Source organism: Microchirus variegatus, assembly GCF_963457635.1.
Source record: "Microchirus variegatus genome assembly, chromosome: 1".
Lineage (NCBI taxonomy): Eukaryota > Metazoa > Chordata > Actinopteri > Pleuronectiformes > Soleidae > Microchirus > Microchirus variegatus.
The window spans coordinates 7,429,108-7,538,990 of record NC_139802.1 but is presented as its reverse complement, the minus strand read 5'-3'; the positions used below and the strand labels follow the sequence as shown (position 1 = coordinate 7,538,990).

Genomic DNA, 109,883 nt, shown 5'->3' with positions numbered 1-109,883 from the left:
TGGGTTCCTAAATTGGCCCTCAGGTATCAAAACTTTGAGAACCCAGGGCTGTGTTACACCAACTGTCCTCATGTCCTCTTTCACAATGTCCCTTCTCTGTGGTCTTCCGTGGTGTCTCCTGTCCGGCAGCTCCATCCCCAACATTCTTTGTCCAATATATAATCACTGTAACCTCCTCTGCACGTCACCAAATCATCTCAACCTTGACTCTCTTCCATTATTTCCAAACTGTTCAACCTGAGCTGTCCTTTTGAATATGCTTATTTCATATTCAGCCCTGCCACCTTTAGCTCCACCTCTTGTCGTTTAGACTGCCACAATATCACATCTGTATCTAAGCATCATCTGTGTTTTGAAGAAGTATTCAGAGCTTTTACTTAATCAAAAACCCTTACTTATTATAACTATGGTTTTACTGAAAATGACCCGCATTGAGGACTTGAACAAGTAACAAAAGAGTCCTTTAATGGAACTTTAAACCCAAAACAGGTGGTGAGGGCAGGGAAAATAAATAAATAAACCTTTTTTTTGATCATTTTTGCTGTGTTCATGCATGTGGCATGAATTATATTTGATCTTGTTATTTCCAGCTCCGCTCCTGCAGTGAAAATTAAAATAAATAATAAGTGTTACACTCATACCGGCAAGCCATTAAAACCCATTAAATTTTTCAAATCTAACTTACATTAAAGCATAATACATGCATTTTATTTTATGTATATGGGTGTCAATCTGGGCTTTTGCCTTGGAATTGATCATTTTTACTACTTTCCACCAGATGGCACTGTTCTAAATGTTGCTGCTAATCATCGACGTATCCCTGAAATAATAATTAATCGACTGTAATTATTCAACAGCAAGAAAAATTACTTTGCACGTAGTCTATTATAAATAATGAATATTTTCTGATTTCATCTAAAAACATGGCAACGTCGATGATGAAAACCTGGGATTTAAAGGGTTAAAAATCTCTTTTTAAAAAATAAATTAGTATTTGATATCACTGATTTAGTCAGATGAAGGTGAAAACAAAATCAGCTCAATGAAAGTATAACATAATGATGCATAATATGTTTCATAATAATTCTGTAAAAATGTATAGTATTTCGAAAATAATTCGTAGTTTTGTTTTCATCTGAAAACATGGTGGCATCGTGACTAAAACCTGGCATTCAAAGGGTTAAACTCTTTAAAGGTTAACTAGTATTTGATATAAATAATTAGGTCAGATGTAGGTGAAAAATAATTCAGCTCTATGAAAGTAGAATAATGTATAATATTTTGGTAACACTTTAGATTAGGGAACACATTCACAATTAACTTACTAACATGCATATAAGTAGCATACTAGCCCTTTATTAGTAATTATTAACCACATATTAACACCTTATGTAGGAAAAATCTTAATTCATGTCGTAACAGAGATAGAATAAGGTCTTATAAGGTGCTAGTGCTACTTATCTTTATCTATATAGATATGGATATAGATATATCTATATAGATATATAGATATATGTATATGTTAGTAAGCACCTAGTTAATGGTGAATATGTAAAGTGTTGTGTATTTTTTTAGAGCTTGCTAAAAAAATAATTTTTAAAAAAAGCCCCCAAAAATGTGGGTAACTAACTTTAGTGAAAACAGTCTCTATTCTGTGGGATTGCACTCAGGTAACCTTGCAGATTCATTGAAAGGAAACACCGGTTTTCAGACAGGAAACTTATTTGGAAAGAAGGCTCCCTTCATCCTGTTCTATAATCTTTATAGTCTATGTGACTGTGAATGAGCCAGAGCAAAAAAAAAAGCCACAAACTTTCAGCTAAGAAGACCAAGGGAGACTCTCAGAGAAACATAATGATTCACCTTCATGGAGGTATAGTTACATGGAAGGATTGGTGCATAATTAAAACACACTGTTTCTCTTAAAATAAAAACTAAGTTCTGGAGAAAGCTGTGTTGAAACAGATTAGCAACAGAGACATTTGACAGAGCATAAAATTTGTGACTTTCATATCATGAGAGAGTAAAAGAAACAAGTGCAATATTGTTTCTTAATCAAAGAGATAAACGGGCCTCATGCACTCCTCCACTTTTCCCCCCAATCCCTGCAGCTTCAATCTTGAAGTGGTTACATTTTGTCACTGACATGGGACAAACCTAAGATTCATCTAAAAGCTGTTTGTGCTGCAAGTCTCACACAACAGGATGACTGATAACTATTACAAACCAGTGACCTTGTGGTAACTGCACAGTCCAGGATATGATTTGAGGATGTGTTCCCTCTAATAATGCCGTATATGTTTTTTTTTTTTTTTAACTATAAACTTTTTTGCTTTAAAACACTGACTAATCCACCCGAGTTTTTCCCCACAGTCATGGTGATCCATGTGTTTTCAGTTCTCCATCGTATTGAGACATTCCATGACTCAGTGACCTCATAGTGAGAACCTGAGTTACACAAGTTTTTTAATGTTTTAAATGCTATTTTTTCTTATTGCAATCTTATCCAAGGCATTTGCTTTTTAATATTTAATATTAAATTCTGGCTTCCTAATATGGGGATTAGGTAAATTGATCACACTAAACTGGTACCATAGCTTTGTCTGTGAGAGTGAATGGTTGTTTGTCTCTTGCTTTATCACTAAGCGACAAGCTGGTGTAGTATGTTGAAAACATCTGCTTTTTTTTTTTTTTTAATTTGTACGTGAGAGATGGCTAACTTCACTAACACTGCTACTTAAACGCCTTCTGCAATCTAACTATCCAGGGTAGACCCCGCCCATCGCCCTAAGCACAGCAAGCAGTAGAAAATGGATGGATGAATAAAATCTGTTTTATTATTATTTGAAATAGGAAAAGTAAACTCTGCTGGTAAAGGCTCATCTGTATCTCAGCATATTCACACAGCTTAATTAATCTAATTGTGGTTGTATGTCAAAAACAAAATCAGTGTGTGTATGATAAGAGATGGGGGCCAAGTAAAGCTATTCATTCATTTATTCACGTATAAGGAATTAACATCATATGAAGACATGTCACAGCAGGAAAAGCAGTGGTAAGAGTAGTAAAATGAATGGTGGTTACAATATATTTACTTGCTTTTGTTTCAGCCTTGTGTTGCTGATTTAAATAAAGATACTTCTCATGTGCGTAACTCTTTTACAGAAGGTCACACACACACACACACACACACACACACACACACACACACACACACACACACACACACACACACACACACACACACGCACACGATTCTCTCCAGTGTGATGAATCAGTTTAAAGGAGCAGTCAAGAGGAGAAGCTCTGTATCTCTTCACTTGCTGTGTGGCAAAATAATGTGTACTCTCAAGGTCACCACAGACGCAGACGGGAAACTGGATAAACAGTCATTTCATTGAGGGCTCCCTATTTTAGCCAACATTCACCAGGAGAAGATTTATTTACTTTCAAACTTCTATTAATAATAAGCAGCAGGTTCATACTATATATGCAGCTGTATCTTCATAACCTTGTAACTTGTAAAGAGACGTGATAATTGACAGTGGCACATGTTTTTACTGTGGCACATTTAAAGTCAGTGAGTGACAATGCAGAATAAAATTAAATAAAACCCTGTGTTACAGCCAAATATGCCCCTGAACAGCTACTGTAACTTATTTTAAAGGTGCCATATGTAAGAATGTGGCCAAAAACGGTTACTACATTCAAACTCAAAATACCAAGGTTTTCAGACGTAACTGGCAACCCGTGGTTGCTCGGCAGCTGAGACTCTACTGACTGCAATGATTGGTAGACGGCGGTAGGTGGCGCCACATGCTAAAACATAATTTCAAAACATAAACATGATTTGCAGTCTGCAAAATATTTTTTTTATTGCAAATATTTTGTCTGTACTGTTGTTGTTGGTGAGTTCAGTTTATTATATGAACATTATTCCTGAGTCTCTGTGACATATTAGGAGGATTTTATGGCCAGTTGCTTTAGATTTATTACATAATGCACCTTTAACATCAATAATCCATGAAATGGTCAAGTGTGCCATGACATCGGTTTACAAATAACCATAAAAATAAAACAATATGCAAGTAATAGCCCTTGGTGTTGATCTAAGATGCAGTGAGGCACAGAGACAGGATACATAGACTTGACTTTGATGAGGAGCAGGAGGAACAAAGTGAGCCACTGACTGGACAAGGAGTGGAGTGGAGTAGTACGGCTCCGAGTTGACACCCAGAACTATTTTTTGTCATCACACAGAGACTGATATACAAACACTGCACAGCAGGTGCAGGAGCTACATTACTACACTAACACAAAGTATTGCCAAGGCTGCACTAATGCTGGTTAAAACGTCTACTTATTTCTAAAATAACAAAGGGCTCGAACAAATCCTCTATTTTAAAGGATGAACTAAAGATTTTGACTAGGGATTTTTATCCTCAATGTGTTCCAACAAGTAGTAAGAGAAACTTTCAGTGGCAGTATATGTGACGTCTCAGCTCCTGCCTTGTCCTGGAGGGCCCTCAGGAGGGCGCTATAAGCCATGGCCAGATTTTGAAAAAAAAACTTTACACAACTGGTCCAATAATTATGACAGTAAGAGGGGAAGGTGCCTGCGTCATTCCATGAGGAGGAGCTGTTGATGTGACATTTCATGTATAATGCACGTGTGTGTGTTGTCACTGGACACATGAAGCCTCAGTTTGTTGCTCCCATGCATTATTGTGACCTCAATTAGAGTGGTATTAAAGGACCTTCTTTTTTGTTTTGTTTTTTTTTTAACATATGGAGTTTATGTAGAAAAACACCGGCTTGACTCTTCTGATTTGAATTGGTTACACACGAGAGCCACAAACTAACTAAAGCTACATGTGTGAGTTGGCTGTGTGGGTGGTTAAGGTGTGGCTCAGATGTGGGAGGTGTACAGATAGGTGCTGCTGATGCTCCAGTCTGGGGGGAAGTCCTGCACCGCGTGGCTCTTGACGTGTCTCTGCATGGCGACCAGGCTGCTGCAGAACTCCAGGCACACCGTGCACTGGTAGGGCGCGGCGCCACCGTGAGTTCGCAGGTGCTTGATCATGGCCGAGTAGTCTCGTGAGCGCTGACCACAGATGCGACACTCGAACGGTTTTTCCCCTTGAAGTAGAGAGAAGAGAGAGAGAGGGAACAGGGGGCCACAGGATGGAGGGAGCAAAGAGAGCTGTGAGAGAGGATTTCAAGTGTCTTTTTTTTTTAATCAAAAGTTTATTATTTTAGTTGTAAGCAATGTGTCAAGTTAATATGTTGAGTCTAAAATCAACAATCATCAGTTATCATTCTGAACAAAAATACATTCCTAAAGGAAAACAGAACGACATTATAATTGTGTGTTTATTTGATGCTTTAATAGTTAGGATTATCTGTTATTTTCCTTTTTTTTTTACTTTATTGTTTAAAATAATGTTACATTAAGCGTAAATTATATACTTAACTGAAACAACAGCATAAGACTCTTTCAGCATTTAAGACAGCGAGAGGAACCATATTGAATGTTTGCATCTCACAACTGATTCTTTATAGTCTAAAGACCTACGTGTTCCTTTGGTTTAGGACATTGGTTCTCAAAGTGCGGCCCGTGGGCCAATGGCGGCCCGCAGAAACATTCCTGGCGGCCCGCAATGAATTACAGTTGATAGTTTTAATCCAGGAGCTACTAAGCTTGTTAAATGTTTATTGGACATTACTGGATACAGACCAATAAGTGTAAATTGTATGTGGTCATTACAATTATTACTATTTATTACGGAATTTCTTTCTGTTTTTTTCTCCTTTGGCGGCCCTCAGTCCAATGCTGGGTTCCTAAATTGGCCCTCAGGTATCAAAACTTTGAGAACCCCTGGTTTAGGACATTTAAACTAATATTGTCCATCACATGCATGTCTTGACACAGTTGAATAGCCGTTGCACTGAAAAACACATGGATTATTCTTTTTCTCCGTCAAGTTTTAAATGGTGCAAGAACTAACATGTCTCCCCGTCTTTACATTTATGTCCCACTGTTAGAGTTAACATTGTAACTGGAGCGGGTTTAGAATCCACACAAAGTTCGCTGAAATGCTCATGGCTAGTTTCATTTCACTCTAACTGGATTCTGGACAGAGATTTTGAACCAAGATTATTTAGCGTTGAGGTCTCAAAGCAGATGGAACCTTAACAATGAGTGAATGTGTGCTTACCAGTGTGAACTCGGTGGTGTGTGTCCAGCTGATGTTTCAGGCTGAACTTTTTAGGGCAATGTTGGCACTGGTACGGTTTATCTCCATTGTGATCTTGTTGTTTGGACTGCGGTTCACGCTGCAGCACATCTCCTCTTCTCGGGAAGCGACACCCTGCACAGACTGTAAACGACGGGTGTGAACACTGCGGTGGACAGAGTAGGCTGTTCTGTTCACTACTGTCGATGACCAGTTTCTTAACAGCATAGCGAACAAAGCTGCAGATGTGATTAAGTCTATTAAAGTATAACATTAATTGAGAAAAAAAAGATATGATAATTAACAAATAGTCTAGATTCCTGAAGCTTCTGCGTGTAACGTTTAAGTAAAACAAGACATTTACATCACACTGGGCTCACACTCACATGGCCAAATAACCATGAATGTATGTTATAAAACCATAATGTATTTGCTGAGGCACACATTTTCAAATCTGCTGAAGCCGTCCATTGACCTTATGGATTCATCTCTGTAAAACTACTGTTGTGGTCTTTAAAGTAGCATATTTGTGCAATGCACCTCTGAGAGGCGCAGGCCCGTTATTCGGCTGCATCCTGTTGCGATACAATAAATTTAGTTTGTGACTTTCCTGTCGCGCTGCACACACGTCGGCTGCAGCCTCGTATCGTGGAGAAACATGAAAGGTGTGATTTTTGAGGTTGAAGTGTGCAACTCCGCAGCCTTTGTGTGCCTTAAATGCCATCTTTTTAGGCCAAGGATTTGTTTGTAAAAAGCGTTGACCTCATACTATAGACAGGATGCTGAAATTAGAAGGGGGTGGGGGGTTGTATTGTAGTAGGCAAAATGAAAACGACAAACCACAACAATTGAACACTCACCATTCTAACAAACCTACTTTTTTTCTGTTCTTCAGCTTTTACATGTCGTTATTTTTGGACTAATAAGTAAAATAAAAAATAACCTTATAATAAAATAACCGAGGTTAGTGCAGGTGCATTTGATTATTTCTCATTTGATGTACTTGTGTTTTAGAGGCTGATTCACCACAGCGCCTAGAGCTGTGCAGTGAGACTCGTGTACACCGCCTCAGTTCTAGTGTAATCTCTCGCCTTATGAACATAATGTTCCACTGAACAGAGATAAATAAAACATGTTGATCGGCCTGATTGGACGAAGGCGGCGCACGACTTGACGCACATTCACACAACCACAGATGTTTGGTTTTGGCGGATTCTTTTGCGCTATTGTCGCTGACTTGCATTCATATTCTTAGAATGTATTACATTTAATCCATATATACGTCGTCTATATGTTGTTGTTTTTTTGTCTTTTTGTCAGCATAGGACAAACCACTTTTGCAGTACATACTGTACTGCATGTATCGAGCTGTATCTAGTAACCACACTACTGCTCCTGCTGCACCATGCTCGCAAAACCACAACTCTCTTTATCACTTTCCATTGCGTAGCTTAGTATCTCCTATCTGCAGAGGTTAGGGGTCATGATATATGAAAACGGTCTTACTTGTGTATCTGATCATTCCTACGCAGAATATCCATTGCGACAGTTTTAATCTTGCTGTATAACGTGCTGTGTTTGTCTTTTTTTTAAAAAATCATATCGTTACCTGATGGTGTGGAGTCCCATGGCTCTGGGTCACCAGTGACACTTGGATTGCAGTGTTGGCAGTCTTTACCTCTCTCTGGGCTGGTTTTGGGCGCTTGTTGGCAACTGTGGAAAAGAAAATTGCACAGAAACTGATTACAACCATAGATAAACTCTTGTTTGTGTTGCCAAAAAGGTAAAGCAAATGGAAAATAGGTCATATCATATATATTTTACATGGATTACATCCTTAAACACCTCCTTTTTATAAAAGTGTGTGCATTTGCCTGCATACGGTTAATGAACTGGAGTGGGATAATGAAGTGACACTGAAGAATAACATTTTTTTCTTTTTTTTTCCACAAATGTTTTGAATAGTGTTTTTTGTGGTGTGGCTGTGACATGTCTAAACACTGAAACTGTGGGTGGAAAATCTTGAAATCTGCAAAGGAGGGGAGAAATTTAGGGGGCTCCCCTCAACACGGTTTAGTTAGACTGTGTGGAACACTGCATAATATGCATGTGCATGAAAGATAGAAAGAATAAAAAAAAGTTTGATTCAATGTATAACATGTGTATTAGTCTTTTTCTTATTTAGTTTGCACACTTTTTTAAACTTTTTTAATTATTATTTTTATTATTACTTAGAAAAGTGTCTGACTATACGGACAGGGATGAGTTAACAGGTGAAACTGCTTATTGGAAAGTGCAGGAGGCTGAATAACACACATCTGCCCAGACAGCAGTGAGTCAGGTCCTGGCTGTCGCAAAGGAACAACTGAACACATTCGGGGACTCTAAATGAGTCTGTGAGTGGAAAAATAGGGAGACGACGTATGAATAAAATGTCCAAAAACCTTTTCCAAGTGCCGACTCACCTCTGCTCAACACTCTGAACAACCCCGCTGAATGTTTTCTGGCTGGGTTTTTTTCTTCTTAGCAGGCCTTGCTTTATTATGCTGCCCATTCCTGTCGCTCCAGTGTAACGGCTCTGTGTATAGTGTGGGTAAGAGCCTGAGTAGCCCATTACAGAATTATGGAATTGGCTTTGATAATGGTTGCTTAGTAAAGGTAACATATGGGATGTGGAGAGGGAGAAGGGATATGCTACGGAGGACTGGTGTGGTGATGCTAGAGGGTGTACTCCGAAGAAGTTTGAATAGTTTTCTGCTATTTGTCGCAGGGTGCTCACAGAGTTCCACATGTTTGTAGAGAACGTCCAGGGAGGAGGGACAGAAGAAGTGTTGGCGGCAGGCCGGGTGATAACTCTGTCATTGGTGTGTGTTGATGACGACAAACGGGACTGTCTGGACTTTTTTGGGGGGGACGGCGAACTGTTGCGGTTCTTCGCAGAATCGGGGGACGAAGGATCTTCTGCGACAATGCTGTTGCTGACATCATCATCTTCATCTAGAGCTCCTTCCTTCTTTTGAGACATCTCCTTTGCACTTTCCTTTTCCTCCTTGACTTCTTCTCTTTTGTTCTCCATCCTGGCTCGGAGGTTGAGGGTGTCCAGTTGTTTTTGGCACTGGTCCTCCAGTGGCTGCATCTCCAGCAGCTGAGCAGCTCTCAGCAGCAGGTATAAGTCTTCCACCGACACCTCCAGTGCCTGGGTGTAGATGAAGTCCAGGACTTGCTGGAAGGTGCGTGGGGAGAAGTACTCCAGAGTACACTGGGACGGACTGTCTACGTCACCTTGGGATAGCTGCTGTGCCAGTCTTCTACTAGCACAGGCCAGTACTAGGCGATGGGCCTTGAACGTGTGACTCTTCACTGAGATGATGGCATCACAGAATGACCCGGAGCGACGGAAAACGTCTGCCTGCTTCAGGAAGTGGAAATATTGGGTGTTGTTGATACGGATCATTTCTGAAGTTTGTCGAAATACTGAAAAAAAGAGGGAAAAAAAAAAAACCCAAACCAAGATAACATTAGGAGTCAAAATTTGTTCCACACACATAGTATTAGCCTGTTTGTTATAAGATATGTGCTACAGTGCAGGGAGGAAATCGCTTTAAATCAGTCAAAGGAATTTTCTTGTGATGAACCGATGATGAAGTCTCACCCACAGCGTTGCCTGTTTGTGTAAAAGTGAATATTATTTGCACTGCTTTGCAAGAAACCTCAGAAAAACCGAAAATAATCGGCCTGATGAACTCAATGTTCTGAAAGCTTTGATATGTGGCACTCACATACACACTCTGAAGCCACAAAGCCCGAACTGTATATGAAACCATGACTAATGACTGTACACACGGCTAAACTTTTGTACATTAAATACAGTTAAGACTATATTTGGACATAGTCATGCCAGAAAACTAGCGTGTGCAGAGGTGGCATATGTAAATATGTCAGCATGTCACGGAAAACAGTAGAATTTGACAATGTACAAATGAAAGCACTACTGTAGTTGCGTGTTGAAAGTACCGGATGCCTGAGAGGTTGTCGTCTACTCTTCGCACGGTCGAAAAAAACAAACATTTATGATTAAACCGTGTTGACTTTATCTGTGAGCTATTACATATTAAAGTGAATTCTCTGAGTGTGACTGTAAATAGATGTGAAATGGAATGATATTTAGTTCCAGTTCCAGTCATTTTTTAAATGCACACGCATGTGTCAAAATCTCTCCTTCTTTCTGTACCTTGTCATTTTTAAGACGATAAGAATTTTGCATATTTAAAAAAGAAGTTTCATGTAACTCCATCTTGACGTAACATATTTATTGCACTTGTTTTTTAAATTGTTCTATGATTTATTTAAAATTGTATTGGTGCTGTACATTATACTGACAGTGAAAGTAGGGCAGCTTCAGTGTAGCACGCCACTTTAGTTTAGGTACATTTATTCATTTTGAACAAATAAAAATAATGTCCAATATAAAAATACGGTACGGTAAAATGTATGACCTACGTTTATGAACATACGGCTGATAAATTTGTATTACGTCCCAAATGTATTAATCCATATTAATTAATTGTATGTCCAATTAAAGTAATACAGACATGTAATTGTGCAAGAATTAAAAAAATAATAATTCCATGTCACGTTGGCTTGTTGCTGTATTTCAGATGAAGAAATTCAATTTTAATTCCAGCAGTTTATTAGATTTCAAATATTGCAACTTTTTTTTAATTCATAGCGACATGAGTCACCTAACACATACATAATAATGTCTAATTTTAATTTATGAAAATTTATGCGTTACACTAACGCACAAAACGTGACTCAACTGCTCTTTCTGTTGCGTTGCACTGTATTTTTTTTTTTATCTTCAGAGAAAATACGTTTTTTATTTACCTTGCACTTATCTGGCTGTGCTGCAGAAATCTACAATGCAGTCATGTAGAGTCGTGACATAGATTGCAGGTCTCTGAGCAGAGGTGGAAAGTAACGAAATACATTTACTCAAGTTACTGTATTGAATACTTTTTTTGTGTATTTTTTAAGTACAATTTAAAATCAGGATTGAGTATTTTACTTGAGTACGTATTGACTCAAGTATTGTACTTAATCCTATCCGTTACTGAGGAAAAATACAAATTCAGCACAATGAAGACCTACAGGGGGAAAATATACACCAGAACCAGATTAAGGATGATGTGATTAGCACCAGCACTGGCGCGTGAACATAGAGGGTGCACGCCAAAAGTGACATAATATCCTGTGTCGCGCTGGGTGCGTGAGCTCCAAAATAGTTTTGGATTTCTGACCCCTTGTCATATTTCTACTAACCTCACACCCGACGCAAAGTAACTAAGTAACTTTTACGTAAAGTACATTTCAAATGAACTACTTTTTACTTCTACTTGAGTACATTTTTCAGATGACTACTTTTACTTCTACTTGAGTAATATTTCATCAAAGTATTGGTTCTTTTACTTGAGTACAATATTTTAGTACTTTTTCCACCTCTGTCAGAAAACCATGCATGCATCTTTCCACAGGACACGGACATTTGCCTCGGCTCACATGTGTAGAACTGGAGTCCCATAATAGAGAAGCCACATCAAAAACCGGTCGCCATGGGCAACAGAACATCAGCAGCGGCACATGAGGCTGTGTTTTGTAGTAGATCACAGAAGACGGAGCGAAAGAGCACAAAGATGAGCAGTGTCAGAGTGCATGTGCCTGTGGTTTTTGATCTTGAGACGAAAAAAAACTCAAATAAATGAAGCTTTGTGATTTAAGACACTTACCCAGAATTCAGCGACTATTCTCCCTGGGGAATGACGAACTACCGTGCATCATGTGTGAAGTGACTTCTACAGTGACATGTCTGTGTGCGTAAAGGTTTTGCAGTGTGTCAGCGTGGTTTCCTCTCTTTGCCTCACAGTCCCTCCTCTTGAACTTTCCTTTGTTAGCTCATTGATTACAGTGCTAAATGGCATTGCCTTGTCCTCCTTTTAAGCGACAAATCCTTCGTTTTATTCTGTTTTACTTTTGCTAAAAAAAACAAAAAAAGAAATCTCTACCTCTACCTTGTTTTGTGTCATGTATAATAGGAAGTACATGAAAAAACAAAACTGTATTCTCTGAAATTGTTAATCTCACATACGAGTTGAGACTACACCAAAGTGTGTGTGCGGCTGGTTACGTTTAGGGCCAAGATTTGAGTTGTGGCATTAACTGGTTATAGTTAAAGAGAGGGATAATATTAAAGCTGTATAAATGAATGGAATTCAATAGCTGTGCAAGCATGCGTGTGTTTGTGTGTGATATTGTCATGCCCTGTTGTAAATGCTTCCATCATCACTTGCTGGTCAGTACATTAGTAAACAGGTTCTTTGCGCAGACAAAAAAAAAACCACTTCAAAGACACTGATCTGTGACAGGAAGCAAACAGACAAAAGGCCAGTGGTACCAGTAAGCAGGATGAAGCTGCACTGAAACCTTGCGTTCTTGAAATAGAAAGATCTGCTCTGGTGTTTTACTGTGTCAGCGTACATATATATATATATTTATATATATATACGCACTGTAGGTGTGAAGACCTGTAAAAAAACTGATAAATGAGCTCGGTTTTTGTTGACAGTTTAACCATTAATGACCAAATAACACCTGTGACATGTTCAGTTATAGAACTGCGACAGCGTGGTTTTATCTGTGTGCTTTGAAAAAAAAAAAGACCTTTTTCAACAACAATGTAGCTGTATCTTTTGAATTTAAGTCATATTATTGTGAAACTGTGTAAGGAACGTGTAAAGAAAACCATCAACAACAACATGCTTTCAGTCACTGTAAAGAAAGTGTGTATTGAATGTGTATACAGGTAAAAGGCCAAATATGTCTTAAACCAGGGCTCTCAAACTGGCGGCCCGGGGGCCACATTCGGCCCCCCAATCGATTACATGCGGCCCCCCACTTAATATCATGTTATAATGAAAACATGGCCCTCGCCGTCTTTTAAACACAGTGTGTTGCTGGGGTGATAGAATATAATATATGTTTGTTTTTTATAACAGTAATAATAAGACATTTGATCATAATTATCCCATTATTAAATGTATCATATACAACATTCAATTACATATATAAATACACTTGTTGGGGCCTAAGCCACAAATGGCAGTGGCCGAAACGGCTCCTGGCACAAATTTTATTAATTTTAATTACAGTTGTTCACACTATTATTTATGTCATTTAAAATAAATGTCTGTTTTTGATATTAATACATTAATTTTGCATCATAAATAGTATTATTAAGTATACGTGTGATATCGTGATGCAGTATTGTGAACAGTTTTTGTTTGCTCTTGACCAATAATAGATGCGCATTGGCCCCCAGGTCATTTGAGTTTGAGACCCCTGTCCTAAACACTAATAACAGTCATTTTAATGTATTCATATAGTCTAACAGTTTCATACCCACCCAGCACCAAACAGTGGAGAGTGTTGAGCACCTAGCAGCAAAAATACAATTGTACAGTGAGTAAAAGACACGTTTTAAAAAAAACAAAAACAAATTGATTCATCAGTTTCACTCAGTAGCAGTTTGAGTTTTTTCACCTTCGTACTGCGTCAATCACTACAATCACTGTTTGCTTTAATCAGAACATTAATCACAAGTGAGTTAGTGGAAAGTGATCCAATATTGGATAAGAACGTCCTTCTCAGAAGTTATCAGACATTTCGTCTCGGTTTACGGCATTTTGTGTCGTCCTCATTACAGTTCGGTTTATGTCATTTAATTTGTGATTACTTTTTGCACACTCCAGAGATTTGCTCCTTCCTTTGCAAGGTTCGTAAATCTCTTATTGAACTCTGAGTAACACATTCTGTATTATTTTATTATCGCCAACAAGTTATTTATTTTTTTGGTCAGACCCACAAAATCACACTTATAATACAAAACTGTCCACTGTCGCCTGCACGTAAACGTTTTTTCTGAGTCCTGGAGATCAGCGTCGTAGAAAACCTCCAATTAATCAATGAACATTTTTGCAATAAAGGAACAAGAAAACCCCTCCAGAAATGCTTCATTGAGTCATAACAATAATAACAAAAAACAAAAGAATTTAGTTTAGGGAACACATTCACCATTAACTAGGTGCTTACTGACATGCATAAAAGTAGCATACTAGCCCTTTATCAGTAAGCACGCATTAACGCCTTATGTTGGAAAAATCTTAATTCATGTCGTAATAGAGGTAGAATAAGGTTATGTAGGATAAGGTGCAACACTCTATAATAAGTGCACACTATTAGCATTAGTTAAGCATTAATAAATATTGAATTTGTCATTTATAAACGCACGAATACGCATTAGTATGTAGTTTATAAACACAGTTATAAATGTTTTACTCATCCCATCAGTGTCCAAAGAGCTGCTGTACTCAAGCAGCCAATCAGCATCCACCTCCAACAAAAGACCTCTTTGATCGACTTACAAGTGACTGCTGTTGCACCTCGCTCATTTATACATTTATAACAGTGTTTATAAACGACATACTAACTAATGCTAAATTAGTTAGTTAGTTACCGCACGTGTACGTTACCGAATAACGTGTTAAAACATGCTTAATGATTACTAATTAAGAGCTAGTATGCTACATATAATATATGTAGCATACTAGCTCTTAATTGGTAATTAGTTATATTAGTAAGCACCTACTTAATAGTGATTATGTGTTCACTAATCTAAAGTGTTTTGTTTTGTTTTAAATTGTTGTTATGACTCAATTAACCATTTCTGGACGGGTTTTCTTGCTCCATTATTGCAAAAATGTTCATTGACTCATTGGTGTTTTTCTACGACGCTGATCTCCAGGACACAGAAACAGAAAAGTGTTTGGGTGCAGGCGATTTTGCACTGTTTTGTATTATAAAGTATAAAAGTTGTGATTTTGTGGGTCTGACCAAAAGAGTTCAATAAGAGATTTACGAACCTTGCAAAGGAAGGAGCAAACCTTGCGGAGTGTGCAGAAAGTAGTCACAAACTAATAACATAAACCAAACTGTAATGAGGATGACACAAAATGCCGTAAACAAAGACGAAATGTCTGATAACTTCTGGGAAGGATGTTCTTATCCAATATTGGATCACTTTCCACGAACTCACTCGTGATTAATGTTCTGATTAAAGCAAACAGTGGATTGACGCAGTACGAAGGTGAAAAAACTCAAACTGCTACTGAGTGAAACTGATGAATCAATTTGTTTTTGTTTTTTTTAAAACGTGTCTTTTACTCACTGTACAATTGTATTTTTGCAGCTAGGTGCTCAACCCTGTGTTCTCTAATCTAAAGAATTGTATGTCATTCAACTTAGTACGTAACACTTACTCAAAGTCAATTTAACAAAATAAACACGTATCTGAACATTAAAGAAAACATGCAAAACAAACTGCATGGACATGTATAAATACAGTAATGCAGCGCGCTCCACTTCTTGGACAGGCAGGTCAGTAAAGTAAGTGTTTAGCATTTAAACTTAAATGTCTTTCTCACCTTAATTGTGTCATGTTTGGTGTTAACCACGAGGTGCTTTCCTAATCGTTTGTTTTCCCTGTGATCACTCGTTTGACATGTTGATGCATTAGGAGGAGAGGTGCAACAGAGGTGTCTTGCATGTTTGTGTGCAAGGTGTGTGTGTGTGTGTGTGCGTGTGTGTGTGTGTAATTTAAGACCACAGTGAACACCTCTCTGTGAGGCATCGACTAAACCACCGGACAGTCTGACTCCTCTCAGACAAATTAGCATTAAACCAGCAGTTAAATGTCATCTAGTACAGTAAGGTCAGGAGACCTGATGCACAGGGCTTCACCTACCAGTAATATCAGTACTAGCAGCCCCCCAAAACACACACACACACACACACATGAGGAGCTATTATATACGCAGCATCAGTGCTGACTCACAGGTGTCTAACTGTTTTTTTTTTTTTTGTAGAAGCTCCCAAACACTTAGTGTAGTGACATAGATGTAAATTTTCTTTTTAATGCATCAAGCGCACAGCTTGCGCAAAAACCTCCTTGATACACCCACTTAAGCTTTTATATCTCTGCATAGTAAGGGGTTTCATATTGTTGTTTTGTTGAATGAATCAAAGTGTTGCAGAAGTGAACAACACGCACACACTCAGACTGTGATGTGATAAAAGTCTGGGGCCTTTATATACGCGTCGTCTTACATCACCTCAGCGGTGGATATGTGAGCAGCCCGACTTCAGAGGAACCGCTCTCAGGATGACTGATGTGTGCTGGATGCATCGATGTCAAACTGTCACTGTACGGCTGCAGAGTCTTTTTCACGGTAATCTGGGTAAGCAGGACTACCAGTCAGTGTTGTGGTTTGGAAGAAGTGAAGCTGAGCGGGGTGAAGGGGCTGGGGCTTGACACTTCTTTGTAATTTGTGGGTGAAAGAAGCGTGGGGGGAGGGCCTATTCACGCAAGTGACTGTCAGCAAACTGAATGTGAATGAACCTGATGTGACTGTCAGGCTAAACGGTACTTGGAAACTGTGTCAACTTTTTGGTTTTCAGAGGGTCTGAAGTTTACCGGTGCTCATCACACAGCCGATATACAGCTACAGGATATTATAAGTCATTTCACCGGAGGTGGAAAGAGTACTGAAATACTCTACTCAAGTAAAAGTACCACTATTTTTCATCAAATTTGACTTAAGAACAAGTAAAAGTACTTGTTTAAAAATGTACTCGAGTAAAAGTAAAAAAAAAAAAGTAGCTTAAAAAATGTAAAAGTAACTTTTTTTACAAGGTTCTTTCTTCGTCGTGCAGAAAGGACAGGGGGACACGCGTTTCACATTAATTGTTTTTAATTAAATAAAATAAAATATGTGCTCAGTGACGGATGTGATTTAAAACGTAGTGAAGTACAGTACTTCCCAAAAAACATACTTAAGTAAGAGTAAAATTATTAAGTACACAAAAAAACCTGCTCATTTGCAGAAACGCAGTAAATGTAATCATTACTTTCCACCTCTGCATTTCACATGCATCAACTTTAGAGGAAAATACTTGTCAGTTACTTATGCTGCTATAATAAACTGGAAATCAAATTGTGTATGCGCTAGTGTTGCTTTCATAAACAGTTTTAAACTAATGTGAGTAGAAAAGTTGTCAACTTGCACCCAATATAATAAGACAACTTTGACAAATTATGGCTTTAAAACTGGACAAGCATATATTTTGTTTGCTAAGCTTGACTGGGGTTTATGAGGTCATAATGTGTATTAGCTTATTCCTAACATATGAAATGTAATTTCATATTTGCCTTCACAGAAACAACACTGTGGCTTAGGAAGTAACTGAAACTACGCCGCGTGAACTGAAGAAGAACCTTATCTTATATTACGAGACTTTGATAAAAAAACAGATGATATCCAATCACAATCTCTGCACCGACATAAATGTATTCACTCGTGGAACAAATTGCAATCTATATTAGAATGTTTGAAGTGAACTTAAGGTTTCTTTTTCCAAAGAACTCAGAGTGAGGAGTTACGGGAGGAGGAGAACTTAGCAAAAACACATTCTCCAGTGAGTAACTGTGATAGTTTCAACCTCATGACTGTGGTTTGTACATCACAGGGTTTTATGATACAGGTAGCAGCATCATTGCCAATAGACAATCAAAAAAAAAAAAAAAAGAAATAAAGCACAGACTCAGTACTTTATGGGTCACTCGTTTTTTTTTTTTATTACACTTTTAATTAGCTTCAACCAGTTTTAATTTCTCAGATTGCTGACAAGTACAGTTACACAACAGAGGACATTTTGCCAAATCAGAATCTGTCTGCTTATTTGTGGAGCACGTCTTTGGTTAAAAGGTCTGAATGAAAATGAAGAACAGCTCTCTCAACGATTGCGATCGACGTCCCTAGAATCAATGCACGATAATTGAAATCAGACGGACGGAATCGATATCTAACACTTAGCAACCTGTGCACAAATGGAGTCATTTTGTTCTACTTGTGCTTGGTGCCACTCCTTGTCAATTAGGCAGAGGCTATAAGTCTGTCTATATTTCACATTTCTGAATATTAAAAACGTGTGTTTTTTCCTCCGCACAGACTTCTAAAATTTACACGTGTGAGTGAAAAGCAATGACCCTTAATCCAACCGAGTATTACATATAAATAAAAAATACAGGATAATTACATCCAAAACACAGCATTGTAAAAGGCAATAATGCAGCAATTAAAATCTCAATAACATTGTTTATATTTTGTTGGGAAGTAAGGGGACAGACCAACAAATGAGTTTAGAACTCGACAGAGGATGTACGTACAAATGTGATTTGAGTAACTACAGTATACACCATTCTAAGTCTGCTAAATGCTGGTAGGAAACCTTCAGTGGTTTGGGAAACACAGGCAAGCTTATTCTCATCTATGGTTTCAGTAGTATCATTACAAGATCGACTGACTTAAACTGTGAACATACAACGTTTTTCATTCACTAAGGTAAGCTGTACAAATTATACAAGAGCTATGACTCCTCTTTACCCGTCATAACGCAACTGCGACCTGCGATCCAGCCGTCCTGCCTCGCGAGAGAAAACCCGAAGATTAACGATAAATCAATCCAAAAAACTCTTACCGTCAAAGACACTTTTCCTTATATCTCAAAGCAAACTTTACAAAAGAAAAGCACAAGTTACAAGTGAACAATGTTTCCTCTGAATAGACAAACAAACGGGTTCTTTTAAAGGAATCTTACCACCAGTGTGGGGACAGGATGATCTCCATGATCTGGAACATATATCAAATAAAGCCCTGATGGAACCAAAAACAACACTCCTAAATGTGACTTTTCGGAACCATCAGATGGTTTTAAAATGGGAAAAGAAATGAAAATGACACCAATCAGACACAAAATAGGGGGAAACCCCCTTTTTACTCACCTATACAGGCTACTATGTTGACCATAAATAAACTACAGTGAGTCATTTGGTGAAGTTCTATTAATGAAGATGATTTGAACTTAAATATAGTTTTTCTTAATGGAGTGCTAATATTGAATGTTAAGCCCCAAATATGTCAAATTGGTAGATTAACAGTGTGTTTTTGCTGCTATTAAGCCTGAGTGTTTGAGAACACGCGTCGCGACGCGTCACTACTTTAGCTGTGGCCTCTTTAAACTACGCTGCCTAACTTTGAAGTCCCTCTTGTTTTCTGTCCAGTGTGAAAATGAACCGGCTGCTACATTCAGTGATGAGAAAGGGCCTCAGGATCATGAAGTCTGACCCGTGGTTGTGTTTGAACGACACTACTCCTATTAAGGTGTCCTACAGTGAACGATGCATTACTGGAAAGAAAAAAAAAAGAAATGGAATCTCGACGTCTACCTTAAATACATTCAGAAAGAAGTTACTGTGTCGTTGTCTTGTGCTGGTTTTTACAACAGTCCGTTTTCAATCAGCCATGTTAGGAAAAAATTTTCTCCCTCTCGTAACAGCACAATGTACTTTTGTTATGTATTATTCCGTTACATCAATGCAAATTAATCATAGAAATGTCTACATCTTTCGTAACGTTATTTACAGTGTCCACTCTGACATTTCCAAAAGCAATGACGGGAACAACACAAATAAATACAGCAGCATCATACACCAAGTTGTCATGCTTTTACTTAAAATAACGGACTTCGGATTATTCTGTTTTTACTGTGTGTTTTTTTGTTTTTTGCTTTTTTTTTTTAGGTAGCAGTACAAATAAAAGGAACTTATTCATTGTCTAAATTAGCTAAATGGAATATTTGGTATATTTTGCCCAAATAATCAATGATAACGAGGAAAGATCCTTTTTTTTTTTTGTACCACCAGCACAGATTATCAACTGGTGTGGTCTTTTTTTTCTTTTTTTTTTTCTAAATTAAAGTATCGCACACATTCAAAGCAAACGCCTCCTCATCCTCGCTTAATGTCCTAATATCAGAGGTATTGTCGAATGTTACAGTCACACGCGGAGGTAAGGGTAGTCTAGACAACGAGCTTGATAATTGCCCTTTTTTATCTCGCTGAGTGGGTTTCAAATGTTCAAATTACACCTTAATTTAACGAGGCCGCCTCTCACACTCGTCTACACGGATACATTAGATCAAACCCGTGGTTCAATTTGAAACAAATAGACCACTACTGAAATATAAACACTACAAAGCATTACGCACCGTTCAACTTCAGTGTCTAGTGAGGAGCAATAGGTCAAGTCATGCCAATGGGATGTTTGTTTGTTTGTTTTATTTTCTGCCTGTGATGTGAACGTCTTCACGAGTATGAAAAGTTGTGCAGCACGAAAGTAAAGAACAATCCTTTTGATTCTAACGCAGAGGATTATAAAAGTTTGCATCATATCTTATTATTCACATTCTGGTAATGATGATAATAGGTTTGCTGTTGGTCATCTACAATGGGTTCGGGATGCACCCCAAACTTATTTTTTTTAATCTTTTAACAAATCATAAATCCGTCAAAGGGAGGAGTGTACCACTGTTACAGCAGGGGGGAGGGAGGGGGGGTGGTAGAAGTGGTCAGGCATGACTTGTTGGTGGCCCCAGGATCATCAGTTCATCTGTTCAAAGAATTTGTAGGTCGGGTTTTCGTAGCCGTGGTTTTGCATTTTGGTGAGCTGCCGTTCCTCTGGCGTCAGCATGGGGTCGACCTGCTGAGAGACACACAGTGGCTCAAATTATCACACAGTAAATGACTAAATCACTGGGTTGACGACAACACACATGACCTCAGCTTTGAGAGGGCTGTAAACACACTCCCAGCAGAGGAGAGCGATATACAGTAAAAGGAGCACAATCACACACCACTTGCCCTTATGCACTAACTCTTCTGTTCGTGCAGTCATAGCCATGATGATAGCAGGAAGTGCGACAGGAGAACGAGGAGGAAACAGTGAGAGTTCCAACTTCCTACTTGTACAGTTGTATGCATTAAAGGTGCATTATGTAATAAATCTATAGCAATTGGCCATAGAATCCTCCTAATATGTCACAGAGACTCAGGAATAATGTTCATATAACAAACTGAATTCACCAACAACAACAGTACAGCCAAAATATTTGCATTAAAAAAAATATTTTTGCAGACTGCAAATCATGTTTATGTTTTGAAATCGTGTTTTGGCATGTGGTGCCACCTACCGCCGTCTACCAATCATTGCAGTCAGTAGAGTCTCAGCTGCCGAGCAACCACGGGTTGCCAGTTACGTCAAAAAACGAAACCTCAGTATTTTGAATTTGAACGTAGTAACCGTTTTTGGCCACATTCTTACATATGGCACCTTTAAACTTTTGTTTTCCCTCAAGCTGTCAATACAGCACACAAATTGGTCAAATGTATGCTGTGTGCCTGAATAAACACATTTAAAGGAGTCATATTATACCCTATTTCTCCAAATTAAACTAGTTCCCTGGTGTCCTAATGAACATGTCTGTGACGTGCTTTGGTCAAAATACCATAAGGATGAAGTAAAAGTAAAACGAAACTTAAAGGACAGGAAATGACATCAGCCACAGAGTCTACTGGGAGCTAACAGCAGTTAGCATTTGGAAAAGTGATCATTTGCAGGCTCTAGCAGGGCCATTGCCGTCATATAACATGTATCCACTGGACAGATGAATCCTCTGAGGCTGGAAGTTTGTGTAGAACTCTGTGCTGCACTGTGGAGCCAAGAATAGAACTTTTTGCGGACTTCAGACTTCAGGTACCGTTGCCCTCGCCAGCACTCTCGTGTGTTTTACGGACAAAGCGGAGCTCCGCGAAATAACAATCCCGGGAATTTAGCGCATTGTGACGTCCCAGTGAGCGCATTTTATCTCCTGTACTTAGACTGAGGAGGACCACAAAAACATGAGTGACTCATCTTTTTTCACACTTTGTCGACCGATACGGCCCCCAGAGTCCCAAATATAAGGATTTAAATGATTAAAAAGTTGATTTTGCATAATATGGGACCTTTAAAATACTAAGAAAAACAGCTTATGAATCTGAAAAAAGAAGAATGTCGTAGAAAATGTCGTCTGTTTGTAAACTGTTAATACTGCACAGTAAATCATAAAAGTCGTCCTTTTTTTTTATTCAATTCTTTCTGTTTTGCTTCCATATTATTCTGTGGTTGCCTCTTCTGCATGTATGTAAACTGTCATCTACTAGAAACAGCCATTCTTTTATCCTCTTATCTAGGGTTGAGCATAAAATATATCAGTCATGCAGGACTGGAAGATGTTTGTAGATGTGAACTTCAGCAACAAATATTCTCCACAACAAACAAACAAACAAAAAAAACACATCATAAATAACTCTCATGGGAACTTAGTGATGAATTTAAGTTACCACAATACCACAGTAGAACAGAAAAGAGGCTGTTGCACACATGCACATTCAGTGTGCAAGCAGTGAACTGACTAATAAGGTGACGCATCAGCATTGTGAAAATATGCACTGCAAAGGTCAGCCTGAAACACTGACAGACTCGATTAGTAATGACGGTAGTCTACCGATATTGTGAATTCACATTATGAGCTGTTTCTTACGCGAGCCTGAACAAGATGACGTTTGTGTCAGGCAGGCTGTTTTGCTTACCCTGTCAGGACATATGCAGTATAAGACCTTATCGCCACTTCATTCTGTAACTTATTTAACTTACAGCAGTTTTAGTTTGTAATTAAAAGTTTAAAAAATTGAGAAGCATTTACGATTTTGGAGTGTATTTCATGCGATTATTTTGCACCAGGAGGAGCGCATTCACTGTCGCAAGATGCTAGTAGTACACATTATTGTCCCTTAGTAGCCATTTTGGCTGTTATTAGTAGTACTAGTAGACATGTTGCCCTCTACTAGTAGTACTCGTAAGATCATAAATGTCTCACTAGTGCTACTAGTATACATTGTGGGTCACACTAGTAGTACTAGTAAGGTCACAAATGCGGAACTAGTGGACATTTTGGCTTTACAGTTTGACTCAAGTTTTTACGATTTTGCCGCTGATCTTGCAGGGCGAGCACGCCTGCGCATCTTTGTTTTTAACAAACACGGGGAGGAGATTAAATACATTCATGCATACTTTTTTAATTTTCCCAAAATTGATTTATCAACTTGTAATACTATTTAAGACCCCATGGACACCCTGCCTGTCTTTAAATGTGTCCACTGTGGTTTTAACACAGAGCTCCTGACAGAGAGCAGCACCTGAACACACAGGTTTTAATCCTGCATTCAGACAGAGCCACAGAGTCTTTAATGAGCTACTGGCTCTAACATCAGTGGCATAAGAACACAGGTGCGATCATGTGAAACTACTTTTGGATTTCTTAAAAAAGGCCTACAGGGGGGCTCGTACCTCAACGATGCCATGACTGATAGTTCCGTATGGCTTTCTGCGCACGAGCAGCAGACTGACTACCATCACCATAGCGATTGCCACAGCCACAACCAGCAAGCCCACCATGGCACCACGGTTAAATGTCTCCAAGGCATCAGGTTGCTATGGAGAAAGGGACATTTGCAGTGTCAGATAAGACCAACCAATGGCATAAATGGACAAATGATGACAACTCATTTTTATTTGAGTTCATGTTTGCGTTCAAAACCTTACCAGTTCATCTCTTGCGATCTCAGAAGGCTTGTTGACGACCTGCTTGAGCTCTGCAGAGGTGTTGATCTGTGCATGGCAAAAAAAACGGAAGAGTTTTATTCGGACTGTTTACTGAACAGGCGTCCGTGTCAAATTTCACCAGATAAATTCAACACCATCTTACCTTTTCCTCATATTCATAAGTAGGGCCTTTCTCAGATGTGTTATAATCAAATTCACACCCTGGAGACACGATTGATGGAGTTAAACAAGGAAACACTGCGAGCAAAATTAAAATAGCGCACAATTGTAAGGAATAAAATCATGCTTCACGAGCTTACCTTCCTTATTAGCCTGCGGTTCTGGAGAGAGTGAGAGAAAACAGGGAAATGTGTCATTTAAGAGGGAAAGACTTAAGGATGTTTGTAGGTGTGTGTATGAGCAAAGTGAGGGAGTGTACCGATGCGGGGAGGATACGGCCTGTTCTGGAAAGCTCGTTCCTCCTCCTCTTCATCATCCTTCTCCTCCTCGCTCTCCGCTGGCAGGCGCACCTCTGTCGTGTGAGTCTCAGAGAAGGAGGTGGTCATGAGCTCGCTGATGTCTCCTCGCTCTGCCTTGACCAACTCTTCTGCAGGCGGGACACGAAGAAAAAACAAAAACAAAACGGTCAATATCGATAACACGAAGCTGTCAAAATGACGTGTGACCGTTGACTTACGGATATCGTTGTGCAGTTCCTCGGCCAGAGTTGGATCCTTGTACAGCAGAGCAAGGCTCTGGTTCATCCTCTCCTCGATCACATGGAGATGTGTGTACACCTGAAAAATGTTCAAATACATGAAGCAGCGAAGAGACGGAGAGAAGCACTGACTTTTCATCGAGTCATGCATGTAAAAAAATAAGTTTTTTATAAAATAAGTCAACAAAGCCTGGCTTTAATGTGTTTTAATGAAAATAGATTTAGTGGCTGTGATCTGAGATCAGTTCTTATAAAAGTCTGCAGCATCTTCATGTCCTGTGTGCTTTACGATCAGCAGAGAGGAGCCTCACATCATGGCAAAAGCACAGATGTGTGTGTGTGTGTGAGAGTCACAAACCTGGAACTTCATCTGCTCGGCCTTCTTGGGGTCAACAGCTGCAATATGCTGGTAGTGCCTGAGTGTGTGTCTGCGGTCCTTCTGCTCTGCAGCCATGTATCGCTTCAGCGCTTGCAGAACACGCTCCGCCTGGGAAACAAGGTGAAGAAAAGCCATGCACTGAGATACAGATACTGGCTATTAGAGATAATTTGTGTTTTTGTTGTTACTCGCTTTCATTCACGTCATGTCCTTACCTGTGGGGAATCCGACTCTACTGCGGTCAAGTAGTTCTCCAGCGCAAGGCGGCGGTTGTTGTTGAGAATTACCTCAACTCTGGCAAGATGGGTCTCCACCAGCCTCTGCCTTTCTCCAGCCACCTGCTCCTCCAGTGTCTGCAGCACAGACTGGAAGTGCTGAGAGAGCAAAGAGGAAGGAGCAGATACAGGGATGATGTTGCATTTTTCAACTGGAGAATTTCAATTTTAAAAAAAATAATACAAAAAAAATAAAGTCGATGAAGCAGGATGACAAACTTACCTCATTCAGCGCCTGTCGATCTGACTTTGGCAGATTCTTTGACTGGTTGTCTGCCTCTGCCCATTCCTTCATGATCTGACAATGAGACACATAATCATCACATACATTATAAAGCTAGGGATTGGCTGCTATATGTGTATATATACATATATGTATATATATGTGTATATATGTATATTTGTGTATGTATGTATATGTATATATATGTATGTATATATATATATATGTATGTGTATATATATATATATTTATGTGTATATGTATATGTATTTTAAAGAAAAGTCTCATTGCAACTAAAATAGAGAGAGAGACCTGGCCAAGACGGTCGCATCGGTGCACTTAAAAGTTACATCGTAAAAACAGACGATAGATAAAAAACAAGCACCACAACACAAGCAAACAGGTCATTAATCAGATCTCAATTAGAGCAGCTTCATCCACCAAGAGAACACTTTCCTCTGACCTATAAAATGTATTTAAATTCACCCAGAGTGATCAGTTCCGACATATTCAAGTCCTTTTCAAAGTCGCTCCAGGGTGACAGGCTGGTGTATTTAAACATTTTTTTTTTTTTTTTTTTTTTCCCAAGCTCTGTTCTCACTCTTGGGATCGACATTTGAAGAGTACTTTGAGAACAAAGAGCATAGCCAGTTTGTTTACGAACCAAGAGTTCACAGAGATACGAGGGGAGCAGTCCAAGAATGCATTTATGTATGAAAGTTACCCAGTGTGAGTGGTGTTTAGTGTGATTGAAAGGACACGTGTGATATCTCATCAAATTCTCTAGGAGAAAATAAATGAATAATAAATATACGTAACTCCCAAAATTCTGAAACATCTTAACAAAATGGAGGACTTTAACATGAGCCATGTCTTGTCAGGAAATTGCAATGTTTTGTATCAACTTCTTTTTTTTTCTTCTTTTTTTTTTCGAGCAACAAGACTTCGCAACAACATCATTTATTTTTGTGTGCAGCATCACGGCCAAAATCAAAAAGAAAATCTACAAGCCGTACAGAAACTGTCCTGAGATACTGAGCAAAGAAAGACGTATGCATGCAAACAGTCTGATGTGCTGCATGATAAACTCTATATTTAGACAACTTCAGTGTCAGGCAAACAGTATTTTGCACGTAACTATTGAAGGTAAAAATTTAATTATACTTGAGAATAAAAAAAAGTATATGCTGTCCATGTTATTTTGGGGTGGCATGTGGAATAACATGTGCAGAGCATTGGCCCTGTCATTCTGACAATTAGTTTAGTTCTGACGGCAAAGTAACAGCGAGTGCAATAATTTATGATCCGATCTGTCAACCTGTGAAATTCACCTCATTGGTGCGCTTCATTCTGCGATCCTCTAAGTCAGTTTTGGCACGCAGGAAGTTGGCGTGTTCGGTGTCGTCCACGGGCTTCTCGAAATAAACATCAACGCCATCTGTGGGACGGGGCGTAGGCACTGGACGGGAAAGAGAGAAAAGAGAGGATGCTGCTGTCATGAAAAAGAGCCAGAGAGAACATATGTAGTGATTAAAGGTGCCATATGTAAGAATGTGGCCAAAAACGTTAAAAAATGTTACTACATTCAAATTCAAAATACCGAGGTCTTTTAGGTTTCGTTTTCTGACGTAACTGGCAACCTGTGGTTGCTCGGCAGCTGATACTCTACTGACTGCAATGATTGGTAGACGGCGGTAGGTGGCGCCACATGCCAAAACATGATTTCAAAACATAAACAGGATTTGCAGTCTGCAAAAGATTTTTTTTTAATGCAAATATTTTGGCTGTACTGTTGTTGTTGGTGAGTTCAGTTTGTTATATGAACATTATTCCTGAGTCTCTGTGACATATTAGGAGGATTTTATGGCCAGTTGCTTTAGATTTATTACATAATGAACCTTTAAATTCAAGGTCAAAAATAGCAAAAGAGAGGGAAATAACATGTACACTGTAATTGTTGGAACATGCAACAATGGAACATTTTTTGGACATTTTTTGGCCAGCTCAAAGAATTTAATCATTTTTAATTTCATGGATGGTAGGAAGACTCGCACCTGCACTCGATATAGCAGCTAAACTGGAAACTAACTAAGCTGAAATGGGGAATATTACCACCTAACATAGTGGAGGCAGACACACTTCATTTAATAAATTGATTCTCCTCTCGTTTTTGTCTAGGACAAGGACAACAGTCCAATTACAGACGCACTCAATGAAAGGTTGAGCAGAAAAAAAAAAACACACTCACAGCTGTCGTCCTTCACCGCTGATGATGAGCTGGTTGCTTTGTGGCTTTTCTCGTAGTTGAAAGAGTCGAGATAGTCTGATGTCGGGTCGGGACCTGAGTCAGTAGGGTATTCATACTCCTCTGGATCTTTCACAGCTATTGCCTCCTCTTCCTCCTCCTCATCCACGTCCTCCTCGTCGACAACCCTCTCCTGCTCCTCTTCCTCCTCCTCCTCCTCTTCTTCCATCACTTCATCATCCTCCTCTTCCATATCTGCCTCATCTACATCTGTGTCAGGAGAGGGGCTCGCGGTGGGAGCCATTACTTTGGTCCTGTGTGGTAAAAGTGGAACAATGGTTACTCTGGCGACCACTCCAGCATCTCCATGAAGGTCAAGTTGAGTAATATTAGCGTCTTACACAGAATTTAGCTTTCCACTGGTCTGTGACGTGAATGTCTGAATACCAGCAGGGACGTCTCTCTCCTCTGCGTCTCCTTTACCACCGGGGTTCCCTCGACCTGGGCAGCACACGTACTCCACGCCTCGGAAATGATTTCCACATGGCAGCAGCATCCCGTAGCTGTGAAGCTCGAGGTTGTCTGCAGTGCATTCCTGAGAGGAAAACAACAACATATACCGTGTTACAAATACACACTGACATTTAGAAGCTAGAACATAGGTGTCAAACGTATTTTCACTGAGGGCCACATCAGCATAATGGTTACCCTCAAAGGGCCAGATGTAACCGTCATACAGAATAAATATAACTAAATTTAACCAAATATAATGTAAAATAAAGGCAACTACTCCGTAACATATTGCTAAATAACTTATGTATTTATTACTTATTCAATTTCACTCTTCGCATGATGCATATACCATGATACACTGTGATCTAGTGGCAGTGCCGTCACTTTGCGGGTAATGCAATCGCTGTGCATTGTGGGAAATGTAGTTTATGGTCAACACACACCTTAAAGCAGCATAGACCTATTTTAACACTGATTTTTAAGACCCATTAATCACTCGCGGGCCGCATAAAATGACGTGACGGGCCAAATCTGGACCCCGGGCCTTGAGTTTGACACATGTGATCTAGAACATGTCTGCCATTGTTTTGTTACATGACACATGTGAGTACAGTATATGAAACCAGAGGTTTTGAAGTCCAAAATTTGGCGCCTTGACACTTTCTTGACTAATGTTGGTTAAACACTCGACTTAGACTTGAGGAAAAATAACTCAAACTCACTTGACTTATATAATATTTACATTTTCTCAAATACTGAGAATTTACTGTTTGGTTTGGAAACACAGAAAACATCGGGTGTCTGCTCTTGTGGCCTTGTGCACAAACCAGGCAACAGAGTGAAACCAACACGACTACGCAAAATTTAATTAAACACTTTGAGTCCTACAAAGGAAGATGAGACAGGAAGTCAGTTGGTTGCTATTTTAAGCCTGATATTTGAAATGTATTTCCATGGTTTAATGTAGGCCTAATGTCAGTGTGCTTTACATTTTCATTTGATTGATGTTAGTCATATACTTTTTTAATATAAACAATTCAGTTATATGGGACCATGAAGCATAGTATGAGTAATACAGTGTTTCTGTGACAGATAAATCTCTGGTAGTTCTGAGAATTTTTTTTTTTTTTTTAACATCCTTAAATGTGGAATATCTCGGGAATAATCTTCATCTTCTGTATTCATACGACTTGACTTGCTTGAGACTTGAAGGTTAAGACTTGCACTTGTGTGACTTGCAGTACTCTGTAAGAAACTGGGCTGATGTCCGTACTTTCATATTGTTTTTTGCACGGTTTATATATATATATATATATGTATATGTGTATGTGTTTATATATATATATGTATATGCACATATATACATATATGTATGTGTACTATATGTATACATGTATGTGTAAATGGATATATATTTATATGTATATGCATATATATGTGGATATATATATGTATAAATGAATATGTATATATATGTATACTGTACATATATAATATCTTTTTATGTGTACGTTTTCATTGGAATTTGGCAAAATAACTTCTCATATAACAAGATATAACAGTTTAAGTTCTATTATTTTTTTTAAACCTTTTGGAATATAAACAGTTGATGGCAAAAAGGAATGTTACATTTTGAACTTGGCTCATGTAGGCGTTACTGACATAACAATCATCACACCATGTGACGTGTCTATGATGTCTTTACATTTGCACTGGACAGTTCACTGTGAACATGGAAAGTCCACTGTGCATCAGCGGCCCTTCTGTGTACAAATGATGAACGAAGTTGCCCGTTTCCGTCACGTCTCACCTCTTTTGCGATGTTGTGCCAGTACACGTAACTCTCACAAGCGTCCATCTGCTCCTGGTGGAGGAATCGGCATCGGTCGGGAACCAACAGAGCCTCGCTCACATACTCGCCCTCTGCAAGCACGACAGAGACGAGAAGGTGAAGTCAGTGTGAGGCAGATTTTCAAATCATTTTGCAGCATATTTTGTGATAATATAACACAATAATTCAGACAGAAGCCTGCCAGTGAACCAGAATAGTTAAATGGTGACAAGATGCACAAATTAGGTCGGACAGAAAAGCATCAATGCGTTAAGTGCAAGCATTTGGAACAGACAAACTACAGTAGTAAAGTCAGAGACAAAAAGTAAAATGTGCTTTGATTATAATGAGTGTAAAATATTTATTATGAAGATAATAACTGCAGACGACTCGTTTATTTAATACAACAAGCCACAGACGACTGAAGTTCTGCTGTATATAGTTTCTTTCTGGTTAATTGGGTTTACTTGCTCTTCTTTTACATGAGGGAATGCTTTCATTCCTATAACAGGCAGTGCAGTGGAAATCAAACAAGATGGAGCCAGTTCTCTCCAACACTACGATAAAAGTGCCTCATGACTCCAGAGTGACTCACTGTTCATTACTAATACGCTGCCCCCCTCATCTTTTGTTGGGTAATATTATCCCCTAGTGGCTTGTTGCAGGCAAGACTCTTCTGCAACACTGTGGAGCTGCAGTACGCCGGTGCTTTTGTATTGAACTGAACACTCAGAGGCAGTGGGAGAGAAAACATCTACAATCATGCTTATAGTATGATGTATTTGGAGCACACTTTGAGGCAGAATCACTGTTTGTCTTTGTGTCGTATGTCATAGTTTTTATATTTGAAATGTGTTAAATTGTAATACATAGTCATAGTAAATGTGGTGATCTGTTGTTTGTTGCTCCCTGTGGTTTCATATTTAACAGACAGACAAGACTGGTACAAATATCCTCATCCAAACCAGATAAAGATGGTTTTTAAACGAGGACATTAGCGTATTTCTATTATACTGAGATTTCTCAGAAGCGTGTGTGTACTGATACGAGAAGAATGAATACAAAGTCCCTGCTCTTTATTTGAGTCTGGCTCTCTCACCATGTTTCTGCTCTGCTTCCTTTCTCAACTCATTTCACCAAACAGATGGCATGACCTTGAGCACACATAGATTTATATAGAAAAACGAGCTTCTTTTGTGTTTGGCTCAGTCACACAAGAGCATGCAGGAAATGCAATCTTGTACATGTTGTTGTAAATCTCTAATGGCAGTGTGACGTGTGCTGTTCTTACCTAGACAGCGGTACGGCAGGACAATGAACGGATGTGTCTGGCAGTGCCCCCAACCTTTCTTACACCAGGTGCGGATGGTGACAGATCTTTTTGACTCCTCTATATGGGAGATCGAAAGCGCTGGGTACATCTGGATGTACAAGCACATGCAAGAGACAACAGAGACAACAGAGACAGATAGATGGATGGACAGGACAAGAGGGGTAGAAGACGAGAGGAGCAGCATTCAGGAAAACAGTTTTATCCGAGATGGAGGTCTGGGCATTAGTTCAGGTGGCACAATGTGGCAGGATCAGGGTAAAACAGGAAGGGACCAGAGTCAGCAGGGGAGAAGACTAACAAGGGAACCAGTCAAGCAACATATCCTCAAACTGCTCATGTGTTAAAGGACTCGTATTATACCCTATTTCTATAAGTTAACCTAGTTCCCTGGTGTCCTAATGAACATGTCTGTGACATGCTTTGGTCAAAATACCATAAGGATGAATCGCCACAGCAGTTCAATCACCCTGACAGATAAATCCTCTGGGGCTGGACGTTTGCGTAGGACTCTGTGCTGCACTGTGGAGCCAAGAATAGAAGTCAACATCGTGCATTTTATCTCCTGTACTTAGACTGAGGAGGACCACAAAAACATGAGTGAGTCATCTTTTTTTTTTTCACACTTTGCCGACTGATGAGATGAGGATTTAAATGACTAAACGTTGATTTTGCATAATATGGGACCTTTAAACACTCACTTATATATAATAATATTTCTGAATTCCCATCTTATTTAATTTACTGTAGAGTTCAGGTAATGTGAAGCACAAAAAGTAGTATTTGAATCGATCCATTAACCTGCCTAGGGACTAAAGATGTAAATTACAGTAGCTATAATCTGGCATATTAACACGTTGATGTTTATTAGGTTGCAATGTCCCTACAATCGATTGAAAGATAGTTACACATGGTGGAAGATTGTCTTTCCAATTATAACTTAATATTTCTGAAGGACAAGTGTGTTGAAAGTACACATACTGTATATGTATATATTACAGGAAACCATCGCTCTCTGCTATATATAGCTAACTATATAGATTAAACGAGGCAAACCAAATAAGTGAGAAATAATTACATTTGTCTCGTTTTCCCGTTGTCTTGTTGATTTCATATTTTCCACTTAACCAGTAAGATTCTGATTTTGATAATGCTGCTGTTAGACATTATTGATCCACACTGGTGCTGTTTAGAAGAGACCTTACCTCCTGACAGTAGGACAGGATTTGACTGGGGTCTTTGAAGCAGCCCTGTCGGCCCTGAGGATCCGGCTCCCACTGTCCAGTCTGTTGGTTCATGTGCAGGAGCTGACGGCCACAGTACATGGCAATCTGCGGCTCTGCCTCCTGGGGGCCTGGCCCAGTCACCTTGGCCATGGCGAGAGCCTAGAGAGCAGAGAGGAAGAGCAGAGAGCGAGAGAGACATGAGAGGTGAGGGGGGGATCGATGCAAACACAGTGCAAAGATAATGTTGTGTTTGAAGCTGATCCAGGGCAGGTAGACCACAGATAATTCCTAAATGCACTTCGGCACTATCCAACATTAAACTGAGAGTGCAGGCCAGCGTGCAAAGACCGAGAGTGAGAGAAAGATCGAAGCCGATGAGCAACGATGCAGGAAAGGAACAGGATGCAAATGCACAGGAGGAGTTGATGCACGCTGCAAGATTTAAGAGAATATTAGTGAACCAAAGAAGTTAAATAACAATAGAAAGACTCTCTTTTTAAATAAAACGAACAAATAACCTGAGATACTGACTCATGGTTTATCCTTCATGTTTGCCAACAGTAGTGGAAAAAGAGACAGGAGGAATAAAAGGAAGTTGAACCAAAATATGCACGTGCATAGAGCTGCAACTCACAATTACTTTCGTCCATAAAATCCGTCAGAAAATGTTTAAAAAAGTGTTTGTCAAACCTGGGATAGCACACTGGGACGATGTTCTTGAATGTCTTGTTTTGTCCACAAACCGAAATGATTCAGTTTTTAATGATATCTTTGTTATGTGGAGCAAAGAAACTAAAAAATTGTAATCAGAAATCTTGTTTTAAAGGTACCATATGTAAGAATGTGGCCAAAACTACATTCAAATTCAAAATATCAAGGTCTTTTAGGTTTCGTTTTCTTACGTAACTGGCAACCCGTGGTTGCTCGGCAGCTGAGACTCTACTGACTGCAATGATTGGTAGACGGCGGTAGGTGGCGCCACATGCCAAAACATGTTTTCAAAACATAAACAGGATTTGCAGTCTGAAAAATATATATTTTTAATGCAAATATTTTGGCTGTACTGTTGTTGTTGGTGAGTTCAGTTTGTTATATGAACATTATTCCTGAGTCTCTGTGACATATTAGGAGGATTTTAACGCCAGTTGCTTTAGATTTACTACATAAGGCACCTTTAATAATGAAAAAAGCTTCAAACCGATGAATCGATGATCAAAATCGTCGATTAATTGTTTCAGCTCTATACGTGTATGTAAATGACTGCTCTCTCCTCCTTCCCCTCCTCCAGTATTCTTCTAGGATGTTGTTATTGATCATCGGATATGTTGGCCCAGAGAGAGCTCAGGACCCCCCTGGCCCCCGTATGGAGGAACAAACAAGTCAGGTGTTAATACAAGCTCATTGACCAACAGGCCACTCCATGACATTAACACACAGCAACACAGAGCCCAAGGAGGAATAAAAGAGGAAGGGGGTTCGTTAGGGAGGGCAAAAAGAAGGACTTCAACTACCTGATCATGACAGCAGTGAACACATAACTATCACAAGAAGGAGCACAAGTCTGATTCAATTCTAATCTCAAACACACGCGACTACACAGACTCCTGCGGATCACTCAGCTCAAGCAAAGGACGTTGTGACGTTTTTTTCAGAGCATCATTTCACAGGAATATTCATGGTGAGAACATATCATCGTGTTTACTGTCCAACCCAGAAAAACATTTTTTTCAAACAGGCGTCCCGCACCCCGGAGCCTGTGCATATCTCATATCCTTTCATCTGTGCTGACAGACAGAGAGACAGACCTCACTGATGACAGATGAGATGAGCGACACACCGCTGAGCCAAAATAAAGAAATTTGCCCAAGGGGAAGAAACTGCAAGGGGTAAAAAAAAATATATATATATAAAAAATAAAGGCGAACGACGCCAGAATCAAAGAGAAGCACTTCTTTGGATGACCAGAGCTCAAGTGTTTGAAGTCTTATTAAAATTCATACAGAATAAAATAAATATGTGAAACCCTTTGAGTAAATGTTCAATAAATATAATAAAGCCGCAGCAGACACCGTTATAATTACACTAAAAGGAGTCGGTGTGTTTCTGCATGTCGTTGCAGATTTCTTACAAATTACAGCTCTGCTTTTCATTACTGCTGACCACTTCCCAAAGCACAACAGAATGTAGATTTATGAATAGATTTTTCTCCTGCCTAATAGGCCATTTTTAAAACAAAATATCAATTAGCAGAGACTTTGCTTAAGACGAGTAATCTGTTACAGAGATAATCACATTGTTGTGTCTATAATCTGCGTTAAAATAATCTTTTATATGCTCCAAATCTAACTTTCTTTAATATTTTTTTTATATTCATGGAAATCAAAGCGTAAATCGATACTAGTTTGCGGCCAATCCCGACGCTTCACCTGTCATCGCTTTGACATCTTAGCTGTGATTGATTAACCCGATTGAGCAAGTTTCAAGTCCCTGCGAGTTAATGACAACCACACAATTAAACCAGTAGAAACATTTGGTTCTGCAAAGATTTTTTAGAAACGTTACTGACAGTTACAACAGAACGGTGCAATCACGTGTTTATGTTTTTGGATTGGATGGATGTTTCGAAACAAAATCGGTATGAAATGTTTAATTCGGGGCCAGAAAACAAACCACCAGTGTCCGCTGTTGGCAGCGCTCAATGGAGCGTTTCATTGGCTGAAGGTATTGTCGGATAAGCACAGGAGAAAAACACTGCTGAAGCTGCTGAACATGCTGCTGAGCTAATGTCTAAACAGATATATCTCTTTGACTCAGGGAAGGTCAGTGCCACAAAGAAGAAGAAGGAAAAAAAACAAAAAACACTTCCGGATATTTGAGAAGATAACCTGGCAGCTCCCCCAGGTCCAGCTCTCTTATTCTGCCTGCTCTCCACTACTGCACTCGCAGAAAATCAATGCTGAGCGACTGCAACTGTATCACCGCGCTCTCTCACCAATCAATAGCAGTCCATCAGGAGCCTTAGGCCCTGACCTTAAGCATAGCAAGGCTGCACACCAAATCACCGTCCTGATCTGGGACCAGATTAGATCTCCCTCTGGTGATAACTCCCCATAAAAAAAATACCATTTGAAGATGCACCGTCTGTTGCTCCATGGCAACAGAAAAAAACCCCAAAAAACCTCCTGCCTGTTTTTGACCCAGTTGGTAGAATAATCACACATCACCACACACTGGCTGCCACTTCAGACAATCCCAGCGACTGCATCGCATAAAATATTACACTTGATCTGACGTGACAGTGCAGTACGTATGTGCTTCATTATATTGTGCTGTGGTGTTTCCACTGCAATTATAGGAAGTGCTCGTCAGCGAGTCCTTTCTGTCACTGCCATAAAAGGAAATATTTGGTGGATATAGGAAGATATCCTACTCATTGCTACTGTTCTGGAGTATTTGTCATTTCATTTTTTTAATGAACACGTACTAAGGAAAATCTGTTCATGCAACTCCAACTATTTCGGGAAACATTGGGCAAGACTGTGCTTGTACCAGGGAGGAGTCTGATTTCATTCCCATGAATGTTTGTCGTTTGCTTATTTCCTGGTTTTATTTGATCATGGTTAGTCACAAAGCTTTTACATTCAAGCCAGACAATTAGAGCTATCTGTATTTTTCTAAATAGAGTTTTTCCAACGGATTGAGTTATATCTATTTCTCTGAAACTCTAGATCCAACTGGCCAGCACAGAACTGTGCAGCAGAAACAGGAGAGACGAATAGAAATGTTTATAGTTGGTCCGTGAAACCAAGTGCAAAGACAACAATTTTTTGTTTAGTTTTTGTAAGCTCAAATGCTAATATTACAAGTTACATTTACAGTTATTTGATGCTTTAAAACAAACTTTATTGACACCTTGATGAAGAAGTTTGACTGCACAATCACAAGTATTCAGACTCAGGCACCAAATAATGTCACCAGTTCATGACGGCAGCATCTATATCGAGGATGTTTTCATTGCTGTACAGTAACAAGGCAATGAAGACGTTTTATTTGTCTTTATATTTAGTCTATGCTCTGCACACTTTGCACAATTAGGCAATTTTAGCCAATAATAGGTAACAATAACTGATACTTTCTTAGTCATGCAAGAACCTATAGATGACAAATTCATGGTTCTCAAACACTGTGTTCCATTACTGCTTCTCCTCCTCATCATCATCAGGTCCAATACTTTTTATTTTCTTTTAACAAATCTAATGTCCCATCAGCCACAGCTGCACTTTTCTGTGCCACTTACTGAACGATAGCTCATTATGAGTGAGCTCAAACTCTGCCATGCCAGCATATAAATTACATATTTAATCAGGTAGAGCTGCAAATAACGATTATTTTCGTCATTGATTAATCTGTTGATTATTTAATCGTTTAATCGTTTGGTCCAAAAAATGTCAGAAAACGTTAAAAAATGTTGATCAGTGTTTGTCAAACCTGGAAATGACCATGTTCTCGTATGTCTTGTTTTTGTCCACAAACCAAAATGATTCAGTTTGAATGATTTCTTTGTTATGCAAAGAAATTAAGAAAATATTCACATTTAAGAAGCTAAAACAATCAGATATCTTGTTTTAATAATGAAAAAACGATTACTCGATTAATCGTTGAAGATCTAGTATCAGTGAAATCTATTGAAAAAATAAAACTTTTAAACAAAAGTTAATTGATAAAACAGATTATAATAATTCAAATGCTTTGGTCCAAAGTAGAAACATTCACCAAGTGCAGATAAAACCGACAACAGTATCCAGATGTCTTCATGCACATCTAAAAGCAGCTTTTTTTAAGCTACAGTGATGTAATCATATGCCTATTCCGCTGCTCTGGTCAGGTTTTTACTTACAAATTATATTATATCCACTTTAATTTGGACTGACAACCATGCAGTCAAAGAGTTTGCGTGCAATTTCCATTTTGATGCCTATTAGTCTTTGGGGAGTGAAGGCCGATGATGTGGTGAGCACGGCAGCGTAACACACTCTGAAAACTGAGGCACACTCACTCTGGACAGACACAGTCTGTAAACAGTCACGCCTCCTCTTTTTGCGGTAAGAGAGGCAGACTGGCCGAGGTGTCCTCCAAATCTGAGTGAGAAAACACTGTAATGTGCTGAAACTTCTCCACACAGTGTTGGCTGCTATTCCCACATATCATGCCCTAGTGCTGATGAGGCTGAACAGGCCTGACAGCTCCCCACTGCAGAGAAATGCTGCATCATTAATAACAACCTGGTGATATAAAACCAGAGACTCGGACAGACTTTCTCCCTTTTCACAAGGTCCTTTATCTCTGCTAACTCTCTTGATATTCTATTTTTCTCAGCCCAGTTTTCTCACTGCATGCTGACTGTGCTGCCCAACTTCATAATAATCACATGTACCTCCACGGTCTCCATGGCAATAAGCGTCACGAGGAAACAAAGTGATCTCTCAGAGAGAAGAACCCTCTGTGCACTGGAGCAGAAGTTGGCGAACAGCTGCTGCAAATATAACGATAGTTCCACGGATAAATCGTCAAGGGAATTGTGACGTAGTGTGGAGAACCCAAAATAATTATGCTTATGCGATTGATACGATCCTGCAACATAAATACGGAACATGCATATGTTCCTCCAGCATCTTCATCTCTCGCCTAATTAAATTTTCAGCACCTGTTCCACCCTTATGTTGCAGGATGACTTCATCCTCTGTAATGATGCAATGTCCTGGACCTGGCAGGCAAGCCAGAGCTGCAGGGGCGGAAGGGAGGAGCCCACCCATCATTTGTCACCATTTTTTTTTTTTTTTTACAAGCTGCTGCCAGACTGTACATTGGAGCAGATTGTCGTAAATGCACCAGAGGCTTTTAGTGCTGCTGTACTGCATGTACTCTCACAATCATATGGATTGGAACATATTCTATTATGGCCGTGTTGACTAAACTTAACAAGAATTAGGTTCACTTTGTGCAAAACACACTCAAAAAATACACAAGTTATTATATCATCTGGCCAGAGATGTATGGCAGCAGGGATCCTGCTTTACATCCAACATTCATTGCGGGACATCATACTCCCCCAAAGGAGCTAATCTCAATTTAGCAACAGGGATCTGTGGTATCCCAAAATACATCATGTACAATGTAACAAAAACAGCAACAACTTAAAATCCCCCACATCCGCTTGTTTGTCTGGGTTTAATTAATTTAACACAACAAAAACACATCTCGGAGAATAAGACTGAGCCACTAATCGACATTAACTGGAGAGTAATGAAATCATAGCAGGGACATTTGCACATGGCTCAAGGCAAGGCCACAAATGTTGATGAACAGAAATATCACTATTAGATTTTGTTGGTATTTCAATTCAAATAAGAGTCCACAAATATGCATTTACTGAGTTATGCTGTGAAAAAGATCGCATCTGCTTAGTAACACTATCGACAGACATATTGCCATCACTCATGTAGACGGCACACCCATGAACGAATAGGCCTCATAAATCCATAACCCATGCACGTATGCACACACAGACTCACACACACAGAGCCAGGTCTTCCTGGTTATGTCTTTGTGCTCCTTTGCAGCACAGATGGCTGAATAGTGGGTGTCTTCCTGTTCTTTGGGCCCCTCCCTCACTCTTTACCCCCCCCCTTCACTCCACCTCCTCTCAAGGCTGAGCACCTCAGCCACCCGATCCCTAATAGGCCTCCTTTCGTCTTCCATAACGTCTTTCACACAGTGCCCAACACTCCTCCCTATACCGAGCCAGTGCTAAATGGGCAGATAGATTTAGGAGCATTCATCACTGTAATCATGCTGCTTAATTATTCATGGGCTCCATCAAGCCTCTTCCTGGTGTGGCATGTAGTTATTAGAGAGAAGCAACATTAGTCTTCCAAACTCGCACGGTGCAAGGCGGACAAAGGAGGATAAAACAGGTTGGCTCTGTACACCGACACTCATTATTATACAGCTCCGACTAATGGCTAATTGAAGCCGTTCATATTCCATTCAGAACACATGGATGGACAGTGTTGTATAGTTTGTTCAACAGCAGACCTTCAGGCGTACCGGTCTGAATACTGTGTCTCATTTCAGTTCTTGGTGATCAAACCTTTGGGTTGCAGAGCTGGGTAAACATCACCACCAGCCTCCACTAAGTCAGGCTTCATTTCCACCCCCAGTTGGGCACACTGGGATCAGATGGCCCCATAATCACCACAGTTCATCTAGGTCTGAAACCAGCAGCCAAAAAAACAGCTCCAAATATTTGAGTTTGCGTCAAAGAATAGCTTAAAATAGAGAACGCGTCAGATGGCACAAGGACTCCATAGATCTAGAGCCAGCAGCACTGCCAACTATTTCACAATCGTGGTCATTTAGTACGTTTGTTTACTTGGAGTTGTGCTCACGAGGATCTGCATCCACAACCCCGGGGTTGGCATCTCTTTTTCAAGACTTTTATCTTTCTGACTGGCACATTACAGGCTGCTCCAGGGTGAATGGGACCATCATGACTTCTCTTTAAAGGTCATTGTCTCCTCATGGACTCAGATGCCTTTAGTTAGATAAAGACTTCTCTGATGTATGACAGCACTAAAGCCTCATACCCACAAGACTATCCCAGCTGCTACTCATACAGTATGACTCATAAATATCATGTTCCCACATTATTTTCTTTCGCCAGTTCTCTCTTTTTTTTTTTTTTATAACACACTCTCTGTTGCACACAATTGAATTTTACCTCCATTGTGCAGGCGATACATGTTTCCTGTGTGAGCTATTTTTAAAAACACATCCTCTCTTTCAGCAGCATCTGTGGTGGTAAAAAAAAACAAAAAAAAAAACATCCAATGCAATCAGAAGAACAAAACAGGAAAAATGATTTCACATGTAGTTTTCCCAGTTCCATGGAAATGAGGTATTGAGCAATATTCAGAATGAGATAAGTGATTATGATTGAACTAATACATGTCTGCCTCTCTGTTCCACCCACACTTCAACAAATGCTTCCTGAGCCAGGAACTAAAATGACGCCACACTGCACATGGTTTCAATCCAGAAAAAAACCCGAAAACCACAGTTGGTCACAATTGTCTGCCTCCACAAGCAACTGCCTCCTGCTGATATGTGGGAGACGGACAACCGTGTCATAATGTGTCATGAATCCAATCAGACAAAAAAAAAAAAAGAATTTGGAAATGTTAAAGGACCAGTCACTCGCTTCAGCGGAGCCAAATGACGTGAATGCACCTTCTGGAAGTTCTGCTGTTATGCAACATTTGCTGTACCTCCTTCACTGTTAAGCAACACAACATGGGGATGCCAACATTTTAATGCCAGTCACTGTGAGGCTGCAGATGTGATTTCAGCCCGAGGAGCTGCATTACCTCGGGGATTGAAGGAATCAACGGCTTACCAGAGATTTGAGCACTGCACTGTATGAAGCACCCTGACGTCAACACAATTGCCACTGAATTAGAGGATTTTCAGAAAACACACTGAGATTGACATAATGCAAACACGCTCTGTAAATCTGCATTTATATGGTAAATACATTAGGAGGCTTGAATCACAGCTGGGATTTGGAAGTTCAAATTTCTATTACCAAGTACATTTTATACGCCGACAACTTATGGAGGAAACACAAGGGCTACTTTTTTCTTATATCATCATTATTATTATTAATGATCACAACAGGGGAAGTATTGCCATTAAAACACACACCAACTCACCCACAGTTTTAATGAACTGAAACAATGAGGGCATGCTGTATAGATTACATACATACATTTAGCAGTTGACTGAGACATAAGGCCAGTGTGTATTTTATGGAGGGAGACAAAATAGGAGCAAAAACAGAACACCCTTAAGCATGTTTGAGGTTGTTTAGGGGAATCTCAAAGCTTAAATGAGGGCATGTTTAGGTTCAAAGACCATAATAATTGATCCACGCGGAGACGGACGGCCTTGAGGACACTCTGACACACACACACACAGCAGGTAGCCACCATCTTCTTGCCTCATTATCTCAATCTCTGGACCTTTTGCTGCCTCTCCCAGCTCTCACTGTGTCTTTGATGCTTTTATTTGAGTGGATCTGCATCTGTCCACTTCTACTTTTCCTTTTCAATCTTTTCACTCAATGCACTTTTCTGCCAGGGTCATGCTCTTGCTATAATAATAATAACACACAAAATATTTGATACTTTAACCCGTAAAAGGTCCCTCCCCCCAAGGCCCCTGAGATATTTGTTATTTTATATGTCATGCAATTGTACTGTATGGTCATTATAGCACTGTTAAAACAACAAATTTAATGGTGGCCTAAGACTTAAAGCACAAAGCATTATATGAACGCGTTCCCTCTTCACTGGATCTCTTTCTCTTTGTCTCTTATTTATGCACATATCAAATTCTGATCCCACCATGCCCCTGGGAGCCTGTCTAGCAGATGTATCTTATGGAAATGAGGCTATATTGGAGGAACAGTAGTGTGTGTGTGTATATATATATAGTATCTGTTGAACAGAACGCTGAAAGGAATTACTAGTCCTTTTTTTAGTGACACCAGATAAAGACCACATATTACATGTAACTATACCATATGATATACAGTGGTGACGTGCACAACATGTCGGTTTATAGCTTTTATTCGGAGGTGAGTGGAGTCACCACAGTGGAAACAAATTGATCTGATCTACTCTGACCCATCTACGTGCAGCAGGTTGAGGTTTCACCTTTTCTCACAGGTCTCTGGGTGAAGCATATTTGGCTGACTGTTTTTGAGGAAGTGCTCTGTTAATGAAGAGTGGGGAAAATGGCAATTTTCCCACTTATTCAAAGCAAAGGGGGAAAAAAACAACAACAACAACAACAACAAGGGTCTGCGGGAGACGAAACTTGATGGAACAGTGAGCAGCACGGCTCTCCCACACTTTGCGTACATCGTCTTCCTCTCACTCGTCATCTGTCGCTCTTGTTCCCATCAAACCCGTAAACACACGTTTGTTTTTAGCCCTCTCCTCTACGTTCATCACTCTCAGCATCACTCGGTCACTAATGGTGGTTGCTATGGTAACACCACCCACAGGAGGCAGCTACCTCGCTGTTGCCATAGAAACTGGTTCCCTACAGAATTTTAAGCAAGTCACTCTCTCTCTCTCAAGCTCGTTATCAGTCTCTCTCACTCTCTCTTTTTTCTTTCTGACATGAAAGAGTCCCCATATGTTTGGTTTGACTTTCGATCCTTGGCAGGTCGCTGAGCGCTCACTTAATGGTCGGTTAGCTTTTCTCATCACCGCCTGTTGGTTGTTTACAGGCCACATAAATTACTGCACAATATTAGGCCATGCGGAGTCAAGAATATCTTTCTAGTATATAGAACACTCAATTTGAGACAAATACACATTTGAATGTATATCACATAAAACAACAATAATACTAATACATTTATAACAATAATATTTCAAATAGTGTGTTGTATGTACTTTTTATTCAACACAAGAAGAACTTGATATTTAGCACCTGAAAGCACATTTTTGATGCCTCTGCTGCCAAAAAAAACAAAAAAAACTATTAATGATACCTGAGATCATGTCAGGCTGACATGTCCTGTCTTGCTGTAACCCTCTCAGTGATATTTTAGAATGGGCCACTCTGGTGAGATAATGTGTGCTCTGCAGAATCACTCAGTAGATTAAATATCAGCGTTATCTAATTTCCTACAGGCCATCAAGTTTCCACAGAGTGTCCCACTGAAGGAAAAATGATTTTAATCATCGAGACAATCTGGAAACTCTGTGGGCTGTGAACCTACATTTAAGTGCTGTAGTTTTCTTCTTCAAAGCCTCAGCCACACTCATGTGGAGTAGCTCATTTGTCAGACGAGCACAATGACCTTAGCTGAGAAAAGGAATGAAATTCTATTTGCTATTTGTCTTTCTCTATGTTGGCTGACTGAATGTTATTGCTCACGACTAACGGTACCAACCGGACCAACTCTTTGTGTTCGTGACAGCTGCTGTGTACGGTCATGACGTCTGCAGACGTGTGTAATAATTTGTTTTTAAATGGTTTAATGTTCGATGAATGAAGGACATTTTTATCTAAACTAGTATAATAATAATAATAATAATAACAATAACGATAAGCAGAAAACAAGCCAGTGAATAAACCACAACACTGCCACGAACTAACTGATGGTACGTTTGCCATTACTGTGAACTATATACAATATATTCAGAGTCAGCTGCATGCGTCTTTTGAATAATCTATGCTGGGGTTGCGGAATACTGAGCATCGAGTCAAATGCTGTGGGTACATTTTGCCTCAAGGGAGCGTGCGTGTGAGACTCCTTTGCTGCGAATGCTCCCTCTTCTGCTACAAATTCCACCCTGAGACGCATTAACATGAGCAAACAAACATCTACTGGTAATGATTTTGGTTGCAATGCTGTTCTTTTATAATCATTTAATCCTAAACGCTGAAATTAAACGTAATACCGATTTTCAAGGGGTGACGTGCAGCACTGTGGTAATTACAGAGGTGGGAGAGAGCTGCTGAAGCTCCGTGAAGGGAGGAAGTGAAGCCCGGCAAACAGCAGTATGGGTTCATGCCAACAAAGAGTACCATGGATGCAATTTTTTGTTTTGTTTTGAGAGTGCTGATAGAGAAGTATAGAGAAGGTCAGCAGGAAGTACACTGTGTCTTTTTGGACCTAGGGAAAGCTTATAATCTGGTGCCAAGTGAGGGACTGTGGTGTTGTATGAGGTACTTGGGGAGTGGCAGAGAAGTATGTGAGGGTGGTGCGGCACATGTATGAGGACAGTGGTGAGTTCAAGGGTGAGGGTGGGATTACAGCAGGGATCAGGCTCTGAGCCCCTTCTTGTTTGCAATGGTGATTGACAGGTTGACAGATGAGGTCAGGCAGGAGTCCGGACTATGTTGTTAGGCGATGATATAGTAATCTGTCGCGAGAGTAGGGGGACAAGTAGAAGAGCGCCTGGAGAGGTGGAGGTATGCACTGAGAGAAAGAGGAAGGAAGAATACAGTGACGATTCAAGGACTATGGTAGCTAAAGTGGATGAGTTTAAATACCTGGGGTCAACCATCCAAAGCAATGGGCAGTGCACAAGGGAGGTGAAGGAGAGCGTACAGGTAGGGCGGAGAGACAAGATGATAGCAGCAAAAGTGAAAGGGAAGGCCTACACGACGGTACTGACACCTGCTGTGATGCATGGCACTGTCTAAAAGACAGGAGGCAGCGATGAAGATTTTCATTGGAAGTGACCAGGATAAAAATGAGCGCAATTAACGGACAGCTCAGGTTGAACTTTTTCAAAATAAAGTAAGCGAGGCAAGGTTGCGATTGTTTAGTCGTGTACGGAGGAAGGGTAGTGATTATACCGGACATAGGATGTTGATCATGGAGCTGCCAGGCAGGAGGAAAAGAGGACGGAGCAGAGAAACGGTTCATGGATGTTGTGAAGGAGGACATGAGGGCAGTTGTGTGGTGTGCCACGAGGACTCAAGAAATGTGATAAGAGGACTCAAGAAATGGGGCCTTAAGGGAGAATCCAAAAGAATTAGAAGCCAACGATTCACTGCAAACACTTCCACCTCACAAACCAATTCGAACTTGTGGCGGTGGAGTTCAAAATTATCAACATATTTGAGTTCAGAATATACAGTCTACAAGTACACAGACTGTCTGAAGTAATTACCACGTCATCCAGCAGAGGGTGGTGTGAGCACAGCTTTGCCTTTAAGCTAATCTGAATGCTGTCTTGGTCCAAAACCTCAGTGAACTTAATGTGTTTTTGTTTTGCTATGAATTAGAGCTGTATTATTAACCTCTTCTTCCCTGACCCTCTTTTTTGAGTCCCTGCTTGAAAAATGACATGCCCAAACTAAATAGAGTAAACCTCTGCAGTTACAAGCTTCATGTGAATTATCTTGGTATTAAAATAAAGATAACACTTGTTAGATTCCACCAGAGGCTTGTTTTGATAAACAGCAAAGGTAAGACCACATTTCTGCTTGTATTTCTTGAAAGTCAGTTGCTTATTTTGGGGCTGGATCCGTGAATCTTGGTCGTAATGTGATTCTAATAATGGTACTGTTAGAATCTGTGGATTCTCACATGTTTTTTTTGTTTACATTTGTAAACAAAACAAGACATTCGAGAACATCTTCATTACCAGGTTTGAAAAACTCAGAGAGTCCTCCGAAAATGAAGGTTAAGGTATGGGGCCAGGAAGAGCATTAAGTATATGAGTGTCCTCACTAAGAATGTGTTTGGTTGTGTGTGTGCGTGCACGCATCACATAATATTAATTCTAATATATTCATGTTGGTTTTTGTTTAGAATGGTCAAATCTGGATATTTTCAAATCTGGACAATGGTGTTTTATTTGAGAAGCAGCAGAAAAAAAATAAAACGAAAGGAGGGTTGAGACTATAAATTATTCGGACACAATCAAATTCCAAACAAGAAAAGTGAAAAGATGTCACTGGTCACTGACGGCTCACTGAGACAGATGGTGGAGCAGTGTCAGAGAGTGGGTATCTGAGGAGGGAGGGAGGGAGTGTCTATGGGCTAAAAAGCAGGATGAGACGAGTAGGGGCTGGAGCAGAGACAAAGAGGTGGGGGGGGGGGGTTTCCTTTGAGCTCTCTAGAGGCTTGGGAGTGGACCTGGATGGCGGAGAAGGGGTGGATGTGGGCACATGGAAACCAGGTAGCATGAAGACAGAGGGCAGGCGTAGTGAGTGTTGAGAGGCTTCGTGACAAGTGCCAAAGCCCTGTCAATACGCAGAAGCCCAGACCTTTCTACTTCATTCAATAATTGATGCAGCTTCTGCAGCGTGCCATCTTTAACAGACAGCAAGTGTGTGTGTGTGGATGTATTTGCTCTTCACAGTTATCTGTGAATGTAAGTACGTGACCTAACTGTGTTTATCTGAGTGCTTTCTATCCATCAATGTCGCGGTGCCTTTCTCACATTTTGATTAATGCCACCGACGTTTTATTTTTCCAAGTCCTTAGTGAAGCAAGAACACAACCTGTCACAAAGCACATCCACGTAACGGCTTCTCAGCTGCCGCCGTTCTTCAATAGAACGTGAATACCGATCAGTCTCCGTGCACCCGACAACCTCAAAGGCCCACAAACAAAGCAGACGGGGCCGTTAAGGAAATTGGATTTTGCAGCGCTGCTTTATAACTCAGTGCTTCACTCTGGCCACGGGGTTTTCCTTGCCTCTGCCCTTCCCCATCTCATTTCAAGGCCACCTTTGAATACATGGACATGACAGAGACTAAGCAGCATTTGGGACTGCACCTCTCCATTATCTAAACCTACATAAAGCTCAACATGCATACATCACTGACACTCACTCTCTCTCTCTCTCTCTCTAATGGTTTCAAATCATCCACTGTACCAGGTAATCCCTCTCTTCCTCCTCCTCTCACCAGTCCTCAATCTCCCTTCACTACACTCTCTCTATTTCCTCCTGGTCATGGAACAATAGTGTTCTAATCACACTGCAGATGTGTGTGAGGGAAACTCCTCCTCAGATGTGTCCCACTGGCTGCAGCAGGATCAAACATGTGGGGACAATAATGCATCACTGATATCACACCAGCAAACACACCAGCATGGTTCCTGTTCAGGCTCTAGTTCCATTTGGAAGCGTGGTGCACTCAGTGTCGCCACTGTCGTGTTTGACATGGATTGCATTGAGCTGCTTTAAAATTGACTTGATTGAACATTCAGTTTATCCATCAATCGAGCATTCACGATGTCCTGATGAGGACATAATATTCTTTGTTTCTTTTGCCATTTTTTTCCTTCCTCCCCTCCTCAGATGACATTGACACACTCACCGGTGACATAACAGTTTCCAGGTTCCAAACCAATTAAAAACACACGCAAAATTGTGTTCAGGAACTGGAACTGTGCCGGATCCTTGCTGGTGTGAAAGCCCTTCATGTGCCTGCACTGGTCAGTGGTTCTCAAACTATGGAGCCAGTGCATAGGAGTGTGCATCGATGACTAGGAAGCATATAGAAAGAAACTCAGCCAAATTAATACGACGAGCCGATCAAAATCTCTCCTCACTGAAGCTCTCGTCAGACCAAAATCTTACCCCCAGAACACAGACTGTGTTGTGATTGGCCTCATTATTGGATTACTCATTATCAAAACATTGTTTTAACAACGTTTAAAAATGGCTTCGTCACGACTCCCCGCCGCAGTCCCTTTTAAGACTTTGACCCGGAGTCGGACACAGAGTCAGAAGACACTGTCGCTCGTGAAACACCTCCACAACGGACGTTATTCTTCTTCTTCTGCGGTTCAATGTACACAACCGGATGTGCCCGGAGCAGGAGGATCTGCTGTTTAGGAGAACACGTCACGATTCCAGGCTTTTTCAGAGCGCTTGCAGAGCCCGAGAATACAATAAAACCCAACGTTCCCAACTGTTTGTTTTGAAACTTTAGGGCTTCATAAACGGGGTAATGGCGCAGATACACACCAAAAAAAAAAACAGCGTTAATTGGAACTTCCGGTCTATGGGAGCTTTAATAAACAAACAAGGGTTTATAAATGCATGTTGACCACAGTTCCCTTATTATTAAACTTGTGGGACAATACTTGCACACAACTCTATTGTATGAGCAATTATATGAATATATTTGCACATTTACTCAGGACCTGGAAATGCCCATAATATGTATATATGTATATGTGTATATATATGTATATATATATGCTCAATCTGACATTCAAATGGATTTTTAAAATTTACCATCACCTTTACTTTACCATCACCTTTAATCCATTTCCTTTTTGAAATGTTATCCCTTAATTATGTGCTGTGCACTCTTGAGAAGCAAAATAAATGACCTCACGCCTCATGGCAGACGATAGAGATGGCATAAAGTGATGAGAACGTCATTAAACTCTGAATTGGGAATAACTACCTTTCTAACTCAGACAAAGACTTTGAAATACATACGAGGATGTTGACAGAATGTGGCAAAAGGCTTCCTGGATCTATACCAGGAGGGCATAGAGTCCAATTGATATTTATAATATCATTTGATATACGTATAAATGATATAGCTATGAACTCTGTGACTCGGGAAACACAGGTACTCTACCTTCCCACCCTGAATCTGTAAAAAAAAACGAGCTTATTTCCTTACGTACAATGTTCTATAGCTCTCGTTTCACAATGACTTTGCAGGATTTCATCCAGGTGTGTGTGTGTGTGTGTGTGTGTGTGTGTGTAAAGAGAAAGCCAGACACAGAAAACAGGAACATGTGATACAATAAAATGGTATGTTTTATGCCCACTGGCACACAGATATAGTTTAGAAGAGTGAGCACACGAGAATCCATTAGTGGAACCTGATTATCTCTTGGCTCTAAAATTCATTAAGTGAGTGAAAGGACCCCGTGTGTGTGTGTGTGTGTGTAGGGGTGTTTTTTTTTTTTTAAACTAATCCTGTTGTGTTACTGCTCTGAAAGGTATATGCTGTGGGAGTTGTATGAATGTGTATGGCCGTGTCCACTAACATGGTCTGAAACTGCTGTGTTTAACTTGATGTATTTTTATTTTATCATCAGCAACAGCAAAATCGGCTTCCAATCATTCTGCTCTTTCCTCCCTGATTCTCTTCCTCTTCCCTCCCCTTACGCTCTGCGTTTCCTCCGGTGTTTACTGAGAATTGTAAATACAGTTGATGCAGTACATATTTCTGGATCTGGCGCTGTTGGTGCTCTGCAGCCTCTCTGAAGCTGGAGTGTTCTGCATCTTGATTAATGTGCAACTGGCTGAGTTGACCTTTAGAACCTAGTCTCCGTTCTATTTTCTTTAATATCACGTATGGCTATTCACAGGTGCAATACTGATGATGTATGATTGCTTTCAGACGTCTCATTTTCACATCTTCCAAACACAGCTGATTGCAGTAAAGGCTGCATTAAAGTTTTTGCTGAGATGTGCATTCACAATGTCACGCTGTTTCCCTAATGTTTGGGACCTGAAAGTTACCACTTCAAGTTACCAATACAATTTAGCATCATTGTGATACATAATTTGTGGATTCATTTTCTAAATAAGACAATAACTAGACACTGCTACCTGCTATTGTATCATTTTCTCCACTGATTTCTCTTTTTTATTATTATTTTATTTCAGGTAACATGGAAAACAATGCTATAGAATGATGTGCATTTCATTACTATAGCTTATCACACTATATATTTTGTCACACAAATGAATTGGGGAAAAAAAAGCTGAGAAAATAACGGGGATGTGTGACATTCAACAATCACATCCAAATCTGATCAATGAAAAAAAATCCAATACAATATCACATAACAACCTCACAGCATGTTGTTTTGCCATCTATAACCACCTTTAAGTGACTGCATCTATCAAAATCAAGCTTTATTTTCAGTGTTAAAATGAAATTACAGTGCTCAAGCAAAGACACAGCACAGTTCCCTGATGTATAATAAGTGATCCAATACATTAAAAGTATGAAAGTAGTGTATACAAATTACATATTAAATCAAAAAGATAAAACAAACGAAAAGATTGTTATTTCTGCATGTCCGCATCCCAGTTGGAACTAATGGAGCGGATGTAATCCACATCAAGGCTGCTGACACACCAAACAACACATTCAATTAAAGTTTGTTTTTCTAGTACTGGCCATTAGTGCCAGGTCACAGCGAACATCTTTACAGGTCATCCATGAAGGTGTTTATTTGTGTCAGCGTGCAACGGTTGACCTTTTGTGCCAGGATGGGAACTGTGCGTTGTGTCGAGTGCCGTTCTGAATCTGAGATTTGTGGGAAGCAGATGGACTTGTCATAAGAGACAGTAATGTGTCCATCACAGCAAAAACAGAGGCTGGATTTGTATTCCAGTTCACTTGAATTCACTTGAATTCTTCTCTAACCCCAAAGCAGAGACTGATAATTTAATTTACAAATGCGATTATACCGTAACTATACGATGAAATTATTCCAACGTGCTTACAAAATTAAAATTGCGCTATAAAAGAGAGGGGTCAAAACACATTGGCCCCACGGTTGCATATTTCAACGTGTGGATGCTGAGTCAATTGAGGGAAGCTGACAGTTTCATTAGGACTAATGCCACAGTGTAATCCAGCCAGCCGACCCCCTCACAATGTAATCTTCAGTGTCAACCTTCATGGGCAGGTCGCCTTGTATGAAGCTAAAGCCTGATTCTCAGCACAGCTGTAATCCCACTAAGACCCTCCGAGAAGTGAAATTATTACAGAATTAAAGGAGAGGCTTTACGACTGTAGCAGCCCGACGGTGAAAGACGGCTAATAAATAAACATCTTACAAATCCTCTCTGAGTCTGTGCTAACATCAGTCATACTCGCTCCTACGTCAGATATCAGGAGCAGGTTTGTTCCTCCTTCGTTTACAGGTGGAAGACCGTGCGATCATGACTCAGCCTCCCCTCTTCCTCCTCCTCCTCTTCCTCACCGACTCCCCACATTCACACACACATACTTCTAACACCACCCTCCTCCTGCTCCAACCTGAATTCATGCCACTGTTGTATTACAGCGGGGAGACGATGAGTGACCGGAGAGTTATTGAGAAAATGAAGGTTGAGTCTATCAAATGATGAGCAGCTGACTCAAACAGGAGACTTCCATTATCTACTCTCTAGATACTGATGGACACAGATGCGTGTGGAACATTGAAGAAATCCCCTATTTCATGATCACACACTCTATATGTCCACTGGTATGTCAAAGTCACATGTATTTTAAAGGCAAACGCATCCAGTCAACGTATGAATATAAGAAGATCCCACAGCCTTCACTGTTTTTCTTCAAGGTTTTTTTGTTTTTTTTCTCTCTAACCCTTTCAATGTTCCTTCACTGCAAAAACCTAATTAAAATGTGCCTGACTCCACCCTGCCCTGAAGGCACGGGTGGGAGCTGGGGTTTTTCATCTCTCAGGGCCAGATGGGGACGAAGAGAGATTGGATTTGATCTCCATCCCTTCCTGCACAGAGCAAAGGGCCTGTGCTTCAATGCATCATCATATGGCAGACACAGGCCTGGACTTGACGCAGCCCTTTATCCTTAACTATGGGCGTGCATATAAATATATATACATATATAGATATATATGTATATATATATCTATATATATATATATATTTCTTTCCCCAATACTTGATCATTGCAGAGGACGTTGGGTGCCAAATTAAAAATGCCCAGGATGTGTGTGTCAGCAAATGCATTATATGCACGCACACACACACAAACACACACTACATGTATATCTATTTTTATATTTCGTATTTGTATATCTATATATAGATATAGATATACATATACATATCTATATATCTATATATACACGCACACTTGTATAGAGAGAGACGCAGAGATGAAAATGGAAAAACGCCATCGCTCCATAATGTTTCAGCTTGTTTCGCTCTTACCTCGACGTTTTCCCACACGCAGCAGGACAATACAGCCATCAGCATAGGTAACGCTGCGGTATGTCCCATTTTCTCTCGCCTCCCTTTTGTCTCTCCCGGTGACGAAGTTTAAATAACAGACTCCAGCAGACGCTGGCTGGTTTACATGAGATGAGGAGGTGATGGACAGTGCAGGTCTCGCGGCCCCCTTTTCTTTCTCTTTTTCTTTTTTTTTTTTCCAGCGGTCTCTCCTGCGTCTGCGTCCTGATCCCTCTCTCGCCAGCTGGAATTTACTGTGGATGAAGCCTGACAGAACCAAGCCCTGTCTCTGCGGGTATTTATCCGAGTTTTCTCACGGCCCCTGGATGTGACTTAGTGTGGGGAGACATCTTGTGGTGAAGGCGTGGTGATGCAGGCTCAATTTCTGCGCCACTTGAAAAGGAAATTATTATTATTATTATTATTATTAGGGTTCGAGCACGACTGTGCAAGAACCCTATTGAAACTGAAAGAGTTATTATTATTATTATTTAAATGAAAACAAAATGAAGTGATTTAACCATGAAATAAAGTCCCATTTACATAATGGTAAACATTTATACACATAAATTGTATTTCAGTCAGAATCAGCAGCTTTCAGTACAACAGTGTATTGTGTTCTCAATTTTCTAAAGATAAGGGACAGAAAAAAATTGACTCACTTGTGCCCCCTTGTGGCGCTGATGATCCATAGCATAATCCACATGTAGCAGTTGTTGATGCAACAGTCAGTACCCAGTGTGTCACCCACAACCAGAGTGGACGAATCATATTAATCAATGGCATTCTGCCAGACACCTCCCTGGATCCTGAGCAGATGAATTGCCATCCAGGGAATATTTTAAATTAAAAGAACCTGAGAAGATTATTTGTGCTGTTTTTTTTTTTCTTCCCCACCCCCCTGCTGCTTGTGGTTTTGCTGCTACACAAGATAATTAAAATAGTACAAGTAAATTCTTGTCACTCTGGACTAGGGTAGCCTTTTGATTTTGCACTCACCTGCACACCGTCCTGTGCAAAACGTGCGTGCGGGAAATAATACTCTACTCACAAATGCATGTACACCTGCACAAACTAAGGGATTTTGTAGGATTATAGTCAGGTGGATGATTAACCAAGTATACCTAACAAGTCATAATTTGCATAATGTAGGTTGAAACACAGTCATTAAACAAACAGCTGTGGAGGAAGCTTTAAACTGGGTGAGGAACAGCCAGACTCTGCTACCAAGGTGTGGTTATGGAGGACGGTTTCATGTCACAGGTCCGTGGCTGAACTGAGTACAGCAACAAGACACAAGGCAAGTTATACCACAACAGGCAAGGACTGCTGTTTCAAAATGTGTTTCAAAAAAGAGGTGAACAACTGTAGAAGGGGAAGTGATAGGTTTAAAAATGGTTTTATAATAATATCTTATCGTTAACTTAGAGCAAATATATGGTATTTGCTGGTGACTGGGCAAATTATTGCCATTCTTTATGAAATAAGGGATCTGATGCGCAAGAAATGTCTGCATTTATACAAAAAAAAATAAGCCATGGGCCTCAGCCTGTTTTGGTTTTGGTTAATAATTGAGTTGGAATATGGTGTGTTAAATGATTTTGTGTCAACAGGTATGATTAACTTCCTATTCATACAGTTCCATGTTCACACAACACAAAATTAATGAATACATCATGTCATATTTGTGTAACAAGTATAATTTAAAGAAGTAATAAAAAAAACCAGTGTTGTAGTGTAGTACAAGTGAAGTACAAATACTTTATTACTGTACTTTACTTTATTTGTATTTCCAGCAACTTTTACTCTTACTCCACTACATTTCCTCTATCTATCTTTGTTACTTGTTACTACCAAATAAAATCAGAAGAAGAAGAAGAGTTGGTAATGGTCTTTATTTATATAGTGCTTTTCTCGTCTTGATGAGTTGCTCAAGGACACATAATAAGCAGAAGCCAGGAATTGAACCCACAACCTTCCAGTTGAAAGTCACCTTGCCCTACCACGGAGTTGCCATGTTTTATATATATATATATATATTTTTTTTTCTTTACTTCTAAAATATTTTATGTAATAAAATGACTTTTGATACTTAAGTACAGTAAATGTCATGTATTTAAGACTTTTAGTTAAGTAATATTATAAAAAGTGACTTAAACTTCTACCATTTATCTGATAAGATACTTATACTTTAATCATGTATCCCCTTTGGATACTTTATACAAGACTGTTAAAAACAAAACAACAACTACAGTTGTTGTGGCCGTAGAAGAAGAAGAACAGTGTTGACATAGGTTGAACCTCCACTGAAGCGACAGCAGGTATTTGGGGGCGTGGCTTGTAGCATAGGTGTGTGAGGAAGAGCTCGGTTTCAGGTGCTTCAACTCTCTGCTTTCGACGACCCAGGAAGTGACACTGTCACACTGTTTTGTTTCAGAGAATTCATTGCTATATCACACAGTGGGAAACACTTCAGGTTCATATATCTGAACGCCACTCTCGGATAGAGGAAACAAAGTTGTCGCATTAAATCCGGTTGGACTCCACCGGAAGATTTTCAGGAAGATGCACGGCGCCAGATACAACGTAAGTTTTTATTTTACTCATTTCCGGTGGCCCTTTTTGGGGTGTAAACAGTCACCACGTTCACTGTTTTTGTCCACAGTCACACACATGTTTGTATTCTATCATTGTATTCAGGGCTTTTTGTAGGGACTGTGTGCGCGCGCTCAATTTTGTAGTAAATACCGACCTTGTCACGAGACCAAATCCTGCTCGTAATGAGGCAGAACATCATTTCTGAGGCTCTGGTTCTAGTTGGTATTTGCAAATTCAAGTTAGAGTTAAACATTAACTTGTTATGTTTTAGGTCAGAGGCAACTGTTAGTGTTCTGGAAATACATTTACATCCCAAAATGTGATCTGTGAGTGTGTGTTTGTTTGTGACAGTTCAAACACTTGCTCCTCATACCTTTAGCCTTTAATAACCACTACTCTGTTTGTGGTCCTCCAGGTTAAAGACTGATTTCCTCCACTGAGTGTTTGAATGAATGATTAAACCAGCACCACTTGACTAGTGCTTGAAATATGTGGTGTTTTTTTTCTTCCTTTTTCCTCAGTGTTACTGTTCCACAAGGAAGGACAGACTAAATGTTTTGAATGTGATTGGTAGTTTATTGACACATTATTTGGCTTCAGAAATGAAATAAAAATAGATACTTGTTATAATAAAGTCAGACAAAATGGTAGAAAGCTTCATTTGTAGCCCTTCTATCTGGATGTGGTGAGATATTAAGAAGAGTTCATCATAGATGTCAGATGCATAAAAGCATACACATACACTACATGTCAGTATTTATAATTGGTATTTACACTGCTTGATTTAGTTTTTTGATTTGTTTTGTCCCAGTGGACATAATTGTAGTTGTAACTGCGATAGAAGCTGATGTGTCATGACTGTTTGATTTCAGAACAGTTAAGGGTCTGTTATGTAATGTGTAAGCACACTTGTATATTGTGTAACCTGCCACAATCAACAAGCTCACTACAAACCTTATTTTACAGTGAATTTAACCCCCCTTTTTTTGGCAAAAGAAACATGTTATAGTAGTTATTAGTAGTTTGGTTATAGTAGCCTAAAATACCAGTGAAGGACTCCACACAGAGATGACAGGATTCTTACTCTTTTTAAACAAAATGTATAACATTTTTGTGGAGCCAAAACCATATCTGAATTAATGAAGACATTTATTTTTTTTGTATTTTTTTTTGCATTTAGGTACAGTGTGTAATATTTAAGAGGACATACTCGTTGAAAACTACCCATAACTATGTTTGCAAAAGTGTATAATAGTATAGAAATAAAGTAATTTTTACATTTTTTTTGCAGCCATAGAACAAGCCTTCAATATATGCTTTAAGCAAGGGTCTTGCTTTATACTGTAGAGGCAACCTCACGTTTCCACTAAGGCTGACTGAATAAATATCTAAGTGCAATTATTTCTGAAATTGCAATATAATTCGAGATCTCACAGCGAATGGTTATTTTTACATAATCACAGTGATTACTGTGTGGTATTTGTGCAGATCTGTGAAAAACAAAGACGTTTTGTGATGTGAGTGTGATGTTTGTAGGTGAGGAAAATGTTTAATCTAAAATGGTATTTTAACATACATTTTGGCTTTAACAAATATTGTACTTCCTGCGATTTGAAAATTGCATTAAGCTGTATTTGATAACATAGCTCACATCGCTAACACAGATGACCAGCTCTGCTTAATGCAAATGCAAGGCAATGAAGAAGGTGGAAACGGCAGAGAGAGTGGGAGGGTGGATGGGGTTGTGCAAGTGTGTTTACATCATTTCTGGTATGCAAAAAGATGTAAACACACTTTGAATATATACCGTACCCATGTCAGTAAAGTCTTATATACTGGACCTAAAAATAGAACTAAACCACCATGAAATCCTTGAATGATTTATTAATCAAAACAGTTACAATGCCACACCTTTTTTCTCTGTGATTTTCTCTGTGATACTAGATACTTGAAATCATTTTTGGTAGCATTTCTGTCACTGTTAATGTTTGATTACACACAGACAATGGGGCCGGTGTACTATATCAAGTGGCTACACCATGATTAATGTTGTTAGTCTGCTGGGAAAATCACGCTTCTTCAGGCAAGGCCGTGCTGCTTTTTTATTTCAGCCCACATCTCAAGGATAGTCATGTTTAAAGTGAACAACAAATGTGAATGTTGATGATATGAGACATTGAATGATAATGTCTCATATCTAATTCTTGACTAAGTCAAGCATTCAGAAATGTAAACAAAACTGCAAAGTTTCTTTGCGTTTTAGCTTTTGCTGCAGCCATGTTGCATAACAGCCAGTGTTCTCCACCTCCACTTCTTCTTTCAGTTTTTTTTCGTGTGGAAGATGCAGAGAAGGATGATTTGTTGACTTATTTATTTTCTCCCACATTTCCATCCATAGCTCTTCTCTGAGCTCTTCAGTAGAAGTGTGTCTAATGTCTTGAGGCTGTCGCACCAGTCTTCTTCATAACACATCTACCTGCCTGACACTGCCGTGGCCTATAAAAAGCTAATCAATGTCTGCTTTTTGCTTCTGCCAGGTAAGAGAAGTGTGTAGGTGTTTGCTTATGAAACCACTGAAGCCTAAATTGAGTTGAGAGGCTGACGCATTCAATCAGACCTTTTTGGTCTCCAGGCTGGATTGTTTGGATGGGACAGATCAGTGTTGGTCAGGCTGTAGAAGTTTTTTTTTTTTTCTTGCGTTGTACTGGCACATTTGTGAAAAAGATGTATAAAGTATTTTGTAGCTTGGATGAAATTGATAGTGACATCTCAAATTGCCACCCACTCACATTTGCCTTAAGTGGGTTTCAAGAAAGTTAAAGCTGTCGTGCCTAAAATAAATAAATAAATGAATGTTTGTTACGTTAAAGTCTACACAGTGTTGATGAAGCCTATCAGCTCTGTATATTTCTCAATATCGCACTATAGTAAAAGCACTAGACATTAAGCAGTTTTAACAGATAAATGCTTTTAGCAATTGGGTAGCAGGTGATGGTGATGTGACATCGACAAGCCTTAAATATATTCTCCTTTAAAGATATTACAGAAGTCCCCTGAACTTGTACAAATGGTAGGGCTGGAATTGTAACTGCATTAAAGTTTGCCTTAAATTAATGCTAATGACAAGCATGGCGCAAAATGGGTGTAGTCAGCAGCACATCAGGGAGAGAATATTGAAAAAGTGAATCTCCCTGTATCCCAGTAATACGGCGAGCAGACAGAGGCAGCTGAATGAAAATTTACCATTAATCATTAATTTTACTGTTTCCACTTTTACACATTAAAGTGTCTTCCGTTGCCATGTCTACGTAAACTTTGGCTTTGTGCGGCTATTTTAGTCACATTTATGAGGAGGATAAACATTGGGCACATTGGAGAAAAAGGGAGTGGTTGCTTAGGAGAAATTAGAGAGCATGTTAAAACATGGAATTACAAGTTGTCTGGTCGGTAAAAAGTCACCTGTTAAACGTCTGTAAGAGGTACTTGCGGCCTCCTCACAACACCAGAGGCAGAGATAGTTTGCATAGATATGGGTCAAAGAAATACCAAAGTAGTTAACTGCGTTTGACTGATTCTTTAATGATCAGTCGAATGTATTTTTGCCCTGCACTCAGTTCATCTTTGTTATCTTTTACGCTCTCTGTTTATTCATGCGAATTAACTGAGGACATTTCCATACGACTAATGTTGTTTGGGCTCCAGGCTTTTACTGTTTCTTTTATCCCTGTGCTCTGAAGCATTATATATTGATGTTTAATTTATTGAGTGTGAAAAGTTAAGGTCAGCATGGCCAAACTGAAAGTATGGCAGAAAGAATACATCAATGTGTTGACTGAATTAATGTTTTTTATTTTATATGCTATCTTTGTATTTCATTTTTTTATTTAAACGTCCAGCCATATTGTAAATAATATGTTATAGTTTAAAAAAAAAAGTAAAACTGAAAAATATTCCCGTTATTATTGCCTTACATTTGTATGTGCATAAAACGTGTTAGACCCTCACAGTAATCCTTAAATACTGTATTATACAAATCACTTTATCTCTGCTATATTCACCAGATAGTCGTGGATTAGGATTAGACATCACTCGTGCTGAAATCACATAGTACAGACCTGGCTGTGGGTCAGTTGTGAGCTGTTTACTTTTTTCTTTGCTGTGGGACCACGCCTCAGAGCCGTGGCAACTTGTTTTCCAGACTGGTTATTCTACTTTGAGAATTAGGTTTACCACCACTTCTGACTGGCCTGTGGCACAGCTCTGATTGTGAGAGCTGTCAACATTTTAAACACATATATAACATCATAATTCGCTGTATAGAGAGACAGACATGCATTACTTCCCGTTTAAATGTCTTAAGACACTGATCTGGTTACGCAGAGTTCAGAAATGGGAGAGTATTTCTTTTTAGGAGTGAAGAATAGCACATGATGAAGAGCATGTAATGGTTTTATTAAGCTGTGATCAGGCTGACTGATCGAGAGACACCCCGGAGCCCTTGCTGACCCCATCTCTAATGATTCCTCTCATTCTGGCCTATGATTGCTGTTAGAGATTCCAATTAGAAAGCATGTGTGGAAGCCCGGGTTGGGTAAGAATAGGTCTTAATTGCCATGAGTTATCATCTAGACTCATGTAATTGAGCCCCCATCTTAAGGGGCAGCACATCTGACAAATTGATTTAATACCAAAGTGATTCTTCATCCCTAATGGCACTCGTGCTTCCTCACTCATGGGCTACATGCACTGAATTCATTGTGCGTTGATTGCTGAGAGGCCTGGATCCTTTCTCTCTGTCCGCCCATTCTGGAGAGCTCAACAGACACACATACAGTATCGACCGAACACAAACTCACACAAACTCACACACTGCCCTAAGCACCATGTCCACCAGTTATCCCTTAGTTTATTTTGCAGTGTCTGAATACATGTATGGACATATGAGCTCAGTCACATATACTTAACAGGTTTGGTCAGTTTTCTGAGCTGCCTGTTTGAACTTGTCACACTTATCCAATATACTGCAAGGCGTCTCACATTTTTTTGTGTCATTGTTCACCTGTTTATCCCTGACTTATATGTAAATCTGCTGTTTATGCTGCTGTTTCAAAAATGCTGTGACCTTGTTTGACACCAGTTTACATACAATATGTTGTAGAAACAATGCATTTATAATTTCACATGTGGGTTAAGTGAGTTTCTTGTGTTGTATATTTAATTTTAATTATAGAAAATACCACCATTACTATATCAACATGTCATTTAAATGCTATGTTGGAACTGCAAAGAGGAGACTTTCATGTGTGGCTGTCGTCTGAAACGAAGAATCACATCATGCATATCACACATATTATACATCATACGTAAAGCATTGGTGCAAACAATGTACAGCCTAAGAAATATTGTGGATTTTTCAAAAACCCTTATTAATGTTCCCAACCTCTTTGGATGATTTGTAGCCATATCTTATGTTTTTTGTCAAATAAAAAAAAAAAATAGATTAGTGTTTTCCGCTACATTTATTCACATTATGAATGTAGGAATTAGGAAATTAATCTCACTCTTGACTAGGTCTCACTTGTAAAAGAGATTTTAATCTCAGTGTGACGTCCTAGTAAAATACAATGCTGTGCACAAGTCCATTAGATTTGTTGTTTTAGCAATGCTATAATCATCATACAGTATTATTATTTCCCAATCACTTTATTGGAACACATCAAGAAAATACGGGAAACATGTATGCAGCGTTTAAAATACCACGTTTCAGAAATAAAGCTTCTAAAGGGTTAAAGTGTCCATTATTTATTGTGACCTACTCAATTTCATGTTGAGAAATATTTGCTCAGGAAAAGGTCTATAACACCAGGTTTATTTAACATAAAATCAACAAATCTGGTGGTGCCCTGAAACCTTTGCACAGTGCCTTAAGTATAACTCGTATGGTGTAGTTTAAATTGAATTTAAAGTTAAGTGTATCCAGAACTAAGGACGTTTGCTTTGTGTTTTGCTCTCTTTTCTTGCATTAGGATCACAATGGTCATAATGAGCGGACTGACTTCTTAACAAACAAAGAGAAGAGGTCATCAACGCGGAAGACCTGCATCATCGTTGGTGTTGTTGTGGCATTATTGATCCTTGCAGCTGTCGCAGCATTTCTCATTTGGCTGTTTGTCTGTGAGTTTAATAAGAAGCTTCCCCTTGTTATATCACCCACAACAGACTCTTTTCTATGCTTTTTCAATATTATTTTCAATATTTTAACAGATATAAAATTAAGAAACTCATAGAAACTCTAAGATGTTGGGCATAGATATGATTGAGTCTGAATCAAGATAATTATTGATAGAATTGAATGACAATTTCAGAGTGTTGCCATTACTAGCACCAGACCAGGGTGTATTTTACTAGCACTTAAATATTCAAGTTTATGAATGGCTTGTTTGTATTTTTCCATTAGTGTCATTTTTTTTTGACAACTCTGACATTCTACTTTAATAATACAAAATAGGCAAATGTCAGAGAGTCTGTGTCACAGCCACGCTGTCATTTACACATCTGGAGTCTGATTAAAAGGCCTCTGAAGTCTCGATAAACAGCCTCTTGATTTAGCTCCCTGTTTTAATTGCTCTGAGAGCCAACCTGTCGTCTCAATATGAGATCACACTGTACAACTGTAAAATAGTGCTTCTTTCATCAGAGCCAGCCATTTTATAGCATTCTGTTGATCAAACTCTCATCTGCTTCTTTCCTCCAAGTTAAAGACACCGATTCAGGAGGAACCTTTAATAAGCCAAACGGCCCACAATCACTGGTCTTCAGTGGGCACATGAAGCTGGATGGTGTGCCATATGCCCAGAAACTCGAGGACACCGACAGCAAGGAATTCAAGGATATGGCAGGCAAACTGGAAGCAATTGTAAGTTTGACACTTGATGAGGCAGACTTCACTGTATTTCATCCCTTTTTCCCCCATCATTTAAATTGTTTATTATTTGAAGTAGAGCATTACACTCAGTTAAGGATTAACTGTGGATTTTGTTGTGGAAATGCTTTTAAATGTGCCCCTCACAGTGCACAGAAACTGCTGAAAGCACATTTGTGTGGGTGGAATAAAAGGCTGTACATTCCCTTACTAATTCCCTCAACAGCATCTCCTATTATTGGAGACAGTGAAGATGTTTGTAGCACCACTTAGGAGGATGTTGATAACAGAAAAAACCCTCGCTCAAAACCCATCAAGCCCACACTTCCTCCGTGAAAAGCTACGGAATTAGAGTGGAAGTGGTGGACTTGTATTTTAGATGACTAGATGATTTGCGTGAAAGCTGTATTATGTACTAGGTTTACTCTAAAATCCATCATGAGGGACAGGATTTCAGAACGTTTCTGATCTAGGATGTTGCTGATAAGGCCAGTACAACTTGTGGGGTATGTGTACAAGTAAGCAATGCTGGGCCTGTTTAACCAGTTATCTAATGAATCTACACTACCTCTCTAGCAATACCTGTCTGTCAGGTCCCCTGTATTACCATAAAATGGGTTTAATGAAATGATACTGATGATTTTAAGCTGGATATGCTATTTTAGTTTCTGGTAATCCATCACTTTTTCCTATGATGAATTATTCTCCTTTTATGTCACTTTCTGTTTTAACCACACAGACAAATCCTGTTCAGCCTCTGCAGCTGGTTCTCTGTTATTTTCGATCAAATCTCTTTGACTTTCTCTTAACATTCAGAGTAGTTGCAGGTTTCCTTCCACTAATGGTACTTGCTCTGCCGACAGTGAACATTGTGCTGTACATGCACACAGTTTAAGACCACACATCTATATCATTGTCTGATAGGCTCTACAGCTCAGTGCAGCTGAAGGCAAGACACGTAATTGAGAATCCCACTGTTGTGTGCTTTGCATGGTTGGCAGTATTTTTTATGTTAACATTCTAATTTGTACTTTGTCTTTAGGCAGACAAGCAGACATCTTGTTCTAGTTCAGTAAAAATAAAATGTTCTCTTCACAGCTCAAAGAAAACTACAAGAAAGATTCATTCCTTGCAGAATACTACAGTACTTCGGTGGTCACTGCATTCAGGTATTGTCGAGATCTTGAGCTCCTCAGTTATTTTACACAAAGAGTCCACTGTTGTGCTTCTGGAGACTTGAAAAAAAAAGTTTACTCTAAATCTTTCATGAAAGAAAAGCTTTGTGACCTGTAAGGGTTGAGGGTTTCCTGTCTATTGCATTTTTCAGCATTTGGTCTGTTGACTGGTGATTCATGCGTTTATTGAAGTATAAATATAAATACTGCACCAAAAGTGGCAGGAAATAATGACAGTTGTTCTATGGCGTTGATAAAAGATGCAGGTACTTGGCCAAGGTAGAGGCCAAGCTAGATTTGGCCTTTACTGTAACCCATATTACCAATGTTTCACTAAGTGCTGCTTTTCCTTGAATGTTGAAACTTGTTACTGAATGTTGTCTCTTATGTTCCTCCCTCTCGCCCACCCTCGTCCTTTTCCTCACCTGCACCAGTGAGGGCGTGTTAGCCTACTACTGGTCCCAGTTTGACATCCCAGTAGACGACTTGGAGATTGTGCCGGAGTTCTCAGAAGAGCGTGTGTTGGAGTCACTGGAGAAAGTAGTTAATCAGCCGCGAACTACAAGAACTGGGAATGTTAAAATAACTGAAGTCACTACTTCAAGTAGGTGCCACAAACACTCAGATATCATCGGGAGGCAGAGAGTTGCTCCAGAATGTAACATTTAACAATCAGAATCAGAATACTTTATTAATTCCCGGGGGGATTATTTTTGTTCCAGATGCTCTGTGCAAAGTAGGGTAGAAATGCAGCACGAGTGGAAAACAAGAGCTAAAGATACAGATATAAATAAAACGATAAAATAGGTATTAAAATTAAATGAAATAAAATATACAATTGGTAGACACTCTGGAAATACCTACAATAGTGAACGTTGGTGTTTTACAAATGACGTGAGAATGAGTAAGAGATAGATAGAGATGAGATGGAGCACTGTGAATTAGTGATGGTCATTCCAAGCAAAAATGCTATTTGAATATTTGACAGGATTAACCCCCCAAACACACGGACATATCTCACTCCGGTGTCCCACAAAGGCCAAGAACAGACGAAATTGACGTCCACATTTACTAGAAATAAGCCATTCCAAGCCAGATTATAGGGAAATCCAACACAGTCCTTGACTTTGAAGTGTCAAGTTGGCTCTTCCACACACACTGAAAAAAAGTTATATTTCCGTTTTGTATATTTTTGATACAGTTTCATATAGTTGCATTAACTGCTCGACTATATATAATCAAATGAATGATAAATATTCATGCCCCGTCCTTACTGGGAATACAGATTTTAATAAGGTCTTTGTCATCTCCCATCAGCAGTGAGACTTTCTGTGCTTTCTGTTTGTATTATGGGGACTCGCTCTGATTTGTGCAGCTAAAATGATAGCAGATAAGTTAGATTTCTTAGCTTGTGCTGCATCTGAGATCGCACATTTGATGCCGTTTGGATCCTTTAATGATATTAGCTGGGCCTTGGCCTGACGTGAGACAGCCATTTTTCTTCCTTCTGTCTTCTCAGCTTTCACATTGTATTTGTCTACATCCTGGCCACCAGCCAAACACCGGCCCTGTGACTCAGTGGTTTTGGTCCTCTTTAAAATGATTTCTGTTGGTATGATTTGATGTTGCTGTCCCAGATAGTTAGACAGAGATGTATTGGTTGCTGCTGTAGGGCAAGGTGAGATGGAGCAAAAAGAGCTGCACAACATCACTGGTTCCCTTAACTGAAGGGAAATGGAAGAGAAAATGTGCAACCCAAATATTAAAGGCTCATGCATCAAATTCTATCAGCCTCCCAACTTTAGTGACCCATTCTTACCTTTTCTCCTCTTTCTCTGTCACACTCTCCCTTTGTCTCCAGCCACAGATCCGCGCATGGCCAGGAGCCCTAGAGCCAGTGAGTATAGTGTGTCCCATTTCAATCACATGCAGTTGTAATTTTCCAGCTGGCTAGATGCTCACCCTCCTGCCAAGCTGTAACGGATGGTTCGTCTGGCCTGTACTGTACATGTGCTGCTGTCGTCAAGAGATTGAAAACCTTGTATTAGGCCAGGGCAAGTCACTTACTATGCCCAACACTTTTCTCTGTTACTCTCTGCTGATTTGTAACCTTGAGACAATTAGAATTTATTACATTATATTATCATAGTATGTGTAGTTTCCTTGACATGACATACAGCACATATGTACCACAAATTACATGGTGTTCAAATGTATTTATTTAACGTCAAAGGGGGCAGAAAAAGAAGACGTATAGCATGATAATGATCACATTTTAATTCACTGCCTAATGCAATTTACTCTGTATTCAGTGTATAATGTTTTTTTTGTGGTTCACAGCTGACTGTTTCCACCGTCTGGAAGCGGAAGAAAATGTGAGGAAATTTTCATCTCCAGGTTACCCCAATAACTACCCCCCCAAGTCTCGATGTCAGTGGCAAATCCGAGCCTCAGAGAACAAAGCCATATCGGTCCATTTTTCTTCTTTTCACATCGAGGACGACTGCACTGATGACTTTGTCGCCATATATGACTCTTTGAGTCCAGATGATTCTCAGGCCATCACAGAGTAAGTCGTAGACCTGTTGATACATGTAGAAAGATGCTTTCATATAGATTAATGCTCTTACAAAGGTTAAATATTTAATGGACAGATCAGGGTTTACCATCATACTGTTTATTAGCAATATGCAGTTAAATAAGCCTCGCATTCACGCTGGAGGGATTTTTATTGAAAAGAAGCCTAGTAAATGTAGCCATTTTTGCTTCTCCAGAAACATTCTGACATAAATCACATTCTCAATTTGCCTTAAACCTTGGTAGCAGGGTTTGTTTGATAGGGCTCAACCAACATTTGTCTCATTTATTAAGCCCAGAAGATCAGAGAGGGAGAATATAGTGCTACATGATTCTCAGAGGACAAGTGCTAAGAATCACTTTGTCTGAATTTGACTGAAATGTTGTAGAAGGATTTTTGGAGTAAAGGCTGTTTTGATGTGGGTTGAAAACATGTTCCACTTCATTCCTTTCACTGCATTTGTTGTTTTTTTCTCCCCTTGGCTCTGAAGCCTTCAGTGCTACACGTCCCATTTTATTATTAACTTCTGAGACCTCAGTGAGATCGAGTTGGCTCAAAAAGACCTCTCCTTTTAAATCTGTGCAGGGTGAAAACCTGAACACTGAACACCTCGCACACAGCTGTGTGCAGTTCAGCTTTGTGTATGGGAGAGTGATAACATTCTAAAACTACAGGCTCCTAAATGCAACATCAGTTGTAGCTGCGGGCATTTTCAAACTCAAATCATTGCCAAACAAATATACGTTACCAAGTGATGCATAAGATTTTTCGAATGCTATTGAGCGATCAGCTTTATCCAAGGTGACATGGGGTTTATGAGAGCCATAATATAATACTCTATAATGACATTATTGTAGTGGAGCTAGATGTATTGCTGTTCTTGCAGTGTCATTCACACCTCCATGGCTCTGCCTCTAGCAGTGCTGAAACTTTTTACTAATGCTTCTAATGTTTGACTTTGAAACTCCGCCTAAGCAATTTCTATCTAGTGCTGACACATCTAGTCTTATTTATCTTTTTCTCTACCTATCTCTGCTTGTCTATTGATTTTTTTCCCTCCAATAATATCTCTAGTATTTTAAGTTGATATGAACATCTGATGGAAAATAATTACATTGTTTTATTTGAGGTCGTGAAAACTGGCTCTCGATCAGAATCTGAAAAACTCCATTCACTAAATGCATCAGACCACGGCCAATGGTTCATGGTTGTGTTTACCACAATTCATTTCAAACACCGCTTTATGATTCTGTAATTAAATCTGATTTGTGTACTGTGTTGCTTCTTCGACAGGAAGTGTGGTCAGAGGCCCCCCTCCAACCCACTGGAGGTGGTATCATCCGGCAACATCATGCTCATTAATTTGATCACTGACACTGATGTGCAGAGGCCAGGCTTTGAGGCAGTGTACAAAGCTATCCCCAGTTCTAAAGGTAATCTATTATCAATTACCAGCTGCAGCTGTAAGACATCTGCAGATTCATTAGTTTTGTAAAAACTCTGTGCCAAAATGCAAATATGTGTTATGTTCTTCCAGTGAAAACATGTGGCGCTGCCCTATCTGGTCAAAAAGGTGTCTTCACTTCTCCACTTCACCCGAGCTTCTATCCTCCTGGCGTCAGCTGCAAGTGGACCATCACGGTTTGTAACACTGCCCGCGCTCCCCCCCCACACACACACATAACCCCTCCACCCACCTCCTCCTCCCCCTCCATCATCCTTAGCTTGCCATGAGAGGAATGCTGAGGCAGCACTTTGGAAGCCAAGCTGTTCAGTACCTCCTCTATCTTCATCTGTCAGAGCTCCGTTTCTGCCGCAGCTCTAGCTGAGCTGCAGTGTCTCGTGTGTTGGTTTTGTTTGCTGGTGTGTGTGCGTGTGTGAGAGAGATAGTGTGCATATGAGCATCTGTGTTTGTGTGGAAACCTCCTGTTTGTGTGTGTTCCTTATATGCCTCAATTTACATGAGATACATCAAGTATACGTGTGTGTGTGTGAGTGTTTTTGTGTGCGTGTCAAGCGGGAACCAATCACTTATCTCCCTGTGCTTTAGGTCGCTTCTGGGAAAAAGGTGCGGGTGAAGTTCACCATGTTCCGCATGAAAGAGCCCGGGGTGGACATCCGTGTCTGTCACAAAGACTATGTGGAGGTTATGGGCACCAAGTGAGGCTTTTGTTTTAAATCTAATTATAAAGTTGTATACATTATTCACCACTATACATGGTTAAATGATTACATTGAAGGTCTGATGTGTAGTATTTGAGAGGGTTTATTAGCAGAAATTCCATATACTACTCATATGTATTTTTGTCGTTGTGCACAATTGCATTAAAATAAAAAGCCTTAGCCTTAGCGTAAACCTTTTATACTTTTTGTGCTTAAAGCAACAGGCTTGCTTTATGTAGGTTGCCATGTTGTACCACTGTTTCCACAGTTGCACAAACTGACATTTTTTGCATTCTGAAGCGTGATACTACTATGCAAATGAACAAAATAGCTCTGCTCACATAAACCCATGCATAAACCAACGAAGAGGGAGGAAATGGCAAAGAAAGTATAAGAGAAGAGCAGTCACCAGTGACAGGTCACACTGATTTTAATACAACACATGATGCATATTTAAAGAGACAAATACGAATGTAATTTTACTTACCCGTGCTTACATCTCAATATGCCTCATGACACACACACCCTGGTTTGTGCAGCTATTCTTATTAGGACACTGCATTGACTTCCATTGACTTAATCTGTCCCTCTACTTAGGTCATGTCAAGCTTTCCTCTTCTTCCACAAACAGAATGCACATATAGTGACATAAGTATAACCCTTTTCATGAATATAGGAATTGAGAGAAATAAAATACATAACCAATAACAACTTGCTATCACAGTGTTCCTTCTAGTACAGCATGTGGATGCCATCACAGCTGATCTGCTTATATGCTTTGGAAAGGGAATGTGATTCCTCTGTTAGTTGTAGTCTGCAGTGTCTTCATAAGATGTCACTTCTTTTTACACACTGGACCTTTAAATTGTCCCCGATCACAGTTTTACTGACTGAATTATAGGTTTAGCTTGACCTCCAATATTTTCTCTTGTTCATTGACTTTCAGTTTTGCTTCCAAGTAAAATAGATGATATAATCAAACTGTTGTATGTTCACAATTTGTCTTTTCATTTTTCTTGCTCAATTAAGCACAATTGTAATATCCTTAACTCCGAACCTACAATCTGTGTTGAAAACCTAAATATTTCCAAAACTATTGCCCTTGTGCCCCAGGTACTGTGGAGAACTGTCATCTTTGGTTCTGACCAGTGATCGCAACGTCCTAGACGTGTTCTTCCACTCTGATGAGTCCTACACTGACAAAGGCTTCAGCGCAGAGTACAATGCATATGATCCTGCAAACCGTGAGTTAAAAAGTCTTGTCAGGCACGCACACTGACACAACACTTAGAGAGTTGGGTGACATGTTGCGACGTGACAGTGACATCCATAGCCTGCCATTACAGAACAACACAGGGGGAGTAACTGTGCAGTCTGAGAGCCGGCATGACAGAGACTGACTGACAGTCAAACAGAGATGTTTCAGTGGACTAAGACACTGGCTTGGGAACTCAGGAGCGAGGCTAATCACCAGAGAGCTTGTTTACTGGGTCCATTTTATTTGCCACTGTCAGTCATGAGCACTCCGCTTTCAATACCCTGCGCTCTTTATGTTGTCTCCCAGTTTGACTGAAATGGATTTATAATTGCTTAAATCAACAGAGACAAGCATTGGCCACATGATGGATGTTGTGAAAATACACTGTCACTCCCTCTTACTCAATTTGTCTTCATCCTCTTTCTCTCTATCTCCCTTTTTTTGCTCTTTTCTCTGTTTTGTGAGCAGCTTGTCCCAACCAGTTTGCTTGCGCCTCTGGCACCTGCATTGGCAAAGAGCTGAAGTGTGATGGCTGGAACGACTGTGGTGATATGAGCGATGAGATGAAATGCAGTAAGTTCCCCTTTGACCCATCCAGACTTTTTCTTTGTCTTTCTTCCCCTCTTCATTTCTTATGTTCTTAAATGTGTCTCATCAGCTCTATAAAGGGGTAGATTGACAATTTGGGAAATACTATGAGAGTTGGATGAGCATATCAATACCAATCTCTCATATGGCCATTAAATTTACATAAACAAGGATAGGACCAGCATTCATTTAGGTAAGTGTAGCAATAAAAGTAGAAACTGTATGGAATGGCTGTCCTGGCTCCAAATGTCACACAGTTTGTGTAAAAATGTTGTGAGACTCTTGGTCTTCCCCCAAACTGTTCATCTAACTGTTATCTGTCTGTAATTTCTTTTATGTTTCACATAATTCATATTTTCATCTACCTCTTCTCTTCTGGCACTACTTAATATGTGACATTTCTGTTTCATCAGGTTGTGAGAAGGACCAGTTTTCTTGTGGCAATGGCTTGTGCAAACCGAAGCTCTGGGTGTGCGACAGGGTCAATGACTGTGGAGACAACAGCGATGAGAAACAGTGCAGTAAGTATTCCTATCTCTTTAAGTGCTCTTGAGGCAATGCAAACCCTGTCTAATGCTATGCCAATTGTGCTAGCATTAAAGACACATCACTGCTAATGCTCTGGTCACTGACTGCTGAGCTGTGTGCAGTCATTATTCTATCAGTAATGGAGTTTGTTTGAAGCCTTGCCCAATTTGCTCAGCATCTGTCCAGGCTCTTAATCATGTGTATTACACACGAGAAGAATGGAGACGGATGATAATGTCCACTATGGCTGCATCACTTATGTCCTCCTGGAGCGTATTGCCTTGTCCTCTTATTCAGGTTTTCAGCTTCTTCTTATGCTCATCATAATGTCTCAATGTCTCCAGGTTGTGAGTCGAATGAGTGGCGCTGTAGTAACGGACACTGTATGCCTCAGGATGTTGTGTGTGATGGCAACAGAGATTGTGAAGATGGAAGCGATGAGGCCTCTTGTAAATCCTGTAAGTATTCCACCTGTTATAATCAAGTACACTGCACTAAACATTAAGTAAAGAACCTTTGGAGACTTGGAACATAGATGCTTCAGTGCAGAATCAATTGTCTTACATGTAGATTATTTGATATTCTTCTGGTGCCTATTGTATCTTTAATCTCCTGCAATGCACAGGCATGTACACAGACACAGCATTCTTTTGACTTCTGTGAACAAAGATAAATATTGGTTGTTAAACTTTTGGATTTTTTAAATGGCTCGAAATACACCACCTTGATTCTGGGACCTGTCTCCGTCTCACTGTAGCTCCAGGCATCTGCACTGACTATTCCTTCAAGTGTAAAAACAAAGAATGTGTCAATAAGGTGAATTCCGAATGTGACCGCATCAACGACTGCACTGACAACTCGGATGAGGACAACTGCAGTAAGAAATGTTTTCTCTTCCCTCAAACAGTTCTCATCTTTTTTGTTTTGCATCTTTTTTTTTTATTGTTTGAGATGATTGAAAGTGGATCAAATCTGTATCTTCTCTATCAAACGTCAGATTGTGGCACCAGGCCTTATAAGTTAAACCGCATCGTTGGAGGGCAGATTGCTGAGCTGGGGGAGTGGCCCTGGCAGGTCAGCCTTCACTTCATGACCTATGGGCATGTTTGTGGTGCCTCTATCATCTCTAATAAGTGGCTCCTTTCGGCCGCCCACTGCTTTGTAACGCACGACCCAGCGTGAGTCACACCTTTATTCATTTGTATTCATTTATTTATTTTGAAAAAAGGGTACAGTGCACATTAATGAATAGTGATATGTAGGCATTTGCTAATTTCAATTTCCATTCCTCAGTAGGTTGATTTAATATGAATGACAAAAAATACACAGCGATACACAGTGATACTTGTATCAAGTACACCCACAAAAAGATACATCATATGACAATGTAAAGCGCTAAAAATATAAAGTACCGCTGAGAACTTGAAGGTAATACTAAATGAATTGGTGTGAATGGCAAAAACTATAGCGTAAAGCAGCATTGCATGGTCATCAATTATAGAAAAGTGCTGTATAAATGGAGACCATTTACCTTTACATTGCCCTGTATAGTGCAGTGCAGATTGTTATTGCTCAATGTCCATTTATTTAGACTTAAGAAATTGCATATGGTGGTTTAAATGTTGTTCTTGGCAGACTTGGTTAGTCCAGTTTTTTGGCTGTGTTTTGAATGTTACAAAGCGGGAGCATTTCCTGACAAATGATCGCTAATTGTATGTACACACACACACACACACAATTTGGGAGTTTTCATCATACAACAGATCCATTTATTTTACGCTGTAAAATGTTATTCATTAAATACATTTCCTCCTTCCTTTTTTTTTTTTTTTTTTTTTTTTAGATGAAGGGGTTAAATTTACAACCAATCCATGCAAGCATACAGCTGTATTCAACAGTAACCTGTAGGTGGAGCACTTACCATGCTGTTCAACCTGAGCCACTGCTGTTGTGATTGAGCAGGGAACTATGTTCATTTTTACATATTCACAGCTGGTGTTTATTTGTTACACTAAAGGCCATCATTAAATCTGTGAGCTATTTCCAAATTACACATGGAAGCCACAACAAAGGTCTTCTTTACAGTTATATGTCACCATTAGTACTATGCAGGTACATGGCTGACAACATCATCAAACTTGAAAACAATTAAATGAACTAACATTGTGGCAGGTACTTCCCTTGTGAGACTCATAATGTTGATGAGGTTGGTGTCATGTTTGTGACTGTAGTTTGAATTGCCGCTCAGCAGAGAGTGAGCCGTATAACATTAAACTAGCACATGTTGATATCGCATTCACCCATATTGCCTTGTGCATATAAACAACTGTAACTGTGACCCATGATGCTTTACATCCTTCCACAGGAACCATATTGCAGCCAACTGGCTGACCTACAGTGGCATGCAGAGCCAGTATAATCACGATAATGTACAGCGCCTATCAGTGAAGAAGATCGTATCACACCCAGATTACAACCAAATGACCTTTGACTATGACATTGCACTGCTGGAGCTCAGTGAGGAGCTGAAGTTCACCAACACCATCCAACCCATCTGCCTACCAGCTTCCTCCCACGTCTTCCCTGCAGGCACGGCCTGCTGGGTCACAGGCTGGGGCGCGCAACGAGAAGGAGGTATTATGTATGACCTGGTGGTTATTGTTAGTTCTGAGGTTATTTGTTTATTTATTTGATGCTACCACAAATTATCATTCTTATTATTATGATGCACAGATTTTGTTTTAATTACCTTTTTTTAAATTAAGGTTCACCCACTCTACAATTGTGTTTTTCCTTTTGAATTTTCCAACTCAAAATTAAGACATCCCACTCACACCCCCATCATTTCACAATGAGCTCTTCATCTCATGCTCTTATTATTTCTCTATTTTCTCACTGCTTTCATTCTCTTTGTCATTCCATCCTGTCTTTTTCCCTTCCTCTAATGTCCCTAACATTTCTTTATCTCTTTTGGCATGACATACTTTTCTTCTGCTCAACCCTCCCTCCCTGTTCTCTTCTCAACTCATTCTAATCTGCTCTTTTTTTAATAAATCTCTTTCCTTATCCACATATCAAGGCAGACTTCGGCTCTCACGGAAAGCGTCTTAAACCTTCATTAGCCAGCAGTAATCCAGCCCATTATCACCTTTCATGTCGGTGACAAACGCATAGGTCACATGGCTGACACCTTTGTCCTAACACCTCAGTCCTGCTCTTGCAGGTCAGAAGGCAGCGACGCTGCAGAAAGCATCGGTGAAAATCATCAACGACACTGTGTGTAATGTGGTCACAGAGGGCCAACTCACCTCCAGGATGCTCTGCAGTGGATTCTTGGCAGGAGGAGTTGATGCATGCCAGGTGAGACCGAGCAACATGTTGAAATGAAAGGATGAAGGAAAGATAAAGTTTAGCTTTCACACCAATATAATTATTGCGCTCTCACATCCAAACTCAATCTTCTAACCAGTTTCCCCTGAATGTGCTCACCAGGGAGACTCTGGAGGCCCCCTGGTGTGTTTCGAGGAGAGTGGGAAGTGGTTCCAGGCCGGCATCGTGAGCTGGGGTGAGGGCTGTGCTCGTCGGAACAAGCCTGGCGTCTACTCGCGCGTCACCAAGCTGAGACAGTGGATCAAGGAGCAGACAAAAATTTGATGCGGTAAAGGGAAGCAGTGAGGGATACAGAGTGGGGAACAACAATGCCAAAGTGCAAGAAATAATGGAGAAGGAACATTTAAGTCTGAGTGAAGACTTCCAAGTCTCTCCACTATGCCTTCATGTGACAGCAGAATAGTTATACTGTTGCATGGACCCAGCTATTCACATCAGTGACTTTAAGCACTTTATTAGTTTGCCAACCCTCTTTTCCCACTCTCTCAAACACACACACACACACAAACACAAAAACACAGCAACTCACACTTTGTATATTTGTAAATCACGGTGGTGCCTTTTATCTCCATCAGTCATTTTCAGAAACATTTGACAAATGCACCCTAAAAATATAGAAGCAGTTTTAAAACTTAAGTTGTGTGTCTTTTTAGGTGAAATGCCTTCATCCTCTTTGGCAGCAGTGTTTTTTTTTTGCACTTTGCTAATGGTCCCATACAGCTGACGGCTGTATATTTTTAGGGGGTTTATTATTATTCTGTCTAAAAGGACTGATTTGCTTGTTTCAATCCATTTGCTACAAAATACAAGGCAAGCACTTTTAAACTGATTATCTCAACCAACTTTCACAATCAGTTGTGTATAACCAGAAGATGAAGAAAATTACACCAAACATTTTTGCTAAAATCTATTAAGAGGCATTTTCTAAAAGAAATGAAATCGGAAGCATCCTGGGGGGGTGAGAAAGGTGAAAAATGGCCAGCAGTAATGCTGTGTATCAGGTTTGAAGCTGGTGGGCCTAAAACAGCAAAAACACCAGCACGATTCCTTGGGAATTCTGATCTGAGATTGGAGTCGTGCTTCATTGCTTTAAGTTGCTGTTGATCTGAATGAGGATCGTATATCAGTGACTTTATTACACCTCTACAGATACATTTGCCCAGGTCACTAGTTAAGCTCCAGGTGATTATGGTCTTCACTCACATACAGAATCCATGAGGTTGTCACTTGCTGCCTGAGCACTGCAATGAGTTTCCATTCCTGTGAGAGTTTCCTTCTCTTTGGTCACAGCCAACTTGATTCATTTTTAGGCCGAAGTGTAGTTTCTTTTAATCTGTTTGCCTTCATCTTTGACTTATCCTGGAAAATTTAAGCCCTGCATAAACAAACCAAAGATATGTTTTAGTATTGTTTATTTAAGTGTGAAAAAACAAAAATCCAATTGTTTGGGGGGGACATTCATTTATTATTTCCAGAGTGTTGAGTATTGTATAAAAAAATGTTTTTGTTTTTTTTAAAGAGAAGCGGGAGTGACCACAAATTTTAAAAGGTATTGTCATGAGCACTGTGCGCAGACTGTGATTAGGATTATGCACATGCTATACTTTATATCCTGTCTTTGTTGTTGTGTTTCTACGTTTTTATACAAATGAATGACGACATTAAACTATCTTTTATCGGACTGTTCTGTATCTGATTGTGTTACCTGAATGATTGGTTTCTGACAGCGCGTCGTTTTGTGTTTCATAGTGTATAATAAATGTTTGTCTTGCGAGACCTTGTCTCTTCTCACAGTAGAATTGTAATGAGCATGTACCTCTCCTCCCCATCGTGCCTTCCTGGGGAACAGAGGTGACAAGACAAACTCATATTGTCAGATAATACCTACCATTGTTACAGCTCTATCCTATTACCCTACAAGATGGGCACGTCAGCGTCAGGAGGTGGATACACATACACAGTGGGGGTTCTGCTACCTCATCTGTCTTCATTAAAAGCAGCGCATCACTGGGGAAATAGGAAATCAACATAGACAGTGCCTCTAATTTATGTATTCATCATTGTTGATACATGAGAAGCTTTGTTTGTCACTGTTCCCCATGTCCAATGAAGCTTTTCACTCGGCCTATTAGAGCTTATGATTCACACCAACCAATACTTTATCGGAAATGGTTTTATTTAAATATAAATATGTGTACAAAGGTACAAGCAACAATAGCTCCTTTTTAGCAAATAAAAGTCTTAATACATTATTAAAAGAATAAACAAACAAATGGCAATTAGTCATGTTCCAAGAAAAAGCATTGTAACTGCATTCAATGATTAATGAACAACTCGGAAAAGAAAATCTGTGGACCCAAACAAATCAACCAAGATAAAGACATATGTATATAAAGATATTTTTACAGTAGAGCAGCTTATATGCTGTACATTAAGGCTTATATAAAATATAAAAATAAAGACAAGCGATGATGTTTGCCTCTTCACTTTAAGTGACATTTGCTCTCACTCGTCACGCTGCCTGATAACAGCTTTGTAGACAAATGGCAGTACGGGCATTCACACTGAAACATCCAGGAAGAGGAATGCAAGTGGGCCAGGTGCACAGACAAATGTGTCAAACATGAAATGGACATGAATACAAATGCTGAAGATTTTCACCAGACACGTCATTTGCATGCAACAGAGAAAAAGTATGGGCTCGGCCATTTGTACAGATACTTCAGTGTTTCAGGGTAGTACTGTTTCTTGTAAACATATCAAGACAATTTGATTGAGTTGTAAAACTTTGACGAGTGTACGGTCCACACGAGGACTGTCTTACCTCATCTGAGCCTGCTGAGGACGCTGCATTCATTTTCAAGTTTAGTTCGAGTTCAAGATTGCCACCGTTTTTTCAAAACTACATTTGATTGTTCTGGTAACAGCCTATACTTAATTTTTCATCCAGGAAACACGGCAGAAAAAACGATATCCGGGTTGGACAGCAATATTCTGCCTTAATCCCTGGTCTTCCCCTACACAGTTATCACCATCTTTGGGTTTGTATGGCCTCACTTTGTCCGTCTTGGTACAACACATAATTATCTTATAGTCTCATAAGAATGAAGGCTGAAATACACATTCTCTTCATATCACCTTCTTTTATCCACCAATAAGCAACAAATCTAGCATGTTATGGGGCTTATCGGAAGGCGCTCCACGAGTAGAGCTCAGGCCAGAGGTATTCCACCGATGATGAGACTCCTTATGCTCTGTGCCTGTAGCACTTGTTGGTCAGTAGAGCTAGCCTGTTGTGCAGAATAGTTAATGTCTGTCTCTGTGTACAGCTCAGTCTTTTGTTGATGATACAGACACGTATGTGCTTAGAATTCCTTTTGCATGCCAACAGAACATCAAACTAAAGACAAAATGATTAGTTATTCATATTTGTTTGTTCTTCTCAAATATGTCTTAGGTGGTAACATCTGCTGTCTTCTATCGTCCTGTCATTTTCAGCCACCCAAATTCAGGAGATGCATTGGATTTATTCTTTTTTTTTTTTTTCATTGGCCCTAACACTGACAGAATACCTCCACAGGTTGGGGCTTGGTGCAGAGATAACCTGGTGAGGTATCACATTGTAATCGTAGGTTTGACTTGAACACGCGCAATCTGCAATCGGCGGCTCCACAGTTAGCGATATTGTAGAACCTGCCATTGGTCACAACAGGTGGTTATCACATAACCTAAATCACACATCCCCCTCCAAAATACTGTCCAAAACATGTCCTTCAAGGGCAGTCTGTGTAAAGAAAATCTCTGTTCGTGTTTGTCAGACCACGTGTATGTGGAAGTGACAGTTGATATCGGCTCACTGCCTTTTGAAATCTGCCTTTTTCCACTTTTTTTTGGGTCCAGTCAGACATGAGTCTGCATACGCTGTGAGGGTCGGCCATAGTCAGACTGCTGGGAGGACACTTGCGAGGAGGCATAAGAGAAGCGGGACGAGCTGGAGACCTTGCTGGCCTCATCTGACTGGTCAAATCCATCCACCTTCTCAAAGGAAGCGGGCTTAACGTAGCTGGTGAAGGCACGACCATAGGTAGCAGGTAAGTAAGCAGAGCCACTGTAGAGGGGGTCAGTGGGGTAAATAGTGGCTGGCTGGGCAGCTTGCTGCTGCTGCTGCTGGGCAGCTTGCTGTTGTTCGTATGAGGTCCTGCCCGCTGTGGTGGTCGCGTATCGTTGGGAGAAGTCGTACATGCGAGGCTGCGTGCCATGCTGACCGTACATGGGGCTGGGCGAGGGCAGCTGCGACGGAGTGTAAACTGGCCGAGAGTTGGGCACGTACTCGGAGAACCCGCTGCCGCGGATGTGGCGGTCTTCGTGGCCACGGACGTTGTAGTAGCCATTGGTGGGGTCCTGCACAGGGGTTACAAATCATGAGCTCTACACACTTGCAGCGAGTATAATTGATGAGAATAATGCATGCTAGATATTTTGAGAGTTTTTCCTCGAGTTGTGTTGTGTTTTAAGTTTTACCTTGATGTCCGATCGTTCGTCCTCCTCCTCTTCCAGGAGGTCACTGTGTTCTGTGCGTGATGTCCCAGGAGACTCGCTGCTGTTGGGAGCCTGAGGGAGAAGCAAGCATTTTTGAAGAATTACAGCACATGGAGAAACAACACCTCACTTGGGTGAGTACAAAATATATTTTTTTCCCCCTTATCTTTAATCAAGACATAAACAGAACAGACAGAACTTTACCATGGGTTCTTTGACATCTTCCTCGTCGTCATTGCCTCGTGTAGCGTTGTGGTCACTGTGAACAATCTGAACTCTGATGTCGCTCTTGGAAAGACGAGTGCACCTTTTACCTATGGCCATCGGAAAGTGACATTTAATATTACAATATTACAACAATAGGATAAAAAAAATGTAACACAATGAAATGGAAAAATAATGAAATATGTTTGATGTGAAGAAGTGAATGAGGATCCTCTTGCCCATACTAACCATTTAGCTCACCTTTGCCTGTGTGCCTGCAGCAGAGGGAGACCAGTGTGATGACACAGATAAGCAGGACACAGCCTCCACCTACTGCTCCACCAACTATGATCAACATAGGCAGGGCTTCTGCAACAAGAACAATAATAGAGGGAAAATGGTGGGGGGTAGGTAGGTGTCGGGAGAAGTGGAGGGATGAAATGAGAGATAGAACAGCGTTAAGTGTCAGTGTTAAGAACGAGCCGATCAGAACAAGAGAAAGAAAAATATCCATTAATTTGTCTTGCTATTCCCTGAAATGTCAGCGCCTATATAAATTCATCTGCAGTGAGCCCTGACCTGCTCGCAGCTAGCATATGCTCATGCAGGGAATCCGACGTCCCACAGCCTGGCTATTGTCTCTAATCTCTCTGAAAGGAGGGTAACAAGGCCTGACATGCAATGAAGCAATAGACAGTAATCTAATTAGAGTTTTCAGGAGATACCGCTGCCCATTTCTCTGGAGACCCCCCCTCTACTACATTGATGTAAATTACAGGAGAGGACCTTATTTTTTTGGTGCCTATTGCAACAAAGTTTCCCACTGGCACACGTGTCATACTGCTACTGCCTAATTCTAAGTTCACGTGGCTCTGAGACATTGATAGAGGATATGAGTCCAACCACAAACACATGTGGCTTCCTCTAATCGACTTTAGTCCTCAATCAATATCTACGTTATGGGGCAAACATATTCATTAAAGGAACCATCTACTGATTAAATCATATCGATTGGAGGAGTATAATTAAGATAAGCACAACCGGTGAGCATCTCTTTCATCTAATCTGGCCCCTTACTTCAGATTGAGCATATCACTCTAACTTCTATACAAGGCTCCTCTGGGGATTAAGGCTTGGGTCACACTTTTTGTGTTTTGAGTTTGTGGAGAGTCATTTCAAATGTTTTCGCATACCCGCAGTTATACTGATGGTGCTTTTCGACTACACAGTTCCAGCACGACTGGGATCGACACGGCTTGACTCTCCTAGGATTTATTTTTGTTTTTTCCATTAGCGATAGTACCTTGATATTTAACACGTGAGTCTGGTGTACTTAGCGGCTTCTGACGTATTCGGTCATGCAGGAAGTACTGAACTAATCTTTTTAATTAACACGTCTAATTATTCAGTTCACTGAAAATAACTGCTTTACAAGTCATCGACTAGTTTGTGTGTGTTGCGTATAAAAAGACATTAGTATTATTTCAGCACTAAGTTGTACAAGTGTTAGGTACCAGCGGACTTCCTCACATAACCTGAACCCCCTTGGACCACCCACTGGCCTGACAAAATTGACATTAGTTGGACCCTAGCGGACCTCTGCCGTCACTTGGACATGGAAAGGACTCGAGTCATTCCGTACCTTGCTCCTTCAGTGTGACCAGGACTGTGTCGGTGCCGAAGCGATTCCAAGCAGTGCAGTTGTATCGCAGCTCGAAATCCTGTGCCAGCGTCTCAGATAGCACCAGAGAGGACACGACTCCGTGATCGCTGGTCACTGTCTGCACTGAGTAACGACCGGAGGAACCAGAGGACAGACTCATATCTCCGAATGTCCACACCTGTGGAGAGGAGCGAGATGACAGTCGACAGGGAGTCAGTCAGTTTCCTATGAAGAATTCCTCATTTGAGTGGAGTCGCAGAGCTCCGCTCGTCTTGTTTATCCTCAGATCCCTGTCTGTGGATAACTGAACACCAGTTTATTTCTCTCTTCTGCCGTCTCTCTGCCAACCTCTGAGGTTTCTCATGGCTGACATAGCTCACAGGCTCATGTTTAAGCTGCCTCTCCCACGTCTGCCCTGCAGGTGAGGCCTAAGGAGGGTTAGGTAGCTGCGTGATGAAATAAGACTCCTCTGTTCTGGCTCTAGCACGGGGCAAACAGGGCACCTGTCTCTCACTACTCCTCACACCCTAATTATCGCCTCTCAGCCCAGCATACCTTCAGCAGTTCAGCAGGGTCAGCAGAGTGATACCTCTTGGGCCGCTAATTGAATGTGGTTTGACTAAAACCTGCAGGAGGCCAATCTCCCCCAGCTCCCCCCAATCTCTCCAGTCTAACGTCTGTGCAATTACTGCGGTGAATATGCTCATGAATGTATTTGTTATCATGTGATGTACATTCGTGCTGGCCCAAAGGTGTGAAGGGTGAGGCTGAGTGGTGAAGCCACACTGAGTGACTGTTCTCTATGTAGGTGTGGTTAGGAGAAGACGCGAAAGCTCCTGAGAGCAAAACGCATATAACGCTAATAAGAGGCTGACTTACGATCTTCTCAGGTGGAGGGCTGCTCCCCACCCGACACTCCAGCTTGCCCTTGGAGTGCTTCACAGCATGCTGCGTGGCATCTGCTGTGATGATAGGTGGACCTGATGTGAGGAAAAATGAAAGACAAAGAGAGCAGAGAGGGGGAAAAAAGGAAAATATATATTATGGAACAATGAATAGTATAAAATTGCCAGGTAACATTGTGAATGCTTTTTATTCAACAGATCCAATAGACTGGAATATAAAATGGATGTGGTCTTCCAGTTGCAAAACAAACTGCCATTTTAAAGCCTTTGAGATTATTTGGATGATAAACGGAAATTGTTATATTATAAGTACGACATAAAATAAATCAAATGAAAAGTATGCTCATTTCAAGTTGCAACCAGTGGAATCACTGCCCTGGTGCTTCTTCTATTTTACTTCCTAGGCTTAAATTTTCTCTTAAAGACTACTTACTTAACTGTAAAGGCCACATTATACTTCTCCGACTGCGTAATGCGTTATCCGACTGCGTAACCACGGAGACCCCTTGAGCCTTCACTTCTGCGTAGTGGTGATGGGTACGCGCTGCAATTTCCCACCCGCTCATTAGGGGTCGCTGCGCAAGGCTGTTGTGCTTTTGGCTACAGTGAGCAATGGTGTCCGAGAGAGAAAGACTGTAGTTGTTGAAACAGTGGCTGTTTCTAACTTTTCTGTGTCACGGAACGCAGTTTTAAGTTAATTTGAGGCGAGAAATTGGCCATTTAGAGTCTAAACATGTGCTGTGTGTATTAAGATATGACGTATTTATAGTTTGGCAGCGACGTTGTCGGCGGTGATCAGCTCCGCCTCTGTGGACGCTCGGTGCGCACTGTGAGCAGGCACAGAGCAGCTTAGCTCGGCCTGTCCTGAGGACCAATCGCAGCTCAAGCCGTCTCCGTTGTCTCTTGACGGAGTGACGGACACTTAAAAAATATTTCGTGCAGTCGGAGACCACGCAGAGGCTCTCCGACAAGCTCTGCGTCGACGCAGAGGGCTCTGCGTAACCGGTTACGCAGAGCACTTTACGGAGGAGTATAAATTGGGCTTAAGACTACGTCCATTTTAATATACAGTCTATAGCAGTCTATCATCGAAGCAACTCACCATTTACAGTCAAAGTGACATCTCTTTCTGCAACTCCAATCCGAGGTACAATAGCCTTGCAAGTGTATGTTCCAGCATCTTCCTGGGTAACAGCCTTCAGGTGCAAGGTGTTACCGTTACTGAGCACCTAGTGAGAAATCCAGAGAAACAAGCGAGAATTGTGTTAGAGCGAGAAAGAGCGAGAACGAGTGCAGTGCTGGGAAGAAGAGGCAGACAAAGGAGACTGGGACTTATATCAGTGGCCCCCTCTCTGTGCAGGCAGCACGGAGGTGGGCTGACCGTTGTAACAAATGCTGGCAGTTGGAGTTTAATTCCATTGTGAAGAGCTTTAATCACAACATTAAGCACTTCAGCCACCGCTGAGTGACCGGGCTGCTGGGGAGATTGTTGTAATTAAACAGTGGGGACAGAACGGCGCGTACGGTGGTGTGAGTGGGCCCTAGCCTTTGGAGCTGCTACACTCACTCACTCCTTAGCTCATTGATCCTGTCATTCCATCAAGCTGTGATTAATCCATTTACCCCCACTCTCCATCCTCCACACCCCTCTCACTCCCTCCATTTATTTATTTCAACACACTTACAGAGTAACCCAATTAATCCATTACTTGTGGCTGTGTGAGGAACAGTGGCAGTGGGTGGATTAGAAAAAATGTCTACGCCTTCTTTCCCTTCCGTGGGGCTGAGAGCGTTCACTCTTTGAGATGACAATATCGCTTACACCATCCCACAGCATTCTTTACTGGGGGAGTTTACTACAGCTTCACCTTGGAAATTGTATTAGTTGCCAGGAGAGAAGCTCCTATGGGATGTCATCAGTGATGGTGTGCGCGCTGAAAGACTTTTACCAGGACGATATAAATTGAAGGTGGAAATGTCCCATTTGTTCCCTCTATGAAATTGACTTTCAGGAAATGGATACGCAAGTGAAGTCAGACCTCTCTAAAAGATACTGTACATGTTATGTGTGTTTGTTTAAATGCCCCATGACTCACTTGTTGATTGACTGATTGATCGATTGATTGATTGAGTTCAAATTATGACAGCATGTCAGCTACCTTCATGATGCTGAATGAATCTTTCAGTGGACAGACAGTTTTCTGCCAGAGGCTTTAGCCCTTGGGGAGCATAGTAAGAGGAGTTGTTGAAGATTCAGCTTGAAAAAGATTGTGTGGGGGGAAAGTGTGAGGAATTCATGCCTCAAGGCCATGTGTGAATGTTTCTCTCTGGAGGGATGGGATGGTGTTGAAGCTTCACCACCAAGATAAGGTGTTTGTGTTTGTTGCCTTACCACGCTGGAGCCCTGCTTGGTCCAGGCCAGGGTCAGAGGAGGGTTTCCAGTCCATGCACAAGTAAAGGATGCATCCATTCCTGTATCCACTGTCATTGGCTTTGGCTCTGACAGCAGTCTGGGACCGACTAGGGTATAACAACACAGACAGATTAGTACAATCAATCAAGAGTGATAAGAGAAGTCAGAAAAATCTTCTTTTGTGTGGCTCAACACACAACATAACATTATAACTAAAATTATGCAGCACACAGAGTCGGTGGGAAAACCTGCACAACTCCTTCATTTAAACTCACATTGAACGTCGACCAGGGTGCTGACATTGGTGCTGCCCACAGAGTTGGACACCTCACAGGAAACGGGGTCTGTGAAGTAAGAGTAGTCCACCGTCACCTCCAGGCTGTCCCCATTTGCCTCAGAGATGGGAACTCCTCCTTTCGACCATCTGGGACAAATAAATAATAATTTTACAGCCACATTAGTTCAGGGAAGATATTTAGCCATGCGTATAAAAGTGGCTATTAGCTGATTAATGAGTGGTGCCAATCACAATCAACCACTGCCAATCAAACAGCCCATTTAACTCGATATTAAATGCTAAACACTGAGCATCCTTGTTCTGCTTTGCTTGGTGCGATCTCGCCTCTCGATGCATTGCATGTTTGCAGATTATCATATCTTTTAGATGTGATTACCTGCTGGCTCTGTAATCACAGTAAAGACTTTTAGATTAAAAGCTAAGCATGGCTCACCTGTATCCGGTGATTTCAGGGTTGGCAGAAGCAGAGCAGATGAAGAGAACCTTGGCTCCCTCGGTCACAGTCTGAGGCTGGACTGACAGTGTCACTGATGGAGGGTCTGTAGAAAGGAACATTTTCATTTTCCATGTATATTTAATGTTTTACAGTATGTGTGGCTGGGGATTTTGTCGTAGTAATAACTGCTCGTCAGTGCAACATAGTGAAATATGCACACAGCATTGCACTCTGTTACGATTTTGTGACGGCGGTTTGCTTTCGGCAAGATAAACACTCACGTTGGACATTGATAGTGATTGATGTCTGTCGTCCAGCAGGAGCAGCCGGGTTAAGGACCCTGCAGGTGTAGGTGCGTCCAGAGTCGCTATCCTCTGGCACGATTGGAAGCATACTGACAGCCGTCTCCCTCTTCCCATCCTCCATCGGTGTCTATAAAGTTGGTAAACAATGCAGAGTAACTGTCAGAGGATGAAACAAGTTTCCAACAGTGTTTTAACTCAAAGTGGGCTATGAACATCCCAATGCAGCACAAGAAAGTCCCTTGCCATCTGTGATCATACCACTCAGGAATATCCCTATGACACTGCAGGTCGAATTTTTTTTCATGTGCGAGCCATTAAAATTGCTTTCCTGTTCTTTGGCATATCGGTTAAATCATATATTTTATGATGCAGTGGGGGATATTGTGCTGTTCCCACATTTCTGAGAGTGTTCCCTGTCAGCACTCCTTATTTGTCATCATCTTTTAAATCTATTTACTGCTCACAGAAATCAATACTCCTAAGTGAGGAAAGGTGTAGATTCTGAGGATATGGCTCACTGCTCTCTCACTTCCTCCCACTCTTCCTCTTACACATAGGGCGTATGAGCAGAAAACTGTGATGATGAAGGTGTCCGTGTGACTTTTTTTTTTTCCGGGGTGGGGAGTGATGTGGGAAAATGTGTCACACACCTTTGGGAAAGAGCAAGGGCAAACTTGAGCGTTTTCCTTGGACAGCCAAATCAATAGACCACGTCTTTTACTTCCTTAGTCAGATGCACAAAAAGTATTTTAATGCTCCGATCACGTCAATCCCTGTCGCCTCCCATCACCCGGAAAAAGCATTCCCTACCCCTCCAGTGCCACTTCCTTACATTGCAAATTTGTTCTGTTTTTCCACAACAAACTCCACACTCATTCCTTATTCCTCTCCCTTCCTTATTGCAGCCTCTCACCTCCTTAAATGTAGCATTTAGCATCATTTAGCGTGGTCAGGGAGCATGAAAAATGTGACACTTTCCCAGCCATGCCTGGCTTACGCTCCGGCACATCCTGATTGTGTTTTTACATTGTTGTGGCTGATTTCTTCTCGGCAAAAAAACTCTTCTGTATGAAACACTCATGCCTGTCTGAGCTTTAGCATGCTCCAGTTATGCTGTGGTGTCGCTGCATTAGTGAGCAAAAGGGAGAATGGGAGGGTGGGGGTGGGGGTTAGTGAGTGAGGGTGGTGATATCGAGGGGTGGGCAGGTGGGGGGGGGGGGGGGGTTTCTGGCATGAGTGAAAATGGGAGGGAGACTGCAGAGAGTGAGTGAACAAATCTGGCAAAAGAAAAGTGGTGATGGAGAAAAACAAAGGAAAAGGAGACAAATGGAGGGAGTAGATATATCCTAAGAGAAAAATATTTCTGTTTTAAATGGGTTTGCACTTATCACTGCGCACCGGTTTTGTAATATAGCGCGAGCGTTACCGATCGAATGATAATGCGACCGGGGCAAAGATCTGTTCTCGTTGTACCTTGGAATAAATCGCAGCCTCCATGACCTCTCCGTCTCTGTACCAGGTGATCTCGGCTGCGGGTTTGGCTCCCGAGGCTCTGCAGGTGAGGTTGTGCGGCGTGTAGGCTTTTAGGCGAACAACGGGGCCGCCCTCCACCACGGGGTCTGAAGGAGGAACTGTAAAACAGAGCAAACATACAAAAAAAAAAAACATCAACAAAGCACCAGGACATGTGCATACAGATACTGAGCGTATTGTTTCTCCTTGCTCAGCATTAATATCGCACAACAGCGAAAGAGGCAAACAATATCTCCTTATGGCCATGTGTCTGTTTAATAAGGTGTTGTTTGTAGACCAGGAACAACCTTATTTATTTTCCTTCTCTGGACTAGCATCATTACTCTATTTTCTCTTACTGTTGCAGAGTGATGTTTCAAGTGAATTGCTTATTTGTTTATCTATTTGCATGGTTTCGCACGCACCACTGGCGAGCCAAGTGTGCCACCTCTGATGAAGGTGTCTATCTCCCCGACCAATAAGAGAAGGCATAAACATGGGGTTTGTGCTGGCCTTTCTCGCTCCCTCCACCGAACCAATTTCACTGTGTGTATCTGAATTGTCAGAGGTCCTTCCGCTGCCGCGGCACGGACACTAATGGAATCCGAGTGCTAGGTGATTTTAATTTCCATGCTGATTCCCCTGACTGCACTCCCGCCGTTGACTCCTTTGACTGTGCAGGATTGCTTTGGTCTCATCTGGCCACAATGATTTACCCACGCACACACATGCAGGCATGTGCACACGCATAGAGATGCGCAGAAAAAAAAAAAAAGTCGTTTTAGCGCTTCTTCTCTTTTTGTTGATGATCATTTATCTTTATGAAAATGCTGCATCAAATGCAGACATTCCCCATGAGCCACTGGCCTTTCATTGTGCAAGAAGTGACACTATAAGGAATTTTTCTTTGAGGCCTGCACAAAAAACATATTTATGACTGTGTGTGGGCATGCGACGGCCTGGGCAGCTTTGTGCTGAGCTGTGCTGCTTTTACAGTGACACAGAAACGGGGGTGTGATTGGGAGGGAGGAGCTGTCTGAATCAAATCATGTCGTTGTAATGCTCCAAGGTTCTGTTCTGTGATCTCAATTTGCTCGCCTTTTTGTGGCTACCTATCTGCATCACTCCTACTCCTGCCACTATTATATGCTCTGAACACAGACAGCAATGATAGTAAAAGAAGCTCTCGATGCTGTAGAAAACGGAGTATGGCCCTCTTGATTAAATATTGTTTGATTGTAAGGGACTACATTATGTGGACAAATGGCACGACTAATTATTGAGTGATATTCCGTTACATGCCACAAGATGCCAGCAGTGTTTTGGTGATTCCAATCCCGACCCCCCACCACCCCCACACACCCACCCCAACGCCTGTGTCAAGAAGTAGATCACTCACATCATGTTAATGTAAAACTGCCTTGCGGTTGACAAATGTTGTGGCTCACTGTAAAATGTGCTAACTGTGCAGACCCGGACTTTAAAGCAACTATGCAAGTCATTTGTGACTGCAGCAATCACATTATCTCAGACGTCCGCAGCCTTGATTATCGCTACTGAGAGTAAAAGGGGTTTCCTTTTTTTTTTTTTTTTTTTCTGACTGAAATACTTGGCTTTGCTGTACTTGGTTTGAATTATGCTTTCAGGACATGATTTTTATGTGGAAACTAGATTTACAACGGGGTTATCTTTGAGTGCCGATAAGAAATTATTCGATGGATTGCAAATTACTTGAAGTGCATTTCAGTGTGGTGTGTTTTTTTCACGTCATTTTTCGAAAGCATTTGTCAACACCTTTCTGGATTTTTTTTTGATGAAGACACTCCCCCCTGATTGCTTGTTTCAAAGCATGGCTTGTCTTTAGGTCTGGCCTGTGAGGATCATGTATGAGCTGTGTATCTTACCTAGTACAGTGAGCTTGGCGCGGTGGGAGCGCAGTCCTGCCTGTGTAGCTTGACACTCGTACACCGCGTCATCCACCAACTCTGCCGAATCGATCAGCAAGCTGTGCTCGCCTGATAGTGGGTCGCCCATTAAGGAATAACGCGTCCAGCCTGCATGAAGCCAGCACAGAGAATAGAGTCAGAGATAAACAAACCAACCAACAACAAACACGTAATTACAGGACTATAAAAATGAACAGACGTGTGTCTTGAACAAAGGAGAGACAAATGTGGCAACGCTCTTCAAGACACAAATGAAAGCAAGCAGCACCTCACTGCACCTGGCATTGAGCCGTCGGGTTACAGAGCAGCGAGGGGGCTCGAAATACAACACGTGAGAAAGCTGCTGCATGAGGAGTCTGTCCTTTAAACACAGACACAATAAAGATGTGGTGGCTAAGGTCAAGAGGAGGCTTCTCCACCTTCTCTCTAGACTACCACACATTTAAATGTCAGTGTGTGACAAAAGCCAATTGATTATCCACCTTCCTACAAGACCCTTAAAATGCTAAACAACAAATTAAAGTTTGGTGTTTGCAGCAGTAGCCGGGCCTGTCTGCAGTACATTGTTCTCTCACCATTCATTTGTGTAAAACCCCAGTGGTTGACAGAGAAAGACTTGGTCTCTAATGAGACCTGGCATTGATCGTAGTAAGACAGACAGAGACAGCGAGAGCAATAAACACTCAGAGAGGAGTGGAGAAAAAGAAAAAAAGATGGGGAGAAAACAGAGGTCGATAATAATACCTGGAAGGTCTCTCTCTCCCCCGAGTGCAAGGCCATCTTTGGTCCACTGTACCATTCCCCGATAACCCACAATAACGCAGGGTAGAGTCACTGACTGACCGGATACAACCACCTGGTCCTGGGGTTGCTGGGAGAAGTAGGCTGCTTGGGTGGCGGCTGCACGGGGAGAAAGGGGGTGAAAAAAAATACACACTGTGAATATCACATCACTTAGTCTCATATTTTCATTATATTAGATGGACAATTTATACTTAGCTCGGGACTCTGCTAATGGCATTTCAGAGTGTAATGGCACTACCTTTCTGCAGTGCCAGCAAAGATATAGCACGAGAAAAGTGAAACTTGCACCGTAAGGAGTGGGAAGGAGTACAGACTTTTATGAACTGGTCTCCTCCTGGCACTTGCAGAGAGAATTGACAAAGCTGACGAGGGAAAATATGCTTTTCTTTCCCCGGAAATGTAGCTTCTTAGAGGACAAGTCAGCTGTGCCTCATAACTTATTCAACTCTTTCCCAAGACCATATGGTTGTATGCTTGCTGACATGAAGCAAACACGCTTATGGAGAGGAAAAATCTACTTCAAAATCTCTAATCTAAATCTCTTTCAACGTGTTTTTTTTTGTAAAAATGGATGTTTAAACAACCAAAACTCCATTAAAGTCCCCAGGGGAGCCATTCTTTTGAGCCTGCTGAAAGTCAGCAAAGACACCTGCCACTGTTTTTTTGCTGCTGTGTTTAAGTACGGCACATAGTCTCACTGGATTGGCTGGCCTGCCTTCACATGCATACAGGAAAAGTGTGAACACGGATGCACGATTCCAACTGTTTGCGCTCCAGCACTATGCTTAAGAGGTAACTAATCTGCAGGAGAAGGTGGGAAGAGAGAGAGGGAGAGAGGCAGTTGGTTAGTTATCTAAGCAGTATGTGTGTGTGTGTGTGTGTGTGTGTGTGTGTGTGTGTGTGTGTGTGTGTGTGTGTGTGTGTGTGTGAGTTTGGGGGAAAAAAGACTTAAATAAACCTTGCCTCATTCTTCTCCTCTCATTCTTTGTTACTCAGTGGAGAAAGGATGGAAAAGGGGGACAGAGGAAGATAAAGAGGGTTCTATTCAGGCAGTGTTAAGCCCCCCTCAACTGCTTCTCTTGGTGGGAGTGCTTAAACAGACAGGGTTGTCCCCTCCCTCCTGGCAAAGAAAGCTGGTGAAAGGAGGGCAACATACGGCGGCCAGAGACACGCTATTGTCCTCTTGTCCCTCTCTTTTAATAGGCCTCTTCATTTCCAATCAATCCTGCTAAATGCAAGTTTAATAGCTTTTCAATAGCAGCTTTTCCCCCCCAGAGGGTAGCTGGGATTTTCTCTCTCTCTCTCTCACCCCCTTTTCTCTTTCCACAACTCTTCCCCCCCCCCCCCTTTCTCTCTCTATTCTTAATCTCTATTTTTTTCAAAAAGGGGCTTCCAAGGTTGTTGGCAGTGTTTACTCCGCACTCAATTATCCACTTCATCTCAGGCCTACACCATGGACTGCCCCTCTCTCTCTCTCTCTCACCACCTCCTGCCTCTGTCACCCAACAGCACAATTACAGCCGCCAAACAGTGAGCTCATCAGGAACGTGACGTTACGTCCGCGACTCAGACCGTTGGGATTCTCAACAATTGCCCCCCAAAATCCATTTTCACACGCCACCCCACTCCACTCTTGGATACAGAGATGTTAATAGACAGCTGGACGTAAAAAAAAAAAACAGAGAACAATGAATGTTAGCTCACTCATAATGCCTCCCCGTACGTGGTTTTTACCAAAGTGCTTTTCAGCCTATTGAGCTGTGGGTGTAAACAGGTAGGCTTGTATGTGTGTGTCGCACATTGCGGATCAAAAGAGGCCAATTTGCGAGTGTCAATGAGAAGTGAAACGTCTTTTTTTTTTCTTTTTTTTTTGGCTCAGGCTATTACGTGTTTAGCGAAGGCTTGCATTTATCTGTCATACCTTCAGAAATGCCGTTTTCACAGTCTGTCCCTAACACGCTGCTGAGCATTTTCGTATGCCTCGTCTTGCCGAGTGAGTTTTGTATTTTCTTCCTCTTTGTGCTTGTGCAACAGTGTAAACATTGATTGCTACTGAGTATCTTGCCTTGAGTATCTGAATGTTTACAATGGGCAATAATTCACTGCATATGTTGATTGTTTGGATGGATTACATGCAGTGACTTGTTATTCTTTACCCCGCCCACATCTAATTTCTTATGCTCACATATGGCAATTAACACCATGCACACGCATACATCCGTATAAATATAGAGCGGAGTATAGCAAATGTCTTCACACCATGTGAGTGATTCATTGCTCTCCAGATCCCTTATTGAAAATGCTCAACAGAACATCTCGACTGGCTAATGACTCATGCCAGATTCCTTTAATTCCTCCTTGCTGAATTAGACAATTCTTTGACGGTGTATTAGCAGCTTAATTACATGAATACATTTCTGATGCAGAGAGAGAGAGAGTGAGAGAGAGAGGGAAGAACAGAACCAGACAATGACAGCAAGGAGGAGAGAAGAGGCCCATCACAAGAAGCACGGAGCTGTGGGTGTGAAGAGGCTTGTTCCTGATGTGCTATGGTGTCATGTGCTCGTGCATGTGTGCAAGCACACACGCACACCACAGCTTTTGGTGTTTTCTTCACCAGACGCAAAAATTAGGAGCTTGTTTATTGGGTGCAGAGGTGAGAGTCACATCTGAAATCACAGCATTTGTTTCTGCAGTCCTTAATGTTATGCAGGAACACTTAAGGGTTAAGTCTATGAGTGACTGATCCCAGTGTCTATGTTGTTTCAGTGTGAATCTGTGTGCATGTGAACGTGTGAATACAGTAAGCAGGGCGGGGCGGGGGTGGTGTTAACAGAGGAAGCAACTTGTCAGTCACCGCGGGGCACGTTTAGCACGTTACTTTGACACAGTGACTTTGCTGTCTCCGTCACATGGTCGGAGTTAAGTGCAAAACCAAGCCGTTGTGACTTGGGCGCAACCTGTTTAAGAGCTTTGTGTTGACCCCGGCGGTGCCTGCACTCTCTCTCCCTTTCATCTGAACTGATAGCGATACATCCACATCAGGACGGATCAGGAAGAGATGGGCAGATGTCAGCTATGATCCTTCCACCACTGGGCATCTGTCTCGGTAGAATTAGATTGAATCAGTCACAGTGTGTGTGTGCGCGCGCACGCGTGTGTGTGTGTGTGCATTTACTACATACATGTGTAAGTGCTGAAGAGTGAAAAAAAGATAACGGCACTGCGGATGACCTTTTATATAAAATGCGTCTCAAACACACTACCCTGCATTTACTATACCAGAGTCACCACAGTCAAATTCTATTACTGCATTTTGGTAATCTGACACAGACTCAAAAAAAAAAAACACTCTTTCTCTCGATTTCAGGCCATAAGTCAATTTTACACAGCATTCAAAAAGTCAGGTCCTTCAAATAAAACATAAAATAACATCAGTCTCTCCTGTTTGCAACAGCTCAGGCGATGCACTCTGTCCATTTCCCCGTGCTTTTACAATGACACTCGACTGCATATGTTCATTTACTCTGAGAGGCTCCAAGCTGCATTCGCAGTGTCTCTATTTTAGCCCTGATTTTATTCCATGTCCTCATTCCCATCCTCTGCAGAGTGCAACATCCAGTCCTGTGGGCTCTAAAAATATAAGTGCTCTCAACTTGACTGGACAATTTGCTCCCTGCAGTAATAATTCAAAAATGTTAAAAAAAAATAAAAAAATAGCGCCTGATAGCTACTTGCTTTTTGGCCCAGAGGTGGTGGAAAAATCTTGCGCCTGGCTGGTGTGAGTTTTCCACAACAAGAGCCAGAAGGGGAGAAAATGAGGAGGAGAAATTGACAAAAAGAAAAGAATAAAAAAGAGAAACAGAAAAAAAGAATAAAACCAGCACAAAACAGGGCAATTGGCAGAAAAGTATCAAGCTTGGAATAAACAACCCGGTCCCCCAAAATGCCATCCATTGTGTCTTGTCTAGATAAGGCTTCTAAATCGGGCTGGAAAATGCAAGCTCCATTTCTCTCTGTATGGAATTATTATCCCTTTGTTTTGAGTCAGGCTCTTTTGTCTTCCTCTTCCTGTGTGTATGTTTGTGCGTGTGCACACAGAGAAAGTAGTGCTGAGGTAGCTGAACCAAAGAGTATGTCCCAAAGGGGACCGTGCATCCATCTCATGTTTGATTTGGCTACTACGCTCATTACCATGACTCCTACAGAACTTCTGAGGTTCTAGAGGAGGGCAAACAGCAGATACCACCCACCAACTTGTGGCACCCGACACATGCACGACATGTGTAAGCAGCACCCCTGTGTTTTTCTTTGACTTGGATCATTGCAAGCTTTAGTTAGTGCCTCTGCAGATGGCCATCTCTCCTATACCCCCATGCAGCCAGGCATCTCTTCAATCCTTTCTCTCCCACGTTGCATTCCAGCTGCACTCCCTCCCTCCAACTCTCACTATCTTTTCTCCCTTTCTACCTTCTTTTTTTTTTTTTTTTTTTGCCCAAATTGCAGTCTAACAGCTTTTTAAGAGCTGTTTTGCTCGGGTTTAATCCTCCTAGCCCCCCTTAAAGCTTTTATTCCATTGTAGAAATCTTGGCTCAGACCTAAACCCTTTTTAGAGAGTGAACCCACTCATCCACTCGGCTCCCCCCAAGCTACACTGATGATGCCCCCACCCGGGGCATTCTCTGAAATTCCTGCATCCCTCTGCAATCCAGATCCATCCTCTCATGCCTCTGTTTATCACTCACATGTCTACAGTCAGTGAGCCGTGATCCCTGAAATCAATGCCTAGCAGGCTCCTTTGAGAGTTATAGAAGGTGTTACTAATTGTTGATTTGCTTTCTCCATGGCTCTTTCTGCCATCACTCCGTTTTTCCAGTCTCTCTGTCAGCTGTCATCTCTTGCCAGGCTCTTCCCTTGCACATTCCCCCCCCCCCTCCCCACACCTATTCCTCTCCATCCTGTAACCCATGTCCACCTTTCCCTGGCTCTCTACATCCCCGGTGTGAAAATCAAAGGGGTTTATGTGTCAGCTTGTCAACACAACACTCAAAAAAGCAGGGTAGGGGAAACAACGAGGAAAAAAAAAAAGAACTATTACATGTAGGAAAGACAGGAAACCTGAGGTAAAGTAAAAATGGGGGGGGGGGAAAAGTGGGCTCCTGTCAGCTCCCAATTGCAAAGAAAGCAGCCAAAGAGGGGACTGATGGAACGCTGTAATCAGTCTGTCTGCAAGGCTGTCACCACAAGGTTTTTATCTGCTGGAACAGGGTACTGCACACATCAGGGCAGCAGTGAGGCTGATCGCATGGGCGAGCAATGGCAGTTTCTCCCCGGGTACCTGCTACAGCAGATGCAGCGGATAGAGTAATAGAGTGGTATGCATACGCGGAGAGGTAGAGGGGAAGGTAAAAGCAGATGGGGGTGGTGGGGGGGGGGATAAGAGTGCTGATGTGACATAGTCTGTGTGTGTGAGCGCATGTGAATGGTTTGTGCTGCAGTGCCCAACAATGTGCCATAAATACACTCCTTATACTGTCCTTTCACACTTGCCGCTCTCAGACACACGCGTGGACACACGCGCACACACTGTCACCATCCCATATCTTTAGGGTTTCCAGTGGGCAGAAGCATCTCTCCGAGTATAATTCTAGCACAGCTTTTAAACAGACACCCCCCCCCCCCTTACTCTAAAGCCAGGAGCCACAGAGCTGAGAGCTGACTCCATGCAGACAGATAGCAAGTGACTGGCTGGCTGGCAGGAGCACAGGAAATAAAAAGCCAATAAAAAAAAGAGAGGAAAAAAGGGAGGGAGTTAGTGGTGGCAGTATGAAATTGTCTGTGCACATCAGCCAGCAGTGTTGACAAGATGGTGATTGAGCTAGTCTTGTCATTTCGTTCCCGCTTACCCCTTGGTGTTTTAACTGCAAGACAGCTGGTTGGTTTTTTTTGCTTTCCCCTCGCTCTCTGTTGCAATTTCCCTCTCCCTCCTCCTCTTCCAGCAGTGTTTGGATGGAAGAGCTTTCAGTATAATTTAGTGTGCTTTTAAATCATTAACTTCTTGTGGTGTTTGCAAAAGCCCTGATTTAAGTGTGTGCGTAACAGTTGACATGGTGGATAAAGCAGCGGCAGCAGTTCAGTGCAACATGTGACGAAAAGTCGCCGCCAACACGGGGCACAGGCAAAAAAAAAAGACATTTTCCCCCAGATGTAGACATGCAAACAAATATATATATATCCATAAAACAATGAACAGATAATGTTAAAATTGCCTCCATCTCTTGCTTTTTCTAAAAGGCAGCAGTAATGAAAACAAAGGGGTTCTCTACATATATTCTGTACTGGGACTCTCTGCCTTATGCCCTAGGGTGTCAATTAATTTAGTCTAGGGATTTGCGGCCTACTCTTCCTAATTGAGCCCAGTGGAGACCCCCTTGGCTCTTCATGATAGGAAGTAGTGCATTTCATAATTAATACTTTTTTTCCTTTATTATCATTATTTTTTAATGAGGGCGGTAATGTTGTAAATGTATGCATCTCATTAGAGTAAAAGGGCCATCTACGCTATTGTTTCACGGCTGCACTGTTTGCTGCTTGTGAGATGAATAAGAGCGAGGATCTCATTCAGAGGCAGCAATGGCACATTGAAGTCAAAGCTGTGCTTTTGTGCGTGTTTGAATATAAAACACAGGCAGCTCAATGAGATTCTCATTAGTGTTGCTTAATATGTGTGCTTTTTAAAGCTTAGAGGTTAATGCCCGACTTGCCTCCATTTCACTGGAGCTCTCTTTAATTTGATGCATAATTCTTTTTTGTCAGCGGCTGACAAGAGCCACTTCAGAGAAAGCAGCTGAGCCGTGTTGTGAACCCCTGCATCCAACAGGAACACAAAGGCACACACACAAAAAAACCCACCTCTAATTAAACCTGTTTAAAATGTTTCTCAGCTCCGGTTTCCACATTACAGGAGACATTTCTGAGCCGTGCTATCATCCCAACTCTCTGTCCGGAGAACATAACTCCCAGCGATTAAACAAATTACCTCCTCTCCCAGGAGAGCCATGGATCCAGTGAAAACAATAAGTGTGTGATTCACACTGCTGCCACCTCTCTGCTCATACAAATGGCCTTCAAATTGCCGTTTATTAATCAATGGCTGTGGTTTGTCTGTGACCAGAATGTCAGTGCGCTTTCATTTGGAGGTGGAGGGAAAACATGACTGTTAATTCGACATCGGATTGTTATTCTGTTCATTTGATTGTCTATAACTTGAAACATTCCCAAAAAAATTACTGATGACTAAGCGCTTTGAGAACAAGGGGGTGGTGGTGGTGGTGGTGGTGGTGGTGGGGGGGGGGTGTTACTTGGCAACCCTCACTACATCCTACTTAGTGTTGAGAAAAAGAAGGGAAGGAGAAAACTAATTTCCTGAAACTCCATTTCTTAAGCGTTGATTAGTAAAGAAGCATAATTAGAGTAAAATGTGAAGTCAGTTTTTTTTTTGTTTTTTTTCAGATTGCGCCGCTTCCTCTAGAAAAATCAGGCCATGATTAATGAATAAATGATTAATGAGTGAACTAATTAAACAATTAATTATTAAGCAAGCGCTCTGAACAAGAAACAGGCAGCGTGATGGCGAACAGTGGACGCAGGAGATGGTTAGGGCCGCGAGTTAGGGAGAGAAAAGGATTTAGGATAAGCTGCCTGTTTGTTCTGTCAGTTTGTTTTGTCTTCCATTTGCAGGGGAGGATGAGGAAGAGGGCGGATGGGAGGAGCTGGCAGGCTCAGCTTGTGTTTTCAGCCAGCACCAATCTTATGTCAGAACACTGACTTTAAAAAATTGCTGCATTTGCAAGTTTGAGTCGCTGTTTGCATTGGTCTGTAAGAAACTACCAGGAAATCAGCACCTCTGAAAAGACATGAGGGTGATGTAAAGTTCCCCTCTCTAACCAGTCATCTCTCCTCCCCCTGTCTTTAACTAGGACACCCCATCAATCTTTGATAATGTGCGGCGTGGATCTTTCCTGGGTGACCAGGAAGATGAGACATCACAGCAGGGACTGATGTATAAAATGCAGGCTCTGTAAGTATACTGGCATCTTTCAAATCAAGTTGGACCTTTTTTTCCCCCAGGTATTAATTGCAGCAGTTCAGAATAAATGCAAGAGCCCTGCAACACGTTTGTCTTCAACATGGGTTTCTTCTACGCCTTTATAATAAAGGTGGGGGCTTTCATGTCTGTCGAAACATCCCCCAGAGCTTCAACACAACAGGGTATGAGACACAGAACATTATTGTGTCAGCCAATAAGTTTATTATTTCTATTAAAATGCAGCATTTCTCTATAAAGCTGCGTTTTCCCCGCCTCCTCCCCCTAAACCCGGAAACACATCCTCAAAGCAAGAACATGAGAGAAGGATCTTTCATCCTTGCATATCTTTCCTGCCATTTACTTGCTGGCCTTATTAACAGAGTTGTGAGTGACGGGGCAGAGTTTGCTCGGGGAGTCTCGGGGGGCTTTGATGGAGGCAAACGATGGAGCTACAGCAGGCTGGAGACAAAATCACTCTTGTTTATCAACTCAAAGTGCTCTCTGAAGTTCTTTGTCTCCTTGTCTCTGAAGCTGTTTTTACTGGTCTCAATGTTACCATCTCTTGCTTTTCAATAACGGTCACCGGCTGAACTAGTGCTGCATTATGTCCCAATCATACCATGGCATTGCAGATTTCCTCAGCGTCGCCTGGGTGTGAATAGCCTTTGTCACGCCGGGTGGTTCGGCCCATTGACTATGAAACCCTGGACATATGGTGGCTGTGTGCTGGGATGTATCATGGAAGAGAATGCCATGGGTTGGGCTCTTGACCCATTCCTGGCCTTGAAACAATTTACCGACTGCACCAAAGTCTGTGGCTTGATAAACTTAAACACTTCATTGTGCACTCCATTTTGGGGAGTGTTTATTCTTCGGGGATTGCTGGATGGAGAATGTGTGGTTTGCAGTAGGGGCAGATGTGCAGTATGTGACTGTTTTACCAAACCTAAAGCGTGCACCTTTTCTCAGAAGGCAATGACACACACACACAAATGGACACACACGTTGTCTGTGTGGTAGAAGTAAAGCAGTTCTAGACACTTATAGTGCATGCATCTTTGATGGCCAGACTTCTAAAGAGAAAAGCTTTCTTTTGTCCTGATGCAAAAAAAAGCCTGTTAATTATCTGACAAACGTCAAGAGCAGCCACTACAGTGACATTGGCACCTAAGTAGAATCACATTTCACAGGGAACTGAATACAGCTTCTATGCAAGTGTCTAGTCATACATCTTTTTGAAGAAACTTTTGAAACATGTCTTTTGAGCTCCCTTTTCTCCTTCAAGCATCTAGCCTCTATGTGCAAAGCAAGGCTTTCTTTGCAGGTCATATCTAAGAGGCCCCAGTTTTGTGCCTCTTATAGACTAAAGTAGAGCCTTACAGACTCTTAAGCCCATCTGGGTGTGATGATCGATCATTAGACAGTGCGAAGATAACTCCCTTAGCTTGTCTGCTGGCTACCACTGATCCCGGATCACCCTTCGTGGATACGGTATGAATCACAGGAAGTTGAGATCAATCTCAATAGTCTGTGCCCGCTTGATTACAAATGAAAAAAGAAAAAGAAATCCCATTTGGCTGAGCCACTCTAAAGCGTTATAGTCTGGATGTGTTTGAGTGAATGTGTGGGCGGGTGACGTACTCATCTGTGTGTGTGTGTGTGTGTAAAATAAGAGCTTCTCCTTTTACCGATTTCTGAGTTTTTCTTGAGCTCTTTCCAATCTCTCCTACCTGCACTCATTTACAGTGCACAGTCCATCCCGCTCTTAAATCTCCCTTCTTGAGGGAGTCTTCTTTTAAATCTTAATTAAAACAGACTCTATCCCCCCCCCCACCCCCCCCCCTCTCTCTTTCTCCCAGGGGCTGGCTGAAAGCAGCTTAGAACAATCAAGAGGACGGATTAGAAGTGAGAAGAAAAGAAGAGAAGATGCAAGAGAGAGGGTGGGGCAGTGCAGGAGGTTGGGGTTGGGGTTGTGGGGGGGAGAACAACAACAACAACAACAACAAGAACGAAACGGCACAGAAAAATATTGAGAGAAATGAGAGGACTGACCCCTTTCCTTCATCCCCCTGATCTTCTCTCCCTCCCCCTTTGCTCTCTCTCTCTGTCTGTCTCTCTCTTGGAGCTCTGGAGTCTTGGCCTGACCTATTGACATTCAGCTTCTCGGCAGATTAAGCAGCGAATGGAGCCTCTGGAAAGGGTAAACACACTGGAGGAACAATGACCAACAGGCGGCAACCTTATTGGATTCTAATTAACTGCCAGGAGAGATGGCTGGGGGCATGTTAAGTGCTGTGGGACACAAGTTAGAGCACCAGACCTAAAGTACCACAACTCACATCACCTACACAGTCCCTCCCTTGTTTGTCGATTGTCTCTCGTCTCGTGCTGTCTCCGTCTGTATCTCTTACTGGTCTTCTTTTTTCCAACTTATTAGCTCTTTGTTTCGCACGTGGCCCATGAGAATGGCAAACAGAGGCTTTTGAAAACACTTCTCAGAGAGCTATTTGCTATCCTTTTTTTTTTTTTTTTCCTGGGCCACATCTCTCCCCTTCTGTCTTTCCCTGTTTTGAAGCAGGTGGAACGAGGTTCATGCCCTACAGGAAGCTGTTTGAGCGATCAGGTTAGAATAAGCTGAAAGATATATGGGGAGATTATTTGATATTGAATAAATTTAATCATCTGGTGTGGAGAGGGATGGAGGAAAGCAAAAATAATTTTTCTCCACCGCCCGTAGCTGGAGCCTTTCCAGAGGGTATGAGGGAGCTAAATGGCAAAGAGGGAAGAGCTCAACCTCAGTGGTCACAAATCTGAATATATGACCTTTTGTTTCCTCTTGTTTCCTTCCCCAATGAAACAACAAGCCAACTGGAATATAAGTCGGAGTAGCATTTACTATATGTGTGAATTTCTTCAGCCTCTTTAACATTAAAATATAGATATACCTGACATGTTTAACTCCATTAAACTCCATTCATACCTAATGTTAACAGCTGGAAATCAATTGCTTGCCAAAAATGAAGACGACAGAGAAGGAATTATCATATTCTCCTGGTTTGAATGCTGGGAAATATGTGTGACTTTCTTAGTCGTACCACAGATTCTCTGTGCTCTGAGTGGTCCACTTGATTAGACCAAGCTCAGAAATGGTGCTGTGGTTTCCAGGGTTCCCCTTGTATAGAACCACAAGCCCTAATTAGGCCGGTCTCATTAAAGTGTGAGTGTGAGAGAGGCCCACAGCCATCATGGGTAGAGGCTGACACAAAAAGGTGGGAAAAAAACAATGCCCTACTCGAGACAGGTCATCATTGCCTCAGTAGGCATGTAAAGCAATTCATTAATTGGTGAGAAAACACACACAGACACAGATAAAGCCACATGTGTGAAAACACACACACACACACTCTCTCACCTCAGCGTGGATACACATACCGATGTTATGGGTATTCTATGAGCCTGTTGCTTGTTAACACATTACCTGGGATCAAAGAGGCTAAGGCTGGGAGGTGAGAGGACTGGGGGGAATCGTTATTTGTTGAGGAAAATTGCAGCCCAGTGTTGTGTTTGTCCTCTGGAAAAGCTGGCAGCATAGAGGTTCCATTCATTTCTCAAAAAAAAGGAAGGATCTCTGGTCTTGTCGCTATCATGTGAGTGTCTTTGAAATCCTCTGAGCGCTTTTTTGAAATTAAAGTTGGGAGGAAATGAATCGGAGCTTCAGTTGTGCTCCACGCCCCGGGGGGAATGAGAGAGGATCCACATGACCACTGTGCATTTCCACACCATTACAACAACAGTCATGGCTGTAATAGGTTGAATTTGGCCATTGATTTCTCCAATCCACCCACCCCAAAAAAACTGGTTTGTACCAGTTCTGAGATACAACCCTTTTTTTTTTATTAACAAAACATCACATGCTCAAACACGGTTCACACAAAACCCAAACTTTAGCCCAATAAAACAAAATATCCCAGCTTGAGTTCCTGGGGAGTTAAACAAAGGACTGCGTTTAAAGCACAATCAAGGAGTTGACCTGAGCTACTATAGTGTGTCAGAGGACAGTTAGGAGACAGAGTCTGGAGTCTATAGTTAACTGAATGCCTAATCTAAAGTGTGACGGCTCGAGTGCTTCTCTCCGTTGAGCTTCAATAGACCTCCAATCAGGCCTGACTGCCCCCCACTCTTTGGTCAGCTGTTTTAACTAGCCCGTGATTGAGTGGCTTCATTAAGAGCCTATTTATCTTTGCCTGCATCAAAGTCGTGAAAGACTTCTGACATGCTTAAACACACCCACACGCTGCCTGCATGTGAACCTGAGCAGATGCACACGTGCATTAGCACTTGGAATTGTGTTTTAGTCTGTGATTCCTCCTCGGGGTTTGCCATGTTGAAGTATAATATCACCTGCACAGGTTATTACACCAGGTCGCCCTGTGACCTCACACACAGAGACCCCTCCCAAACAAGCCACACCAAAACAGCTTTCTGTATCCACTCTGCCTTTGATCTGATGAAGCAGCAGAGATGCAATCTGTCTCTTCTTCCCCTCTCTTCTTTTTTTTTTTGCCCTTTTCTATTTTCTTTACGACTTCTCCTTATATCTCCCCCTCCCCTCCTGCTGAGCAGGTGTATTAAATAAGGTGACTATTCCAGCGGCATCGGGCTGTGCCTCAAAGTGCAGTCTGTGAATAGGGCTTTTCTCTCCTTCTCTCTTATCTTTCATCCCTGCCATCTCCCCATCTCCTTTATTCACCCCTTTCCTTTGCCTCTATCCTTCTCCAGCCCCTTTACTCCTTTTAACATGTTCTCTTGCACTCTCGAATGTGAAATAGAAAGGTCTATACCTCTCATCTATTTGAATTCATCTACACCTCCCTGTCTATCTCCCTCTGTGCATCTCGCCTTTAGCCTATTGTCTATTTAGCTATACGTCTAATTATGCTGTCTCACTTATGTAATTAGTGCAAAAATAAATGGCTTCTGTAGCTTTGTCTCTCCTCGTCACCCCTCCCGTTGCAGTCTCTGGGAAAACAAATTATGGAGAACAATAGGTACAAATGGCTTCTGCACCAAACCACATGATGGATGCAGCCTGGGTTCTCTGCATCTCATCTCTTCCCCTTTCCCTTCCTCACTTACTCTCTTTATGCTCCCTCTCTTCTCCATTATCTCCAGCTCTATATGTCTCTGTTTGGGAACAGGGGAGGACTTGCACACTCTCTCACCCAACTACCCTATCATTGTATGGCTGTATCATCTGTCTTCCCTTCTTGGCACTGACACTATATTCACACTGACATCATATTAGGCAAGGTCCTTTTTCTATCCCTTTTCTTTCCCTTTCTCACTCTGCCCCACTCTCTCTTTCCTTTCTTTTGCTGTTGTCTCCCACTGGCACTCTCTCCTCTCTCTCTCTCTCTCACTCTCCCTCTCTCTTTCCCCCCGAGCTTTCTACACACCACTACTGCAAGGCCAACGCCTGGGACTTTTCGAAAAAAGCAAACAGACAGCAGCATCCTGTGCCGGAGTCCCATCTGTGGACAGTCTGAGCAGGGAACAATCAGTCCCTCTCCTCCTCTGCTTCGTTCTCTTTCCAGCCCCCTGGGATGTGCACAGCACTAGGATGCCTCCATCAGATGGGTGCAATGTACTGGAACAATGGTTGGGTGCCTCCTCCAGCAGGGGTGTAGGGTTCCTCTTAGCCAGCTTAGGAGACACTTATCCATGTGCTCATGCTCTTCTTACTGCAGCTTCCCAGGAATGTGGCAGAAGTATAAAAGTCTCCCACAATATAAGCCTGCCTTACCTCACCCACTACCCACACAACCACTTTCTGGATGTCTAAGTGTACACCTGAGTTTAGCCTATGGTGGTGAAATATCAGCTTTCTATTAATGCCCCTCAGACTTTCAGTCAGTTACACTTTTGTGGTTTTTTTTTCCACCCCTGCCATGTTGGAAGAAAAACAGCAGGTTTGGTTTACACCAATACAAGCGTATCCATTACCTGAAATGCTAGGCTCTGGCAGTAAATCCCTTTGACCCCTGAGCCTTTCTTTTCGTTTTTCTTTTTCCCTTCTCCCTCCCTCCCCCGATTCTCATGCTGAGCACATTGCTTTCTCTGCATCGGCATCCGTTGGCCAAACAGACGGCAGCAGCAAGAGACGTGCATCTTACCCTCTGGCCGGTTCAATCACCACCCACACACTTCACAGTGTTCCATGCGGCTCAATAACATTAACATGTTTTGCCACTGAGGGAGCTGCAGTTAAAAGTCTGATCAATAAACTTTGACTGACATTCCTCAGTTGATAACAAATTGGCAGCTTTCGCTCAAAGACCTCCCAGGTGAGTTCTTCAGTCCAGAATGCCTCCCTTCTCGAACACTGCCGAAGCGAAAAAACAAAAATTGGAATAAAACTACCCACTAACACAATATTAGCACAGGCATTTCTGGCTGTTTGAACTGAGAGGAAGGAAAGATGAAGAAAAGAATGTAGAGGGGGGGGGGGGGGGGGGGGCTGGACTCAAGGAATGAGCAGTTGGGTTATGTAGTCCCTAAAGCATGTGCACCGTTTCCATCACCAAAACACTGAGCAGCAGGCAGGCATTCTCTGTTTTTCCCCTTGACTGTGTTTTTACCCCTATTTGAATAAGGAGTTGACATGTCCTGAGAACAGAAGCATCATTAATTAGACAGACGTACTATGACGAATCACTCCAGAAAGGGCACACAGCCCCGAAGATGCCAAACACTCATCTCGGCTTATCATCCTCTGCCCAAGTGTCTGTCCTTGACCCCTGCCAGTGTATGCATATGTGTTGAGGGTGTTGCTTCCATGAGCTCCTCATGACTCATTTCTGGATGACGTGCACATGCCACGAGCCCAACTTCACCACGCTGAATTCTTCACATCCTCTACACGAGTGCACTGGGCAATGATGAAGAGATGGAAATAAATCAGCATATAGTGTTAAATAAATATTGTTTCTGTGATATTCATGACTGACCGTCTTTCTCAGCTGCTAGAAACCTTCTCCTAAAAAAGGTAAACAAGGTTTAATTGGTGAAGATAACAGAGGAACAAACATTGGAGATACATTTAAATTTCTTTCTCAGCAGGAGATATGAAATTTGTGTCTTGCAGGACAGGAATTCATTGGAAAATAAAAGTGAATGTGCAGTCTAGTATGTCTGCATTTTTTCTATTGTATGTTAGTTTCTGGGCTCAGGGTCTTAAGAAAAAGTGATACATCTCTCTAGAGGGAAGTTTTTCGAGGGGGGGGGAGGCTGTATAAACGCAATATACAATACAAATCTTTCTTAAAATAGCTAGCATTGTATAAACATGACTGTTTCCCTTAGAGGGCTGTTTTAATGACATGCACAGGATGAATCCCAGTTTCTACCCTTCCTTTTCCCCCCATTACTGTGTTTGTACAAAAGGACAATAGAATAAACAAGTTTGTGCTCTCATCACCAGCCACGATACAGCCTCAAGTGCTCAAACGGGGGGAAGAAGACTCCAAGCAGTGGCAGAAAGCTGACACGACCCCTCCATTGTCCTGTTCCTTGTCATTTCCTCCCCGGATCCTCCGACTGCCCCCGAAGGAAGACAAGGTGAGGATGTGCAGAGACAGACACAAGGGTGAAGCGGAGACGAAGGTAGGTGGGGGCGAGGTAAAAATAATACTGGAAGAGGATCAGTGCCATCCACGGTTTGCTTACTGGCTACTTTGTCTTCCTGTGTTGAGCCACGCTGGCGTAGACGTTCGGTTAAGTTGCGAACAGCTGATAGCAAAGCCTCAGGACGCACTGCCAAGTTCTTTATCTGTGTTTACATGCATGGCGAAGCTGATTAGAGACAGGCAACATTATGAAGCTCCATTGTTTCCTTTCTCCCTCCAGTTTTTTTTTTTTCTCTCTCCCTTTTCTGCACATAGCAAGTGCGTGTGCAGGAAGGGGGAGTGGGAGCATATCTGTTTATGAAGAAGGGCAGAAAGACAATGGCATGGGACACGTCTTCAGGATGAGAGGAAACAGCAGGCCATTGTTTGAGAGCTTGACCATTCATTACCGTGTGTGTGTGTGTGTGTGTGTCTGTGTGCCTTCACAAATCATTTGAGGTGATCTACAAGAGACACTCAACAGTGTACAGAATTAAATTAATGTTTGCTTAAAATGCTCAGGTAAATTACACACATGTCTTCATATACATTAAACATAACAGTGCAGTGTTGGCTACAACAAATGCTCAGGTCTTTATGTCTGTGTTTGTGATCATAATTTATTATAAAATTCATATGCAGCACAACACCCCATCAGCAAAACCATTACACGGAGCAAGAAAATCTAAGTGGGCCAAAATTCATCTATAACTTTGCCATGACTATGTCTCCTAAATAATGCAAGACACTTGTGTTCGAGTCTCTGCTCTGTTTGGATTCTGCTGTGTCTGCACTACTTTGCATCGCATATCTAACTCATCCGTTGGCTGGGGTTCATGCTTCCAAACTTTCTGTGCTCACTCTCTTTGTATCACACAGTATAATATCATACACGTATAGAGGGAACGAGAGTGAATGTGCGTGTGTGTGTGTGTGTGTGTGTTGGTTACAAGAGCAGCAAGATGGAGAAAAGGTTAACAATGCTCAGCGGTCTTTCCTCAGTGTTTCCCTGCTGCTTCTCAGCTTAATCATCAAGAAACTGGTGACACATCCAAGTCTTTTTCCTCCTTTCATCCTCCAACCCCTCTCACCCCCCTTTTTTCTTTTTTTTTTACTATGCCTCCGTCTATCCATCCTTCCTCTCTTCACAAGAAATCGAAAAGAGTGACACAAGTACACTTCCCAAAAGCTGCACATTTCCAAACAATTTCCAAACGATGTTGGCCATGCTGCCACAACATCTGCACAATGATCTCCGTTACATAGGGGGTTTGTGAGTGTGAAAGTCTGCCGGCTGCCTCTGGCTCATTTGGCAGACACGCTCTCATGTCCTCACGTTCTATAGCCCCCAAAATTCTGTAACCAGGAAAAAGAGTTTTGAGAGGAGGAAAAGGTGGAAAATTTCCACGCCGTTCCACTACAGTGAGACGTGAGTGGCGACATAACTTAAGAGGAAGGGGAGAGAAACTTGTAATCTCAGCTCACAGCCTTTGAACTTGGCCCCCGATGAGACGTAAGCGGCCCGTAGCAAAAAGGTTCCAAAGAAGAGCTCAGTGAAGATTACTCAGAATACTGATGCAGTGTGGAATCCAATTCCCCTGGGAGCCAGGGGACTTTTCAGAGGAAGTAAATTATCAATGTTGTACAAGTGTGCATATATACAAATGCGAGGTTTGTGCTAGAGATTTTAAAAGCGACGATTTGGCCATATGCCATGGCCAAATTTTGATCCTACAAATACATTTTGAGCATTAGTGGCTCATTAATGCTGCCACAATAAATGAGGTCTAGGGTCTCCTAGGTTCTAATTAGGGCAGCTGTTACCATTTTCATTATTTGTGTGTGTGTGTGTGTGTGTGTGTGTGTGTGTTAGGGGTAAAATATGCCACTGTATGGCCCCGCTTCTCATCCAGCTGTTGTTAGTCTGTCAGGGAGCAGAGGTCTACTGGTGTCAGATCCCCCCCCTCCCTCCCCCCGCCGTGCTTTGAGTAATGACAAAACCATGCGGAACCCGGGGCCTGAAGGTAAAGACGGACTCACAACAAATGGCTATTGAGCACACTTAACCATTTGTTGGTGTGATCTTGAAAGCTATGTGTGAAAGTGCATGTGATTCAGCCTGGGAGCAACACACAGTGTTGCTTCCACGGTCAAGGGATGGCATGATAAACAAACAGCCTGAAAAGATTGAGAATTCATTATTCCCTCCTTTGTCCCAGGCTGAGAAGATCTATGTCAGTGCCACATGCTGTTGAGCGCTGAATGAATATCATATTGTTTGTCAAGAACTGTAAAAAAAAAAAGGGGGTTAGAAGAAAAAAGGGAAAAAATAGCACAGTTGCTCTCTGTGTTAATTGCTGGAAGCATTTTGCATGGACTCTGTCATGGTCACAGTACAAAAAAAGATGTTATCACTTCTCGTTAACCACTTAAATTTTAAGTATAATATATAAATGGGAATAAAAAAAGGCATTACAAGCCAGACATGGATCAACAGTTCTTTTTAAAATACTTCCCCCCTCACACTCTGATTTGCATTGGGTATAAGTTTGAGTACAAGCTTTTAGAGTCATAAACAAACAAAGCAAAACAGCAGAGGTGGGGGTTGTTCAGGGGACAGACAGGTGCGCTGAGTCTCCGTCTCTCGCAAAAACAAATGCTCTTTCCCTCTCTGCCTCTCATCCCCACTCTCTCCTTCTCACCCCCGCTCTGTTTGCCTCGGTCCAGCACGCACGCACGCACAGACCTATACCCGCGCAACATGTGCTCCCCGCCATAGACCCAATTCATCCTTTTACGCACCGCCCATGCGTGTGTTTGTTTCACGAGATCCCGACGAATCCAATAAAATGTTGTAAACATGTTTCCCATAGCTCCTTTAATCACGATCAACCTCTTTCATTTTGCGTGTCTTTTAAGAGAAATCAATCTAAGGACCACGCTGATTAACTTCGGCGGAAGAGATGCGGAGCTGAGCCCGCGGCGCTCTCTCTTTCTCGGCGCCTCTGTTCCATCTTCCCCACCTGCTTAAACACCCAATCTTTGTTTCACTCATTTTCAAAGGAACTCTTATGAATGGACATACGCGTAGATATTACGCACACCTGCTGCAGTCCAGGGCAACAAATCCCTGTTTTTAAATATAAGTTCCGTTTTTCCGTTCGTGCGCCGAGCTGCACCCGGAGCCTCATCCACCAAAACAGAGGGATTGATTCTGACGCCACGTTCGACACCCGAACCAGCGCAGAAACCATCACAGCTACTCTCAATCATTCACCTGAGCGCGGAGTCGGTGTGCACCAGTGGTTGTGATCATTCTTTTAGAACTAATTAAACATTAAGCGGCAATTAACAGCAGTGAAGTGTGGCACTGCAGCAGACCAGCTGCCCCTCTCTCTACACCAGCGCACTCACTGGATGTCTTGACGCAGCGCGCCAGCGTGGAGCGCGCTCCGTCCTCCCCATCAATAAAGTCCTGCATGCTGAATGGTAAAATAAATAAACAAATACATAAAAGTGTGTCTTACCTGTGGCCATAAGGCAAAAGACGAGGTATAAAGCGGGCATTTTAGTTGCTCTGGTCACTGATTGTTTTTGCGTGGAAGAATTCGCTCGCTCCGCCGATATGCGACTGGGCTGGTGTGATGGTCCACCGCGGCACTGGAATATCACCGGACGGACAAAGCGCACAGGAATTCTTCTATAATAACATCCAGATAAAAGAAATGACTCTGAATGGTCCGGGCAGATTGTAAACTCTCGGTCAACAATGCATCTCCATAGTTGGTAACTTTCCCCGCTGCACCAGCTTCTTTCCCGGTGTGCTTTCTGTCACGCTGGCACAGATTTTTTTTTTTTTTAAATCTTTTTGTTGTTGCACCTCAAATCACCAAACGCTCTCTAGCAGTCCATTAGTGAATCATGTGTTTCAATCAGTTGGTTCGTCCACGGTCCACTTTCCAACCTGCGTGATCATGCTGCGCTGGGAAAGCGATCTCCCCTGTTCTGTGATGCGCGGTGACAAACGCTGGTGAAGTCTCAGCCTCTCTGCTGTGCAGCTGTACCACTGTACTCTCTCTCTCTCTCTCTCTCTCTCTCTCTCTCTCTCTCTCTCTCTCTCTCTCTCTCTCTCTCTCTCTCTCTCTCTCTCTCTGTGTTGCTCTCTCTCTCTGCGTGTGTGTACTCCTCTCTTACACACTCTTCCTCTGTCGGTCTCCTGTTTACTTCTCACTCCCTGTTTCCAATAGGAAATGTGTACTGACAGTCATCTGGTTGGGGAGTTGCCTATATTATCTCAAATGTGGCAGGGGTAGAGTCGCAGGAGCCCCCTCTGCCTCAGACGCTTGCTGGGGGGCCCCAGAGGCTCCCGCCCCCAGGGACCCGCTATTGGCTGAGCAGGCGTCATGGGAAGGGTGTTTAAAACGCTTTTAACAACTGGCCTTAAATGTTGCATAAAATAGCCTGTTTTATTTCTATCCAACCAGAAATGAGATGGACAAGCACTGCCAGGATTTAGGGAAAATGTGGACTCCTGCTCTTATTGAGAAAACCCATGGCCTTTTGTCCAAGTATGATATTCTTTAATAATAAGCAGAATTTAGCTTTAAAATTAAAACTACAGTGCCTAATAAACTATCAGACCCGACTGAGGGAGTGTTTGTGTGTATACAGCAGCATCAAACGTGGAAATCACGTGTGAAACCCGTTGTGGGTGCTAATTTTTTAATTTTTTTACTTAAAAAAAAAAAAAAAAACATACTTCCAACATTCTCTGTTTACAAGTGCAATTTGGCTGTAGCCTCGCTCTGTCTTGACATAAAACAAATCACTTGAGCTCACTCAACCAGCATCGTTTGAACTCATCTGACAATAGTTTGACTATAACAGGCATTTGCTTGTACTTAAAGGCGCCATATGTAAGAATGTGGCCAAAAACGGTTACTACATTCAAATTCAAAATACCGAGGTCTTTTAGGTTGCGTTTTCTGACGTAACTGGCAACCCGTGGTTGCTCGGCAGCTGAGACTCTACTGACTGCAATGATTGGTAGACGGCGGTAGGTGGCGCCACATGCCAAAACATGATTTCAAAACATAAACATGATTTGCAGTCTGCAAAATATTATTTTTAATGAAAATATTTTGGCTGTACTGTTGTTGTTGGTGAGTTCAGTTTGTTATATGAACATTACTCCTGAGTCTCTGTGACATATTTGGAGGATTTTATGGCCAGTTGCTTTAGAGTTATTACATAATGCACCTTTAAAGATGCACACTTCACATATAATGTGGTTTTATAATGGCAGATTTATACTTTCCTCATCCATGAGTCCACAGCGGTGTTCAATGTCCATGTGTCGTAAATATAACCCTTTGGTCCTTGATAGTACGTGTGGACACAGTGCGGTGGTTTCTGTCAGCTGGTATAGAACACAGACCTTGGTGTAAAGGGCTGGGGTTCAAATCCTAGTCACGGCAGGTCAGCTTATACCCAGTGTGGGCCCTTAGGCAAGGCCCTTAATGCTACTTGCCTTTCTCTCTGCCTCTGTGAATTGATCAATGTAAGTTGCTTTGGATAAAGCATCAGCTAAATGACATGCACGCACCCCAAAATATTTAAACCACTGCACATGTTGCAGGTAGAATAATACATTGGAATAGAATGTGTGATCAGATATATTAGTCAGTGCGTTTACATGCATGCCAAA

At 41.4% G+C, this 109,883-nt stretch overlaps 4 protein-coding genes across 4 annotated transcripts; 1 reads left to right on the top strand and 3 right to left on the bottom strand.

Annotated features, from left to right (window-relative positions):
- Positions 1-4,909: 4,909 nt before the first annotated feature.
- Positions 4,910-9,690, bottom strand: zbtb32 (zinc finger and BTB domain containing 32; the record flags this gene model as incomplete). The annotated part of the gene is made up of 4 exons (XM_083897174.1): positions 4,910-5,139; positions 6,219-6,380; positions 7,846-7,949; positions 8,900-9,690. 4 exons carry the CDS (start codon positions 9,688-9,690, stop codon positions 4,910-4,912), a joined length of 1,287 nt encoding a protein of 428 aa, XP_083753300.1.
- Positions 9,691-18,010: 8,320 nt separating this feature from the next.
- Positions 18,011-52,420, bottom strand: aplp1 (amyloid beta (A4) precursor-like protein 1). The gene is made up of 17 exons (XM_083897104.1): positions 52,181-52,420; positions 32,607-32,786; positions 31,363-31,492; positions 30,051-30,163; positions 28,129-28,322; positions 27,731-28,041; positions 26,814-26,941; positions 25,483-25,557; positions 25,200-25,358; positions 24,964-25,092; positions 24,585-24,684; positions 24,327-24,494; positions 24,208-24,228; positions 24,051-24,109; positions 23,888-23,953; positions 23,633-23,776; positions 18,011-20,944 (listed from the first exon to the last, which is right to left on the bottom strand). The coding sequence occupies exons 1-17, from the start codon at positions 52,247-52,249 to the stop codon at positions 20,846-20,848; spliced, it is 2,145 nt and encodes a 714-aa protein (XP_083753230.1). The 5' UTR covers positions 52,250-52,420; the 3' UTR covers positions 18,011-20,845.
- A 6,946-nt stretch (positions 52,421-59,366) lies between these two features.
- st14 (ST14 transmembrane serine protease matriptase) lies at positions 59,367-73,662 on the top strand (the record flags this gene model as incomplete). The annotated part of the gene is made up of 19 exons (XM_083897115.1): positions 59,367-59,387; positions 60,823-60,970; positions 61,552-61,712; positions 62,817-62,887; positions 63,328-63,497; positions 64,755-64,790; positions 65,234-65,462; positions 66,765-66,904; positions 67,009-67,112; positions 67,522-67,631; positions 68,748-68,878; positions 69,361-69,465; positions 69,894-70,001; positions 70,353-70,466; positions 70,766-70,885; positions 71,006-71,186; positions 72,374-72,642; positions 73,232-73,368; positions 73,501-73,662. The coding sequence occupies 19 exons, from the start codon at positions 59,367-59,369 to the stop codon at positions 73,660-73,662; spliced, it is 2,517 nt and encodes an 838-aa protein (XP_083753241.1).
- Positions 73,663-75,967: 2,305 nt separating this feature from the next.
- kirrel3l (kirre like nephrin family adhesion molecule 3, like) lies at positions 75,968-107,811 on the bottom strand. Its single transcript, XM_083891967.1, has 15 exons — positions 107,704-107,811; positions 88,364-88,519; positions 87,578-87,727; positions 85,635-85,792; positions 84,138-84,288; positions 83,854-83,959; positions 83,398-83,546; positions 83,102-83,229; positions 81,812-81,938; positions 80,684-80,784; positions 79,784-79,982; positions 78,403-78,510; positions 78,142-78,251; positions 77,920-78,009; positions 75,968-77,799 (listed from the first exon to the last, which is right to left on the bottom strand). Exons 1-15 carry the CDS (start codon positions 107,741-107,743, stop codon positions 77,299-77,301), a joined length of 2,274 nt encoding a protein of 757 aa, XP_083748093.1. The 5' UTR covers positions 107,744-107,811; the 3' UTR covers positions 75,968-77,298.
- Between the last annotated feature and the right edge of the window lie 2,072 nt (positions 107,812-109,883).

What these genes read in the sequence shown, in the direction of transcription:
- aplp1 (XM_083897104.1), bottom strand. Translation starts at nt 52,249, where the DNA reads ATGGGACATACCGCAGCGTTACCTATGCTGATGGCTGTATTGTCCTGC. An exon ending in CCTGCCGTACCGCTGTCTAG is followed by an intron (nt 30,164 to 31,362) that starts GTAAGAACAGCA and finishes TCGTGCTTGCAG; the next exon opens with AGGGCGAGTATGTGAGCGAG. An exon ending in AGCGGTGAAGGACGACAGCT is followed by an intron (nt 26,942 to 27,730) that starts GTGAGTGTGTTT and finishes TTTCCCGTCCAG; the next exon opens with TGCCTACGCCCCGTCCCACA.
- kirrel3l (XM_083891967.1), bottom strand. Translation starts at nt 107,743, where the DNA reads ATGCCCGCTTTATACCTCGTCTTTTGCCTTATGGCCACAG. An exon ending in GGGAGAGAGAGACCTTCCAG is followed by an intron (nt 87,728 to 88,363) that starts GTATTATTATCG and finishes GGCTTCATGCAG; the next exon opens with GCTGGACGCGTTATTCCTTA. An exon ending in GCCCTCCACCTGAGAAGATC is followed by an intron (nt 79,983 to 80,683) that starts GTAAGTCAGCCT and finishes TCCTCTCCACAG; the next exon opens with GTGTGGACATTCGGAGATAT.